The sequence below is a fragment of the Acanthopagrus latus genome, chromosome 9, assembly GCF_904848185.1.
Source record: "Acanthopagrus latus isolate v.2019 chromosome 9, fAcaLat1.1, whole genome shotgun sequence".
In the NCBI taxonomy this organism is placed as follows: Eukaryota; Metazoa; Chordata; class Actinopteri; order Spariformes; family Sparidae; genus Acanthopagrus; species Acanthopagrus latus.
In genome coordinates this window covers 20,518,169-20,646,960 of record NC_051047.1, presented here as the reverse complement: position 1 = coordinate 20,646,960, position 128,792 = coordinate 20,518,169, and the positions used below count along the sequence as shown (strand labels likewise).

The 128,792-nt window shown below is 39.0% G+C and overlaps 24 protein-coding genes and 1 long non-coding RNA gene across 25 annotated transcripts; 11 read left to right on the top strand and 14 right to left on the bottom strand.

Moving 5' to 3' along the window:
- Nucleotides 1-2,334: 2,334 nt before the first annotated feature.
- On the bottom strand, nucleotides 2,335-3,267 carry LOC119026076 (olfactory receptor 5F1-like). Its single transcript, XM_037110175.1, has one exon. It carries the CDS (start codon nucleotides 3,265-3,267, stop codon nucleotides 2,335-2,337), a length of 933 nt encoding a protein of 310 aa, XP_036966070.1.
- Nucleotides 3,268-8,172: 4,905 nt separating this feature from the next.
- LOC119026055 (olfactory receptor 4Q2-like) lies at nucleotides 8,173-9,105 on the bottom strand. The gene has a single exon (XM_037110145.1). The coding sequence runs from the start codon at nucleotides 9,103-9,105 to the stop codon at nucleotides 8,173-8,175; it is 933 nt and encodes a 310-aa protein (XP_036966040.1).
- A 1,869-nt stretch (nucleotides 9,106-10,974) lies between these two features.
- On the bottom strand, nucleotides 10,975-11,916 carry LOC119026053 (olfactory receptor 6N2-like). The gene has a single exon (XM_037110143.1). It carries the CDS (start codon nucleotides 11,914-11,916, stop codon nucleotides 10,975-10,977), a length of 942 nt encoding a protein of 313 aa, XP_036966038.1.
- A 2,505-nt stretch (nucleotides 11,917-14,421) lies between these two features.
- LOC119026016 (olfactory receptor 142-like) lies at nucleotides 14,422-15,357 on the bottom strand. The gene has a single exon (XM_037110082.1). It carries the CDS (start codon nucleotides 15,355-15,357, stop codon nucleotides 14,422-14,424), a length of 936 nt encoding a protein of 311 aa, XP_036965977.1.
- Nucleotides 15,358-17,386: 2,029 nt separating this feature from the next.
- On the bottom strand, nucleotides 17,387-18,310 carry LOC119026017 (olfactory receptor 142-like). The gene has a single exon (XM_037110083.1). It carries the CDS (start codon nucleotides 18,308-18,310, stop codon nucleotides 17,387-17,389), a length of 924 nt encoding a protein of 307 aa, XP_036965978.1.
- Nucleotides 18,311-20,653: 2,343 nt separating this feature from the next.
- On the bottom strand, nucleotides 20,654-21,577 carry LOC119026063 (olfactory receptor 142-like). Its single transcript, XM_037110157.1, has one exon. The coding sequence runs from the start codon at nucleotides 21,575-21,577 to the stop codon at nucleotides 20,654-20,656; it is 924 nt and encodes a 307-aa protein (XP_036966052.1).
- A 2,399-nt stretch (nucleotides 21,578-23,976) lies between these two features.
- On the bottom strand, nucleotides 23,977-24,903 carry LOC119026026 (olfactory receptor 142-like). Its single transcript, XM_037110102.1, has one exon. It carries the CDS (start codon nucleotides 24,901-24,903, stop codon nucleotides 23,977-23,979), a length of 927 nt encoding a protein of 308 aa, XP_036965997.1.
- Nucleotides 24,904-26,972: 2,069 nt separating this feature from the next.
- On the bottom strand, nucleotides 26,973-27,908 carry LOC119026048 (olfactory receptor 142-like). Its single transcript, XM_037110136.1, has one exon. It carries the CDS (start codon nucleotides 27,900-27,902, stop codon nucleotides 26,973-26,975), a length of 930 nt encoding a protein of 309 aa, XP_036966031.1. The 5' UTR covers nucleotides 27,903-27,908.
- A 3,310-nt stretch (nucleotides 27,909-31,218) lies between these two features.
- LOC119026045 (olfactory receptor 6N1-like) lies at nucleotides 31,219-32,163 on the bottom strand. Its single transcript, XM_037110133.1, has one exon. The coding sequence runs from the start codon at nucleotides 32,161-32,163 to the stop codon at nucleotides 31,219-31,221; it is 945 nt and encodes a 314-aa protein (XP_036966028.1).
- A 2,697-nt stretch (nucleotides 32,164-34,860) lies between these two features.
- On the bottom strand, nucleotides 34,861-35,829 carry LOC119026042 (olfactory receptor 5K1-like). Its single transcript, XM_037110126.1, has one exon. The coding sequence runs from the start codon at nucleotides 35,827-35,829 to the stop codon at nucleotides 34,861-34,863; it is 969 nt and encodes a 322-aa protein (XP_036966021.1).
- Nucleotides 35,830-42,440: 6,611 nt separating this feature from the next.
- On the bottom strand, nucleotides 42,441-43,388 carry LOC119026034 (olfactory receptor 6N2-like). The gene has a single exon (XM_037110122.1). It carries the CDS (start codon nucleotides 43,386-43,388, stop codon nucleotides 42,441-42,443), a length of 948 nt encoding a protein of 315 aa, XP_036966017.1.
- Nucleotides 43,389-45,836: 2,448 nt separating this feature from the next.
- LOC119026033 (putative gustatory receptor clone PTE03) lies at nucleotides 45,837-46,787 on the bottom strand. The gene has a single exon (XM_037110121.1). It carries the CDS (start codon nucleotides 46,776-46,778, stop codon nucleotides 45,837-45,839), a length of 942 nt encoding a protein of 313 aa, XP_036966016.1. The 5' UTR covers nucleotides 46,779-46,787.
- A 5,923-nt stretch (nucleotides 46,788-52,710) lies between these two features.
- Nucleotides 52,711-54,229, top strand: LOC119026135 (olfactory receptor 1-like). The gene has a single exon (XM_037110275.1). It carries the CDS (start codon nucleotides 53,300-53,302, stop codon nucleotides 54,227-54,229), a length of 930 nt encoding a protein of 309 aa, XP_036966170.1. The 5' UTR covers nucleotides 52,711-53,299.
- A 2,334-nt stretch (nucleotides 54,230-56,563) lies between these two features.
- Nucleotides 56,564-57,490, top strand: LOC119026388 (olfactory receptor 2K2-like). The gene has a single exon (XM_037110741.1). It carries the CDS (start codon nucleotides 56,564-56,566, stop codon nucleotides 57,488-57,490), a length of 927 nt encoding a protein of 308 aa, XP_036966636.1.
- A 1,874-nt stretch (nucleotides 57,491-59,364) lies between these two features.
- Nucleotides 59,365-60,291, top strand: LOC119026328 (olfactory receptor 4D1-like). Its single transcript, XM_037110620.1, has one exon. It carries the CDS (start codon nucleotides 59,365-59,367, stop codon nucleotides 60,289-60,291), a length of 927 nt encoding a protein of 308 aa, XP_036966515.1.
- Nucleotides 60,292-62,658: 2,367 nt separating this feature from the next.
- Nucleotides 62,659-63,829, top strand: LOC119026021 (olfactory receptor 11A1-like). The gene has a single exon (XM_037110088.1). The coding sequence runs from the start codon at nucleotides 62,674-62,676 to the stop codon at nucleotides 63,604-63,606; it is 933 nt and encodes a 310-aa protein (XP_036965983.1). The 5' UTR covers nucleotides 62,659-62,673; the 3' UTR covers nucleotides 63,607-63,829.
- Nucleotides 63,830-66,571: 2,742 nt separating this feature from the next.
- On the top strand, nucleotides 66,572-70,400 carry LOC119026426 (olfactory receptor 4D1-like). Its single transcript, XM_037110809.1, has one exon. It carries the CDS (start codon nucleotides 68,275-68,277, stop codon nucleotides 69,199-69,201), a length of 927 nt encoding a protein of 308 aa, XP_036966704.1. The 5' UTR covers nucleotides 66,572-68,274; the 3' UTR covers nucleotides 69,202-70,400.
- A 6-nt stretch (nucleotides 70,401-70,406) lies between these two features.
- Nucleotides 70,407-74,104, top strand: LOC119026423 (olfactory receptor 11A1-like). Its single transcript, XM_037110805.1, has one exon. The coding sequence runs from the start codon at nucleotides 70,724-70,726 to the stop codon at nucleotides 71,654-71,656; it is 933 nt and encodes a 310-aa protein (XP_036966700.1). The 5' UTR covers nucleotides 70,407-70,723; the 3' UTR covers nucleotides 71,657-74,104.
- Nucleotides 74,105-74,220: 116 nt separating this feature from the next.
- On the top strand, nucleotides 74,221-75,892 carry LOC119026425 (olfactory receptor 2K2-like). The gene is made up of 2 exons (XM_037110808.1): nucleotides 74,221-74,344; nucleotides 75,187-75,892. Exon 2 carries the CDS (start codon nucleotides 75,187-75,189, stop codon nucleotides 75,865-75,867), a length of 681 nt encoding a protein of 226 aa, XP_036966703.1. The 5' UTR covers nucleotides 74,221-74,344; the 3' UTR covers nucleotides 75,868-75,892.
- A 1,754-nt stretch (nucleotides 75,893-77,646) lies between these two features.
- Nucleotides 77,647-78,596, top strand: LOC119026424 (olfactory receptor 11A1-like). Its single transcript, XM_037110807.1, has one exon. The coding sequence runs from the start codon at nucleotides 77,664-77,666 to the stop codon at nucleotides 78,594-78,596; it is 933 nt and encodes a 310-aa protein (XP_036966702.1). The 5' UTR covers nucleotides 77,647-77,663.
- A 3,063-nt stretch (nucleotides 78,597-81,659) lies between these two features.
- Nucleotides 81,660-82,586, top strand: LOC119026079 (olfactory receptor 11A1-like). The gene has a single exon (XM_037110178.1). The coding sequence runs from the start codon at nucleotides 81,660-81,662 to the stop codon at nucleotides 82,584-82,586; it is 927 nt and encodes a 308-aa protein (XP_036966073.1).
- Nucleotides 82,587-84,880: 2,294 nt separating this feature from the next.
- LOC119026204 (olfactory receptor 11A1-like) lies at nucleotides 84,881-85,807 on the top strand. The gene has a single exon (XM_037110387.1). It carries the CDS (start codon nucleotides 84,881-84,883, stop codon nucleotides 85,805-85,807), a length of 927 nt encoding a protein of 308 aa, XP_036966282.1.
- Nucleotides 85,808-88,459: 2,652 nt separating this feature from the next.
- Nucleotides 88,460-89,386, top strand: LOC119026169 (olfactory receptor 11A1-like). The gene has a single exon (XM_037110330.1). It carries the CDS (start codon nucleotides 88,460-88,462, stop codon nucleotides 89,384-89,386), a length of 927 nt encoding a protein of 308 aa, XP_036966225.1.
- Nucleotides 89,387-117,577: 28,191 nt separating this feature from the next.
- On the bottom strand, nucleotides 117,578-120,285 carry vgll3 (vestigial-like family member 3). Its single transcript, XM_037110969.1, has 4 exons — nucleotides 120,030-120,285; nucleotides 118,876-119,230; nucleotides 118,247-118,789; nucleotides 117,578-118,154 (listed from the first exon to the last, which is right to left on the bottom strand). The coding sequence occupies exons 1-4, from the start codon at nucleotides 120,132-120,134 to the stop codon at nucleotides 118,114-118,116; spliced, it is 1,044 nt and encodes a 347-aa protein (XP_036966864.1). The 5' UTR covers nucleotides 120,135-120,285; the 3' UTR covers nucleotides 117,578-118,113.
- Nucleotides 120,286-121,608: 1,323 nt separating this feature from the next.
- On the bottom strand, nucleotides 121,609-124,446 carry LOC119026517. Its single transcript, XR_005077173.1, has 4 exons — nucleotides 124,348-124,446; nucleotides 123,784-123,923; nucleotides 122,252-123,525; nucleotides 121,609-122,095 (listed from the first exon to the last, which is right to left on the bottom strand). It is a non-coding gene; the product is annotated as an uncharacterized LOC119026517 (long non-coding RNA).
- Nucleotides 124,447-128,792: the final 4,346 nt, after the last annotated feature.

The following is a 128,792-nucleotide window of genomic DNA, read 5'->3' as shown; positions in this document are numbered from 1 at the left end:
AATAAATAAATAAAAGAATAAATAAGTAAATAAATAAATGAAAGTGCTCTGATTAGTACAGCATAAAGTGTGGGATCTTGGTCATTGATGACCATGTCCAATTTTGTCACAGTTTAGTTGGAGGAAGTTAAATTGCATCCAGGATTTTTTTTTCATTGTGGCAGTTGGAGTGAGTGGCAGGGGTGATGGATTTGGTGGAGATGGAGAGTATGACATTACCAAGGGGAAGCATGTAGAGGATGAAGAAGAGTGGACCAGGAAAAAAGCAGGGATGGTGATTCTGATGAAAGTTAGTTTATTAAGTCACATTCCCAGGTTGTCATATATCAACGCCATGGGTCAGTATTTGGTCCAGAAATTTTAATCCAAAGTGTCTGTATTTGACAACGTCAGAGTGACAGTCAACAATTAACTATCTCTAGGTAGTGCAAATGTTACAGCACATATGCGGTGTATGCAGTGAACTTGCACAGATAGAGGCCTGTAGCGTAATCAATTAGAGAAGTATGTCCAAGTATGTATTCTTCTCAGCCTTGCTGCTGAGAAGGCCTTTGATTCGGTTGGATGGGACTTCTTATTTCAAGTTATGAGACCATTTGGTTTTGGTGAATTTTTTAATAAAATTTATTAGAACACTTTACTCCTCCCCATCAGCTAGGATAAAAATGAATGGGAGTCTCTTAAACTTGATAATGCTACAGTGAGGATGTAGACAAGGCTGCCCACTCAGCCCATCACTTTTCAACCTTTTTATTGAACCTCCGGCCCAGGCTACCAGGGAGGAGTCAGCTCCGGGGGGTATTAGAGGGAGGGTGTAGAAAACAAAATTTGCTTTGCGCGGACGACGTGCTTAAAACACTTAAAAATCCTGAATTTGGAGTCTCACTACTGATGAAGATCCTGCCCCTTCTCCAAAGCTGATGGAGGAACATCAGTTTCACTGGCATCAGCAGCACATGAAATATCTGGGAGTCCCTCTTACAAAGGACATGTCACAGTTGTTTGAAGTAAATTATAAACAGGTTAACAGGACAGCATATGATGACTTGGTTAAGTGGGGCTTGCTCCCCCTCGACTTTGGTGGCAGAATAAGGACAATTAAAATGAACATTCTTCCAAGATTATTATACTTATTCACAGCACTTCCAGTGGAGGTGTCTCTTAATCAGTTTAGGGAATAGAACTAACACTCGTCAGGATTCATCTGGAATAATAAAAAACCCAGAGTACAGACAATGGGCTAAGCGAGGTGTTACTGCCTTCTGCCGAACATTAACAAATGGAAGACTTAATAGTTTTGAGGACTTATGCCTGGCATATGAGCAGGGCAAAGAGGACTTCTATCGGTACCTACACATTCGACACTTTTTTTAAAAGGACATAAGCCCCTCTGATCCTGCTGAAGAATAACCCAGATACTTATTGATGCTTATAATTAAAAAAAACATGAGAGGTATCTTAGGCAAATTATACAAGTGTTTCTCCTTAATGGATAAAAATTCAAGTAACTATATAATGGAGTGCTGGGAAAAGAAAACCAATATAGTAATCTCGGAAGATGTATGGCTTCAAATATGGGAGACCCAGTAACTTGTTTTAGTTGGAGAAATCTCACTTGCTTTTTTACTACCCCCAACCAAAAATCCAAATTCAGTGGGTCTCAGTGCTCCTGCTGGAGGGAGTGTGGATCAGTTTCAGCAGATCGTGCTCACATTTTCTGGTCATGCCCTTATGTTGTGCTTTTCTGGAAAGAAGTGGGCCAATTGGTCTCAGAGATCCTGGATCTGAGATTTGACTTTTCTTTTACCTCAACGTACCTTTGACATATCCCTAAGGATCTCAATAAGAGTGACTCATACATTTTGAAGATCTTTCTGGCCACCAGTAAAAAGGCGATTACAAAATGATGGCTCCAGAGGAACCCTCCTCCCATCGCCCTTTTTATAAATATAATCAACTCTGTACACATTATGGAGAAAATGACTTTCACTATTCCATTACAAAAGGAGAAGGGAGACAAATATTAGAAAAAAGGGACTATTACAACCATATAGAAATATAATATAGATGTACATGTGTAATTTTTTATTTTTATCTTTCTAACTAGACCTTTCAGTGACCTGTACTAGTACTATTTCTTTCGGCTTATCTTACTTATTACTTATATCTTACTCTTATTATATATGTAAAAACCGCACAAAAAAGCAAAAAAAGAAAAGTTTTAAAAAAAGAATTAGAGAAGTATCAGGAGACAAATGAGAAAGACATCTTGATCATGAAGTATGAGCCACTGGAGTTAGTATGCTGCTTTTTACCCAATTTTATTTTAAATATCTAGACACTCTCTTTCTGTCCTTGAATAAAACCAAGTATTCTCTTTCGAATTTTGGTCAATTTTAGCCCGTACACTAGAGGATGAATTACTGGAGGAAGTATAAGAAATTCTATTGCCATGAAGTTTTTCAGGCTCTGTGATAACATATTCGAACCATATCGTGTGTACATTACATCAAAAAGCACAGCAAAGCAATAACTGATTAAAGAGACTAAATGTGGCACACATGTGTTCATAAACTTCTTCCTGCCATGTTTGGATGTTAGGCATGTTTTGATCAGATATATGTAAGTCCACAAAAGAAACAACAGATGGATAATATAAATGCCAATGTTGAAATATACAATAGCAGCATTTGTTATAGACTTAGAGCATGCCAGTTTATCAATTAGTGGGTTTGAACAGTAAAGTTTAGGTATATGTGAGCCACATAATTTCAATTTAAGAATCGTCACTGTGTTACTGAACATGCAATGAAGAGGCAAAAGCCAAGAGAAGGCAACTAACAGAGATATTCTTCTCCTGGTCATCACAGAGTGGTACTCTAATGGCCGACATATAGCCACATATCTATCAAAGGCCATGACAGCTAAAATTGATAATTCACTTGCAGATGATGAGTGTATCACAAAACTCTGCAGCAGGCATCCAGCGTAAGACACAACATGAAAGGGAGACAGAAGATCATTGAGGAATTTTGGGTAAAAGCCTGCTGTCCCATAAAGTCCATTAATGCACAGATTACACAGGAAAATATACATCGCCTCATGAAGTTTTTGGTCCACAATGATGGTTAAGATGACAAAAACATTCACTATCCAAATGATTGCGTAACATAGCAAAGTCAAAGCAAACAGAATGATTTTGTGTTGCATTGTGTAATTTAATCCTGAAAGTGTAAAAAATGTAAGTACAGAAACATTACCCATCATCTCAGCCGGCACAATCTCATTCATTAAAATCAGTTTCATATCAAATAATAGTAAACCTGAATATTTGCAGACCATACAGTGTCACATCAGAGAAAAAAACCTGTGAGTTGCAAGTTGCGCAGCGAACAACTCGTTGCTGAGTGACTCTGACGCTCCCAGTGTCCTCTGTTCAAATCATCTCTCTCTGATGACGCAACTCAAGTTGGGGATTCAAGCAGTAGCACCTTAGAGAAGTAACTAAAGCACATTTGTTTAAGTTTATATTTGGTGCATCTGTTTATGGAGTAATTCTGATTGTGATGCTGAACAAACTTTTATACAGCAGCTTAAAGTAAATGTATAAAAATGCCTTTTTATAGTTTCAGCCTAAGACTGTTTATATCACATATGCAGCCATTAAATTCACATTTTTTTGTAAAGAGTTCTAGTTTTAAATTAAATCAACTTGCACCGACAGATCAGCCACCGATCATTGTTGACCAGCATTTGCTTTAAAGCTGTAGTCTGTAACTATTTGTTGTTATATTTGCTAAAATTGTCATTATGATCTGACAGTCAAATAAGATACAGGTCAGCTGTGTAAAAATCCATTGTTGGTGGGTCCACCCAGTGGCCCTTATTTGATTTGCAAGAATCCACCACTCCCAATCAACAAAACCAATCAGAGACAAAGGGAGTGTCTAAGTGTCAATCATTCTGGTGCATATGCTGCTGGCAGCACCCCTCCCTCATGAAGTGCATACTGGGCAGTGCCCCTCCCCCGTGCAGGGCAGTGCCTGCTCTTACCTGCACAGCAACAACAGAGCCAAAAAATGGCCCACCACTGCCCACGTCAAAGAGAAGAAATAAGAAGACTGACAAATAAAAGTAGTGTAAAAAGAAAGAACTGGACTGTGCCAGGGAGAAAACAAGGATAAATATGAGCATCATTTCAGAGGTGGAGGGAGCTGCGAGATTTGTAAGGACTCAAGAGCGATGTAGAGTTGGCCGCTTTTCTACTGGGCAAATAAGAACCCCTGCTTGGCATGTGTTTCATTCTGTGTTTTAACCACAAGTCTATGGTGGCAACGCTTACAGTAATACTCACAATAGCACATATTGCTGTACGATGTTGCAGTCGAGCTACGTAGCTTATTTGTGTGTCTAGCTTGTTAGCTTGTATGCTAACTCTGGTGTTTAGCTTCGTCTCTATGGCTGTGGTTGAATTGGTTTAGAGAAAGAACGTTACAGAGAGGAAGAAGGAGGGACCTGGGAGCTGTGCTCAGTCCACTTCTTTCTCAAAACTCCAGACTGCAGCTTTAATTAGGTTGATCGGTTGTGTATATAAAGGCCAATCAGAAGAGCTGACTAGACAAAAACAGACAGACAGTTTCTCCATATGATGCGCAAATGCCATTGTCCCTCACTCCAGGTAGACAGAAAATGTGCAAACAGACAACATTTATTTAAAAATGTATTTTAGTGCATTTAGTGGCATATTTATTTACTTATTGAGCCATTTATATATATTTATTTATACCAATGTCTCTCCTTTCAAAGGACGCCATTGATGCTTTTTTTTTTAATGTTTTCCCATATATGTGTATGAGGACTCTACTACTGCAAACAAAATCTACCTCCGAGAACTAATAAAGTAACTTGAACTTGAACTTTTGAACTTGGTGTTGCCTTGGTGTCAAGGATTACTGATGACTGTAGGCGCAAAGTGGCAGCAGAGTGTTTGAATCTTGATGATTACAGGATTTATCTTTATACCCCATTTGACCACAATGTGCTCAGTAATGGCAGGGGGTCCGCTGCCTATATTTCAGCTGGCTGAACAAGCCGGAATGCAGATGTATGTAGTGTATGTATGTAATGCTATGGTAATATGACGGCTTTGGCTGACATTTAAGGTCAATAGGTCTTCTGTAAACTAAGTTAGATAAACCAAAGATTGCATAAGCCTAAGCGAAACATACAGTGTGAGGTATGTGTTACCCCCAGCTTGAAGGCAGTTAGGAAAAGTGTAACTTTAACCACTTTAACTACATCAATTCCCAGCTGGTATTATGTGTACCAACTTCTAAATCCCCTCTGATGCGGATCTTCGTTAGACTGTTTGAGGGAACTAAAGGTAACTTCAAACTTGTCGACGCAACCGTCAGTAATGCTAATCTAGCTCCTCTGGGATTTAAAATGTCTTTGTTTTAATTTTGACAATCTAACCCATGAAAACACATTAGTTAAGGTTGGAAGGGATTGGCTGTTAGAAGCTGTTGTTTATTTTGTCCAAACCTGCCAAAGATTATCGGTCTTTAGATGAGGGGGCCAAACTCGCTAATTTGTGATAACGGCAGTTGCCACTTGTAGAGTGCAGAATCGCACTACAACATCAATATTCATTTTTCTAAGCTGCTGACACATTTGCAGAGTTGCTGTAGAAAGGCTCATGCACTTAGTGTTGGATGATGGCCCATTTAGTGTTTTTGAGCTGACTCAAAAATAGGAAGCAGATTTGAAAGGTGAATTTATTCAACACAAAAGGAATGGCTGGTAGGTAGAGGTGGTGAGTTCAGGGTGAGACTCAAAGATGTCTCAGGCGTTCAGGGTCATGTGGGGTGTCAGAGGTGCTGGAGGCTGGGTGGTGAGTGGTAGAGGAGGTGGTCCACAGAAATGGTCAAGTCACACTTGAAGAGGAGAGAAGCTGGATTAAGGCGCTGGTGAGTGAACATAAAAAAAGCTTCAAAACACATTAACTCTAGAGAAACCGTGAGAAACCAAGTACCGCTGGAGCTGGCAACAACAATCTGGCAGTGTGCAGAGGGAAGGTCTGAGTTTAAGAACAGGTCAGGCAGCAGGCCCAGCCAACAGAAAACCACGCCCAGCCTCAACAAGCACCTCTGAAAAACAAAGTTCAAAAACACAACCACAGGCCACCACAAGGTGCAATCATGACAGTGAAAGCCAAGAGAAGGCAACTAACAGAGATATTCTTCCCCTCGTCATCACTGAGTGGTACTCTAATGGCCGATATTAGGCCACATATATGTCAAAGACCATGATAGCTAAAATTGATAATCATTTCCAGATGATGAGTGTATCACAAAACTCTGCAGAAGGCATCCAGCGGAAGACATAACATGAAAGGGAGACAGAGGATCAGTGAGGAATTTTGGGGTAAGAGCCTGCTGTCCCATACAGTTCATAAATACACAGATTACACAGGAAAATATACATTGCCTCATGAAGTCTTTGGTCATTAATGATGGTTACAATGAAAACAACGTTCACTATCCAAACTATGGTGTAACACAGCAAAGTCAAAGCAAACAGAAAGATTCCATGTTGCATTGTGTAATTTAATCCTGAAAGTGTAAAAAATGTAAGTACAAAAACACCCATCATCTCAGCCGGCACAATTGCATTCATTTAAATCAGTTTCCATCAAATATTAGTTACCCAGGTATGTATTGTATATATAATATGTGCAGGTCATACAGTGTCACATCAGAGAAAAAAACCTGTGAGTTGCAAGTTGTGCAGCCAACATCCTGTTGCTGAGTGACTAACACTGTTCAAATCATCTCTCTCTGATGTCTCAAAACAAATTTGGGATTCAAGCAGTAGCACATGAGAGAAGTAACTAAAACAAAGTTTGTTTGAGTTAATATTGGGTGGATAAGCTTATAGAGTAATTCTGGTTCTTATGCAGAACAAATTCTTAAAAGTGAAATGTGAAAAAACTTTAAAGTGAGTTAGACATCAGGTACTATTAAATATATTTTTTGTTCATTTGACAACAGTGAAAAGTAAATATGTAAAAATGCCTTTATATAGTTTAAGCCTCTGACTTTTTATATCATGTATGCAGCTATTAACTAAACATTTCTTTGTACACTAGTTTTAAATCAAACAGCTGGAAATAAGGGTGCACCGATCGATCAGCCACTGATCATTGTCGACCAATCTTTGCATGAAGTAGGTTGATCGGTGGTGTCTATAGTAACGTGACGCTAAAATGCTTTAGTGTGCATTTAGTGGGATATTAATTCACTTAATCGGAAATTTAACCTTATTGGGAGATATAACCTGACATTATTTAAAATACTGTCAGGTCATATAGGTTTTTCTTGCACAATGAATGAAAAAATGCTACACTTTTTGCCACATTGCTGCACCAACAATCGACCATGAACACAGAGATAAGAGCATAAAAGACAACATTTAACCACTTTAAGAGATTCGATGAACAAGTCTCAACAGCTATTTTTACATGTCACTGAATGTAATCTGTGCTTTTAAAGAAACCTCAGTTCTAATGTTTGCTCCCCACATTTGCTGTCTGTACGGTTTATTCCTCTATGTAAAATTACTACAAGCAGCCCTCACGCAGCAGCAGCAACAATATGAGCATCTCCAAATTGAGAGAGAGGCTGTGCAGAATCTTATGCAGGGGACACAACAAATGTAACCATAATTATTATTAATCATAACTCCATCATGGCAAAACACATAACAAGCCAATGCAGGAAATAAAAACAGAAAGTTGCCTCCTAAAATGTACTGGTGGACTTGAAGGCAGGTACAAATTTGGGATCAGCTTCATGTAATCATCTTACCACAGGCTGTTATGCCATATTTTTAAAATTACATTTAAGATTCTATATAATAATTCATGAATCTATTTATAAACATATTGGCTGTACAATTTTCTCAGAATGACACTTAACAGTCAACCTCCTTTTTCAGATGCAAATGTAAAAGCACATATGCTGTGTCTGCAGTGAAATTGCACAGATAGAGGCCTGAGCTTTATGAATTGAAGAATGATCAGGACACGAGAAAGCCATTTTGATCATGAAGTACCAGCACCTGGAGTTAGTATGCTGCTTTTTACCCCACATATAATTGTAAATATATTGGCTAGACATTTTCTTTCCGTCCTTGAAAAAAAACAAGAATTCTGTTTCGAATTTTTGTCATTTTTAGCCCGTACACTAGAGGATTAATTACTGGAGGAAGAATAAGAAATTCTATTGCCAAGAAGTTTTTCAGGCTCTGTGATAACATATTCGAACCATATCGTGTGTACATTACATCAAAAAGCACAGCAAAGCAATAACTGATTAAAGAGACTAAATGTGGCACACATGTGTTCATAAACTTCTTCCTGCCATGTTTGGATGTTAGGCATGTTTTGATTAGATATGTGTAAGTCCACAAAAGAAACAACAAATGGAGAATATAAATGCCAATGTTGAAATATACAATAGCAGTATTTGCTATAGACTTAGAGCATGCCAATTTATCAATTAGTGCATTTGAACAGTAAATTTTAGGTATATGTGAGCCACATAATTTCAGTTGAACAATTGCCAGTGTGTTAATGAACATGCAATAAAGAGGCAAAAGCCAAGAGAAGGCAACTAACAGAGATATTCTTCTCCTGGTCATCACAGAGTGGTACTCTAATGGCCGACATATAGCCACATATCTGTCCAAGGCCATGACAGCTAAAATTGATAACTCAATTATACATGATGAGTATATCACAAAACTCTGCAGCACGCATTCAGCGTAAGACACAAAATGAAAGGGAGACAGAAGATCATTGAGGAATTTTGGGTAAAAGCCTGCTGTCCCATAAAGTCCATTAATGCACAGATTACACAGGAAAATATACATCGCCTCATGAAGTTTTTGGTCCACAATGATGGTTAAGATGACAACAACATTCACTATCCAGATGATTGAGTAAAACAATAAAGTGAGAGCAAACAGAATGATTCTGTGTTGCACTGTGTAATTCAATCCTGAAAGTGTAAAAAATACAAGTACAGAAACATTACCCATCATCTCAGTCGGCACAATTTCATTCATTTAAACCAGTTTCACCACAATTGTATGTAACCCTGAATATGTGCAGATCATACAGTGTCACATCAGAGAAACAGCTTCGAAAAACATACATACATACATAAACAAGTTGTAGGCTGGAGATCCTGTCGCTGAGTGACTCTGACACTCCCAGGCTCCTCTGTTTAAATCATCTCTCTCTGGTGACTCTGGGGATTCAATCAGCAGTGTTGGAGAGAAGTAACTAAAATACAACTCCTGTTTGAGTTAATAATTGATGGATCAATTCATTATTATTCCAGTTCTGATGCAGGACAAATTCTGATTAGTAAGGGATGTGATTGTTCATGCATTTGATAGCAAAGTTTAATGTAAACGTAAAAAAAAAGATGCTCCTTTATTTGTTCTGAGTACTGGTTATAACATTAAAATGTCAGATAACTTAAACTGATGGCAGTCAGGGCCATGTGAGGTGGTAGAGGTACTGGAGGCTTGGTGGCGAGTGGTAGAGGAAGCACTTCTGAAAAACAAAGTTCAAAAACACAACCACAAGCGACCACAAGGTACAATCATGACAGTGAAAGCCAAGAGAAGGCAACTAATAGAGATATTCTTCTCCTGGTCATCACAGAGTGGTTCTCTAATGGCCGACATATAGCCACATATGTCAAAGACCATGATAGCTAAAACTGATAATTCATTTCTAGATGATGAGCGTATCATAAAACTCTGCAGAAGGCATTCAGCGGAAGACACAACATGAAAAGGAGACAGAAGATCAGTGAGGAATTTTGGGGTAAAAGCCTGCTGTCCCATAAAGTCCATTAATGCACAGGAAAATATACATCGAGATTACATGAGATTGGCATCAGGAGGTTTTATCATTAATAACTTTTAAACATTTGATAGCAGCCAAAAGTAGACATAAAAAAGTCTCAGACTTTCTATATAATGTATGCCACCATTAACTGCATATTTCTTTGTACAGGGTTCTAGTTTTAAATTAAATAAGCTGGAAATTAGGGTGTACTGATCAATCAACCACCGATCATTATTGACCATGTTTGTCTTAAGAAGGTTGATCGGTGGTGTCTATAGTAATGAGACAGTATCTCTGTGTGATGCTAAAATGCTATAGTGTAAGGCACGGCTTTATTTTTGGTGCATTTACAGACATTATAATTCATGCAATTTATATATTTATCCAAATATTTCTGATTTTGGCAGGTTTTGTCCTCTGTTTGTTAGCGTGCTCCCAAACCCCTCAGGCAAATCTCATGCCAAATAAAGTCACTCAAAGCCAAACTTTGATTTAAAATACTGTAAGTTCATATAGGATTTTCTCGCGCATTGAATGCAAATTGCCAAACTCTCTACACTGCAGCACCAACATTCGACCATGAACACAGAAAGCTCGAAAGGCAATAATTAACGGCTTTAAGAGATTCAATTAATGACCCTCAACAGCTATTTTCACGTCTCTGAATGTAATCTGTGCTTTTGAAGAAACCTCAGTTCTGATGTTTGCATGTAAATTTATCTGTTTTTGTAAATGTACTGTAAGCAGCCCTCACGCAGCAACAGCAACATTATGAGCATCTCCAAATTGAGAGAGAGGCTGTGCAGAATGTTATACAGGGGACACAACAAACGTAACCTTAATTATTATTAATCATAACGCTATCATGGCAAAACACATAACAAGCCAATGCAGCAAATAAAACCAAAAAGTTGCCTCCTAAAAGGTACTGGTGGACTTGAAGGCAGGTACAAATTTGGGATCAGCTTCATGTAACCATCTTGATCATGAAGTATGAACCACTGGAGTTAGTATGCTGCTTTTTACTCCACATATATTAAATATATTGACTAGACGCTCTCTTTCTGTCCTTGAATAAAACCAAGAATTCTGTCTCGTATTCTGGTCAGTTTTAGCCCGTACACTAGAGGATTAATTACTGGAGGAAGAATAAGAAATTCTATTGCCAAGAAGTTTTTCAGGCTCTGTGATAACATATTCGAACCATATCGCGTGTACATTAGATCAAAAAGCACAGCGAAGCAATAACTGATTAAAGAGACTAAATGTGGCACACATGTGTTCATAAACTTCTTCCTGCCATGTTTGGATGTTAGGCATGTTTTGATTAGATATGTGTAAGTCCACAAAAGAAACAACAAATGGAGAATATAAATGCCAATGTTGAAATATACAATAGCAGTATTTGCTATAGACTTAGAGCATGCCAGTTTATCAATTAGTGCATTTGAACAGTAAAGTTTAGGTATATGTGAGCCACATAATTTCAGTTGAACAATTGCCAGTGTGTTAATGAACATGCAATAAAAAGGCAATAGCCAAGAGAAGGCAACTAACAGAGATATTCTTCGAGTAGTCATCACAGAGTGGTACTCTAATGGCCGACATATAGCCACATATCTATCAAAGGCCATGACAGCTAAAATTGATAATTCACTTCCAGATGATGAGTGTATCACAAAACTCTGCAGAAGGCATCCAGCGTAAGACACAAAATGAAAGGGAGACAGAAGATCATTGAGGAATTTTGGGTAAAAGCCTGCTGTCCCATAAAGTCCATTAATGCACAGATTACACAGGAAAATATACATCGCCTCATGGAGTTTTCGGTCCACAATGATGGTTAAGATGAGAACAACATTCACTATCCAAACAATGGCGTAATACAGTAAAGTGAGAGCAAACAGAATGATTCTATGTTGCATTGTGTAATTTATTCCTGAAAGTGTAAAAAATGTAAGTACAGAAACATTACCCATCATCTCAGCCATTCATTTAAATAAGTTTCATATCAAACATTAGTAACCCTGAATATGTGCAGATCATACAGTGTCACATCAGATAAACAGCTTTGAAAAACATACCTACATAAATAAGTTGTAGGTTGGAGAGTGAACATCCTGTTGCTGAGTGACTCTGACGCTCCCAGTGTCCTCTGTTTAAATCATCTCTCTCTGATGACTCAACACAAGCTGGGGATTCAAGCAGTAGCGTTGGAGAAAAGTAACTAAAATACAATTCCTGTTTGAGTTAATAATTGGTGGATCACTTCATTAAGTAATGCCAGTTCTGATGCAAAACAAATTATAATTAGTGAGAGATGTGATCAGAGGTGGGCTGGGGTTGAATTTCAGCCCGGGAGCTCGGTTTGGAGAGGCCTTCTATCCGTAATTTTAACATAAATACTTAATTTGCAGTATAAAAACAATTTAATAATATTAAGGACAACACACACAGATTAGTCAGTCAGTAGAGTGTATTGAAGTACATATGCTCACACATAGTATGCATACTCATACTCACACACTATGTTTTTTTTCAAAAATCAAAACTACTGTGTGTGTTTAATGATAAGTGTAAAAGAGCTGTTTGATTTAAAGGATGCATGTGGTGGAGGATGAAGGTGACTAGACCATAGAATTCCTAACTGGGGTGCACATTCAAACACGCAGGATCCAAGAAAGCCATTTATCCGTTTATTTGTATGAATTGGAGATTGTTGGTCAAATGTGTGCCCTGAACACATCCAAAAACACAAACTAGAGGCCTGAAAATTACAACCCGACCCGACGCAGCCCGACATACCAGCATTAATTGTCTGCCCGAAGCTGCAGGGTCCCGTGTCATCACTGGCCTGGCTGACTGTAGCCATGCTGACCTTCGCCCCGCCACCATGGAAATAATTTGGCGCACTTGGCTACATCCTGCATTAACCTTTTTTTTCTTTTTTGCCCTTAATCATTCTGCTCCACCCATCTCTTTCTCCGGCTTCTTTCTTTTTAGCATGTTTGCTTATTTGAATTTATTCCGCTCCTCTTTCTTTTAACGGTTAACAGAAAATAACGGTTTAATGACTGACTGGGCGGCTGAGCCAATCACATTTCAATAGAAACAAAGATCAGCTCAGGTTGGGAGGGGCCACTCGTATCACCCTTAATATGCAAAATATTAGATTGACCCAGTCTGACATTTCCATTCTGTGCCACCTGTGGCCGTTTTACAGGGTAAAATGGGTGGATGTGATTGTTCATGCATTGTATAGTTAAATGTAAACATAAAAAATGATGCTCCTTTATTTGTTCTGACCACAAATCCAGATTTGAAATGCTGATTTCTAGTAATAAGAACAACTCAGTAATAACTCAAATTGATGTCATCATTTTGATAATTTTGATGTTAATCTTAGTGGGAAGGTACTTCTTCAAATTAATGTTGCACTGGAAGAGTTTGAACACATTTTATGTTTCATACAAATGTTTTTAAATATGTTTTTTTCAGGTTCGATACCAATAATTAGTAATCAAGGGGGCTGATAACTGATATTTGATATATGATATTTGATATACATTTACAGTAAAAATGTGCTGATGGAACTACAATATACTGCAATACTGTGCTAAAGTATATCTTCATTTTTGATTTTTTTTTCATTTTTCTTACACTCCCACTCATTTACCTTTATTCGATAACTGAGAATTCATTGTTGATGGACCTGTGATGTGTAACCACTCATATACTGTTGTGGTTGGGTCCTTGGCTGAGTGGTGACTACATACAGAGAGAGAAAACTGCATCAGAGCTAAAGTAGCCCATTATTAAATGAATTTATTTTGTCAGCAACTAGAACCAAAAACACGACACAGATAACCAGAAAACCTCTGAATATTGGCCCCTGATAATTGGCCAGGTTGATAATTGGTAAATAACCTAACTTTAATGCAAAGTGATAATGCAAAGTAAATAATCTTATAATGAAATGGAGTAATCCCAAACAGAAATGGCAGAGATGCAAAAGGTTATTGGGGCTTGTAAAAGGTGCTGGCAGGCAGGCAGGTCTAGAATGGGATTCAGACTCAGATTACAGGTTCAGGTTTCAGTTTAGAGGCTTAAGAGCAAAGCTGTGAAACAACATAAACAATATGAGCAGGAGCCGGTGAAGACTGGCTGGTATAGTACCCTAACCCTCTCATATTTCATCTCTGCTTCCTTGTCACCCAACCGAAAAACTCTGAAAAGCCCTCACCTCTCCATTCATCCATGCCTTTCTCTGTATTCGCACACTTTAGATCCAACACTAACAGCAGATGTACACATGTAACGTTTACAGTCAGTGGCTCGAATGATACCAGACTTTCAGTCAGGCAAATCTTCACCTAATACAAAATCAAGACTTAACAACACTATTTTTGAGTATTTGGATATTTTATAACATGACTGTCCATTGACTATTGAGCATTACTTTGAAAATACATGCTATGGGTGATGGCAATACTAATCTAGAGATGTTTGCCACACAAGAACTGCATAATTCTGTTTTTTATTTTTGTCAGTTTGAAACCATAGATGAGCGGGTTGATAATTGGAGGAATGATGAGAAATTCCATTGACATAAAATTGTTGACACCTTGTGGTAACGTTTTTGAGCCAAATCGTATATACAGCAAATCAAAAAGTATAGATACCACAACAGTAATTAAACAAAATAAATGTGGCAGACATGTTTGCATAAACTTGTTTCGGTTCTCACTGGAAAATTGGCATTTTTTGAGTAGATACATATAAGACCAAACAATGAATAAGATATGTAAAACATAAAAAGTATAATTAAAAGCTGGAATAATAACGTGTGCTATGGAAGCAGAGCAAGATAGTTTACCAACTAAATGATTAATACAGTAGATCTTTGGTATGTGTGAGCCACATAACCTCAGTCTTAATGTTGTTATTGAGCTTAAGAAGAGTAAACAAAAAGGTACAAGCCAAGCAACAAACACAAACACACAAACTCTTTGTGTCGTCATCACAGAGTGGTACATCAGAGGTTGACATATAGCCACATATCTGTCATAGGCCATAACTGCAAGAATAGAGAAATCAGCGACGACTGAAGAGTGCAACACAAAACCCTGCAGAAGGCATCCAGCATATGAGATGACATGAATGGTAGACAGAAGATCAGTGAGGAATTTGGGGTAAAAGCCTGCAGTCCCATAAAGTCCATTTATACACAGGTTACAGAGGAAGATGTACATGGGCTCATGAAGGTTTTTATCCACAACAATCGTCACAATAATGGTCAAATTTACCAGCCAAATAACACAGTAACACAGTAAAGTGAGAGCAAAGAGAGTGTGTCTGTAGTTTGTTGTCCCACTTAATCCTGACAGAGTAAACATCGTTGTTTCTGAAACATTATCCATTAATTGAAGCATTTTAGACTTTAACATAGCATTCTACATTTAAACAACTATTGTAAATTTTGCTATTTCTATTTCAAACCTTACTTAAAATGACAACCAGCTCTCTGTCTGTCTACCCCAAACAGCCTAAACTGAAAGTCTGAGACCAGTTTATATCCTTTCATAACAGCAACAGATAATGAGCAGATGTACATGGGAATTCAAACAAACCAAGTTAGACGGCTGGCCAAACTGCTTTGGTCTTGGCAATACACCTGACTGAATGGCAAAAGTAGCTGCAGAGGGCTCTGGCTGGTGATAAGTTGCTGCAGTGGGCAGCAGAAGCTCTGTGGCACTGGTCAGCTGTGGCCGCAACTTCTTCTGGGGACTCTAATGTGTAGGTACACCCTGTCCATGGCAGGGACAGACTCAATCAAAAATGGTTACCGAACCTCAGTGTGGCTCCTCCACTGGTCCTTTAAAGGCTCATGAGGTTCAGGAAATATAGGACCAGGAGAGACAGGTTAGCTGGCTCAGGCAAGGTCAGGAGCTAACTATCCTGAGGTTAGTGGACCATGCTGAAGGTCCAAAAAGTGGGCCAAACAGAAGTGGTAGGGAATCCACAGGTTTGTGGAGACAAACAAAAAACAGTATCTGTGGCAGTTGCAGGCCTCTACCAAGCCCATGTTTGTTTATTTGTTTTATTTGGCCCATGTGAAAGGAATCCACTGGTTGCACAAAAACTGCTGAGAAAGGCAAGTGTAGAGTCCAAAACTCCCCACAGCTAACATACTAGCTTGACAGCAGGGAATACTAAAACTGGTCATGTTTGATCTTTCTATTGATTATGATAATGTTGGGTGTTTTCTTACCTGTGTGAGACATTAGGTAGTTGGATATGGTTGACAAAAATGTGCTGTGCTTATAGTACAAAGCACCTGGGCTTGTCATTTAGCAGCTAACCAGTAGCACAAAGCACACAGCCCCTGAGGAATAAGCAAATACATCAGTTATGTATGTAACCCTGCTTACATTACAAAATTGAAAAACAAATCATAATTGATTCTTGGTTTCAAATGAGACACGAACCCCATTCTTTGGAAGTAAAATTTAGTTGCTACTGGGTCAGTGACAGGACCGCTGACCAAGCTGCTGTATTTGACGATTTGGGAGTGATGATGGCGTGATGATGGGCTGAATTTGGGGCCAACTGTGTAGGACTCCACCAAGGCTTAAATGCAATGAGCCGATTTCTGACTCTTGCTATCATTTTTAAAAGAACATTAAATGTCCTTTCCTTCCGTTTGTTCAGTATATAGGTTAAAAGTGTGTTTGCATTTAATCAAAAAAAGTGAATTAGACATTTTGCAATAGGACAAAAATTGCAAAAAACAAAACATCAATTATGTATTAAAATCTGTTGAATATGTGTATGTAAAAATGGCGATGGGAATTAGGTATTAGTATAGAATATGAACCTCGTATCCCAAAAATTATATAATGTGTGAAAAACACAGCACACACCAGACTCATATTTAACATCATGGCCATTTCAAAGTGCTTTGCACAAAATAAAACCTGTGAAGTCAAATATGCATCAAATGTGTTTATGTCAGTAACATTAATATTCAGGGGTTCATATGAAAGAGAGTTACCTGTGTTCAAGTGCACGAAAGTGTCCTTTTAAAGTTCCCTGTACTCAGATAGTATTTCCTCCAACATTTCACACAGTCATCATAGGGCAAAACAAACTGCATGTCTGGCCCTTAATAGGAGATTTTCATTTTCAAAGCATATTGGAATGACAAACATATTTATTGGTGATAGTCATTCATATTACATGTGAACAAAGCAATCTCATTTCTTACTTAACAAAACTTGATTCTTCAGCAACAGTGCATTCAGGTTTCTGTGTTTCAGATTGCAAAAAGCTACGGTATGAGATAAAATGATTATCTGATATTGAAAAGCATGAATATAATCAATATCTGACATTTATTTTGTAGTGTCATAACTGAAGTTTACCTACACACTAAATAAATACAATGGATGACGTGCTAATCTAGAGACGTTTGCCACACAAGAACTGCATAATTCTGTTTTTTATTTTTGTCAGTTTGAAACCATAGATGAGCGGATTGATGACTGGAGGAATGATGAGAAATTCCATTGACATAAAATTGTTGACATCTTGTGGTAACTTTTTTGTGCCAAATCGCATGTACAACAAATCAAAAAGTAAAGATACCACAACAGTAATTAAACAAAATAAATGTGGCAGACATGTTTGCATAAACTTACCTCTGTTCTCACTGGAAAATTGGCATTTTTTGAGTAGATACATATAAGACCAAACAATTAATACGATATGTAAAACATAAAAAGTATAATTAAAAGCTGGAATAATAACGTGTGCTATGGAGGCAGAACAAGACAGTTTACCAACTAAGTGATTAATACAGTAGATTTTTGGTATGTGTGAGCCACATAACCTCAATCTTAATGTTGTTATTGAGCCTAAGAACACTAAGTAAAAGGGTATAAGCCAAGCAAAAAACACAAACACACAAACTCTTTGTGTAGTCATCACAGAGTGGTACATCAGAGGTCGACATATAGCCACATATCTGTCATAGGCCATTACCACGAGGATAGAGAAATCAGTACAGGCCGAAGAGTGCAACACAAAACCCTGCAGAAGGCATCCAGCATATGAGATGACATGAGTGGTAGACAGAAGATCAGTGAGGAATTTGGGGTAAAAGCCTGCAGTCCCATAAAGTCCATTTATACACAGATTACAGAGGAAGATGTACATGGGCTCATGAAGGTTTTTATCCACAACAATCATCACAATAATGGTCAAATTTACCAGCCAAATAAGACAGTAACACAGTAAAGTGAGCGCAAAGAGAGTGTGTCTGTAGTTTGTTGTCCCACTTAATCCTGACAGAGTAAACATCGTGGTTTCTGAAACATTATCCATTAATTGAAGAATTTTAGACTTTAACATAGCATTCTACATTGAAACAACTATTGTAACTTTTCCTATTTCTATTTCAAACCTTACTTAAAATGACAACCAGCTCTCTGTCTGTCTACCCCAAATGGCCTAAACTGAAAGACTGAGACCAGTTTATATCCTTTCATGACAGCAACAGATAATGAGCAGATGTACGTGGGAATTCAAACAAACCAAGTTAGACGGCTGGCCGAACTGCTTTGGTCTTGGCAATACACCTGACTGAATGGCAGAAGTAGCTGCAGAGGGCTCTGGCTGGTGATAAGTTGCTGCAGTGGGCCGCAGAAGCTCTGTGGCACTGGTCAGCTGTGGCCGCAACTTCTTCTGGGGACTCTAATGTGTAGGTACTCCCTGGACAGACTCAGTCAAAAATGGTTACAGAACCTCAGTGTGGCTCCTGCACTGGTCCTTTAAAGGCTCATGGGGTTCAGGAAATACAGGACCAGGAGAGACATGCTAGCTGGCTCAGGCAAGGTCAGGAGCTAACTATCCTGAGGTTAGTGGACCGTGTTGAAGGTCCTAAAAGTGGGCCAAACAGAAGTGGTAGGGAATCCACAGTGGAGACAAACAAAAAACAGTATCTGTGGCAGTTGCAGGCCTCTACCAAGCCCATCTAATTGTTTTATTTGGCCCATGTGAAAGGAATCAACTGGTTGCACAAAAAGGGCTGAGAAAGTAAAGTGTAGAGTCCAAAACTCCCCACAGCTAACATACTAGCTTGACAGCAGGGAATACTAAAACTGGTCATGTTTGATCTTTCTATTGATTATGATAATGTTGGGTGTTTTCTTACCTGTGTGAGACATTAGGTAGTTGGATATGGTTGACAAAAATGTGCTGCGCTTATAGTACAAAGCACCTGGGCTTGTCGTTAAGCAGCTAACCAGTAGCACAAAGCACACAGCCCCTGAGGAATAAGCAAGTACATCAGTTATGTATGTAACCCTGCTTACATTACAAAATTGAAAAATGAATCATAATTGATTCTTGGTTTCAAATGAGACATGAACCCCATTCTTTGGAAGTAAAATTTAGTTGCTACTGGGTCAGTGACAGGACCGCTGACCAAGCTGCTATATTTGATGTTTTGGGAGTGATGACGGGCTGAATTTGGTGTCAACTGTGTAGGACCCCACCAAGGCTTAAATGCCAACCCTTTGTCATTGTCTCTATCTCCTCTCACTCACACCACTTGGTTTTGGGCTGGTTGAATATTTTGCCGCCAGTAATACTAACATACACATTCCTCACTCACCCATATATTTCATTTTCTGCTGATACACTTGCTCTTCAGCCCACGCTGTTTTTAAATCATTTATTTTCTTTATATCTAATAGAATACACAATTGGTATTTTACTTTAGGTGGTCTTCCTTCCTTGTCACTTGCAATGAGCTGATGTGTGACACTGTCATTTTAGAAGAACTTTAAAAGCCCTTTCCTGCTGTTTGTTCAATATATAGGTTTAAAGTTTGTTTGTATTTTATCAAAAGAAGTGAACACGACACTCTGCATTAAGACAATAAATACAACAGCAAATTATCAATTATGCATTACACTCTGGTAAAGTTGTGTAATTAAAAATGGCAGTTCAAATTAGGTGTTAGTATCCCAAAAATGTTATGATGTGTGAAAAACACAGCACACACCAGGCCCATATTTAACATCATAACCATTTCAAAGTGCTTTGTACAAAATAAGATCTGTGAAGTTAAATATGCACTGGCTGTATTTATTTCAAAAAGTAACAGTAATATTCAGGGGCTCATTTGAAAGAGACTCATTTGTGTTCACATGTGTTAAAGTGTCCTTTTAAAGCTCCCTATACTCAGATAATATTTCCTCCAACATTTCACACAGTCATCACAGGGCAAAAACATATTGTATGTCTGTCCTGGAATGGGAGATTTTCAAGCTGAGGTGTTGCAGCCCGAGCAACAATCAGATGCCTTAATGGAAATTTAGCAATATTTCTAAGAAAAAGCATATTCATTAATAAGTCATCAATATTATATTTGAACAAAGCATTGTTTCTTATTTAACAACACTGGATTTTTAAGCATCCCGGTTTCTTTGTGTCTGATTGCAAAAAGCTACAGTATGGGATAAAATGATTAACTTATACTGAAAAACATGATTGTAATAAATATGTATAACATGTATTTGTAGTATTATAAATAAACATTACTTACACATTAAATAAATATAAAAAAATGCTATTTTTGAAAATTTGGCTGTTTTATAAATTGGTTGTCCATTGTGTTTTGAGCATTACTTTGAAAATACATACCATGTATGATGTACTAATCTAGAGATGTTTGCCACACAAAAACTGTATGATTCTGTTTTTTATTTTTGTCAGTTTAAAACCATATATGAGCGGATTGATGACTGGAGGAATGATGAGAAATTCCATTGACATAAAATTGTTGACACCTTGTGGTAACTTTTTTGAGCCAAAACGCATATACAGCAAATCGAAAAGTAAAGATGCCACAACAGTAATTAAACATAGTAAATGTGGCAGACATGTTTGCATAAACTTGCTTCTGTTCTCAGCAGAAAATTGGCATTTTTTGAGTAGATACATATAAGACCAAACAATGAATAAGACATGTAAAACATAAAAAGTATAATTAAAAGCTGGAATAATAACGTGTGCTATGGAAGCAGAACAAGACAGTTTACCAACTAAGTGATTAATACAGAAGATTTTTGGTATGTGTGAGCCACATAACCTCAATCTTAATGTTGTTATTGAGCTTAAGAAGAGTAAACAAAAAGGTACAAGCCAAGCAATAAACACAAACACACAAACTCTTTGTGTAGTCATCACAGAGCGGTACATCAGAGGTCGACATATAGCCACATATCTGTCATAGGCCATGACAGCAAGAATAGAGAAATCAACAGCGAGTGAAGAGTGCAACACAAAACCCTGCAGAAGGCATCCTGCATATGAGATGACATGAATGGTAGACAGAAGATCAGTGAGGAATTTAGGGTAAAAGCCTGCAGTCCCATAAATTGCATTGATACACAGGTTACAGAGGAAGATATACATGGGCTCATGAAGGTTTTTATCCACAACAATCGTCACAATAATGGTCAAATTTACCAGCCAAATAACACAGTAACACAGTAAAGTGAGAGCAAAGAGAGTGTGTCTGTAGTTTGTTATCCCACTTAATCCTGACAGAGTAAACATCGTTGTTTCTGAAACATTATCCATTAATTGAAGAATTTTAGACTTTAACATAGCATTCTACATTTAAACAACTATTGTAACTTTTCCTATTTCTATTTCAAACCTTACTTAAAATGACAACCAGCTCTCTGTCTGTCTACCCCAAATAAACAGCCTAAACTGAAAGTCTGAGACCAGTTTATATCCTTTCATGACAGCAACAGATAATGAGCAGATGTACATGGGAATTCAAACAAACCAAGTTAGATGGCTGGCCAAACTGCTTTGGTCTTGGCAATACACCTGACTGAATGGCAAAAATAGCTGCAGAGGGCTCTGTCTGGTGATAAGTTGCTGCAGTGGGCAGCAGAAGCTCTGTGGCACTGGTCAGCTGTGGCCGCAACTTCTTCTGGGGACTCTAATGTGTAGGTACACCCTGTCCATGGCAGGGACAGACTCAATCAAAAATGGTTACCGAACCTCAGTGTGGCTCCTCCACTGGTCCTTTAAAGGCTCATGGGGTTCAGGAAATATAGGACCAGGAGAGACAGGCTAGCTAGCTCAGGCAAGGTCAGAAGCTAACTATCCTGAGGTTAGTGGACCATGTTGAAGGTCCAAAAAGTGGGCCAAACAGAAGTGGTAGGGAATCCACAGGTTTGTGGAGACAAACAAAAAACAGTATCTGTGGCAGTTGCAGGCCTCTACCAAGCCCATGTTTGTTTATTTGTTTTATTTGGCCCATGTGAAAGGAATCCACTGGTTGCACAAAAACTGCTGAGAAAGTGAAGTGTAGAGTCCAAAACTCCCCACAGCTAACATACTAGCTTGACAGCAGGGAATACTAAAACTGGTCATGTTTGATCTTTCTGTTGATTATGATAATGTTGGGTGTTTTCTTACCTGTGTGAGACATTAGGTAGTTGGATATGGTTGACAAAAATGTGCTGTGCTTATAGTACAAAGCACCTGGGCTTGTCGTTTAGCAGCTAACCAGTAGCACAAAGCACACAGCCCCTGAGGAATAAGCAAGTACATCAGTTATGCACGTAACCCTGCTTACATCACAAAATTGAAAAACGAATCATAATTGATTCTTGGTTTCAAATGAGACACGAACCCCATTCTTTGGAAGTAAAATTTAGTTGCTACTGGGTCAGTGACAGGACCGCTGACCAGTCTGCTGTATTTGGTGTTTTGAGAGTGATGACGGGCTGAATTTGGTGTCAACTGTGTAGGACCCCACCAAGGCTTAAATGCCAACCCTTTGTCATTGTCTCTATCTCCTCTCACTCACACCACTTGGTTTTGGTCTGGTTGAATATTTTGCCGCCTGTAATACTAACATACACATTCCTCACTCACCCATACATTTCATTTTCTGCTGATATACTTGCTCTTCAGCCCACGCTGCTTTTAAATCATTTACTTTCTTTACATGTAATAGAATACACAATTGGTATTTTACTTTAGGTGGTCTTCCTTTCTTGTCACATGCAATGAGCTGATTTGTGACACTGTCATTTTAGAAGAACTCTAAATGCCCTTTCGTGTTGTTTGTTCAATATATAGGTTTAAAGTTTGTTTGTATTTTATCAAAAGAAGTGAATAAGACACTCTGCATTAAGACAATAAATACAACAGCAAATTATCAATTATGCATTACACTCTGGTAAAGTTGTGTAATTAAAAATGGCAGTTAAAATTAGGTGTTAGTATAGAATATGAACCTCGTATCCCAAAAATGTTATGATGTGTGAAAAACTCAGCACACACCAGGCCCATATTTAACATCATAACCATTTCAAAGTGCTTTGTACAAAATAACATCTGTGAAGTTGAATTTGCACTGGCTGTGTTTATTTCAAAAAGTAACAGTAATATTCAGGGGCTCATTTGAAAGAGACTCATTTGTGTTCACATGTGTTAAAGTGTCCTTTTAAAGCTCCCTATACTCAGATAATATTTCCTCCAACACTTCACACAGTCATCACAGGGCAAAAACATATTGTATGTCTGTCCTGGAATGGGAGATTTTCAAGCTGAGGTGTTGCAGCCCGAGCAACAATCAGATGCCTTAATGGAAATTTAGCAATATTTCTAATATTTCTAAGAAAAAGCATATTCATTAATACGTCATTAATATTACATTTGAACAAAGCATTGTTTCTTATTTAACAACACTGGATTTTTAAGCATCCCGGTTTCTTTGTGTCTGATTGCAAAAAGCTACAGTATGAGATAAAATGATTAACTTATACTGAAAAATATGATTGTAATAAATATGTATAACATGTATTTGTAGTATCATAAATGAACATTACTTACACATTAAATAAATATAAAAAAAAAACACTACCTTTGAAAAGTTGGCTATTTTATAAATTGGTTGTCCATTGTCTTTTGAGCATTACTTTGAAAATACATAACATGTATGACGTACTAATCTAGAGACGTTTGCCACACAAAAACTGTATGATTCTGTTTTTTACTTTTGTCAATTTAAAACCATATATGAGCGGATTGATGACTGGAGGAATGATGAGAAATTCCATTGACATAAAATTGTTGACACCTTGTGGTAACTTTTTTGAGCCAAATCGCATATACAGCAAATCGAAAAGTAAAGATGCCACAACAGTAATTAAACAAAATAAATGTGGCAGACATGTTTGCATAAACTTGCTTCTGTTCTCAGCAGAAAATTGGCATTTTTTGAGTAGATACACATAAGACCAAACAATGAATAAGATATGTAAAACATAAAAAGTATAATTAAAAGCTGGAATAATAGCGTGTGCTATGGAGGCAGAACAAGACAGTTTACCAACTAAGTGATTAATACAGTAGATTTTTGGTATGTGTGAGCCACATAACCTCAATCTTAATGTTGTTATTGAGCCTAAGAACACTAAATAAAAGGGTATAAGCCAAGCAAAAAACACAAACACACAAACTCTTTGTGTAGTCATCACAGAGTGGTACATCAGAGGTCGACATACAGCCACATATCTGTCATAGGCCATTACCACGAGGATAGAGAAGTCAGTACAGGCCGAAGAGTGCAACACAAAACCCTGCAGAAGGCATCCAGCATATGAGATGACATGAGTGGTAGACAGAAGATCAGTGAGGAATTTGGGGTAAAAGCCTGCAGTCCCATAAAGTGCATTGATACACAGATTACAGAGGAAGATGTACATGGGCTCATGAAGGTTTTTATCCACAACAATCGTCACAATAATGGTCAAATTTACCAGCCAAATAAGACAGTAACACAGTAAAGTGAGAGCAAAGAGAGTGTGTCTGTAGTTTGTTATCCCACTTAATCCTGACAGAGTAAACATCGTTGTTTCTGAAACATTATCCATCATACTGAAAATTGTTCCGTTTCCTATATAATTCTAAATCTCATTTCCAGTCAGACATAGAAGAGAACTCTACTTAAAAGGACATCCAGCTCTTGGTCAGTCCTAAGCCCAACCTGCACCACTCATGTTTGTTTATATCCTTTCAGAAACAGATAATGAGCAGATGTAAATGGGAATTCAAACAACAAAGGCAGTTGGCTAAACTGGTTAGGTGACGCCAGAGAATGCTGACCAAATGGCAAAAATCACAGTAGAGAGTTCTGGCTGGTGATCAGTCACAGATTTGGGCAGGTGCTGTGGTGCTGGACAGCTTTGATCATAACCTGGAGATGGAGACAGAAGAATCCACAGATAAATGGGGCAGGTTAAAGGTGCTGGTAGTCAGACAGGTATACATTTGGGTTCAGGTTTCCTAAAGCAGGCCAGACCTATTCACCTGGCAGCCCATTTTTTTAGTAGGCTTATTAGTCCATTTATTGATTATGTCTGCTGCTAAGCACGGTACAATACACTTATCTCATAACAAGTTTTAACCCCCTGTTCAAACAGAGGGAATTTAAGGGAATTAAACTCACAACTTACTTCTAATATTGAAAGGAGCATTATTTCTTTTCTTTTCATTATTGTAAGATAAACTGCATTGTGTTTAACATGTTTAAATTCCGAGCCAATAGGTAAGACATAGGAAATGAAATGTCGGCCCCTCAGCCCTCCTAAAAAAGGAGCTGAGTTGGACTACAGACTGGGCCACCCACTCATATCAAAAATTGCCCAAGTATATTAAATTACCAATTCTTTTTATTTTATTCTCTGTCCAAAAGATGAACAACATCTGAATGTTATGTGTGTAAATCACTTTTGTATTGTTCATTTGTGAGAAGATTGTAACCTGACGTGAAGGATGACACCTTCCTTTTCCTTCTCTGCTGCCCGTATAAACCTGTGGACAGTTTGTTTAAGTCATTTAATGCTGCTAGATCATGAATTTCTTCATGAAGGACTCAGGTCAGATTTCTCCTGACAGACCAAAAGATGTGACATTAGGCACGTTCTCGAGCGCATCGTCTCAGTGCCTCTCCTCTGTTCTAACAGAGAGCAACACTAGGTAACATTATTTTACAAATGGAGACTGGCTTCCAGCACAACACAGAAGTTCCACAGAGCCCCTTCAAAGAGGTCATAGTATGCCTGTTTGTTTTTTTTGCCTTCCTTTACTGTGCATGTTAAAGGTCTGCAAAGTTAAAAAGGCCAGAGTCCATGCCAAAGGGAGTTACTGTCTCCCACAGAAATTACTGCATCTGCACTGCCTGAGTCGCTTGGTTTGAAGTTGAGCCTTTACTTCTGTAACTTATGTGTGTCACTATGTAACAGGTGTAATATGAATATACATTTTTACTCTAACTGAAGTAGTTCCCAGTATCACAATGAACTAGCGGAGGCTTTCTGATGAAATCAGCACACTTTCAAATATTCATTCCTCTAATTTTAATCAAGTTTCATTATAGAGGAACATTTTACAATATGACAGCAAATATATTAAGTCTACAATGCACATTAAAGTAAAAAGGGTTAGGGTCAAAAAAACATGAAAAATAAAGCATCGACATGGACAACCCCCCAACTCCCACTCACTCCTGGGAAAAATTCCTGTCAGTGGTAAAAGCTGGCATTGAAGTACAGTGTTGCTTTGTTACAGCATCACTTTTGTGTCCCCCTTAGGAACTGCCACTGAAAGTTTTTTTTTTTTTTTTTTTTCACAAAACAAACCCTTTACAGTTGACATCAGATTTTCACCAGATACGCGATATATGACACCTACAAATGTACTAGTACATATGATTGTATTAAGCCGACTAAGAAGTTAAGAAGTTGAGTGATACAGTGTTCTTTGAACTTCTGTACCAAACAATTTAAGCAGATTCACAATTTAAAACATCAACTTTCCTTCCTCTAATCACCTAATACAAAATCAAAACTTAAAAACACTATTTTTGAAAATTTTGCTATTTTATAAATTGGTTGTCCATTGTCTTTTGAGCATTACTTTGAAAATACATACCATGTATGACATACTAGTCTAGAGATGTTTGCCACACAAAAAAATGTTTAATTCTGTTTTTAATTTGTGTCAAATTGAAACCATATATGAGCGGATTGATAATTGGAGGAATGATGAGAAATTCCATTGCCATAAAATTGTTGACATCTTGTGGTAACTTTTTTGAGCCAAATCGCATGTACAACAAATCAAAATATACAGATACCAGAAGAGTAATTAAACATAGTAAATGTGGCAGACATGTTTGCATAAACTTGCTTCTGTTCTCAGCAGAAAATTGGCATTTTTTGAGTAGATACATATAAGACCAAACAATGAATAAGATATGTAAAACATAAAAAGTATAATTAAAAGCTGGAATAATAACGTGTGCTATGGAGGCAGAACAAGACAGTTTACCAACTAAGTGATTAATACAGTAGATTTTTGGTATGTGTGAGCCACATAACCTCAATCTTAATGTTGTTATTGAGCTTAAGAAAACTAAATAAAAGGGTATAAGCCAGGCAAAAAACACAAACACACAAACTCTTTGTGTAGTCATCACAGAGTGGTACATCAGAGGTCGACATATAGCCACATATCTGTCATAGGCCATTACCACAAGGATAGATAAATCAGCAGTGACTGAAGAGTGCAACACAAAACCCTGCAGAAGGCATCCAGCATATGAGATGACATGAATGGTAGACAGAAGATCAATGAGGAATTTGGGGTAAAAGCCTGCAGTCCCATAAAGTCCATTTATACACAGATTACAGAGGAAGATGTACATGGGCTCATGAAGGTTTTTATCCACAACAATCGTCACAATAATGGTCAAATTTACCAGCCAAATAGCACAGTAACACAGTAAAGTGAGAGCAAAGAGAGTGTGTCTGTAGTTTGTTGTCCCACTTAATCCTGACAGAGTAAACAAAGTAACCACTGAACTATTATCCATCTTATTTAAAATAAAGGTTACTACCTTAATATCTGAAAGGACGTCTTGAGTGCTGTGCTGACAGGATACTGCATTTATAAAGGACCAGCTCTGTGTGTACCCTAGCCACCTGAGCTGGCATTCCAACATCAGCATTTATATTCTAGTCGAAGCAGCAGATAATAAGCCAGAGACCATGGGGATTTACAAGCCATCCAATCAGTGAGTTGAAAGAAGCTGGAGTTGCAGACAGCAACATATCTATCATATGCCGCCACATTCAGGATGGTCAACTCATAGGAAGCATATGAGTAAATAACACAGAGTTGAGTAAAACAAGCTGGACCTCAGATTAAATGCGTATCAGACAGGAGGTCCATGAGGAAAGTTCGGCCGAAGCCAGTGGAATCATAGATGCCCTCAGCAAAAAGTAGTATACTTTAAGTTCATTGTATTAAGTATGCTTGAGTATAAGTATAGCAGGTATACTATGGACCATGTACTTGTAGCATTCTAGAAAGTATACTAATTTAATACTTCTTCGAACTAAATTGGAACATTTTAAATTCATAAAAGTATACTTTAAGTATACTTTGTAAGATCATTTTAAGTTTACAGAAGTACACTTTCAAGTATGCGATAAGGTCACTCATCTATATACTACTAGTGTACTAAGTACCTACTTCTAGTCCACAATGTAGTTTATTAACATATACATTTATAAGAGGGGTAATACCTCAAAGCAAATATGTGTAGAAACATTTTCATTCTGCTAAATTAAATTTAAGTAAAAGACAATGACTTGACCTTATTCTGTATTTAGACAGTGTATATATATATATATATATATATATATATATATATATATATATATATATATATATATATATATATATATATATATATATATATATATATATATATAAGATCTAGCCAGAAATTCACCATTCATAATCACACACAAATAGCTTAACAGATGGGAAGTCTCTCCCAGAAAACACCCCTTCACTCACAGTGCTAACATTTTTATCATCTTTGTTAACTCGACACAATTTAACCACAGAACAAGGATATGAATTATCCTGCAACTATCTTACACATCATCTTATTCACAACCACATTCACGAACCATATTTACACCAATAAGCTTTAGTATTAAAGTATAAGTGTAAGTCTAAGCATTAATGTACTTAGTCTTAGACTATTCTTTATACTTTTCCGTATAAGCCAAGTATACTTCACTATACTTTTCTTAAGTATATTAAATATAGTATATAAAAAGTACACTTCAAGTATACTGCCTCAGTTTTAGTATAAAATAAGAATACTTGTAGTGCACTTGAATAAACTACTTTTTGCTAAGGGTGAAGCTGACAGACAAAAATGCAATGAAAATACATCCGCCGATTTCTCCCACGATATCACCAGTATTGCAACAACATTAGCAGAGACAATAATTGCAAACAGCAGGAAGCATACTGCAATTGCATGGAACAGAAATAAGACTAAAGGTTCACATACATGGTGAGGTTAAAGTGCAACACTGCAGTGTCGTTTTTCAATTCAATCACATAAAGTTGAAGAGATTCCTTAAAACTCCTTAAACAATTCTTGTAATTATCCCTTTACGCATGTTTCTGTAAATCCGAGTCTCATCTCCTCAGATCAGTACAGTGGTGATCTGAAGATGAGCTGATGTTTTCATTTCTTATGGTCATCTCTCTATACAAGCAAGGAATCTGTGTGTGTGTGTGTGTGTGTGTGTGTGTGTGTGTGTGTGTGTGTGTGTGTGTGTCTGTCTCTATGTATTTCCTACTCTGATTTTATGTTATTTTGTGATTTTAGGTCCATAGTGTTAATACAGTATGTCAAAATGAAAAAAATAACTGTACAGTTACACATGTGAGGTTGTGCTGAAAATAATGAACCAAACAAGGCAATGTAAATAGCTTTTAAGGTGAAATATAATGGTAAAATCAAAAGTAGTCAAAAATGGCCAATTATATCCCTGACATCCCAGCTTCAAACACCTCATTTGGCCATCCATTAAAAAGCTACTTAACCTCCCACTTTTCTATAGGAATACATGCTTCCTACGGGCAATGCACTAGTGTTATAAATAGAAAGAATACATCTGCTGGAGTTTTTCTTTTTTTTTTTATTTTTTATTTTTTAAATTGAGACTGCAATGATCTTTTTCAGCCACATTTTTTCATCAAATATTATACAACTTCAGCATTCATATCATCTTAAGTCAAGTATAGCATTTCATGACATAGTTAGAAATGGTATGATTATTAGTTTACTCATGCCTTTTTCTTTTGGGAGGACTAAATAACAGCCACCATTGTTCGCCGGTGAAGTCCAATAAATTCAAGACACGTACAATAGTTCCCTGCCCCCTCACTTCTGACTGTTCTGGAAGGGGGCTTCTTTGGGGCTATAGGTTATTGTAACCAGCCAGCACCCTTCTGAGGGCCTGGGCCCGGCCCAAAGAAGGTTTTCCCAAAACAAGTGAGTGACTGGCAGCGCCAATCCAGCTGACCTCGACCTATGGATGGTGCAAAGAGGAGGCAGTTTCAGTGTCATTATAACCCATTTATTTATTTTTAATAAGACTTCCCTTTCTCTCCCTGTTACACATACAGACACACACATACACATGCAACAACACCTGGCTTTCATATTGTCATTATTATTATATCCGTTTTTTGCTATTATAAACAATTTTATTTTGTTTGTTCTTTGTTGTATTTTGTCTAATTTTCTCACGTCTCTTCTGATTAAATATACACATTGTGCTGTATCTTGCTTGGAAACCTTTCTCTGTCCCTCGTTCTATTTTATGTCTCTGCCTCTGTTAGTGCTTATGTGCACAAATAAAAAAAATGAATAGAATAAACTAATATATGTATATATCTTCAATATATGAGGGTACAGTGAATTTGGTCCTAACATTGTCACAGACAATTTGGGGGAGCCTGTGAGACCTTTTATGTTATACTGAAAACTAAGATTAAATATGATCTCTACTGTCTTTAAAGGGGTGCTATGTAGTTTTATCTTTTCCATAAATGAACAAACAAACTGTTTGCAGAGGAAAATGCAAACACTGTTTGTTTAAATTCAGCAGACCCTGCCACCTTTATAGTTTCCAAGTAAAAAAGTACATTGTTTTGAACTTTAAGGTCAGTTTGTTTATTCAGTCATGAAAATAAAGAGACTTTGCTTATTGTGTTTGTTTAGCCATATTTAAAAAAACAGTCAATGAAGATCCTTTCCTTCTGATTCCTTTTCTTAGCTTTAGTGTACCATTTAACTTTTTAAAACTAACCTGTTACCACAGTCTGGGTTTAAAATTATTTCGTGATACTATTCTTATAATGTGTCTTCTAATTTCTGGTAACTTCAGCCCATACACAAGAGGATTCAGAAGTGGAGGAATGATAACAAACTCAAGTGACAAAATTATGGCTGCAAACGGATTTTCCTCTTCAATATTATACCGGCTCAGAGCAACATCACAAAATACTGTGATGGAATAAATGACAAATGAAACAACATGTGGCAGACAGCTCTGTAATACTTTCCCTTTAAATTCTGCTGAGCTTTTCCAGCAAACAATTACAATTCGCAAGTAAGTATACAGGACGTAAAAAAGTGGGAAGAAAATGGTAGATATGGTCAAAAACATACCAAAGATATTGTTCACTGCGTTTATGACACAAGACAATTTTACAACATTCCAGTTGGCACAGAAGACTTTTTGTATCTTATTGCCACATAAAGGAAGCCTGGCAGACAAAGAAATGCATACTATAACACCAGCAGTTGGAAAAACCCAAGCCCACAGTGCCAACTTTAAAGCTGCTTTGAAGTTCATCATGCTGTGATAGTGTAAAGGATGACAGACAGCAGCATATCTATCATATGCAATAATGCCAAGAATGGTCATTTCATAGCAGGCATATGAGTAAATAACATAAAGCTGAGTGAAACAAGCAGGACGTGAGAACAAATGAGTATCAGAAAGAAGATCCATGAGGAATCTGGGGAAAAAACCAGTAGAACCATACAGAGAGTTGACACATAACATAGCAATAAACATATACATGGGCTCATGTAGTGGTGTTTCTTGAGTGATCACCAGTATTATGACAAGATTAGCATAGACAATAAAGCTGTAAAGTAGGAAACAAAAAACAAAGGCTGGGTAGCGGTAGTGTCCAATGTTCACAAACATGGTGAGGTTAAAGTAAAACGAAACAGTGCTGTTTTCCATTCCACTCACAATAAATCAGAGACAAAGTAATCAGTATTTTTGTCTTTGTCAAATCAGGTCAGAAATAAGAGTTTGTATGACAACAATGTTTTGAGCATCCATGTTAAGGAAGATTTAAACAGTTTGAACAAAATATCATATCATATTTGTCACACCGACAGTAGTTTCAGTATGCTTAGCAGACTTGTGTGAGTAAAAACTGAAAGTGTGTTCTACCTTTGCCCTAGGTTAGATACACGCTATACACACCATAGATGTGCAGGTTATGGGAGATGTAAATGAGTTTTTTATGCTCTCTGACTCTGGACATGCCCTCAAACAATCATTCTCCACTCTGGAGAATTATGATGGTGACATAATCCTTTTAGGGGTCTGTCATTTTAAACTAAAAAATATACTCCATTCCAAGTGGATGCTTTAGTGTTAGAGGGTTATTGTTTGACTTTTTTATTACACCGCATGACTAATTAAACTGTTCATCAGAGTGATGGCCTTTGGGAAGAAACTCTTCTTGTGTGCTGTTCTGTCCAGAATATAGAACAGGCTGTGTCTTGGGTGTACGGGATCTGCAGCGATATGTTTCCTGCCTGTTCCCTGAGTGGGATATGTTATTCCTGAATGGAGGGCATGTTGATGCCAATGGTTTTCTCTGCAGTCCTGTCTGTCTGTAGTAGTCTGATCTTTTTGGTGGCTGATCCAAACCAGACGTTGATGAATTTGCAGAAAACAAACCATGTCTTTGTAGACTGGGAGGAGGATGTACAAGGGAGACACCAGGAGAAAGAGGAGACTAACAGCAAACTAAACCAAAGCTATGTGGCAGGCAATCCAGATCGCAACCCAGATCCACAATTGCTGCCATATGGCAAACCTCACCTATTCTGGTGGAGTGCTTTAAAAAAAACTGATTCTCCGACGCACTGACGAAAACATCCCAGTCAGTCTTGACCTTCACCAGTTTGCTATGTAATCTCAACTGCCATCTGCTCAGTCTTCACACACCTTGCAAAATGACAACACCTCCGATAACAACACCTCTATCAGAAGTTGAGCTGTTGAGTCCAACTTAGAACTTCTGGCTTGACTACTACACTCTGCAACTAGATATTGAACTTACCACAAAAACAGATCCCGGCCTGTTTGGATTGGCAGTCACAACCCCTCTACTCTAGTGCTCAACACCAGTTGTGTGCCTGCCCCCCTCCTGTTCATGGTCTATACCAACAACATTATTCCACCAAAAGAAGAGAACTCTGTTGTCAAGTGAACTGGCAAGGACTTACTAATGGATCCCTTCTTTTAGTTTATAATACCTACTTTGTCATTAAAGGTGAATGTGCTTTCTCTGTCAGGGCCTCTCAGCCTGGGGAACTCAGGCAGGCAGACACAGTGCCCTCTTTAAAAGTCTCACTTTTAGAAAAATCTGAACTAGTCTGTCTACTAGGGCTGGACGATTAATCAAACGCAACTTCAATTTTGGCTTCCCATGATCATGAAAACACTGTAATTGAAGAAAAACAATTAATGTGCCACTGAACGGCGTGCATGCAAATTACTGGGTTGCATACTAACTGGGTGTTTATTTTTATTTATTGTTTTTTCTTGCTGTTTTTATTATTATTTACATATTATTTAATATATTATTATAATCATTTTACTTTTTTACTTGTTACTAATTTATTTCTGGTTGCTTTTCTAAAGGTTATATTCAAAGTTGAGTTTTAGTGGCTCAATAAATACTTTTTTAAAATCAATGAATAATCGTGTTTATTAATCGTGATTTCAATATCAATCAAAATAATCATGATTATTATTTTTTCCATAATCGTCCAGCCCTACTGTCTACTTTAGATAAACAGAAACAATGGGAAACGATCACTGTGTGGATAACAACGACTGCACCTGTGATCTGGGAGATTTCAAGCAATTATATTTACATTTAGGGCATTTAGCAGATGTTTTTGTCCTAAGTAACTTACAGTAATTCATACATACATTATTACACTGATGGAGGTGGGGTTCATTATCTTGCCCAAGGACACTTTGACATGCAGACAAGGAGAATCGGACCAGCAACCTTCCGTAAACATGACACTGGCTCTACTTCTGAGTCACAGCTGCCCACGAAGCTTTTGCAAAATTTAAATTCATCATGTTTTTATAAGTCTCTGATAACAGCATGTGGACCAGGAATTTTAGTATTTACATGGAATGAAGAGAGATGTCAAAAGAGAGGAAAAACGTATAACAAATAAAATGTGGATAAATTAAATGTCTGACAGAGCTCTTCTTTACTTTAATCTATAGATTTTCCTCGTTTTCTATTATTTTGTATACTTCACTCTGAAAATCTGTTGACATAAAATGCTATGGTAAAGACTTCAATATCAAAACATCTAAATATCTATGTATGCATAAGACAAACCTTTTAATTTAACATAGATGATAAACACTGGTGGCCAAAGAGATTACAATTAATATGAATCTCAACTGGAAACAAACACAAACACTCCAGAACTCCAGAAACTGTGCTTTAAAGTCTATTACAACAATGATAGACAAAGTCAAACAAAATGTAAGGTGACAATTTCAGTGAGCCTTACAGCTCTGACTGTAGAGAAAGGAAGTTGATTAGGATACCAGACACTCAAACAATATTCAAGAGTTTTGTGGATTGTTTTACCCCTGTAGATTTACTCACACAGGCTTTGGTAATGTTCTACAAGATTTTTTCTTCCCCTGGGATTTTATGCTTAGTATTTCGACAATGTGTCTTCTTATTTCTGGTAATTTAAGGCCATACACAAGAGGATTCAAAAGTGGAGGAATGACAACACATTCTAGTGACAAAAAAATAGCCACAAAGGGATTTATCTCATCAAGATTTTGTCGGCTTAAGGCAGTATCACTAAACGATGTGACAACATAAATCACAAATGATATAACATGTGGAAAACAACTCTGTAATACTTTTCCCCTGACCTCTGATGAGCTTTTCCAACAAGCGACCACAATTCTCAGATATGTGTACAAGATGAAACCAAAGGGAACGACAGCTACAGCTACGGCCCCCAGCGTAGCAGCAATACTGTTTATGGCATCTGTAACACATGATAACCTGACGATATTCCAGCTGGCACAGTATACCTTCTGTATATTGTTACCACATAGAGGAAGCCTGACAGTCATATTAAGGGTTATAGTAAGATTACAGGCTGGACAGACCCAAGCAAAAAATGACAATGCAAAGACAGTTTTAGAGTTCATCTTGCTGTGATAGTGTAAAGGGTGACAAACAGCAACATATCTATCATATGCCATAATGCTCAGAATGGTCACTTCATTAGACAGATATGTGTAAATAACAAAGATCTGAGTGAAACAAGCAGGACGTGAGAACAAATGAGTATCAGACAGAAGGTCCATAAGGAATCTGGGGAAGAAACCAGTAGCACCACACAGAGAGTTGATGGATAAATATGCAATGAAAATATACATGGGCTCATGTAGTGTTCTCTCCCTTATTATTATCCACATCACGGCAAGATTTGCAGACACAATAAAGATGTAAAGCAGGAGGCAAAAAATAAAGGCTGGATAACGGAAGTGTCCAATGTTCGTGAACATGGTTAAGTTAAAGTAAAATGAGAGAGTTTTGTTTTCCATTGTCTGAATCAAAGGATCCTGTTGAAAGAAGAATTATAGGGTAAACACACAGTATTCAGTCATTATATTGAGCACATCTGAATAGATGAGATCTTTAAACAGATAAAGAACAACTGTGGATGTAGGGAAGTGTACAGGTCTTTTATGTGGTCCACCAGTTATAGATGTCATCACATTATTTTACCTCTGGAGGATTTGGAAACTTTTCCACAGTGCATGTTAAAGTTTCTGATGAAACATTTGTTCATGGACAAACTTGTTGAACATGTCATCTGGATCAGAATGTTTGGGATAATTACAAACAGAATACATGTTTATTGTCATTGTTTCTAAAACAACTGAAAACAGAACAACATGACATGTCTGCCAATGCAAGTGACAAAGGTAATGTGCTTCCTGTCCAAAGATAAAAATGTCCTCTTTGACTGGGTTATTTCATATTCATTAGGGATGTCCCAGTCAGGTTTTTTCAGCCTCCTAGTCCAAGTTATTTGATTTTGAGTATCTGCTGATACTGAGTCCCGATCTGATAATTCCATAAAAAATTTAAAAAATGAAGAAGAGTGAACAACTAGATCCAGGATGTCCATTATTTTTTATTGTATTCACCTTATTTTATCATTTAACACTTATCATAGGTTTGATTGGTAAAGGACAAAAAAGCTGGAAAACATACGGTTCCACTATGTCTCTCTTTACATTTATTTTGTCCTAGCTGACATTGCTACTTGAAAATATGTTAACCTCTTGAGCATTATAGAACTTTTTTACCATTATTTTCTTTAATATTATAGATTTTTTATGGAAACAGAATCTGTTTCATACGTCAGTGGGCCACATGACATGGAAGATATCGAAAAAACTGCAATTAATTTCTATGAATATATTTATGCTAAGTAATTTAATGATGGTCCCTCAATGAGTTTCCAGTGATTCAGCGCGAGGCTCTGGGAGTTGAGTTAACCGTCCTCCTGCTGCTGACGCCGGGCAAACCTCAGTGAAGTCACGGCTGGACCCGAATGAATATCCGCCGAATAGCCAACCATAGACTAACTTCACCCCAGTTTGATGAGTCTCCTGTTGCTGCCTTTAAATAGGATGACGAGGATTCCAGTCACTTAACTTAAACGGTGACTTGTAGAAAGCATACAAATAGCAGTAATGACAATAATAATCGTTTTCAAGATAACTCACGGTGTAGTGCTTTCACGGTGTGCAACTTAAATTCACCATTCGCCCGTGATATTAAACCTACAAAAATCAATAAGGATGCAGCAAAGTGCATATAGGGGAAACACTGACACATCAGATAACCTTCCGCAACGATTGCGGGCTCTTTGGTGGAGCTCTGCTTTGAATGAATTTCTGTTGTGACAAATGAATGGACTACTTGTGGAGTGACATGAAGACATGAATCAGAGGCACAAAAAACGTTGACAGCGGTGGCCGGTCATGTCACTGGTTGTGTTTACTAATACCCGACCCGAGCCTTGCACACACACATTTTTCCCATTGGTTTTGAAATATAATAGATCTGATAAAAAATAATGAGAATAAATATACATATATTTGATCCCTGATTGGGATGTAACGTCCAATTCTGATCGAGTCTGAAACCACGTGATCGGCCCAAATTTCTGATGACGTGATCAGATCGGGACATCTCTAGTAGGAATACAAAACAGGTTTGATTTGTGTGACTGTGGCAGAACCTGAAGCAGAAGGTGACAAGGTAGAAACTTGGAACAAGCCTTTTAAAAGTGGCCTGATTGCAGGTGCAGTTATCATTCCTCATCATTGGAGGAGAGAGTTCCAAAGCTCTTCATGGGATTTTGGGGAACCAACTGATGAGTGTCAGCCCCTTAACCTCTCTTCAGGTGGTGAATATACACTCCTCACATATTTAGAGGTTGCTCCTTCTGAGGTTGAGTCAAGTGACAAAATGGTTGGACCTTTTGGATGCGGGGGCCGCAGAGTCTCCACTGTGATTAGTTAGTTTGGTTTAGTTTGAGAATGGTGATTTCTCCCACAAGCCCTGGTCAATGCTATTGAGGGCTGTTAAAAGCACTGACAACATTGAAGAAAAGGCTGAAGAAAAAGACACAAAAACAGGGTTAACACTAGCTGGCATGTGCCGTCTTATAGCTCGTATCACAGTGCCATAGACTGGCAGGTGAAAATATCAATGGCCAAAATGTCCAGTGGGAACTATGCAAATTGAACAAATAATTAACAGCATATACAAACTCATATAGTGCTGCTGATAATATGTGGCCAAGACAACTTCAATATAGACTTATATTACACAAAAGCTTAGTTTTTGCTTCCACTGTTAAGGTTGAGAGATTGCCAGCAAGACCACAGAAATGTGTCAAGCTCCTGCTTCTCCAGAGATGGAAGATGCGACAACAGCCAAAAAAATGACTTGACATGATTTTTCAGATCAGCCTTGCAGGACAAGCTGAACAGCAATTTGGCAACAGATGACTTGTTGGCGGACTGCGCCTCTCATCAGTGTCACACTTGGCCTTGGTAATTTGTGCACACAGCCCTGCTCCACAGGAACACAATGCGCACCATTTGGTAGATGCAATAGCCAAAATGTTCTCTACTATTTGTAACAGGGCAAGTACAAATCACAGCGCATCATAGCATTTGTGTGTTTAATTGATGTTTAAATCTACACTATATATGTCTATAATCTATAGTTGTTCTGTATGGCCTTATTGGCCATTGGCTTAGACTCTGCTCAGAAGCCCTACATACAGTTCTGTTGCACATAATTGAGGAGGATTATTGTGGTTGCACTTATAAAGGAGCCAGATTAATGATGACTGATATTAAGAATGAATACTAACAATGAATGGCTATACTAGATTGTATTAGAGTTTAATAGAACTTTGATTTAACATATTGATTTCCGGTTTCAGTGTGTAAGTAAGAATGAAGTCATACTGACTCCATAGCCTGTTTGTGTTCATTATCTCTTGGATTGGCTCTAGAGTGATCTTGTTTCATTAATTGCTCTCAGAGGAGAGTGGAGCAAATGACCTTTTGACCACTCGTTTCATAATTACTACATGTTCTCTATGTAACATATTTATGTATGTTATTTAAGTGAAGCTCATTTAAAGCCTCTAGTGTCATCAGGTAAAGTAAATAAGAGCAACAATACTGTTAGATTGCAAATTATGATCTTACAAATAGGTTAGACTGTCCTCTCTCTACTCATGTTGAGCCTCAAACCACTTGTTAAGCATCATCCCATGAGGCCAACTTACATTGACCATTAGATCATAATTAGGTGGCTGTAGCCAGTCCTATTCCCTCAAGCCAGTTGTTTTCCACTGAGGCCCACCAGGGAGGTTACACTAATGATTCCCATTACAGTCCCATTACAAAAAAAAAGCAAACAAAAAAGCAAGATAGTCTGACTGGTAATTACATCATTTGTATTTCATCATTGTGACTGTTAATTGCTGTCCATTTATCCCTCTGAGGCACAAGTTACACAACCACAAATCTAAACAGTAACACTGTCATTGGTTTAGGATGCATGTGTGACCTTTTAAACTTTTATTTGGTTAATTTAACCAAATAGTTATGTCGAAAGGTCCCCAAAGACAAAAGTTAAATTCAGTTTCTAAAATAATAAAAATGAAATTGTAGATGTAGTTGAATTTTCTGTCTTCCCTTGTAAATCATAGATACGGTATGTAACTGTAAGGATGGATAATCGTAACAAGGAATTGCTGTATATTTACGGTGGATTTACAACAGTATTCTACTGTATTTTGTAATAACTATAAAATACTGTTAAACATTCATGCTTCCATGTAAATTAAAAGTTAATGCTCAGTTAACAATAAGAAACTGTAATTTAACAGCATAAAACAGTATTTTCTGTCAGGCAGTGGAGACATGTGCTAACATCCTTTCTTAAGTCCAGTCATTATCCATCAGCATCTTACTGATGATTGCAGGCTCATGTCTCTATTTTGATGATAGCACTTCTTTACTGATCAAACTCCTCAAACTACTAATTTTCGAGTGACAATATGTAACTTAACTGACTATTCCTGAACTTTACTTTGGAGAGCACAGCTCCGGCCTATTATTCCAGCTAGAGAAGTCCATGTGGAGTTCAACAGAGCAGGTGAAGTAAAGTTATGCTTCTCTCCCAAAGTCCAGTGTTTCATCTGCACGATTATTGAACTGTTGACATTTCAGATGTTTCATTAATTCGGGTTGCTAAATAGGGCTGAGTAAAGCAAACTCTGTAGCTAGCTTGAGCTCAGTGAGCCATAGGTGTTGCTGACCTTCATCAAGTTTTTTTTATTGTAAAATGTATGTGTCAGTATCTTATCATTAATTCAACTTAATTACTTAATTAACTTCATTGCATACTAGTTTTCCAGAGGTAACTCTCCCTAAACTATAACTAACCACCCCTCTCCTTTCTGTCTCTTGCTTTTCTCTTCTTTGCACTTTTCATCCTGTCTTTAACCATTTTCTCTCTCCCTTGAACAGTTTATTGCTCTGGCCTATTTCTCTCCCCTCATTTATTTATTCACAGGCACTCGTCATCGGTGACTGAGGAGACCAGCCAAACATCGCTGTCAAGTACTAACTGTTCGTTCTTTTTTTCTCCACATCAACTGTTATTGTTCCTGTGCAAAAGACTTGTTTTCACTCTAGACTGTTACATTGTTCTAGATGGTAATTGAATGCAGTGTTACAGTGTTCTCGATGCTATTTCAATTCAGTGTCTGATGTTATGCACATGAGTTCAGTAACGCCTGTCAGTAATGACTGTATTGGAGACAGTTTCTTCCAGTAATGGAAATGCAATACCTTTTCATTTTTGTAAAACAAATGTTCTCAATGTTACTAATCTTACAATGTCTGCTGTACAAATGAGCGCTTTGTAATAAACTACAGCAATGTTATGGAATTTATATTCTCTTGTGTTCTCAAACCTATTACTTAAAGGTCTGCATCTGATTTGTATTCAAGGTCAGAGGTTAGGAATGATTGGCAATAACAACAAAATGTAATCAATTCAGTTATGATTATGTCTCTTCATTGAACCGGCATGCATAGATACCCTATGGTAATGATAGAAACTGAGGCAGACACAGCTCAGACAGTTTGGTGGATGTTATTAAGTTAAATAAGTTCTTGAGTGAAATTTGTTATCAGTTGAATAAGTTGAAGTTGAATAATCTCTAAGCACTAAAAGGCAAGACATTAGTGTGTTTATTGTAGGACTTTTGGATGTTAAGTGGCTGTCGGGATGAATGTGGTAGCCTAGGGCTGGGTATTTGAGAAGCCCTGCATACTTTGTTTTTGAATTGGTGAGGATAAATGCAAATGCAAAAATAACAGATTTTATAACACACTGGCATATAATGTAAAATTACCATAAACCACAGTTCTCCAACTGTACTGCACTGTGATCCAAAATACGGCAATATACTGTTATATAAATTACGGTAGATGTGCTGTAAAATTACCATAACCCAGTTATCCTACCATCATGTACATAAATTACAGTAGATAAGCTGTAAAATAACCACAACACCCACAATTATTCTACAGTCACATACTGTAATCCAAAAAACAGTAATAAACTGTAAAAATAAATAACAGTAGTTGCATTACAAAATAACAGTAAAATACTGGCATCCCTGCTGCCAGTATTTTACTGTTTTTTTTACAGGGAAATTCTTTACATTGTACGCAATCCAATGCAAAACTCTGATGCGTAATAATGTGAAATATCTGTTAACCCTGTGCCAGTAAGACACTGAGTGAATTATGTGGTCATTTTTGAGACCACAATAGGTGGTAGTGTTGTATAGGACTGCATTATACTGTGTTCCAGTTATTTTGTCCAAGGAGGCAACAGGACTAAACAGAATATCTTGTTGACTTCCAGTTACAGCTACTGCTGAGAGAGACAATAACAATGTAATATCCACTGATCTACTGATATCATCATAATATTATAACCGTTATAAATTTTATCATACATCATTTTTAACAAACATTTATTTTGTTGTAGGTTACGGGTGGTTGAAGCTTATCACAAACCGACACAGAGAACACAGGTAGCTAGCACTGAGTCAGCGGAAACAACAAACACACAGCTCCTCTGTGCAAACAATCAAAGTCTGAGAATGAAATCCAAGGAGAGTCAATCTGTCAGCCTGCTCTTACATGGTTGCTACACAACAAAGATAGAAACAGCTCCAGCCTCAAAAGCTTAAAAATTAAAAAAAAAAATTAAAATCATGAAAACAAATTGGCCTTAAATGTCTTTAGTTTTTTAAAAACATACATAAACACTTCCATCAGAAGGCTAGAATAAACTGGCTGTCTGGAGGATTCACACAGATTAACACTCCATCCCAAATTCAACATTTTCTTCTTGACCCCATGTAGTAAACTTGTGCTGTTAAATTGTACTTCAAGTTCTCACAGTCATGTATTGCTTCATACAATCAACATCTGAAACCTGTCTGTGGGATAGTAAAATGACTTACTCTGTACACAGGCCATAGATCAGTATAGTGATTTCTGACAGAACAGAACCCCAATTTTATAAATCAAACCCTCAGCCCCAGTGTAAATGTCTGACCTGCCTTCATAAACAAAGTCACCAATTTATATCGAATTTTACTGAGGATCAGTCCATAGATAATAGGGTTTAGAATAGGGGGCATCATGAGAAACTGTATGGCCATGAAGTTCCTTAAATTCTGTGGAACGGCCGCTGATCCATACCTCGAGTACATAGTGTCAAAAAGCAAAGCAGCTGTAACATTCAACAAACACAATAAATGTGGTACACATGTCTGTGTAAACTTTTTCCTGCCTTCTTTTGACTTCATGGCTGAGTTCACGAGCCGTACGTAAGTGCACACAATGAAAAGAACATGCGCACAATAGAAGGCAATAATAATCAATCCAACAACACTGTTTGCTGCCGTTGAACTGCAAGCAAGTTTCACAATCGACCAGTTCTCACAATAGAGTTTCTGTATGTGGGAGCCACACAGTTTCAATTTGGATGTCAGAGTTAGAACTGCGATCTCACAGCCAATTGGAACGAGCCATGCCAAACTGATTAACACAGCAATCCTCCGCACAGACATTATAGAGTGATACACCAGGGGTCGACATATAGCCACATATCTGTCATAAGCCATAAGAGCCAGAATAGAGAAATCAGTAGTTGCATAAGTGTATATAACAAAGACCTGCAGAAAGCATCCTACATATGAAATTACATGAACATCAGACAGAAGATCAAAAGCAAATTTAGGGTAAAAGGCTGCAGTCCCATAAAGTCCATTGATGCACAGGTTACACAAAAAAATGTACATGGGTTCATGTAGATTCTGATCCAGTATTATGGTTAAAACGAGAGACACATTTACGACCACAATTAGACAATAACATAATAAAGTGAGAGAGAAAAGAATGAATCTGTAGTTCACAGTTGCACTGAAGCCTGAAAGTGAAAACACAAGTATAGAGGATGTGTTACTCATTCTGCAATAATATTTTTTTTTAAAAACTCAAACCTGTCAATGTTGCTACCAGTATCTACCAGACATGATTCAGTGCTGTGAAATGGTTCAAGTGTTCATTGTTAGACAGAAACACATCTTCTATATGTCTCTCACTGTAAGGTAGCCAGTGTGTTTGTGTTAATTCAGTTGTGGATTTATGACGGTGAGACACCTCTGCACTGATGCAGGTGTGTCATTGGTTGGCAGCTGAAAAAAAAAAACCCATACATTTACATTGTTGAAATACCAACTTGCATGATAGCCAATGTGGCAATGTGTGCAGCTGCTTGTGGTAAAACCAGTAAAATCCTTACAAAGCTGGAGTTTTTAAGCAGTTTTAACAGTATATCGCGTATGAGGAATGGAAACATGGAACAGTCAACAAATATGCCATTGAATGCAAAAGCAAAACAAAAAACAAAACATAAATGTAGTCATTCATTAATTTATAAAAAGTGATTTAAATTGGCTTTTGCTTTTATGATTATTTACCTTTGTCAATAGTTCTCATCTTTGTTTTTCTATTTCATTGTCTTGAAATGCTCTTTATCTTCCTTCTTGCAACCTCAGATACTCAGATGCATCTTTAATTGTTGTTACTAGTTCTAGTTTAATTCATAAAGGTGATAGAGCCTTTTCAGTGCGCTCCAAGTCTTTGGGATGACCCGCATGCAGAGAGCACGTCTCCCAAATACATTAATAAATACACTTTTTCAAAACAAAGTTAGTAAAAAAAAAAGAAGGGGCAAAGATAAATACAGAAGCTAATTAAACCAGAATCATCAATTTATACCATGTTTTATGAATTAAAGCAACATTATATATATAAATTGGCATTTTGCCAGTTTATGTATTATCTATGTCTTTAAGCTTATCTATTATCGCTTATCTCTTGGTGCAGTCCTTCTGTTTATATCATGTACCTTCTGTCGCTTTCCTGACAGAGAAATGCAATAGACAACGTCTATAACAAGTGTTTAGGTTGGGTCCAATTTTGTGTGCACACCTAAATGCAATTGGTTGAATTAGCCATCTAAACAGCAAAATACTCATTTAACCATGCAGGAGATACATCTTTATTTTTAAGATAACAAACCCCCAGGTGAAAATCCTGTGACTGATACATTGCTCCACTCCGACTTCCTCTCTGGTTCATTATATGTCACCTTCCAGGAGGAAAGGTTGCTATTCATGCTACACTGTTTGGTGGTCCTTCAGTATCCCCCTCTTCCAGAGACCCCCTGCATGGTCACATACAAGGCCACAAGTCATGTAGTCAGTAAAACCCCACCTGCTCCGCACATCTTGTTGCATTTGTTAAACATGGGGAAATCCTTCAAGAATTTAAAGTGAAACTCTCGCCAAAATGCCACTTAGGCTTTTTTTGTGAATGTATGTGAGTCAAACGTTCATGTAAAAGCATAATTAATCAACGCTCAATCGCTATTTTTAAAAGACTAAGAAGGCTTGACACAATATGAAACTTTGCTCATAGTATCACCAGGGTCTCTACACATGAACACTGAGAACATTGTTTGTGTATACAGAGTTTACTAAAAAGAGTTTTTGAACAACTCAGGTTAGCAGTAGCTTTGTGGTTCAGTTGAGCTATGTGTAGAGACCCTGGTGATATTATGAGCAAAGCTTCATGTTGTGTCGAGCCTTCTTAGTCTTTTAAAAATAGTGATTTTGATGCCAGCATAAAAATGCCCCATGCACTCCCATTGAAAATGAATTTGAGCCGAAAACGAAAATATGGTCAATCTTAAAACTGACTGATATTTCACTTTGTTGTGATGTTGTTTTTACTACTGCATATGTATAAGGTTGGATGAAGTATTTTGTGGCTTCAAAAGGAGGGACATGAAGTGTGATCAGCTGCCTCAAGTCACATAACTTAAGGCACTGTCAGTTGAGGCTACTGACTAAATGTTTGAAAATTAATAAAATGTTATATCATGACATGTTAAAATGTTCTGCTGTTCTCACTGACAATGTAAACGTCTATGCAACACAAGACTAGTAGAGGAGCGCCACTATCAGGAATATGAGATGTGTTTTTTGTTTATATAAGCTCCACTATAGAATGAGCACCATTAAAACAGTTGCAGTGAAAAAAAAGCCTTACACGTCCTAGTAAAATTGATAGAAATACTGAAAACTGATACACAGTAATTTCAATACTTGTGTCAGTGTCATTCATCTTCACACCTTTCAATAATAAAAATCAACAGCACCACAGCAAACACCCTCAAGAATGACAAAGTTTAATCAATGGCTCTCTGAAGAGTTCACAACTGATACCGGTTTCTTTACAATCAACCTGACTATTACTTCTTCATGTTTTACTACTGGAAATTGATGATCACTTTTTTTTTTTGTCAATGAGATGAAATAGCCAGCCTCAAAACAAAACTTCACAATGCATCAGCCTAATCCTTTAACCCGGTTTTTGTCTGTAAACAAACTTAAAAAAATCTTGCGAACGTGAGTCAGTTTGAGTCCATAAATAATTGGGTTGAAAATAGGGGGAAACATGAGAAATTGTATGGCCATGAAGTTCTTAACGCTTTGCGATACAGAGCTTGATCCATATCTAGCGTACATGAGGTCGAACAGCAGAGCAGCTGAGACATTGAGCAAACATAATAAATGTGGCACACATGTCTGCATAAATTTCTTCCTCCCCTCTCCTGACTTTAAAATGGATTTTATCAGATACACATATGAACAGAAAATGAAAAGATCATGCCCTAAATAGAAAAATATTACAATAAATCCAACAATATTATTTGTTGTTATTGAATTGCATGAGAGCTTGAGGATTGACCAATTCTCACAGTACAGTTTTTCTATTCGGGAGCCACATAATTCCAGCTGAGAGGTCATTATCATTACAATAGTCTGACAGAGGAAAGGTACAAGTATGGATAAACACACTAAAACAACAACCCTATGTTTAGTCATAACAGCGTAATACTCCAGTGGTCGACATATAGCCACATATCTGTCATAGGCCATCAGGGCTAGAATAGAAAACTCTGTCGCTGCATATGAGTATATAACAAAGACCTGCAACAGGCAACCAGCATATGATATGACGTGAGTGTTAGACAACAGATCAAAAAGAAATTTGGGGTAAAACGCTGTTGTCCCATAAACACTATTAATGCACAAGTTACATAGGAAGACGTACATGGGCTCATGAAGTTTCTCCTCCAATATAATGGTGACAATAAGAGCACCATTAACAAGCACAATCAGAATATAACACAACAAGGTGAAAGAGAAAAGAGTGACTCTCTGCTTTGTTGTTGTGTCATTTAATCCTGATAAAGTAAACACACTTAAATTGGTTGCACTACTCATTGTTTTCTTGATTAAAATGACAGCTGTCTCGTCCTCGACTTGGTTCTTCTCAGCTGTTCACCATAGTTCAGAGGGGAACACAGTGATTACAACAACTCACCACTGGTCTGACGAACAATAAAACTGCTTTTATTCTTTATTGAGCATTGTTACTGTCCAATCAACTGTCAGAATTTACTAAAGCTCCAGAGTTTAATACCCCCCCCATTAAACAATGCAATAATCATATTCTTGTGTAGAATAGAGTGTTTACTTTACAAATGTTATACATTAAAAGGTTCATAATTCAGGGAGGATGGCTACAGAGACTAAATAGATTTTCTATCCAGATTAAAGCAATGTTGCCTGGCAAACATAATGAAAATGAATGCGTTATTCAAAACAGCCAGTATAATGCCTGGAGGCCCATTTGCAACATTTGAAATAACCAAACACTGTCCAAACAGCAAGTCAGTTCTCACTCTCACTCAAAAGTCGCCCCACACTTCTAATTTTGACCCTTGAGGTACCCCTAACTAAACCCTGTGAAATTCCCCTTTAGCATGGAAGTATAAAGAAGATAAATCTGATTCGGGAGATGGTGGAATGGGTCACCTGTAGCACTTTGTTGCACGACTGGGGTTCATGTCTTGAGTGTTAAGAAGTGTCAACATGGAATTAGTAGTATAGCGTGAGTTCACTTACGTAAACGCCATAAAAATCAAGCTGAACATAATTTTAACACAAAGCAAGATGTTTTCCTAAACCTAACAACGCAATTTTATTGCCGAAAACCAAAGTGAATCCTGACCGTTTGACAATCTTAATAACAGTCCAAAGTCATAATTTGAAAGTCTAAGGGTTAGGGTTGTTCAGATGTTGCAATTTTTATTTTTGTGAATTTCTGGGCCTGACTTGACTGTGAAGCCCTTCGAGTGTATTACCAACACTAGAGGGGTAAGTAGGGCACAACTGTTTGATGCTTATGGCCACTAACTAAGCTGCTGTATTTGACGAAGTGGGAGTGTTGCCATAGAAACCTTACAATTCCTTAGACAGGTCAAGGGGCATGATTTATCTATAGAAAGGTTTATGATAGCAGAGGGTTTGTCAATGTGTGGTTATTTGAGTTCAGATCAAGCCACTAGGTGCAGATGCAATTACAATTTAGACAATATTGGCTCTTTGCTAGGGTGAATGTACAAATATAAAACAGCTTAAAAGGTACATCAGGTCAGTGGACTGAGTAGATCAATGACAGCACAGCCTAACACCGACTGCAAGGTACAATGATCACCCAGTACATCATTTAACATGAATACCAGGCGTTCACTGGACCACTGGGACATTTTTCATGTTAACTGACAGGATAGGAACACACAGACAAATAAGTACTGGTAATCAGCTTCTTCCCATGTTGTAATTAGAGTATGGGCAAAGACACAATTTGTTCACAGGTTTTAATGAAATTGTAGTCATGATTTTAGTGTATACAGACAGACAGTTCATAAGACCAGCCTTGTTTATCAAAGTATTGAGTAATTAAAAACATCAATTCCAAAAGACTGTAAGTCAGCAGTTTGGGAGATACTTAGAGGCTGCATAATGTGTATCTGTGGTTGTGCCTGTGTTTTTTTTGTTTGTTTTTGTTTTTGTTCTTGTTTTTTTTGGGGGGGGGGGGCAGTGTCTGTAACCAGCAGGGCTGCAGAAACTGTGGCTTGTGAGCTGTAGTGTCCTCGTTAAACATATCAACCTCTTCCGCTGTCACAGTCCTTCCTGTCTTGCCTGCTGCTGCTCCTCACATAGTCGCTTCACCTCCTGACCTCGACTTCACTGCCAGAATGTCCATGGGCAATGCAGAGTGGAAAGAATAGGTGTCCAATCTGTCAAGCACACAAAATTAACCAAAAAGTGTGAACTAACTGTATGTTGTGCCTGTGCAAATATTGTGCCAATACCACCCATTCAATTCTACAGTGAGCAGGCGCTCATGAAAACACAGGCCTTATACTATTATTTTTTGTGGGCATATTTTTACTATTCAGTTCGGTCTCACAGTGAACTTAAAACCATCTGGCACTGACAGCCTGAGGCCCAAATGCATTTCTGTTCTGCCCTAATAATATAAGACTTGGAGGTCTGCTATATCTTTGGGAAACAGTCAAGTAGTGGTACTTAACACCCAGAAGCAGGATGGATGGGTCAAACATACCCAGACTTTCACCCAAGAGACCACTGCATTCTTTGTGAGAGCAAAAATCAATGATGACTTATTTTAACATACATGACGTATTCACAACATTCATAATGTGGCAGCAAATCTTCGGTACAACATTTTTCGCTGCAGTTGCTCCCAACTTCTCTGGCAAACATTGTTGACATAAAATGCATCTGTACTGTTGTGCCAGTGCAGGAATGTCGCCATAGACATAGGTTTTAGAAGCTCATGTATGCTGCAAAATACATAATAGGCTTAATGCACATTGTGAGGACTCTTTTGACAAGGGCTTGAATATGGTGGATGTTCATTTATATGTGAAAGACCAGTACTCAGTGTTAAAGGTCTTTTGCTGCTGCTCAGCTGAAATTGCTGACCAATTACAGCTATAGCCTGTTTACACTAAAAAATGTTTCATACAAAGAACGGTCTTTCAACTACATTTTTCTGAGCTTTCATCTAATTCAAATTTAAGTCTTTGGAAATGCAAAATGTTCATATCACAATGCAAAATCATGAACGCCACCATTTTTTCAAGCATTTGTGATCCAGCATCAAACATAACAGCCATTAGTGTAGAGGGAGTTTGCACATAGTTACAGTTTGTGTTGGAAGGAGAAGGCAGGTCCCAGAGCACAACATCAACAATAGACTGACGTCCTGGGGATACAGAGCTGTACTGGACTAATGACCCTGAGGCCTAATCATCATGTTTACTCCGCATTTGTGTGTCTCTGTTACATTGTATCACAATTGATGGGAGTTACATCAGCAAATCTTATCAATAACACAGTGATCTCATGTGTACTGACTTCATAAACACATTAGGTCTCATAGGAAATGCATTGGCTGATGTCCTCAGTGTCTTGGGTCACTGTTAAACTTTCATCACAGTGTTTGTGTGTCACATTAGGACTTGAATGAAAATACTTATTTCAGAAAAATTTACCTTATTGGGTCTGATGCCATATAGTGTATTGTATATGCATGACATCTTTGCCACTATCTGTATCATGTAAGCACACTATTCAGGTCTAAGTTTAAGTTTTTCAGATGATGTTTGCACATTTTTGTGCCTTTATGCCCCAAGTACCAAACCTAAAGAGGCACTTTTTTAAAGACTCGTTTATGCTGCCTATACATACAATGATAGATACGTCCGTTTCAAATCATATAACATATTTCCATGTGGTCGTTACTCAGAGGCAACTCTGTTCAGCATGGACCTTCACTTCGCCATCGTCCAACTTACATCCAGTGTCCTCCCAGCTGTTCTGTGGCAACTGTTGTCTCTGTGCCCTGGCATAGTAACATCATTCAGATGTTTAACATTTTTTTATCAACTCACATAACCTTTCCTCAAAAAGTTCATCCATTTAAAAAAAAACAAAACGTTGAAAGTTAAAAACTTAAAGTATAAATGGGCCCTAACTTGTCAGCAGGAGCTCTACTCAGCCTGTGAAAATCATTGTTTAATGTTTTCTGTAGCTCTCCAGAGAGCTTTTCAAATTATGACTTTCATAACCCTGTTAATGTCATCTTAGTATTTAGGCTTTGTCTGGGAGACTACAGAATATCGTCTCTTTCTCACTAATTCAATATTCACTTTTAATATTCAGATTTAAATTCACAGACATCTCTGTTCTTGGCAATTATGAGAAAACAGAATAAACAATGCACAGTGACAGTGTCCCTAATGTAAACATAATGGATCACCAATATTTGTATATTGAGGGTATTTCCCTCAGGAGTTGTTGGTGAGCTAAAATGTAAATTAAATCAAATCTTGATTTTAAGCTTGATATGATGTCCTTCCCTCAACTGGCCAAAAAAATAAATACAAGTAAATAAGATAACTATTGCACCTTAAAAACTATAATTTTGTCTTTTCATGTTTGAACATTGCTGAGTAGGATATAGTCAAAATGTGCAGTTATGTTATTTTGGGCTATGATGATTTGAACACTGTTCTGCTTGAGCATCCTTGAGGCCCAATGGTAGTTTAGGACATACAAGGTGAATTTGAGACTGTGACTGTATGTGTTTTACAAGACTTGTGTAACATCAACATGAACTTTTTTAATGACTGACAACATGAAGAGACGATGATCTTTCGTTCGTTGAACCGAGTGTGGTTAGAAATGCGCAGTTCATCTTTTTTTCCCCGTCCGCTCTCAATGATAACTGTTAAAAACTTGTAGGCAAGACACATATGAGATTTGATTGCATTTCCATGGAGTAATAATTCCCCACAACAGGAAGCTGCGGCAGGAGAGTGGTGAGTTATGTTCACTTTACAATAGAGATCTGGCTAAGCTAGCCGAGGTTTGATGCCTTGAACTATGTGCTGAGACCCTATTTGTACTGGTGCTGTTCTGAGCATTATTTGTGGCTTTTTGATGGCGATTTCATCTTGGAAGCGTATACTGCAATGTATTGTTATCAAGCAGTCTTTTCTGAGGTTGCTAAAACTACGTAAGCTAACAGTCTACAAACTTGATCTCTCGAGGGGGGTCTTACTTGGTGTCATGGTGTGTTAGACAATGGATTAAATTTACACTAGAATTTCCCTTTAAATTTTCCCCAACATAATTATATTTAAAGCAATGGTGCATTTTATTTTGTTACGTGTATCTTTAACTAATAGGGAAAGAGCACATGATATGTCAGAGAGTGAGGAAGGAAGTTGGCAAAAAAAAAAACCCAAAAAAACTACAGTGTATCACTTTATCTGTGACTACCGTATTTTCACGACCATAAGGCGCACCTAAACGTCTCAAATTTTCTCCAAAATGTGCGGCGCGCCCTATAGTGCAGTGCGCCTAATGTGTTGTTTTTTTGTAAGGCGGACTACATGAGAATGTTGAAGGGTGAAGTGTGGGCGTTATTGTTGTTGTTGTAAGACGGACGTAACAGAGGACTAGATGAGAACGTTGTACCGGTATGTGCATCATTGTTTTGGCAACCCCGATAATGGCAAAGAGATACGCTTACGAAGCACAGTTTAAACTGAAAGCTGTCAGTTACGCGGTGGAACAAGGGAATCGAGCAGCCGCGAGGGAATACAATATCAATGAATCCATGGTTCGCAAGTGGAGGAAGATGGAAAACGAGCTGCGACAGGTCAAGAAGACGCAGCTGAGTTTCCGCGGACACAAGGCGAGATGGCCCGAGTTGGAAGACCGACTCGAGCAATGAATTGCCGGTCAAAGGACAGCTGGAAGAAGCGTCTCTACAGTCACCATACAACTAAGGGCAGTAACGCTAGCGGAAGAAATGAAAATTTAACATTTTCAAGGAGGTCCGTCTTGGTGCTTTCGCTTCATGAAACGGTGCCATCTTTCCATCCGGGCCAGGATTTCAATAAAGCACAACCAAACTCAGTTTTGCTCCCGCTGCCTTTTTAAATACACACACTAGCATGCATGTTTTACCGGTGTTTTTTACCATGCCCGCGCCCTATGGTCCAGTGCGCCTTATGTATTTGTTAAATACAGAAAAAGCACCCGTAACTGAAACCGCGCCCTATAACCCGGTGCGCCCTATGGTCGTGAAAATACGGTAATTCTGCCTGAGGCACCTGAGTCACCAAAGTAACTCATATTGTAAACTGTAGGCTACAATCTGGCTTGCTCCTCTAATGCAGCCCAACCTACCTCTGAGTACATACAAGAACTGTATAAAGCTCAGCCGAGGTTTTTGTCTTGTTCAGTTGGTCACCTAGAGACATTCACATCTGTGAGATAATACTGATCTTGGGTCATACTGTGCTGTTTTAATGTTCATATACTGCATGCCTAATGGTTTTTCTTGATTACTGATTACTACATTCTGAAATTCTGAAAGAGACATTCATCAAATGGGATGACAAACTGGAATCTGAGAAGACAAGTTTTCTTTATATTTTTCAAAAACAATTTCAGCATTCATCAACCAACTAAGTGATGCTATATTCCTTGATGATGATCATCATCTAACTCCTGTGATTCTGACCTGTGTTGTGAAACATGCTGTTGCACACTGCTATGCAGACATGAGTGAGTGTTGGTTGAGGGACTGAGGGATTTTGCTCAGTTGTTGGGGAAATGATTTTAAACAAACTCAAGAAAATTGTCAAACTAGAACTAGAAACTGAAACGTTTTCATTCTGATTCTTTGGTCAAAGTGTCTGCCTGACTAACTATAAGAATAATAGAAAACTTAAACTTAGGCATCTTCTTGGGCTGAGACCTCATTCAAAAGGATAAAAGACAACACTACTAAGCTAATTTTGCTGCAACTTATTGTGTTTCACATTTTGACACCCACATTACACAAGACAGAAATGGAGAACTCAACTGAGGTTTTGTCTTTTGTGCTGGCAGCCTATGGTAATACTGGAGAGTTTAAATACCTGTATTTCACCATAATGCTGTTATGGTACCTCTCCATATGTGTGGCCAACACATTTCTTATTATGGTCATATTTCTGGACAAAAGGTTGCATGAGCCGATGTATATTTTACTTTGTAATTTGTTTGTGAATGAAATAGGGGGCAGCACAGCACTGTATCCCCTTCTGATGTCACAGATGTTTTCAGACACCCATGAAGTGACCCTACCGTGGTGTTTTCTGCAGATGTGTTATTTGTACATATGTGGTTCTGTTGAGTTTTGTAGTTTTGCAGCCATGGCCTATGACAGATATGTTGCTATATGTTGTCCTTTACACTACAATGTTATAATGAACACAGGAAGAGTAGCTATAATCATTCTGCTTGTATGGATGTATTCATTTGTTAACTGTATGTTTGCATTTTCATTTGTCATCCGTTTGAAATTGTGTGGAAATCTCATTGACAAAGTGTTTTGTGACCACCACTTGATAATTAAACTTGCATGTTCAGTATCAATACTTAACAGCATATCTGACCTGCTTTTTGCCTTTGTGACTATGGTTATGCCATTTAGTCTCATTTCAGTCTCTTACATGAAAATTTTGGCTGTTTGTCTCAATACCACAAAGGACAACAAGCAAAAAGCGATATCCACCTGCACACCTCAGATTATCTCACTTTCAAACATGTTTGTTGGCTGCATTTTTCACTTTGTTGATCCCAGGACTGATACAGCATATGTACCAGATAAAGTACGCATTATTTTATCTGTGTATCTCCTGATTTGTCAACCAGTGATCACCCCCTTCATGTATGGATTTAACCAAACGAATATAAGACAATCATGTAAAAGATTTCTGTTGTTAAAAAATAAATAGTTTTCTCCATGTCGCAAGAGTCTCTGTAGAGCAAGGACAATATTATGTTTGTGAGTGTGATTTAAAAGGTATAGACAAAAGTACTTTAGACAGTTGCAAACATTTTAAATATAGTGCAAACATTACAAAAATGTGGAAAGTTGTTGTGAAGTGCATTTTTTGCTATGACTGCAACTGAAATTGCAAAAAATAATATGGAGAGTATTTGTGATATACAACATGTAAGCCTTCAGAAAAAAAAAACAAAAAAAACAAAAAAAAACTTTATCATTATATATATATCATTATATATATATATATATATATATATATATATATATATATATATATATATATATATATATATATATATATATATATATATATATGGAAAAAATGTAGAGGATAGAATGAGAAGAACGGAGATTTTGCAGAGGGAGTACAGAAACTATTAATGATTTTAATTATCTTGAATGGGCCCATGAATTGGAGCCAATTTATGAGACTCAGCTTTGAGAACAACATCGTTTCTCCACAACCTCACTCTGATCTGATAGCAGGGAGCTGGAGTAGAAATGGGTTGGTACCACTTTTTAAGTCTGGTACTGATAAGACAACATTGTGTATCTACCAATACCGATATCAATCCGATATCAACCTTTCACCTCTCAACAAAGCCATAGATAATACAGCTGTTTGGAAGCACTTTTCAAAAGCCATTTCAAAACATGCTTAACCAGTAGAACAAATAGTCTACTCCTCTAAAGGAGGAAATATAAAGACAACATCACGAATTAGGTTTGCAGCGGTGCTGCTTCTCTTTATTTTGACTTTCGGCATTTTTCTGTGTAGTACTATCGGAGAATCACAGTTTACCAATTGGCTCCACTAATTCAGTAACAAACACATTTCATTTACTATAACTTCTTCAAAATAAAAGCCCCCCCTTCATACAGACATTTAAATGTTTTTATTATGAAGCAGCATTATGGAAACCGATCTGTTTTTACCAGCAGTAACAAAACATGACTCCCGAAACAGCTGAAAGTGAACTTGACGAAACAGTAAAACACAACATTTGCTTTAAAGTACAAACAGGACAAGAGAACTAAAGAGATTCAATAAGAAGCTGCAAAAGTACTGACAGCTGAACACACTGACTTTCAAAGAGTTGAGTATCAATTTTAGCATTTATGGGAGTGTTTAGGCTAATACATTAGATCGGGTTATACATTTTCCCCTCTCAGATATCTGATCCACTGATTTTGGCCAGTACCGGACCAATGCCGGTACTAACTATCGGATCGGCCCATCCCTAAACTGGAGTACAATGCAGGTCACCTGGACTTGTAGCTGGAGGCTGTACCAAACAAAATGGAACTTGTTCTTCATTGCTATTCAGGCATTAATGGTGATATTTGACTTTACAACTCTTACCATTATCCATCCATCAATTATCTGTAACCGCTTATAACATGACAGGGTCACAGGGAGCAAGGGCTGATCCCAGCTGACACTTGACGCGCTGCAGGTTACACCATGGACAAGTCACAAGTTCACCACATGATGGACATATAAAGACAAACAACCATTTACACTCACACCTTATGGCAATTTAGTGCAACCAATTAAACTTATTTACCAATGGAAAGCTCATATTATCAACAAGTACATGTTCCTGTGATTTTTTTTTTAGTTTGTTTTTAAGATTTTTATCTTGTATTGGCAACTTGGTCTCTTAGTTCAACCCGACCCACCTCGCTGTACAAGAACTATATAAAATGCAGCTGAGGTAACTGTCATGTTCAGGTGGGAGGTGACCAGTAGCTGCCTGGAAGCAACAAGTGTAAAAGGTGACTTTTGATTTTTGTTAATATTCTGCTTAACAAATATTGTTCTTTGATTTCTGATGTCTGTGTCCTGATATTTCTCACAGGTGAGGAGACATTAATCAAATATGCTGCTTAACAGATAGGAGATATCAAAATGATTTTGCATTTTTTTTTAAAGTATTGGAACAGTTGTCTACATCATAATACTTTATCTGACTAAGTGATGTTGTATTTCTTATTGACCATGATCCATTTAACAGAGACACACTGACATCAGTGTGAAGAGATTTTGATCAGAAAATAATTTTTGACAAAAAAATTATTAAACTTGAATCAAAGATTTCTTTGTGATTCTCCATGTCTGGATTCTGGATTCTGAAATAAAACATCTTAATGTCAAATCTAGATATGATTTTGGGCTTGGGTATTATTTATAAGTATAATAGACAACACTGTTACTGAGGTACTTTTTCTGCTAGTCTCTGTGATTCACCGCACAGCACAAACATTTCACAAAATAGAAATGGAGAATTTTACAGAGGTTGTGTCTTTTGTGCTGGCAGCTTATGGGACTATTGGAGAGTTAAAATACCTGTATTTCACAATAATGCTATTATGGTACCTCTCCATATGTGTGGCCAACACAGTCCTTATCATGGTCATATTTTTGGACAAAAGGTTGCACGAGCCGATGTATATATTATTATGTAATTTGTTTGTGAATGAAATAGGGGGCAGCACAGCACTGTATCCTCTTTTGCTAACACAGATGTTTTCAGACACCCATGAAGTGACCCTGCCGTGGTGTTTTCTGCAGATGTGTTGTATCTACACATCTGCCTCTGTTGAGTTTTGTAGTTTAGCAGCCATGGCCTATGACAGATATGTTGCTATCTGTTGTCCTTTACACTACAATGTCATAATGAAAACAGGGAGAGTAGCTATAATCATTCTGCTTGTATGGATGTATTCATTTGTTAATATCACATTTGCATTCTCATTCATCATCCGTTTGAAATTCTGTGGAAATCTCATTGACAAAGTGTTTTGTGACCACCACTTGATAATTAAACTCGCATGTTCAGTTTCAGTACTCAACAAAATATCTGACCTGCTTTTTGCCTTTGTGACTATTGTTATTCCATTTAGTCTGATTTCAGTCTCTTACATGAAGATTTTGGCTGTTTGTCTGAATACCTGGAAAGAAAACAAGCAAAAAACAATCTCCACCTGCACACCTCAGCTTGTCTCAGTTTCAAACTTGCTTGTCGGCTGCATTTTTCACTTTGTTGATTCCAGGTTTGATGTGGCCCATGTACCGGATAAAGTACGCATCATTTTATCTGTGTATATCCTCGTTTGCCAACCAATGGTCACCCCCTTCATGTATGGATTTAACCTACCTAAGATAAGGCAATCGTGTAAAAGATTTCTATTTGAGACAAAATAAATATTCTGCTTCATGTTGCAACATGTTTGTTTCGAGCAAGGATGGGTGTCTCTGCTCTATGGGAAAAAAGATGACATATGTCTCGAGAGTGTTTTTTATTCTATTGACAAAAAATAATAATAATCGAAACAGCTGGATATATTCTATATAGTGTGCAAAAGTTAAAAAAAACAAAACAAAAAAAAACAAACTGTGGAAAGCAGTTGTCATAACAAGCATTCTTTTTCCTGAACCTTACTCATTAGTGACATATTAACACTAATATTTCCTCATTTCCTGGGACGGTCAACTTCTAGTAAAACTGAAGAAGTTCAAGAATCTCAAAAAACAACCTATCACAGCCAGAGAGCAACATGAATGACTATCAACAGTATTAGCTTAACTTTAAAATTCACTGAAGAAAAGGGGGGTAAATAAAGTATGTAACACTATAACTTTTAATGAAACTGCATTTAGAATCAATCAGTGGGCTAATTTTTCATTAATTATATTCTCAAATGAGCACCTGCTCTCTTTGAACAAATCCCAACTCATACAGCTCCAATATGTAGAAACTGAAAATGTTGATTTTGGTGCGTTTGTCAAAAAATGACACTGTCAAAGGAAAACAGTAGACTAAAACTGTTTTAATGCTCATAAGCAGCAGTGGTTGGCTTTAAACAACTACCTGCTACTACTACTTATTGGTTTAGCATGTCTTTTGCAAAGACTAATTGTCCCTTGAAGCAGCTCCCTCCTTTAACCATAGTTTACTTAAAGTATTATTCTCAAAGACTTATTAATAAATAAATATCAATTAAGTCACTGTCTATTTCTGAATGAGGGAACACAATGATGATTGAGCCTTTCCGCTGATGGAAGCCCTCGCATTTGCTATGATACCAAAGATGTACACTGGGTGTCAGTGGCAACACAACGGTTTTGTTTGTCCTGGTCCCTGCTAGCGTTGGGAGTAAACAGTTACTGTTACTGTTAATGGTCATTGCCGAACAAAGAAAAGGCCAATAACAGTGGAAGATGAAACTTTAAAAAATGGTGCAAAACGCTTTAATGTGGTGTTGTTATGAAGGCTGATGTCACACAGGTGACACTGGATCTCTGGGAAGTAGTGAGGTGCAAAAAAACACCTGCAATTCCTGCCTTCTGTAATCTTCGAGATAGCCACTTTGTCTACCATGATTAAGCACCTCATATACCATTAGCTCCACCATGTCCAGTTGCCTTCAAATCTCAATTTCAGTGTATTATGTCAAAAAGTAGGTTTGAATTTCCTACGAACCACTCAGAGGTGATCATCCTCTGCAACCCAATCAGCTTGGACCCAGAGCACATCCCGACCTACCTCTTCGTACAAGTACTGTATAAAATGTAGTGGAGGCTTTGTTTGTGCTCAGCTGAGAGGGTAGGAACAGTCACCTGGAGGCCTTCTGTGGGATACCACTGATCTTGGGTCATATGTTCATTAACTTCATGCTTAATGTTGTGCTCTGTTTACTTGTTTCTGCATTGGACAATGTGTCAGAGGTGATTGAAGAGACATTTATCAAAAACAGTTGTCTGCATCATAATCCCGCAACCAAGTGATGCTACATTTCTTATTGACCTGTGTGGTTTAACATACTTGTGTGGTGAAACACAATGGTATGCAGACATTAGTGTCGAAAGATTTTTAATCAGTTATCTGGAAAATCATTTTAGACAAACACTTTGTTTCTATACACGCCGTATATTCTTTACTAACAACTGAGGAAAGCATCTCATCAGTTTGCCTGCCTTACACCAACATTCATAGAAAACTTAAATGCAGGTATTGAGCGGAGGCATTATTCAGAAGATAATAAAAAAGACTTTTACTGAGTGAATTTTGCAGAGAAATGGAGAACTCAACTGAGGTTGTGTCTTTTGTGCTGGCAGCCTATGGTCATATTGGGGAGTTAAAATACCTGTACTTCAGCCTAATGCTGTTATGGTACCTCTCCGTATTGACTGTCAACACAGTTCTTATTATTGTCATATATGTGGACAAAAAGTTACATGAGCCGATGTATATATTGCTATATAATTTGTTCGCAAATCAAATAGGTGCCAGCACAGCACTGTATCCTCTTGTGATGTCACAGATGTTTTCAGACACCCATGAAGTGACCCTGCCATGGTGTTTTCTGCAGACATATTATCTCTACATATGTGCATCGGTTGAGCTTTGCAGTTTAGTAGCCATGGCTTATGACAGATATGTCGCCATCTGCTGTCCTTTATACTACAATGTCATTATGAACACAAGACAAGTAGGAACGCTGAGTGTTCTTGTATGGATGTATCCATTTATCAACAGTGTGTTCTCATTTTCTTTCGTCGTCCCTTTGAAATTTTGTGGAAATGTCATTGACAAAGTGTTTTGTGACCACTACTTAATAATTAAACTTGCATGTTCAGTTTCAGTACTCAACCAAGTATCTGATCTGCTTTATGCCTTTTCAACTATTGTTATCCCATTTAGTCTCATTTTAATCTCTTACATGAAGATTTTGCCTGTTTGTCTGAACACCTCTGAAGAAAACAGGCAAAAAGCTGTCACCACCTGCACACCTCAGATTGTCTCAGTTTCCAGCTTGTTTATCGGCCTCATTTTTCACTTTTCTGATTCAAGGTTTGATGTGGCCCTTGTGTCGGATAAAGTACGCATTTTTCTCTCGCTGTTTCTCCTCATTTGCCAACCTATGGGCACACCAATCATGTATGGATATAAATTACCGAAAATAAGACAATCATGGAAACGATTTCTGTTTGATATAAAATAAACATTTTTCTTCACGCTGCGAGAGCGTGTTTAGAGAAAGGATGGGTATCTCTGTCCTGTGGGAAATACAACATGGGGCAAACGACAGCCTCAGAAAAGCTAAATAACAACAACATAAGGGTGTGTTCACTGCTGGCTAGCGCTGGGATGATGAGAGAAAAACCCTATATGAACACACCGATTTACATTTGAGACCAGTGTGTAGCATTTAGTGGCATCTAATGGTGTGCTTGCAGATTGAAGCTAACTAAACCCCTTATCTTATCCTGCCTTGCTTATGCCTCTTAAATGTGAAAAATGCAAAAGGCCTTCTCTAGTTCCAGTGTTTAGTTTGTCTGTTCTGGGCTCCTGTGAAAAACATGGCTTTGCAACATGGCGGACTCTGTGGAAGAGAGGATCATTTTAAGGTAACTAAAACACAATTTTTATTTTCAGGGGATTATACACTAATGTAAACATTATTAGGAATATCATAATCAATTTATGCCCCTAAATCCACCCAAATCCTACACACTAAACCTTGAAATACTTAGTGAATACTATTCTATGAAACCAACTTGTTCTGAAGTTTTTTTCAGTTGGTTTTTTGTTTTCTAAACAGACTCGAGACCAAATACGTGGAATTTCAAAGATTATATTCGCTGAACATCATAAGACTAACTTTGATGTTGGTGCTTCCCAATAATTCCAAACTGTAGGTCATAATTAGGATGATGCTCTTTGTTTCCTTATCATCCACATCTACTTCTTGAAGCCTGCTGCTGTGTATGCTCCTGCAAACAAAATAATGAATAGAGACATTTCATGGAGTTTCTAGACTCAATTTCAAATGATATTTTTGACACAGGACATCCACCAATGTTATGTTAATTCAGTCGAGTTTCCAAATCAAAACTGTTGGCAGTCAATGTTTCTGTACCATATTGACATGTCCACAAGTATGTCATATCACATTTACAGCACAATAGGGCCTTAAAGTCTGAGACCACATTGAAAGTCTCTAATACTGCCACATAAACTTGGAAATAATCAGACGCTTTGAGGGTTCAAAAAGTAAATAAAAGTGCCAGAAGTCAAGCTGAGAAAGGCATGCATACTCTGACGTCACAAGAAGTTGTGTGGACCACTGTCACTCATGCTGGGGTTACATGGGTCATCAGGTTTCACTCTAACTTGTGAAGCCCATGCCAGCTGGGAGAAATACCAAACACTAAGATTTTCTGAGTTTCGTATACATAGCAGAGTGCATAGAATATCTTAACTGGTGGTCTTGGAGATGTATCCCTTGGGACAACGTGTCAGAAGTTTATGCCATCAGTCAAAAGAATTCTTTCAAATTTTGGTTGGGACAATTCTGTCATCCCAAAAATATTGGTAGGTTGGGACATGTCCTTATTAGAGGAGGCAAAAGTGCTCACATTTTGTACTTAAGTAGAAGTATAGATACTTGTGAAAAAAATGACAGTATTGAAGTATTAAAGTAAGTATTAAAGTACTAATACAGCTCCTTTACTCAAGTAAAAGTAAGACAGTACAGGCTTTTAAATGTACACAAGTAAAAAATTAAATTGAATGTTTACCATCAATGATACACAATACCTCTTCTGATAACTTGACAAAACGAAAAGTTCTTGGCACACAAAATATGACAACATTTTCTCAACCATAGAACCTCCGTATCCCTACGCAGTTGCGCTAATGCGTAGGGATACGGAAATTCAACAGTCTGTTTGTTAAGTTTCATTTTTATCGAAAGTAAACCTCTCGTCCAGCAGCTGGGCCTCGCACTGTATTTCGCCACTCGCAGATCACCTGTTGCCTAGATGTGCTGATGCGTTTTTCTGTGGACCGTGTTAACTGCAGTACAAAGCTGAGCATCTGGGCTGGAGCAGCTCGCTACTTCTCCAAACTGAGGCTGCGCCAATCGGTCATTACGGTAGGGAACGGTAACTATAGATATGTACTTTATATGACCCCACTTCAAAAAACACAAACTATCCCTTTAACCTTGTCATTAAAGCTCTAGATCTAAATCTCTCTAGATCTTATTAGCAGCTTAGCCCTTGAGGGCACCCTGACACAACTCGTACAAGAGCTGTATAAAGTTCAGTGGAGGAGTTTGTCTTGTTCAGTTGGGAGGGCAGCAGCATCCACCTGGAGACCTTCATATCTTTGAGACACCAGAGATCTTGTAAGGTGTGTAAAAAGGTCATTTTCATTTATTTTCACATACTGTTTGCTTAATGTTGTTCTTTGGCATTATTGTTCTGAGGCATTATTCAAAAGCATGAAAGACAACCACGTAATGTAAATGTAAACAATATAACTGAGTCAGTTTTGTTGCCAATCTCACATTGTTGCACCCACATTACACAAGAAAGACATGGAGAACTCAACTGAGGTTTTGACTTTAGTTTTGGCAGCCTATGGTAATATTGGTGAATTAAAATACCTGTATTTCTGCATAATGCTGTTATGGTACCTCTCCATATGTGTCAATAACACAGCTGTAATGATGGTTATATGTTCAGACAAAAGGTTACATGAGCCGATGTATATATTACTATGTAATTTGCTTGCAAATGAAATTTTTGCCTCCACAATAGTGTATCCTCTTGTGATTTCACAGATGTTATCAGATACCCATGAAGTGACCCTGCCATGGTGTTTTCTGCAGATGTGTTGTCTCTCCACATCTGCTTCTATTGAGTTTTGTAGTTTAGCAGCCATGGCCTATGACAGATATGTCGCTATCTGTTGTCCTTTACATTACACTGTCATAATGAACACAAGACGAGTATGTATAATCAGTGTTCTTGTATGGATGTATCCATTTATTAACACTATGTCTGCATTTTCTCTCATCCTTCATTTGAAATTTTGTGGAAATGTCATTGACAAGTTGTTTTGTGACCACCACTTAATAATAATGATTAAACTTGCATGTTCAGTTTCAGTAGTCAACAAAGTAGCTGACCTGCTTTATGCCTTTGTGACTATTGTTATCCCATTTAGTCTCATTTTAGTCTCTTACATGAAGATTTTGGTCGTTTGTCTGAACACCTCTGAAGAGAGCAGGCAAAAAGCTGTCACCACCTGCACACCTCAGATTGTCTCAGTTTTAGGCTTGTTCATCTGCCTCATTTTTTACTCTGCTAATTTCACTTTGGATGTGGCTCTTATATCAGATAGAGAACGAAGCGTCTTTACACTGTGTCTCCTCATTTACCAACCCATGCTCACCCCCATTATGTATGGATTTAACCTACAAAAGATAAAAGAAGCATTGAAAAGATTTCTGTTTGATAGAAAATAAATATTCTTCTTCATGTTGCAAGAGTCTGTTTAGATTGTTATCTCAGCTCTGTGGGAAAAACCCAACATCATATGTGTGGACAAAGTGAGAGCTGACAGTCATTACAGTTTATACTAGTGATGGGATACTCAATTTCTTTTACTGACTTGAGTTTGTATGAGTCACTCACTAAAGTGAATCAGGTTTTCAAGTCACTTGAGTCACTTGGGTCAGTCACCCAGAGTGTGCTTTACTTACATACATACATACATTTGCAAGACCACCATGATTTTGTATTGAGAATAATTTCTGCGCCGTCACTGCTCAGATGAGGGAGCGGCTCTCTGAGAGCAGGGAAGCAGAGTGAGCTGTGAGCTGCCTGTGAACTGCGAGTGTGCGATGCTGAGTTCTGAATGTGTGGAGCAGCGAGTTTTAAACGGATATTCCAGTGTAAGTTTAATCCATTGTCTAACACACCGTGACACCGAGTAAGAACCCCCCTCGAGAGATCAAGTTTGCAGACCGCTAGCTTACGTAGTTTTAGCAACTTCAGAAATGGCCGCACGATAACAATACATTGCAGTATATGCCTCCAACAAGAAACCTCTATCAAATAGCCACAAATAATGCTCAGAACAGCACCAAACTTCAGCAACAGTACAAACAGGGTTGCAGCACATAGTTTGAGGCATTAAACCTTCGCTGGCTTAGCCAGATTTCTATTGTAAAGTGAACACAACTCACCACTCTCCTGCAACAGCTTCCTGTTGTGAGGAAGTCCCTGCGAGTCGATTACCGAGTGCAGTAGGGTTCTGCAGCTTAAGGATGAAAATGCATGATTATTACTCCATGGAAATGCAATCCAAGTTCATATGTGTCTTGCCTACTAGTTTATAACAGTTATTATTGGACAGGGAAAAGAATGGAATTGAGCATTTCTAACCACACTCAGTAAACGGCTCGCAGGGACTTCCCCACAACAGGAAGCTGCTGCAGGAGAGTGGTAAGTCACGGGGCTAATGCAGCGATTACCTTGATACATTTACGCAATTGCAGTTAGAATAACAGTTGTGTGGCATGTCTTCTCTTTGCAGTTAGCTGGCGATAGCAGCGGTGAGTCAGTGAATGAGTCAATGGAGACAATGACTCGTAACTCCCGAGTCAGTAAACGATTCGCTCATGAATTGCACATCACTTGTTTACATTACAATGTCATAAGAAACAAAATACAAGTAGGTACAATCACTGTTCTTGTATGGATGCATCCATTTATCAACACTATGATCTGATTTTCTCAATTGTTCATTTTAAATTTTGTGGAAACGTCATTGACAATTTGTTTTGTGATGACCACTCAATGATAACAAATTTAGGGGCTCGTCCGGGATCGTTAAAGGAGCCAGGGAAACTTAAGTGAAAGTTTTCCATCTGCAGTAGCGGCTGTGGTGAGTACTGGTCATCCGGTTTGCCATTGTTGGGCCGTTGCTACTGAGTTTCTTCTCCTCAGGTGAGAATAGGTGAGTGTCCAGCTGGCTTGTTAATCAGCCTTTCCATCGGGTACTCTTTTGCTGCTTTGCCCATTTTATTTTCGTGGTAATCCTGGGCTGGGATAACATTCCCTGTCGGAGGCAGGCGTTTCAGGGCCTTGGCTGCTAATGGTAGCTTTACAAGTCACCTCAAGCCCGGCACGCTCAAGAAAATAAACAGGTAAAGTTATCATAGGTAGGATCTGAGGAGTTGGTTCTCGCATGGCTGGCAGGATGATAATTGTGTGTGGCATCGGACGTCAGTACTACCAGTATTGACTTTTGTTTTGTCGTCCAGCAGTAATTTGTTTTGGCCCGAGTAGTGTGATGCTCAGAACTAGCTGTTGGCGAGGTATGTGGTTTCTATATCTACTGTTTGGCTGAGTATGGTGACTTTTGTGTTAAGTGAGTGTATGGCTAATCCCAGGATGAAGCAGCTTGAACAGTGTAGAAAGCGCGATGTATTTGAAATGGCTGCTAATTACAGGGGTACTGCGTGGGTAAAGTGAGAGGTTAAAGCAGCTGTCCTTATCGGCTTAGTTGACCAAGGTGTGTTGGTTGTAACTGGTTCAGATTCTCCTGGCTTTTTGGCCGTTAGACCAGCAGGAGAGGAGGGAGGAATGGGAGTTTCAGCTCCGGAGTGAGTTGGAGCTCAAAAGATTGGAGGTGGAGGCAAAGTCTGCTATTAACATTTGCCAGCTGGAGCTGCAGAAGAAAAAACGATCAGCTCTCCTGGCAGTGTATGGTTGTTTGATAACACCTTCGATATGAGGAGGAATACCTCTTTAGTTTCCCCGTTTTGTGAGAGCGAGGTGGAGTCCTATTTTAGTGCGTTTGAACATCTTGCGGTTGCTTTACACTGGCCGAGGGATGTGTGGGACATTTTACTACAGTGTAAGCTAACCGGCAATGCTCAGGAGGCTTGTTCACCTCTGTCCATGGAGGACAGTCTGAGTAAAGGTAAACTGAAGAGCGCTATTCTCAGTGTGTATGAGCTCGTGCCTGAGGCGGACCAGCAACAGTTTGGCAACCTCAGGAAAACATGCGAGGGAGGAACGGATGCTGTTTGGCCGCTGGTGTTCTGCCTGTAGGGCTGATGACCTAACATCTGTGTGTGAGCTAATGCTGCTAAAGGAATTCAAGAAGTTATTGCCAGACCGTGTTGTCATTTATCTAAATGTACAAAAGGTAGCCACTCTGCAGCAGGCCGCGTATTTGGCCGATGAGTTTGCCCTTACACACAAATCATCAAAAATCTACTTCTCGTAGATTCTGGCTGCTGCAGGATGGCGAAAGTGGTGTGAGTCATCCTGTGTGTTATTTTTTCTTTAAGGTTAAACGCCACGAGCTCAACTGCTCCACGATAGAGAAGGAAACACTAGCCATGCTCCGTGCTCTTTAGCATTTTGAAGTGTATGGGCTCCAGCCCTTCCGCTGCGGTGGTGTACACCTACCATAATCCCCTTGTGTTCCTGGCACAGATGCACAACCACAATCAGTGCCTGATGCGCTGGGCTCTGTTGGTTCAGGTTTATAACATACGTGCAGGTCACAAAAAAAGGGGGCTGACAATGTAGTGGCAGATGCACTGTCTTGTGGGAGCAAGGAGCAAACAGAGAGCTTCATCACTGTCTGAGGTGAGAGCGAGCATTTGTTCACAGGGGCAAAACATTCCGCCGAAGCTGGATGGAAGTAAGGCAATAAATAGCCCATTTGTCAATCCTGATGTCACTTTTTGTAAATCTTTGCATCCCTGTGTTGATGTGATCTTACCTTTTCTCTTGGTTCTCTCTGTGTTGAGAACAATTCTGAAAAAATGGGCCTGCAGGGGAAGGTCGAGCCCCAGCAGGCCAAAAAGAAGTGGGACGAATAAAGAAAAAGTACAATGTAGGTGCAGGTTTGAAAGATGAACTGGAAACTAAATTATATTTGTTTTACCCATGCAAGTTAATAAATAATTTTCTGAAAATTGTGATTGATTTCCACTGCCTTAGGATTGCAAGCCTGAGAAGACACTCCCAGTTTCTTGTGTTTAAAAGAGGATGTTCAATGCTTTGAACCGCGGGTCAATTTGTTTTTTCACAGGTTTTGTCTGTGTCTGATTGTCTTCTTTTTTTGCTGACAAATAAAGTCCCACTGAGCTCAGCCTTGAAGACTCCTGGTGATTTTTTTTGATATTTGAAATCTTTTGGACCAACTGAGAAAAGTTAAGTTGATTTACGACCCCCAACAACTCCATGCAATAGCCTCAGAAAGAGCTAAATAACAGTATAATAATATTTAATAATTGTAAAAATGGTTGCACATGCAAACATAAATTGCAACTTTATGCCACATTTAGCAACAAATCACATTTAAAAACGTGTGAATTTTTTCATGTTCAATTATGTATTTTATTGTATAATGAAAGGTAATGGGAACACTTTCCAGCACGTATTAGCAGCTTGGCCCTCAAGGGCATCCTGACACAAATCGTTGTACAAGAACTGTATAAAGTTCAGTGGAGGTGTTTGTCTTGCTCAGTTGGGAGGGCAGCGGCATTCACCCGGAGACCTTCTTATCTAAGAAACACCAGCAATCTTATATCATGAGTGTAAAAAGGTAATTTTCATTGTCATATACTGTTCACATATGGTTTGTTAAATGTTCTTTGTCTCCTTGAGCCTACATTTTGAAATTATGTTATAGGTGACTGAAGAGACATTTATCAAATGGGATGAAAAGAAGAAATCAGACTCCAACGGAAACTGTTAAGCATTTTAACATAATCCAGTAACTAATTAAATGATGTTATAATTCTTAATGACTATAATTCATTTAAATTTGTTCATTTTGACCAGAAAGGCGGAGTAAAGTGTTGTGGTGTTGCACTCAGTATCGAGACATTTAGTTCCATTGTTGGAAAAAATACTTAGACAAACTCTAACTAAATTATGGAACTACAATTCAAACTGATGAGATTTCTCTGGGATTCTATATTTCTGTACTCTGGACAAACAACCAAGAAAAGCATGTGAATGTGATCCCGAACACCAAGATTAAAAGAAAATAATGTATATGCAGGGTTAATCGTTGGCTGAGGCATTATTCAAAAGGATAAAAGACTATTACTCAGTTTTGTTGCTAATCTCACCGTGTGGCACCCACATTACACAAGACAGAAATGAAGAACTCAACTGAGGTTTTGTCTTTTGTGCTAGCAGCCTATGGTAATATTGGAGAATTAAAATACCTGTATTTCTGCATAATGCTGTTATGGTACCTCTCCATATGTGTCGCCAACACAGCTGTTATCATGGTCATATTTATGGACACAACGTTACATGAACCGATGTATATTTTACTGTGTAATTTGCTTGCAAATGAAATTGGTGTCAGCACAGCACTGTATCCTTTTATAATGTCACAGATGTTTTCAGACACCCATGAAGTGACCCTGCCGTGGTGTTTTCTGCAGATTTGTTGTCTTACCACATCTGCTTCTATTGAGTTTTGTAGTTTAGCAGCCATGGCCTATGACAGATATGTTGCCATCTGTTGTCCTTTACACTACAATGTCATAATGAACGCAAGACGAGTAGGTACCATCACTGTTGTTGTATGGATGTATTCATTTGTTAATAGTTTGTTCTCATTTTCTTTTGTCATTCGTTTGAAATTTTGTGGAAATGTCATTGACAAGTTGTTTTGTGACCAGCACTTAACAATTAAACTTGCCTGTTCAGTTTCAGTACTCAGCAAAGTATCTAACCGGCTTTATCCCTTTGTGACTATTGTTATGCCATTTAGTCTCATTTCAGTCTCTTACGTGAAGATTTTGGTCGTTTGTCGGAACACCTCTGAAGAAAGCAGGCAAAAAGCTGTCACCACCTGCACACCTCAGATTGTTTCAATTTCAATTTTGTTTATTGGCCTTATTTTCCATATTTCTGTTGCCAGGTTTGATGTGGCTCTTGTGTCAGATAAAGCACACATTTTCCTGACACTGTGTTTTCTCATCTACCAACCTATGCTCACCCCCATTATGTATGGATTTAAACTACCAAAGATAAAACATTCATTGAAAAGATTTCTGTTCAACAGAAAATAAATATTCTTCTTCATGTTGCAAGAGTCTGTTTAGATTTGTATCTCTGCTTTGTGGGAAAGTGACATCATATGTGTGGATAGAGTGAGAGCTGACAGTCATTACAGGGCTAGGAGTACATTGGTCATATGCTGAGTTCAGTTTCACACCATTCTTTCTTTGCCTTCATATTTGGTAAAGGGTAGTTTCAACATCATGTTACAAGGAGTTTAGATTGATCAGGGCTATGCTGTGCTGCGGCATATTTCCTCGACTTATCAGGTGGTCTCACTTCCTCAGGCACAAACCTCCACATGTGCTTCTTTGCTGTCCTGTCTTGGGCTGAGTGGACATGCTAGGGACACGTCCTTACCATCCATGTACGAAACTTCACTTTTGCTGCTAATGAAGTGATGCAGTGATCAAAACTGCACACACATTCACTTATCACAACCATCACATAGTCTGGAAAGCAAAGGACTGTGTGCAGATTTTTACCATCAGCAACTTTTTTTTTTTTATTAAGATACATCAATTTATTTCCGTGTTGGTTCATTCACTGAGGAAATCAGCAGAGTTAGGCCTACAAAATTTTGACTCTACATTCAGTTTGATGTCACATGTAAACAGGATCATGCCACACATAGATTCATTATACTTACAAAGTTTAAAGTATTCAAGTTGACATGGAGGGTAATATCTGTTGGTGTGATATGAATGAAAACCTATTCCCCATGTTAATGACAGAAAGATGTATTTTTATTTTATGATGAAAAGAAATAGGAAAAGTTTTTGGCTCGTATTAGCAGCTTGGCCCCGAGGGCACCCTGACACAAATCGTTGTGCAAGAACTGTATAAAGTTCAGTGGAGATGTTTGTCTTGTTCATTTAGGACAGCAGCAGCATCAGCCTAGAGACCTTCATATCTAAGAGACACCAGCAATCTTATAACATGTGTGTAAAATGGTAGTTTTCATTTATATTAACATAAATGCTTGCTTAATCTTATTCTTTGTCTACTTATGCCCTCAATTTGAACTTGTGTTATAGGCAACTGAAAAGACAAAGGCCTATATCAAATATGATATCAAATGGGATGAAAAGAAATCAGATTCCAACAGGAACTTTTAATATATTTTCTAAGCCTTTTGAAAGCTCTAATTATAATTCAACAAACTAAGTGATGTTATAATTCTTAATCACAATAACCCAAAACCCATACTATTGTGGTGTTGCACTCTGCTCTGCAGGATCAGTAATGAGAAATTTAGTTCCACTGTTGGAAACATAATGTTAGAAAAACTCTAACAAAATTCTGAAACTACAATTCAAACTGATGAGATTTCTTTGTGATCTTTTATTTCTGTGCTCTGGACAAACAACCAAGAAAAGCATGTGAATGTGATACCTAACAGCAAGGTTAATGAAAAACTTATATGGAAGGTTGGTCTTTGGCTGAGGCATTATTCAAAAAGATAAAATACAAGAATATTACTGTGTCAGTTTTGTTGCTCACCGTGTGGCACCCACATTACTCAAGATAGAAATGGAGAACTCAACTGAGGTTTTGTCTTTTGTGCTGGCAGCCTATGGTAATATTGGAGAATTAAAATACCTGTATTTCAGCACAATGCTGTTATGGTACCTCTCCATATGTGTCAATAACGCAGCTGTTATCATGGTCATATTTTTGGACAAAAGGTTACATGAGCCGATGTATATTTTACTGTGTAATTTGCTTGCAAATGAAATTTTTGCCACCACCTTAGTGTATCCTCTTATGATGTCACAGATGTTTTCAGACACCCATGAAGTGACCCTGCCGTGGTGTTTTCTGCAGATGTGTTGTCTTTCCACATGTGCTTCTATTGAGTTTTGTAGTTTAGCAGCCATGGCCTATGACAGATATGTCGCTATCTGTTGTCCTTTACACTACAATGTCATAATGAACACAAGACGAGTAGGTACCATCACTGTTCTTGTTTGGATGTATCCCTTTATTAACACTATGTTCTCTTTTTCTCTGATCGTTCATTTGAAATTTTGTGGCAATGTCATTGACAAATTGTTTTGTGACCACCACTTAATAATAACAATTAAACTTGCATGTTCAGTTTCAGCACTTAACAAACTATCTGACCTGCTTTATGCCTTTGTGACTATTGTTATCCCATTTAGTCTCATTTTAGTCTCTTACATGAAGATTTTGGCTGTTTGTCTGAACACCTCTGAAGAAAGTAGGCAAAAAGCTGTCACCACCTGCACACCTCAGATTGTCTCAGTTTCAGGCTTGTTCATTGGACTGATTTTTTACTCTACTGATTTCAGTTCAGATGCAGCCCTTATGTCAGATAGAGAGCGAAATTTCCTTACACTGTGTCTCCTCATTTATCAACCCATGCTCACCCCCATTATGTATGGATTAAAGCTACTAAAGATAAAACAATCTTTGAAAAGGTTTTTGTTTGATAGAAAATAAATATTCTTCTTCATGTTGCAAGAGTCTGTTTGGATTGTTATCTCTGCTATGTTTAAAAAAATCCAACATCATATGTGTGGTAGAGTGTGACAGTCATTACAGTTTATCTCCATTGTATTCATGCATTTCTGCCAATTGTGCTAAAAGATTACCAAGGGTGTAGGATTGATATCAACATTGGTACAACCCACATCTTTACTGCACTACTCTCGGAGGGAAAAAAAGTCTTTGTTTTATTATGGGCGAAAAACAATCGTGTTTCAGTACTGAGCCTTCATCAGCGTAATAATACAGAGCACACATGTCACTAAATAGATGAGGAACCCATAGGTGTGGCATTAACATTGGTAGGGACCAAAGAAGCCACTCCTTACCCCCAACAAATCCATGCAATAGCCTCAGAGAGGTTTAATAATAACATAAGGGTGCTGTTTTCTACAGCAGAAAGGACAGCCAACCTCAACAAGCTCCAACTCTGTGACACTATTCATTTGTCATGAAGTGAAATGAAGCCTATAAAGTCTATCATGTCCTGCAATATTTGTGGGTATTATGGTGCTTGGTGTGGTTTTTGTGTTTCTGTGTTGTGCTTACAGAGGTGCATGGAGAGGCTGGGCGGAGCTTTCAATAACCGACACCGCCGTCATACAGGCACCTGCAGCAGGCTGGCAATCAGCAGCTGCTGATGAGACCATGCTCTATATGCTACCAGCTGCCAGACGATTATACCCTTTCAATGTGGCACATAGCTCAAACTGTCACTCTCCTCAACCTCTAGTTGTTTTGTTACGTTGCTTGAAAAAACTAATATCGTGTTCCTTCTAGTGATCACCTCCTCGCCGGCATCCTGTGTTCTCTGTTCCGGCCATCCAGCCCTCTGCACCTCTATAGCCTGCTGACTCATTCCGTTCTCTCCGGCGCACCATACCACCAGCTACCGTGAGCTACAGCTCCTGCACCCCCGCCTCCACGCAATCTGACAGGGACGCCTGGAGCGCTGAACTCCCTCACGATCCAATTCCTTGTGATATCAATAAATCAGTTCCGAAACTATTTCCAGATTCAGTGTCTGCACATGGGTCCTCACTCTACCACGCTCCGTAACACTGTCTGCTTTATTTTGACCTCATTCCACACTGTATGCTTGACCCTTGCTATTTTGTGTGTGTGTACACATACATAATGCTTGCTCGTTACATCCTTGACTCTGCCTCATAAAGCACCACTGACCAGCTAGCTGGTCACTTTTCGTCAGAGCGAATGATCATCAGTAGGTTTCATATGATCACTTAACCAAGAACAACATGTCCTCAGCAAAGCAGCACAGGGCCGTCCTGGAGCACCATCAGTTCAAATCTGACTGGACTGATCACTTTTGTTTTATTTTTACCAGACTGCACCAATGCTGAACCAACAAGAATGCAGGCCGTATCTGTCAGCAAAGTCTAAACACTAAAGTAGCGCTTCAACACTATGCACACTTCCAGCTACCCTACAAAATCATATCACCGCAAACCCAAAATAACAAATATACCAAAGTCAAACAAGCAAGTCTGTCTATTTTGGACTTTGGCAGACCTGAAGTGACCTCACCATCAGAGGATCAATACATCAAGCTTATTAGAAATATTTAGTAGAAATATTAGCATTTCACAGCCAATGACCAGAACAATTGTTCTATTAACTGATCAATTGAAGTTAGAGATTTCTGGCAGTAACAGAAGGTCAAATGTAAGGAAACGAATAGGAGAGAGAATGATACCACAGAGTTTCAAACCCACTGTGAAAAACTGTGGTGGGAAGATTCAAGTCTGGGAGTCTTTTGCCTGCTCTGGAACTGGACACCTTCAAGTTGTTTTTGCAAAGAACTTGAAGAACAAAGAAGATCAAGGATTCCAGACTGTCAGCTGACATTCCTCCACTGTCAGCTGACCTAGCGATCATTGTGTAGTCACAGGGACACTTGAAAGCTGATGGTGCATTCAGACCAAACGAGGAAAACATATTCACCTCGTGTTATTAATTTTCACTCGCACTTGTATGTGCTTTTCCTCACGCGCTAACCTCCACATGAGCCCTTAGGATGAGTGGACATTCTAGGGACACATCCTTTGATAGATGTACAAACCTTTCTTACCAAAACCTTTCTACTAATGAAGTGATGCACATTCACTTTACACAACCATCACATAGTCTTGAAAGCACAGGGACTGAGTGCAGATTTCTACTGTTGGCAACCTTTGTTTTGTTTAAAATGATGTCGCATCAATTTTTCTCCTTATTGGTTCATTCATTTTGTGGAAATCAGAAGAGCTATGCCTACAAAACTTTTGACTCTACATTCAGTTTGATGTCATGTAAACAGGATCATGATTCAGATGGATTCATTATACAAAGCTTACAGTTTTATTTTATAATGAAAGTAAATAGGAAATGAATGAAAATCTATTTCCCTGTGTTAATTACAGGGAGATGTATTTTTATTTTATGATGAAAGGAAATAGGAACATTTTCTGGCTTGTATTAGCAGCTTAGCCCTCGAGGGCAACCTGACCCAACTCGTTGTACAAGAACTGTATAAAGTTCAGTGGAGGTATTTGTCTTGTTCAGTTGGGAGGGCAGCAGCATCCAGCTGGAGACCTTCATATCTTTGAGACACCAGCATTCTTGTAACATGTGTGTGAAAAGGTAATATACATTTATGTTCACATACTGCTTGCCTAATGCTGTTCTTTGTCTTCTTATGCATACATTTTGTTACAGTTCACTGAAGAGACATTTATCAAATGGGATAATCATTTATTTAATGACGAATCAACCGGGTATTTCTAATATATCTTTTAAGCATATGAAGCATTTATGCTGTCATTTTAGTCCAATAACCAACTAAGTGATGTTATAATTTTTAATGACCACAGTCCATTTTAAGTTTGTTCATTTTTACCAGAGAGGCGGAGTATACTGTTGTGGTGTTGCAGTCTGCTCTGCAGGATCAGTAACGAGACATTTAGTTCCATTGTTGGAAACATAATTTTAGACAAACTAACAAAATTATGGAACTACAATTCAAACTGATGAGATTTTTTTGTGGTTCTTTATTTCTGTGCTCTGGACAAAAAGTCAAGAAAAACATGTGAATCTGATGCCTAACTCAAAGATAAACAGTAAAGTTAAATGGAGGGTTAAACTTTAACTGAGGCATTATTCAAAAGGATAAAATACAAGGATATTACTGAGTCAGTTTTGTTGCTCACTGTGTTGCACCCACATTACACAAGATAGAAATGGAGAACTCAACTGAGGTTTTTTCTTTTGTTCTGGCAGCCTATGGTAGTATTGGAGAATTAAAATACTTGTATTTCTGCATAATGCTGTTATGGTACCTCTCCATATGTGTCAATAACGCAGCTGTTATCACGGTCATATCTTTGGACAATACGTTACATGAGCCGATGTATATTTTACTGTGTAATTTGCTTGCGAATGAAATTTTTGCCACCACAATTGTGTATCCTCTTATAATGTTGCAGATGTTTTCAGACACCCATGAAGTGACCCTGCCCTGGTGTTTTCTGCAGATGTGTTGTCTCTCAACATGTGGTTCTGCTGAATTTTGTAGTTTAGCAGCCATGGCCTATGACAGATATGTCGCTATCTGTCGCCCTTTACACTATAATGTCATAATGAACACAAGACGAGTAGGTACCATCACTGTTATTGTATGGATGTATTCATTTGTTAATAGTATGTTCTCATTTTCTTTCGTCATTAGTTTGAAATTTTGTGGAAATGTCATTGACAAATTGTTTTGTGACCACTACATAATAATTAAACTTGCATGTTCAGTTTCAGTACTCAACAAAATATCTGACCTGCTTCATACCTTTGTGACTATTGTTATCCCATTTAGTCTCATTTTAGTCTCTTACATAAAGATTCTGGCTGTTTGTCTTAACACCTCTGAAGAAAGTAGGCAAAAAGCTGTCGCCACCTGCACACCTCAGATTTTCTCAGTTTCAGGCTTGTTTTTCGGCTTCATTTTTCACTTTATTAATCCCAAGTTTAATACGGCTCTGTTGTCAGATAAAGTAAGCATTTTCTTGTCACTGTGTTTTCTCATCTACCAACCTATGCTCACCCCAATTTTGTATGGATTAAATCTACCAAAGATAAAACGATCATTGAAAAGATTTCTGTTTGATAGAATATAAATCTTCTTCTTCATGTTGCAAGAGTCTGTTTATTATTATTATTATTATCATCTTTGCTCTGTGGGAAAAATTCAACATCATACGTGTGGATAGAGTGAGAGCTGATAGTGATTATATTTTATCACTGTAATAATTGCATTGTACTGATGCATTTCTGCCAATTCTGCTCAAAAACTACCAAGGGCGTTGCATTGGTGTCAACATGGGTACAACCCACGTCCTAACTGCTCCACTCTCAGAGGAAAAAAATCTTAGTTTTTATTATGGGCAGAAAACAAACACGTTTGAGCACTAAGCCTTTATCAGTGTGACACAATAGAGCACACTTGTCACTAAAGAGGTGAGGAGCTAACCTGTAGGTGTGCTGTTAACATTGGTAGAGGCCCAAGAGCCCAACAAATCTATGCAATAGCCTCAGAAAGTGCTATAATAATAACATAACATTGTGTCCATATAGCTGTTTATTATGTGAGCTGATCTTCAAGCTGTGCATGCAAAAATAACCAGCAACTTTTCGCCACATTTACCAACAAACCTTGTTTAAAAAACATGTGAATCTTTATGTTACTTTTGACCAGATTTACAGCAATATTTGTGAACTTATGTAAAAATGTAAGAATACAGTATCAATATCAAATCTAAATAAAAAATTTAGATCTAAATGTTAAATGTAAATGTCACTGTGACTTCGCTGGAAACATTGGTAGGGCCTTTTTGATTTCAGCAATGTGTCTGCAATGACAGTGACTGTTACAGTGACAGCTACAGCATCCACCACAGACTTACCGAGTGCTGTGGCGGTGCTAAATCGCTGGACATGCTGGCAGGCAACATGAGATCACTGTGAGGAGACTTGACTAACAGTGCAGCGCAATCACTCCATCTGACTACCCGAACAGCACCACGGATCGCACGAGATGGCATCAGTTAGCTTTTTTTCATGTATTTACCATCCATGTACAAACCTTCACTCTTGCTACTAATGAAGTGATACAGTGATCAAAACTGCAAAAACATTCACTTGACTTTGTTATTAAATTTGACAAGGAGGGAAATTTCTGTTGGTGTGATATGAATGAAAATCTATTTCCCTGTGTTAATTACAGGGAGATGTATTTTTATTTTATGATGAAAGGAAATAGGAACATTTTCTGGCTTGTATTAGCAGCTTGGCCCTTGAGGGCAACCTGACCCAACTCGTTGTACAAGAACTGTATAAAGTTCAGTGGAGGTGTTTGTCTTGCTCAGTTGGGAGGGCAGCAGCATCCAGCTGGAGACCTTCATATCTATGAGACACCAGTAATCTGGTATCATGTGTGTAAAATGATAATTTTCAATTGTGTTCACATATTGTTTGCTTAATGTTGTGCTTTGTCTACTAATGTGTACATTTTGCTGCAGGTGAATGAATCAGATTCAAACATGCATTTCTAAAATATATTTAAGCATTTTAAGCCTTTTGAAAGCTCTCATAATCATAATAACCAACTAGTGATGTTATATTTTTTAAGGACAGCAATCCATTTTAACTTGTCTAATTTTAAACAAACTAACAAAATTATGAAACTACAATTCAAACTGATGGGATTTCTTTGTGATTCTATATTTCTGTGGACTGTACAAACAACAAAGAAAAGCATGTGAATGTGATGCCTAACTCCAAGATTAATGGAACATTTAAATGCAGGGTTAATCTTTGACTGAGGCATTATTTAAAAAGATAAAAGACAAGAATATTACTGTGTCAGTTTTGTTGCTGATCTCACCGTGTGGCACCCACGTTACACACGACAGAAATGGAGAACTCAACTGAGGTTTTGTCTTTTGTGCTGGCAGCCTATGGTAATATTGGAGAATTAAAATACCTGTATTTCAGCATGATACTGTTATGGTACCTCTCCATATGTGTCAATAACACAGTTGTTATCATGGTCATATTTTTGGACAAAAGGTTACATGAGCCGATGTATATTTTACTGTGTAATTTGCTTGCAAATGAAATTTTTGCCACCACCTTAGTGTATCCTCTTATGATGTCACAGATGTTTTCAGACACCCATGAAGTGACCCTGCCCTGGTGTTTTATGCAGATGTGTTGTCTTTCCACATCTGCCTCCATTGAGTTTTGTAGTTTAGCAGCCATGGCCTATGACAGATATGTCGCTATCTGTTGTCCTTTACACTACAATGTCATAATGAACACAAGACGAGTTTGTTCGATCACTGTTGTTGTATGGATGTATCCATTTATTAACACTATGTTCTCATTTTCTCTGATCGTTCATTTGAAATTTTGTGGAAATGTCATTGACAAATTGTTTTGTGACCACCACTTAATAATAATAATTAAGCTTGCATGTTCAGTTTCAGCACTCAACAAACTATCTGACCTGCTTCATGCCTTTGTGACTATTGTTATCCCATTTAGTCTCATTTTAGTCTCTTACATGAAGATTTTGGCTGTTTGTCTGAACACCTCTGAAGAAAGTAGGCAAAAAGCTGTCACCACCTGCACACCTCAGATTGTCTCACTTTCAGGCTTGTTCATCGGCCTCATTGTTTACTCTACTGATTTCAGTTCGGATGCGGCTCTTATATCAGATAGAGAGAGGAGTTTCTTTACACTGTCTCTTCTCATTTACCAACCCATGCTCACCCCCATTATGTATGGATTTAATTTACCAAAGATAAAGCAATCATTGAAAAGATTTCTGTTTGATAGAAAATAAATATTCTTTTTCATGTTGCGAGAGTATGTTTAGATCGTGATCTTTTCTCTGTGGGAAAAATCCAACATCATATGTGTGGTACAGTGTCAGCTGACAGTCTTTACAGTTTATCTCCATTGTATTCATGCATTTCTGCCAATTCTGCTCAAAAACTAAGTGCGTAGGATTGGTGTCAACATCAGTACAACCCACATCCAGACTGCGCCACAGAGGAAAAAAAAAAAAAAATCGTAGTTTTCACTATGGGCAAAAAACAAATGTGTTTCAGCACTGAGCCTTCATCAGCGTGAAAATATGGAGCTCACATGTCATCAAATAGGCAAGGAGCTAACCCGTAGGTGTGGTGTTAACATCGGTAGGGACCCAAGAACCCACTCCTTATCCCCAACAAATCCATGCAATAGCCTCAGAAAGTCTTAATAATAACATAGGGGTGTGTCCATATAACAGTTTTCTCTGGTAGAAAAGCGCTGGCAAGGTGCTGAAGAGAGGAAGTCAAATGGGAGAGAAAAAGGGGGAGAGAAAAATGCTATATGAATAAATCCATTTACTTTAGAGGGCCATTTTGAAAAGGACCAGCTTGCAGGACAGCCAGCCTCAACTAGCTCCAACTCTGTGACACGTTTCACTTGTCATAAAGTGAAATAAAGCCTGTCTGCATTATTTTGAGCTCATTCCAGACTGTATGCTTGACCCTTGCTATTTTGTTTGCTACATCCTTGACTCTGCCTCATAAAGCACCACTGACCAGCTAGCTGGTCACTTTTCATCAGAGTGAATGATCATCAGTAGGTTTCATATGATCAACCAACCAAGAACAACATGTCCTCAGCAAAGAAGCACAAGGCCGTCCTGGAACAGCATCAGTTCAAATCTAACTGGACTGATCACTTTTGCTTTATTTTACCAGACTGCACCAATGTTGAACCAACAAGAATGCAGGCCGTATCTGTCAGCAAAGTCTAAACACTAAAGTAGCACTTCAACACTATGCACACTTCCAACCACCCTACAAAATCATATCACCACAAACATAAAATAACAAATATACCAACATCAGACAAGCAAGTCTGTCTATTTTGGACTTTGGCAGACCTGAAGTGACCTCACCATCAGAGGATCAATACATCAAGCGGATTAGAAATATTTAGTACATATATTAGTATTTCACATCAAATGACCAGAAAAATTGTCCTATTAACTGATCAAGTGAAGTTAAGAGATTTCTGGCAGTAACAGAAGGTCAAATGTAAGGAAACAAATAGGAGAGAGAATATCACCACAGAGTTTCAAACCCACTGTGAAAAACTGTGGTTGGAAGATTCAAGTCTGGGAGTGATTTGCTTCCTCTGGAATTGGACACCTTTAAATAGTTTTTGCAAAGAACTTGAAGAACAAATAAGACTAAGGATTCCAGACTGTCAGCTGACATTCCTCCACTGTCAGCTGACCTAACGATCATTGTGTAGTCACAGGGACACTTGAAAGCTGATGGTGCGTTCAGACCAAACGAGGAGAACATATTCATCTCCCATTACACATGCAAATTGGGTCGCAAGATTATTAATTTTCATTTGCAATTGTATGTGCACTTCCTCATGCACAAACCTCCACATGAGCTCCTATGTTGTCCAGTCTTGGGACGAGTGGACATTCTAGGGACACGTCCTTACCATCCATGTACAAACCTTCACTTTTGCTACTAATGAAGTGACGCAGTGATCAAAACTGCAAACACATTCACTTTACACAACCATCACATAGTCTGGAAAGCAAAGGGATTGAGTGCAGATTTCTACCATCAGCAACCTTTGTTTTGTTTAAAATGAAGACATCACTTTTTTCTCTGTATTGGTTCATTCATTGTGTGGAAATCAGAAAAGCTATGCCGTCAAAACTTTTGACTCTACATTCACTTTTATGTGACATGTAAACAGGATCCTGCCACAGATGGATTCATTATACAAACCTAAGTTATTAATGTTTCATTTTATGATCAAAGGAAACAGGAAAACTTTTTTGGTTGTATTAGCAGATTGGCCCTCAAGGGCATCCTGACACAACTTGTTATACAAGAACTGAATAAAGGTGAGTGGAGGTGTTTGTGTTGTTAGGTTGGGAAGGCAACAGCAACTTCCTAGAGGCCTTCATATATATGAGACACCAGCAATCTTTTATTATGTGTGTAAAAAGGTAATTTTCATTTTTATTGACATACTGTTTGCTTATTGTTGTCCTTTTTCTATGTATGCCTATATTTTGACATTTTGTTACAGGCTACTGAAAAGACATTTATCAAATGGTGAATCAGAGTCCATCGAGTATTTTCAAAATATCTTTTAAGCCTTTTAAAAGCTCTCATTATAATCCAATAACCATCTATGTGATGTTATACTTTTTAATGACCACAATTCATTTTAAATTTGGTCATTCTGACCAGGGAGGTCGAGCATACTGTTGTGGTGTTTCTCTCTGCTCTGCAGGATCAGTGTCAAGACATTTAGTTCGATTGTTGGGACCATAATTTTAGACAAACTGACACTACAATTCAAGCTGATAAGATTTTGTTGTGATTCTTCATTTCTGTAATCTGGACATTTATCAAATAGCATGAAAAGAAGTAATCAGATTCCAATGGGAACTTTCTAATATATTTTCTAAGGCTTTTGAAAGTTCTCATTACAATCGAATAACCAACAAAGTGATGTTATCATTCTTAATCACCACAACCCATTGAACTTCTTTCATTTTGACCAGAGAGGTAGAGTATGCTGCTGTGGTGTTGCAGTCTGCTCTGCAGGATCAGTAACAAGACATTAAGTTTCATTGTAGAAAACAATTTTAGACAAAGTGTGACGAAATTATTCAGACTGATGACATTTCTTTGTGATTCTTTATTTCTGTGCCCTGGACAAACAACCAAGAAAACAAAAACTTCAGTGGAGGGTTAATCTTTGGCTGAGGCATTATTCAAGTATGTAATGTAAATGTAAACAACAATATAACTTAGTGGCTTTTTTTTGCAAATCTCACTGTGTGGCACCCAAATTAAACAAGAAAGAAATGGAGAACTCAACTGAGGTTTTGTCTTTTGTTCTGGCAGCCTATGGTAATATTGGAGAATTAAAATACCTGTATTTCTGCATAATGCTGTTATGGTACCTCTCCATATGTGTCAATAACGCAGCTGTTATCATGGTCATATTTTTGGACAAAAAGTTACATGAGCCGATGTACATTTTACTGTGTAATTTGCTTGCAAATGAAATTTTTGTAAGCACAGTAGTGTATCCTCTTGTGATGTCACATATGTTTTCAGACACCCATGAAGTGACCTTGCCGTGGTGTTTTCTGCAGATTTATTGTCTTACCACATGTGCTTCCATTGAGTTTTGTAGTTTAGCAGCCATGGCCTATGACAGATATGTCGCTATCTGTTGTCCTTTACACTACAATGTCATAATGAACACAAGACGAGTAGGTACCATCACTGTTGTTATATGGATGTATTCATTTGTTAATAGTATGTTCTCATTTTCTTTCGTAATTCTTTTGAAATTTTGTGGAAATGTCATTGACAAATTGTTTTGTGACCACTACTTGATAATTAAACTTGCATGTTCAGTTTCAGTAGTCAACAAAGTATCTGATCTGCTTCATGCCTTTGTGACTATCGTTATCCCATTTAGTCTCATTTTAGTCTCTTACATGAAGATTTTGATTGTTTGTCTGAACACCTCTGAAGAAAGCTGGCAAAAAGCTGTCACCACCTGCACACCTCAGATTTTCTCCCTTTCTGGCTTGTTTATCGGCTTTATTTTTCATTTTGTTACTTCCAAGTTTAATGCAACTCTGCAGTCAGATAAAGTAAAAAGTTTCTTTACACTGTCTCTCCTTATTTACCAACCTATGCTCACCCCGATTTTGTATGGATTAAATCTACCAAAGATAAAACAATCATTGAAAAGGTTTTTGTTTGATAGAAAATAAATATTCTTCTTCATGCTGCAAGAGTCTGTTTAGATTGTTATCTCTGCTCTGTGGGAAAAATCCAACATCATATGTGTGGATAGAGTGGGAGCTGACAGTCATTACAGCTTACACTACAATGTCATGAGAAACAAAAACGAGTAGGTACTATCACTGTTCTTGAATGGATGTATCCATTTATTAAAGCTATGTTCTTATTTTCTCTCATTGTTCATTTGAATTTTTGTGGAAATGTCATTAACAAATTGTTTTGTACTTAATGGTAATTATTAAACTTGCATGTTCTGTTTCAGTACACAAAAAAAATATCTGACCTGCTTCATGCCTTTGGAACTACTCTTATCCCATTTAGTTTCATTTTAGTCTCTTAGATGAAGATTTTGGTTGTTTGTCTGAACACCTCTGAAGAGAGCAGGCAAAAAGCTGTCACCACCTGCAGACTGTCTCACTTTTAGACTTGTTTGTCTGCCTCATTTTTCGATAAAGTATGAAGTTTCTTTACACTTTGTCTCCTCATTTACCAACCTATGTTCACCCCCATTATGTATGGATTTAACCTACCAAAGATAAAACAAGCATTAACGACAACATACACTATATTGCCAGAAGACAACATACACTATATTGCCAGAAGTGTTCACTCACCCATCCAAATAATTGAAATCAGGTGTTCCAATCACTTCCATGGCCACAGGTGTATAAAAGTAAGGACCTAGGCATGCAGACTGTTTCTACAAACATTTGGGAAAGAATGGGTCGCTCTCAGGAGCTCAGTAAATTCAAGCATGGTATTGTCATAGGATGCCACCTGTGCAACAAGTCCAGTCATGAAATTTCTCCCTAAATATTCCACAGTCAACTGTCAGTTGTATTATAACAAAGTGGAAGCAACTTGGGAATGAAAGCAACTCAGCCATGAAGTCGTAGGCCACGTAAAATGGCCGAGCGCGGTCAGTGGATGCTGAGGCGCATAGTGTGCAGAGGTCGCCAACTTTCTGCAGAGTCAATTGCTACAGACCTCCAAACTTCATGTGGCCTTCAGATTAGCTCAAGAACAGTGCGTAGACCTTCATGGAATGGGTTTCCATGGCAAAGCAGCTGCATCCAAGCCATACATCAGCAAGTGCAATGCAAAGCATCGGATGCAGTAGTGTTAAGCGTAGCTTCTATTATGGGAAAAATAAGAAACGTGTTTCAGCAGTAAGCCTTTATCAGTGTGACAAAGTAGAGCACACATGTCACTAAATAGGTGAGGAGAAAACCTATAGGTGTGCTGTTAACAACAATAGAGGTCCAAGATCCCACTCCTTAGACCCAACAAATCCATGCAATAACCTCAGAAAGCCCTAAATAATAACATAAGGCTGCGTCTATATTCTATGGAGTGCAGATTGTGAAAATGGTTGTACATACTAAAATGAACAGCAACATTTCGCCACATTTAGCATCAAACCATGTTTAAAAAATGTATGTGCATTTTAAACGTTTAATGATGTATTTTAATTCATAATGAAAAGGTAATGGGAAAAGTTTCCAGCTCATATTAGCAGCTTGGCCCTCGAGGGCACCCTGACCCAACTCACTGTACAAGAACTGTATAAAGTTCAGTGGAGGTGTTCATCTTGTTCAGTTCAGAAGGCAGCAGCATCCACCTGGAGGCCTTCAGAGACACCAGCAATCATCTAACATGTGTAGAAAGGTAATTTTCATCTATGTTCACATGCTGTTTAATTAATGTTGTTCGTCTACTTATGCCTACATTTTCATATTTTGTTATAGGCGACTGAAGAGACATTATCAAATGTGATGAAAAGAAGAAATCAGATTCTAACGGAAACTATTTAATATATTTTTAAATCATTTTGAAAGCTCTCATTATAACCCAATAACCAACTAAATTCTGTTATAATTCTTGACTATAGTTCATTGAACGTTGTTCATTTTGACCAGAGAGGTGTTTTAAACAATTGTGGTGTTGCAGTCTGCTCTGTAGGAACAATATCGAGACATTTAATTCCACTGTTGGAAACATAAATTTAGAACAACTCTTACAAAATTATGAAACTATAATTCGAACTGATGAAATTTCTTTGTGATTCTTCATTTCTGTACTCTGGACAAACAACCAAGAAAAGCATGTGAATGTGATGCCTAACACCAAGATTAAGAGAATACTTATATGCAGGGTTAATTGTTGGCTGAGGCATTATTCAAAAGGATAAAGGACAAGACTTTTACTGAGTCCATTTTGTTGCTAATCTCACCGTGTTGCAGATCATTTACACAAAACAGAAATGGAGAACTCAACTGAGGTTTTGTTTTTTGTGCTGGCAGCCTATGGTAATATTGGAGAATTAAAATACCTGTATTTCTGCATAATGCTGTTATGGTACCTCTCCATATGTGTCAATAACGCAGCTGTTATCGTGATCATATTTTTGGACAAAAGGTTACATGAGCCGATGTATATATTACTATGTAATTTGCTTATGAATGAAATTTTTGTCACCACCGTAATTTATCCCCTTGTAATGTCACAGATGTTTTCAGACACCCATGAAGTGACCCTGCTGTGGTGTTTTATGCAGATGGGTTGTCTCTCCACATCTGCTTCTATTGAGTTTTGTAGTTTAGCAGCCATGGCCTATGACAGATATGTCGCTATCTGTTGTCCTTTACACTACAATGTCATAATGAACACAAGACAAGTAGGTACCATCACTGTTGTTGTATGGATGTATTCATTTGTCAATAGTATGTTCTCATTTTCTTACATAATTGATTTGAAATTTTGTGGAAATGTCACTGACAAATTGTTTTGTGACCACTACTTAATAATTAAACTTGCATGTTCAGTTTCAGTACTCAACAAAGTATCTGATCTGCTTCATGCCTTTGTGACTATTGTTATCCCATTTAGTCTCATTTTATTCTCTTACATAAAGATTTTGGTCGTTTGTCAGAACACCTCTGAAGAAAGCTGGCAAAAAGCTGTCACCACCTGCACACCTCAGATTTTCTCCCTTTCTGGCTTGTTTATAGGCCTTATTTTTCATTTTATTATTTCCATGTTTGATGCAACTCTGGTGTCAGATAAAGTACGTAGTTTTTTTACACTGTGTCTCCTCATTTACCAACCTATGCTCACCCCCATTATGTATGGATTTAACTTACCAAAGATAAAACAATCATTGAAAAGATTTCTGCTTGATAGAAAATAAATATTCTATTCATGTTGCAAGAGTCTGTGTAGATTGTTTTTTCTGGTCTGTGGGAAAAATTCAACATCATATGTGTGGATAGAGTGGGAGCTGACAATCATTACGGTTTACACTACAATGTCATAAGAAACAAAAGACGAGTAGGTACTATCACTGTTCTTGTATGGATCTATCCATTTATTAAAGCTATGTTCTTATTTTCTCTCATTGTTCATTTGAATTTTTGTGGAAATGTCATTGAGAAATAATGATTAAACTTGCATGTTCAGTTTCTGTACATGACAAAATACGTGACCTGCTTCATGCCTTTGTGTCTCATTGTAGTCTCTTACATGAAGATTTTGGTTGTTTGTCTGAACACCTCTGAAGAAAGCAGGCAGAAAGCTGTCACCACGTGCAAGCCTCTCAGTTTCAGGCTTGTTTACTTGCCTCATTTTTACACTACTGATTCCAGGTTTGATACAGCTTGTGTCAGATAAAGTAGAACGTTTCTGTTTGACATGAAATAAATATTCTTCTTCATGTTGCAAGAGTCTGTTTAGATTGTTATCTCTGCTCTATGGGAAAAATCCAACATCATATGTGTGGATAGAGTGAGAGCTGATAGTCACTACAGTTGATCTCCATTGTATTCATGCATTCTGCCAATTCTGCTCAAAAACTACCAAGTGCGTAGGATTGGTGTTCACATGGGTACAACCCGGGATCCTAATTGCGCCACTCTCAGAGGAAAAAAATTGCAGTCTTTATTATGGGCATAGTTTTTATTGTGGGAAAAAACAAATATGTTTGAGCACTAAGCCTTTATCAGCCTGACAAAACAGAGCACACTTGTCACTAAAGAGGTGAGCAGCTAACCTATAGGTGTGGTGATCTCATTGGTAGAGGCCCAAGAGCCTACTCCTTGCCCGCAAGAAGTCCATGCAATAGCCTCAGAAAGGGCTAAATAGTAACACAAGGTTGTGTCCACATAGCCGTTTTTTCCTATGTGCGCCGATTTTTAAGTTGCACGTGCTAAAATAAACAACTTGTCGGCATATTTATCACAAACCTTGTTTAAAAAAACGTGAATATTTTAATGTTACTTTTGACGAGATTTACAGCTATATTTGCAGACTTTGTGATGTTTACTTCTATGTAAGAATTTAATGACAATATCAAATCTAAATGAAAAATTGTAGATCTAAATGTTAAATCTAAATGTCACTGTGACTTCGCTGGAAACATTGGTAGGGCCCTTTTGATTTAAGCAATGTGTCTGCAATGACAGCAACTGTTGTGACAGCTACAGCATCCACCACAGACTTACCGAGTGCTGTGGCGGTGCTAAATCACTGGACATGCTGGCAGGCAACATGAGAGCACTGTGAGGAGACTTGACTAACAGTGCAGCGCAATCACTCCGTCTGACTACCAGAAGAGGGCCGCAGATCATGTGAGATCGTGACATTGAGCTTTTGTTGTGGTACTTCCGATGACAGGCAGTGTGAATTTCCATATTAGCTAAACATATTCGATTTAGATGTGGTTTGTTGCTAAATGTGGAGAAATGTTGCTGTTTATTTTATCATGCACAACTTCAGCGCCCCATACACATGAGCTCCTTTGTTGTGCTGTCTTAGGATGAGTGTACATGCCAAGGACATTTATTTACCATCCATGTGCAAACCTTCACTCTTGCTACTAATGAAGTGATGCAGTTATCAAAACTGTAGAAACATTCACTTAAACTTGTTATTAAAGTTGACAAGGAGGGAAATTTCTGTTGGTGTGATATGAATCAAAATGTATTTCCCTGTGAATCGCACAGAGATGCATTTTTATTCTATGATGAAAGGAAATAGGAAAACGTTCAAGGTTGTATTAGCAGCTTGGCCCTCGAGGGCACCCTGATTCAACTCGTCGAACAAGAACTGTATAAAGTTCAGTGGAGGCGTTTGTCTTGTTCAGTTGGGAGGGCAGCAGCATCCACCTGGAGACCTTCATATCTATAAGACACCAGCAGTCTCGTATCACGTGTGTAAAATGGTCATTTTCATTTATGTTCACATACTGTGTGCTTAATGTTGTTCTTTGTCTACTTATGCCTAAGTTTACAATGCAGGTGACTAAAGAGACATTTATCAAATTACAAATCAGATTCAAACAGGTATTTCTAAGATATCTTTTAACCATTTTAAGCGTTTAAGCTCTCATCATAATCCAATGACCAACTGAGTGATGTTGTAATTTTTAATGACCACAATCCATTTTAACTTCGCTTATTTTTACCAGAGAGGTGGAATAGACAGTGGTGGTGTTGCACTCTGCTCTGCAGGATCAGTAACAAGACATTTAGTTCCATTGTTGGAAACATAATTTTAGAGAAAGTGCGACAATATTATGAAACTACAATTCAAACTGATGAGATTTCTTTGTGATTCTTTATTTCTGTACACTGGACAAACAACCAAGAAAAGCATGTGAATGTGATGCCTAACATCAAGATTAATGAGAGAACTTAAATGCAGGGTTAATCTTTGACTGAGGCATTATTCAAAAGGGTTAGGGTTACAATATACAAGAGACTACAATGTAATGTAAACAACACTATTAGTGAGTTAATTTTGTTGCTAATCTCACTGTATGGCACCCACATTATACAAGGAAGATATGGAGAACTCAACTGAGGTTTTATCTTTTGTGTTGGCAGCCTATGGTAATATTGGAGAATTAAAATACCTGTATTTCTGCATAATGCTGTTATGGTACCTCTCCATATGTGTCAATAATATAGCTCTTATCGTGGTCATATTTTTGGACAAAAAGTTACATGAGCCGATGTATATTTTACTGTGTAATTTGCTTGCGAATGAAAGTTTTGCCACCACCTTAGTGTATCCTCTTGTGATGTCACAGATGTTTTCAGAAACCCATGAAGTGACCCTGCCATGGTGTTTTCTGCAAATGTGTTGTCTTTCCACATCTGCCTCTATTGAGTTTTGTAGTTTAGCAGCCATGGCCTATGACAGATATGTCGCTATCTGTTGTCCTTTACACTACAATGTCATAATGAACACAAGGAGAGTATGTAAGATCACTGTTGTTGTATGGATGTATTCATTTGTTAATAATATGTTCTCATTTTCTTTTGCCATTCGTTTGAAATTTTGTGGAAATATCTTTGACAAATTGTTTTGTGACCACCACTTGATAGTTAAACTTGCATGTTCAGTTTCAGTATTCCACAAGCTATCTGACCTACTTTTTTCCTTTTCAACTATTGTTATGCCATTTAGTCTCATTTTAGTCTCATACATGAAGATTTTGGTCGTTTGTCTGAACACCTCTGAAGAGAGCAGACAAAAAGCTGTCACCACCTGCACACCTCAGATTGTCTCAGTTTCGGGCTTGTTTATCGGCTTCATCTTTTACTCTACTGATTTAACTTCGGATGTGGCTCTTATGTCAGATAGAGAACGAAGTTTCTTTACACTGTGTCTCCTCATTTACCAACCCATGCTCACCCCCATCATGTATGGATTAAATCTACCAAAGATAAAACAATCTTTGAAAAGATTTCTGTTTGATATAAAATAAATATTCTTCCTCATGTTGAAAGAGTCTGTTTGGATTGTGGCTTTTGCTCTGAGGCAAAAAAAGACATTCTACAGTTGCAGTCAAATGTTTATATAAACTTATAAATAAAACGTATATCAATGCAGTCTTCAGTTCCAATGATTTCTAGAGCTCTCATTTTTTCAGTGATGTAATTAGAGGAACGCAAACTACAGTGTCACAAAAAGCCTTTATATTCAATGTGACCAAATCTCAATAGATCAAAAATATACATAGGGTACTTCTAATATTTGGTTAAATGGCCCTTGGCTGATCTCTGTTGGCTTCCTTGCATGGACTTGTGTCGTCAGCACAGTCCCACTATGCTGGATATGGCAAGTGATAATTAGCCAGATAGATAATACATTTACTTTTGATACTTTAGTACATTCATCACCATAACATTACTTACTTACTGGAGTAAGTTTAATATTAGATACCTTAAGCCATTTACTTAAGTACTATTCAGACGGGTGACTTTCACATTAGAAAGTCATATTTTAACATGATATTTTTAGCGATTGAAAAAATCTGCAGACAATAGAGGGAACCTAATGACAAAAGTGCTGATTTTACATTAAAGGGATAGTTCGTGTTTTTTGAAGTGGGGTCATATAAAGTACATATCTATGAAGAGCAACGTGTCTGACACGTGTCTGACACACAGACACCTCTGGGTCGCAGAAGAAGGCCAGATCAACTTGTGACCGCAGCGTCTGTTCACCGTGTCTGTACGGTGATGATTTATGACACAAATAAGATTCTACAAAATAATTCTTGGTAAAAACCTTCTATAATGAAGTAAAATGAAATAAAATGCTTGAATGATGGAAAATAACTGAGTCTATATTTTGAGCAGATAAAGAGGAGGACAATTTTCATAAAAATTTTGCATTGTCCAGTTGTTGCATCTTTTGGGCAGCAAGTGTTATTCCTACACAGTTAAAGTGGCCTATAACATAATCTTACAGATAAGAACATACATTGATCATGTTTTTGGTGCATAGACACTGTGGTCACAAGCTGTCCTGCCACCTTCTGTGTCCAAAAGGTGTCTGTGCTTATGCTAAAAGGATATGCTGTAAGTAAAACTGTAGTTAGTCTGGTGTAGTGGGTTAGTTGTAATGTTTTTTTTCCCTCACTGAGTCTAAGTTCAAGTCCCATGTTTTATTTATTTATTTTTTTGTTTCGTTTAAAAGGGTTCCATTGTTCTTCTGTGTGAGGAATATTTACTTAAATAGACAGTAAAGACGAGTAAGTGCATTTCATAAAGGTTATGCCTATTTGTGTTATAAATCATCACCGTACAGACACGGTGAACAGACACTGCGGTCACAAGTGATCTGGCCTTCTTCTGCGACCCAGAGGTGTCTGTGTGTCCGCTGTGAAGAGAGAAATAGGTCATACCGACAATCACCTGAGCGATTTGATTGGCAGAGTGGTTCGGCTACTGCGCTTGTGTTTTTGCCCCTCAGTGAATGTGAGTTCAAGTCCCGTAATTATTTTTTTTTTCCTTCTTTTTTTTTTTTTTTAACTTTTATTTTATTTACAAGGTTTATAGTTCCCTTGTGTGATGCATGTTTACAGGGAGAAGTCACGAGTACGTGTTTTTAATAAAGGTTTATTAGAGATAGACACATTTACAGGAAGAGCAACGCTCCATTTTCCTGTTTACAACGTCCTCCGTAACAACCAGCAACTTTGATACAGCGACTGAGGGTCAGACACGTTTAATCAAACAGCAGACCGAACACGTATCAGGTATGTTTTGACCAGAGAAAACCTGAACAAAGAGGCAGATTTGAGGACAGCTACGTCTTCTCTTTCCGTTTTCAACATCTGTTGTAGCTACGGTGACCACAGACGCATTCGGCTGACGGTCGCCAGTTAACATAGCCCCGCGTTAATCCGAAACACCTGCATGGTCTCTGCAGCCCACCCACTGGTAACACGGTGCTCCTACAGGCTGTTCAGAATCTGCTCCTTCTGTTACATAAGGAAAGGAGTCTTTATCATAGGCCGACCTCCTCTGCCTGGTGATAGGAAATATCAGACAGGAGGGCGCTCATCCCCGAGGTGAAGTTCGGGATGTCCTGCAGTGGGACAGCAGAGTTTCACAATGTCGTCGCTCAAAGCTAGACACGCAAACAGCTCTGTTGTTGGTTGTAAAAATCAACATAAGTGCCTATATTCTGTCACAGCTACAGAACAACAGAAGATACAGTGGTTGCGTTTCATATTTTAAGACAACGTGTCGGCTGCGGTTCGTCTTAGCTTGTATGTGTCTGCTAACCACTTCACATCAGACTGCCTCAGTAATGAGGGTCAGTAAAAAGCTGGCTTTGCCTCGACACTGACGCTCCTAAAAGGATCAGTCCCAACCATGCTGGACCCAGCAACTACATCCAAGCCACCGAAAAGTGTCGCCGCTGTTTGACAGTATTTATAGTTGCCTACCAGTATGGTGAAGTCAGCTGGAAACTGGCTTACTAGTTAGCTCCGCTTCGGTCCGCTATGCAATGGCGTTTGAAGCGAGTGTTAATAATGTGTTAATGTTAATAATATTACGAGGGAGTTTGGTTGTCACAGTAAAAAGTTTGGAAACATGTGCAGACTGGAGACAGAGACGATGCTAACAGTGTCCAAGAGTTTGGAGACAAACACAGCTTTCGCTAGCTGTTAGCCATTAGCTACATGGCAGCAACTGTAACAACACATACAAACAAACTAAAATTATTCAGGCACACTGACCATTCTGAAACGTCCTGCTGCAGCCTCAGAGTCTGTACTTCTTCAGGAGCCTCTCCTTCTGGGCCAAACTGGTTTGGTTGAACGAAAGCATCTCCGCGAGCCATAGCTATACATTTAAATATACATCCACTGTAAATATTAGCGCATGCTAACTGCTAACGCAAGTGGCATCCTCTCCCTGAGAGTGACGTAGCAAGAAGGGCTCTCCAAGTAGGCGTTGACAGACGGAGCTCATTAGCATTTAAAGGTGCAGGCACACAAACAGACTGCTCTGAATAGCGCTCTGTAGAGCGACTTTTAGACAGCTGAAGCTCAGGACCACGGATGGGTTTGGGGCAATACGTATCGAATACATTGTTGTTGACAGCGGTGTGAAATATAATATGGGACCTATAATGTATAACATGATTATCATAATTATATTTACTATAATAATAATAATAATAATAATAATAATAATAATATTATTATTATTATTATTATTATTATTATTATTGTTATTATTATTATTATTATATCCAAAAACATGTTAAAAAGTCATCATGATGATTATTCATTGTGATTATTATTAATGTTATAATCAGTCAGTAAGGTTCTGATAAATAAAGCTATAACCTACAACACAGTCATTTAAAACACAACACAAGGAGTCTGGTATATTTTTATGTGCTCAGATACAAACATCTCGAAGTCAATGAGTGAGGGCTTTCAGATTTACAGTTGTTAGGCTTTGGTGCCCTCTAGAGGTTGCAAGGAGACACTGTAGATGTTGTGACAATCTGAAGTGACAAGAAATGCATATCAGATTAATCAATCATCATAACACAATTAAACAGATTTAAAATAGAATTTAAAAACAAACTAACAAACAAAAAATGCTGACTGTACTTACTGTGTATTTTGAAAACGTGAACTCAATTACCCTCAAGCAGCGTTGATTTTTGAAAAAGGACCATGGTTTGATTTCATTTGGTCCAAAACCGGCATTCGGTTAAGTTTAATGAATTAACGAAATTCATTTGAGTTCTGCTTTGCTCTGAGGCTGGTGAAAGTAGTGTCTTCCACATCAAGTCAATGTGTTGTTACCCCAGTCAGCCACAGAGTGTCAGTGCTCCACCACAGACAAGTGGACCAGGCTCTCACACTAATGTCTGCTTTGCTGGCCTGGTTTTTGTGAAGCTGCGACCCCAGTCTTCAGCTTATTGTTGAAATTTGCAATAATTGGAGTCAGTCCAGATACTGTTTTACCTTCACCTACAAGACTGATCCACATCTGTGTTTTCTATGCATGCAAGCCCCTCTCGATTCACTGGAGATTTAGTCATCTGCATGAAAACGGTTATGTTTGTGGTATTACTGTACACAGTAATAAAGGTATATTGCAGACAGTTGTATGTTTAATGCGTGAAGTAATCAACTATTATACTGCCTTTGAGCTGCTGATGTCCATTCAATAATATAAATAACATCAGCAATCATGTTGAATGATTAAAAACAGCAGTTCCTTGGTAATGTTATTTTAGATTCTAACTATAAAAATATGTTTATTTTTAAAATACAGTACCACAACCTTGCTGTCAGTAACACAAACACATTCTGGGGAGCTGCAGTGATAAAATAAAGAGTGTGAAAGAAGTGAGTCTTTATCCACAGATTAACCTCTCTGCACCCCAAGTTCCTCTTAAGTCCACAGCATTTAGCCATTATGTTTGGTAAGCGGTGCCAAGTTTGCTTTGGACTCAGAGAGTCTACATCTAGGCTTCAAGATTGATGCCCTCTCTCACTGTTTGGCTAATTAGCAGCTAATGCAATTGATACACTTTCTCCTGATTCAATCATTTTGTCCCTGCAGGCTTTTGCTGACGTTGAGAGAAATTAACCGGCGAGCATACTAACACTGATCTTCATTAGAGAGCTATTTGCTTTGTCCACTTAATATGGAAATTACTGTTCTGGTATGTTAATTGGTCAGCTACAGTAAGTCCCTCCTTCAGAGAGTTGCCGTACATTTGTGCCAAAAGGAGACAGTGTTGGACCATCAGCAGCACATTTGGTGTGTGTGTGTGTGTGTGTGTGCCCATGTGTGTATGAGCTCTGGTAATTATGATCAGGTCAGAAGTTAGGGTAATGCTTAAATTCACAGTCAAGTTTAAAGTTAAAGGCCATGTAGTCAAAATGAAGTTCTTACCAGTGTAGATATTCAGCCCTGTTTTTGTGTATGAAATAATATAGACCTGAAGTCTACTGATCTGACGCATAGATATTCAGCTGTTGCAGAAGCAGAAGGATGTCAATAACTGAGGATAAATAAAGGAACAACAAAAATAAATAATAATAGCACGTATGTAGAATTAAAATAAGAGTGGAGTTCAAATTAGAAATTCTACAACACAAAAGCATTTGAGGCCAAAAATGACAAGATAAAACGACAGTTTAATTTTTTTATTAATACTAGGAGTGTCAACATGTCTATGATAACAGTAATGGCACATTTTTTTGTACGTGTATTACAGTAGGGAAGTAATATAAATATAATATAGAATATGATGCAAACGTCTGCATGACATATTTGCATAATATCACATAGTATCAGATGATATATTTTGAGATAGCACGGGATATTAGATACGGTGAAAGGTAAGTCATATAATATAGCATAATATAGAGCATTATAGAACAGATGATATGTGTAGTATGATATATAGCAGAATATATCTACATAGAGAGATATATGATCAGTTCAGCAGGGGAAGTGATGGAGATGGAGAGTATTGTGAGTGTCTCGGGTGTAGTTGACACTTGAGTCTGTATGTTGTACAAAGGAGAGCTGGAGTGCTCTGTGTTGCACCTGGGTGGGATGATCTGAGAAAAGCTGTCCACCTGCCACGGCTCGTCACTGAGAACGTAAATGTGCTTATCTGGAGTGGTTTGATCTTGTCCGTCATCCTCCTCTCTGCCATTGTCTCCAGACTCCCTCACTTCCAGCCCAATCCCACAGCTGGCCTTCCTCACCAGCTTGATGGGCCCGCTTGGCCTGTCCAGCTGTCACGCCAAGACCCCAGCACAATGAATGACACAGAAAAAGGAGAAGGCACTGGCTACCACGAACTGGGGGAAATGTCTCCAGGAGCTGGCTGCACACATTGAAGGATCTCGGTTAGCATGGTCTGCTCGTTCCCTTTCTGGAGCGGGCATCGGCGTTTTGAGGCCTCTCCAGTCTTTTGTTGATATGGATAGAAAGGGTGTCTGTAGTGGTCCATGTGCTCCACTTCCACCTTCGAATGACTGAAGGACGGGGGGCCTCATATTCCTCCGGGCGTTCTCCAGCAGTCTTTTGGCTTTGCTGAAACTAAGCCTCAGGTTGCACCGTGTGACAAAGCTCTCCTTCAATCCTCTGTACTACTTCTTGTCATCCAACAGCGGAGGTGTCGTCTGAAGGAGACAAAGTGAAAGCCTTAGTCTGAGGTGTGGAGGGAGAGTGAAGAGAATTGACACCAGTGGTGTTCCTTGAGGTGCACCAGTGTTGGTAATCGCAACCTCAGTGAGAGGGCCGTCCTGTGGCTGGCCTGGTCAAGTTGCCATCCCTGTAGCTTATCCCTTGAAGGCCAGACTGGATTGTATTTAGAGCTCATGAGGAGTAGAAGAACATGACTCTTTCAGCGCTTCATTGCTTCTCCAGGTGTGTGATCGTTTGGGGGTCAGGAAAAAGATGGCACCCCTCAGCCTCAACCCTTCAACCTCTCAAAGGTCTTGAGGACGATGATGTGACAGGTTTGTATTTTCATGAGGGGAACATCTGTAGCGCTGCTTGCTCCTATCCTGTTGCTATACTGTAACTAAAACAGCACTCAGGGACTGTAGAGATGTAAAGAGCAAACAGGGCATCTTAGAGTCTAATATGTAGCCACGACTCTGTTTTCCCTGTTTGTAAGTTTGACAAAAGCAATCCACAGATAATGATAACATAATTGAAGTGGGTTGTCCCTGAACAGTGGGACATTTATATCAAGGGCAAATCTCCTCTTTATTGAGCAGAGTTTATAGACCCCGCATGCAGCTAAAATTATTTTTGTTGTGAGCGTGTGTGTTTGTGTGTGTGTGCAGAGACTGGTACAGCTACAGCACAGCAAGTCTAAAGGGACGTGGGCCGACAGTTATCGTCTGCACATTGTGTTTTCTGACAAACATCATGAACACATGAACCAGCCCAGGGGAAACAACTAGACAAAAGCAATCAAGTCCCATCATTGAATTAACAACATATTGCTGTGTTGTATGGCAAAAGCAATTATCCACTGTCTCGTGACACAGAGCCATGCACGCACGCACACACACACACACACACACACACACACACACACACACACACACACACACACACACACACAGGCGAGCTCTCTCACACTCAATTAAAGTGGTGATGGCAGTGCTCTGCTGTGAAAATGATTGCATTTCAATTGGCATGACTCTTTGAGTCCACAGAGCAGTATTATGTATGCTAATGCAAGCTGTAAAGACGGATCTGGGGTTCAGAGGGGGCCCCCGGAGCAATTAAGCTGCCTCAGAGCCCGGACAGGACGCTGTGTCCCAGGGCAGGCGGGGAACTTTTACGGGCTTTTTCCATATTAGAAATATATTTTTCAAACATCGAAGAGAAAAGCCCGTAAAAATGTAAACGCCTAATAGACACCTGAGGGTTAGATCGATGCCTAAGTATAACAGGGGCAATTTTGGCCTTTGATGAAAAATTATATGAATTTAAAATAAGGTTTTTATCTCATCTCTGAGACAGTTATCTCACATTTCCCCAGATGTGAAGGGTCATTCAGAGCAGTTACCTTAGAGGCAGGACTGCAGTGTATGCAGAGCATCCATCCATCTATCTATCTATCTATCTATCTATCTATCTATCTATCTATCTATCTATCTATCTATCTATCTATCTATCTATCTATCTATCTATCTATCTATCTATCTATCTATCTATCGAAGGCATTGCAAGACTAGCTATAGAATATCACAAGCACAATTTGTCCTGTGTTATGTGTGTGTTAATATGTGTTTTGTAATCGATTCATATTCTAGTTTTCCCCCCAAAATGCTGTATTTCATCTTAAGTAAACACAAGTGGTCAAATAGTTCCATACTTCTACTACTACAACGCCTAAAACATCTGGGCTGACATTTTGATTTGACGGTGCCATCATTAGCACTTCAGAGTCATCTCTGGTGATGCTCCTGATAAATTAAGGTGTCACAAGGTCCATTAAAAGGGCACTCACAGGTAATTGTGCTAATCAAAACATGACCCGCTTTACACAGTGAGTGAGCCCTGATACTCGCCGGCACATCTCTGTACTCTAGTAAGTGACACACTCAGACTGAAGCAGCACGTTTGCTCAATACCTTAATTGTGTTTTTTAGGCTAGGGCTAAATTGCACCACAAGGCACTTGATCTAAATAGTTAGAGGAACTAGTTCTCCAGTCCAGCAATTCAGATTTATATCAGTCAGAACAAACTTGTGAAATCAGCATTGCCACCAAAGCCCTGCAGGATTTATCCTCATAATAACTTCTCATGTTTAAGAGCCCATAATAGCTTTGTCAGGTTATATTTATTAGATTAATTTCTACAGATTTAATTGATACATGAATATTTTAATGTTTACCCCTTACATACTGTACAAGGCCTTTGGGGCCCACTGGAATCATGGAGCAGAGTAAATCCTGTTCCTGGGAAGCCCCCTCTAAACCCTCCGAATCGACTGAAAGCACTTTAATTATTCAGCGGATTCATAGTTTAATCAGACTTTTAGATTAGCCTAATTGTTCTGGTGCTGAAATATTAAATGGGAATTTCCTGATTGTAGCAAAGTAGGTGAGATAAAGTGTGGCAGGGCTTTGAGAAAAGGTTTGTGTTGCAGAGCAACCGCCTTGTGCTATTCTCCTGGTAGTACACAGTTAGAATGTGCATACTGTTGTATGAACATGCATCAGATTTATTATTCGGTGACTTTATAGAAAAGACAGGTGCTTTAATTTCTCTTTCTTTCTCGGTCTAATCCTTTCGGTGACTTTATAGAAAAGACAGGTGCTTTAATTTCTCTTTCTTTCTCGGTCTAATCCTTTTTCTGTCTCTTTTTGCTGTGTTGTGATGTTTGATTCGTCCTGTCTCTTAAGTTGTTAAGTTTGCCCGGTTGTTGCTTAAAAAAGTTAAATGAAATAAAACGTCTCCAGCACAACGGGAAACCGCTCATACGGACTCTTGAGTCTTTGCTGTCGCTTTCAATCACCTAAATTTCCAAATCCCAATTTTTTTCCCGTCTCCAGGCATGAAGTATGTTTCACATCTAATTTAGAAAATGTTTAAAATCTTGAGATTGGCCCAAATTATAGGCACACTAGACATTTATGCAAGATGTACAGTTCAAGTGTGAAATTTTATGGGCAGTTCTTCTCTTTTTCATTTAGTACATTGACGGGCTCAATCTAAATTAAGGCCGTTACACTATATTAATTTTACCTTGTTAAAGCCAGACTTCATATTACGTTGCCACACTGCAACGTAATATGAAGAAGTAGATTTTTGATAATTTTTGATAATAATCACAGGTGGCAAAAGTACATGGATTCTTTACTCAAGTCAAAGTACAGACTTTTGTATCCCTCTGCTGTGCAAAGCTATACTGAACCTCATGCTTTATTGATATAGTTCAAAGTCTTTTAAACTCAGTGGTGGGATTTGTGCGACCTGTTCATGAATGCACCAGGATTGCTGAGTCTAATTCCCAGGACGTCACATACCAACACTTTGGGTGGAAAAAGCATCCCAATAAATCAATAATTTTCTTTAAATACATTAAAACTAAAGCAACAAGCCTGGTTCAAAAATGTGAGGATTATAACGTACAGATGTTTGTGTTGAAATGTAGGCAGTGAAAGTAAAACTTTGTCAGAAGAAGAGATCATCAAGTAAAGCACAGATACTGGTAGATAAATCTACATCTAAGTACAGTCCCACCTCTCATAATAATATTATGTACTTGTGTTAACTGAATGTTTGACCCCGTTTCAATCTAATACAGTGCATGATTTAATAAGTACAGAGTTCTCTGAAGCCTGTGAAAAACCCTTCCAAAGAAGAGAAGCCCGCTAACATGAACCCTGATGATGTCACGAGGGTTGTTTGATGATGTTTATCAGGTTTATCTCGGCATGTTTACAAAAAGGCCTGCATCTCGAAGGTTCATGAGCTATAATACACATAAACTCTTACCACATGAGGCGTCTAACAAAATGAGACAATTGAGTTATATTGCGGGAAGTGCAGGATCTAGAATTTGGAGCAGCTTGAACCATACTTGGGATTAGAATATCTCAGCCTCAGTTTCATATATTCTGACCGTTCTTTTCAAAATCTGATCTCATGCAAACTGAGGAATCATTCATATAACATCATAATTTCAGATGTTTTATAGACAAAAATAGCAAACAAATCTCACTCTGTTTTTTGTCAAAGCTCATTCGATTAGCGTCAAAGTATTAACCACCTGGGTGTATCATGTCGGAATAACCACAACGGGCTAGAATACATAAAAAACTGTTTCCTGCTTCCGTTGTATCCAGATATCTTCTCGTCATGGTACTTCTAATGAACCCAGTGACACACCGGATATGACTGGAAGTTGATCAGACCCCTCTGAAACTTTGACACGGTCACGTCAGTTGCGTCAAAGCCTCCCATTCGCTGGCAGGATGAATTGACCCACTGTTAAACAGACAGCCGCCTGACTTCGCTATAGGAGATGAATACATTAACACGGTCCCTGATCGTGACGTTTGACCTCGACGCCCACTCACAATACACACAAAGTTCGTCCTACTAAGTGTGTGTGTAATAGGGGTTTTAAAGGCCGATACAAGTACAATATTTCTTGCATGATGATGTTAAATATCTTTGAATTGGACCAATTTAATGCTAGGAAAATGTTCAAAAATGAGTGAATACCTAAACTGTTGAGGTGCCCTTGACCAAGGCTGTCGCAGAATAATCAAAAACAAGAAATATTTCAGTTAAAGATGATCTAATCTGTGAGAGAGCATGATGACAGAGATGCAGAAGGACAAAAATAGAGGGAGAAGGGTAATAGTGAGACTGTATCTACGAGAGGACCTCCATCAGCGACCCTGGCGATGCTGTCATTCCTGCAGCGTTGAGTCATGCGGGATGTTTCTTGCTAGTCTCTGGGCCCAGCAGCCCTTTTTTGGGAATGTCATGTTTTAACAACTCAGATGCCTTTTAATTCCCGCTTCTGAAAGTCTGTCTGGAAGTATTGGAATGTGTGTGAGGCAGCAGGCCAGACGCTTGTGTTTGGAAATAAACTGTCTGTCCAATCTGATCGGCCTCATTCTCAGGGACGTGGGAGCAAGCGAGTCTGCCAATGGACAACACGCTCGCACGTGCGCGCGCAAAACACGGACAGGCGCGCTTCGAAATGCACCTCACAAAACTGGCTCTCTGTTTTGCACCGCCTTTTGCGCCATAAATCATGCACAGGCAGGTCACTTGCGCGCACATAAATATGGATGAATCCTCTGGAATTTTGCTAAAGAAAACATGTACAGTACAGATGCAAGCAAATAATCTACATGTCACACACTGTTCATAGAAGCTAGAGAAAGAGGCCAATGGAATGGCTCTTTTTTTTTTTTGCTAACATTATTCCCACAACAGTGCTGATGAATCTGATAGAATGGCTGCGATTCAACTGCAGGAGGCTCCTGGGAGATAGAGTTAATGGACCATGTGTGTTCATATTATCATCTATTTGTGTGCAAGTGTGTGTGTGTGTGTGTGTGTGTGTGTGTGTGTGTGTGTGTGTGTGTGTGTGCATGCTTGTGTGTGTGTATGTGTGTGTGTGTATTTCAGTCTCAAAGGAGGACCAGTGGAGGAGTGTGATGAAATAAGCTACAAACAACATAAAAGCAACCTAATTGTTCCCTAAAGGCACAGTGTTAGGAAAGTGACAAGAATAACTCAAACCTCCCACAAAGTGGCGAAAGACATCCGACTACTTATAATGTTTTGATAAGAACAAGTGGAGACGCAGAAAAATGGCTTGAGGAAAAGGACATTTGAGAGAGAGAGAGAGAGAGAGAGAGAGAGAGAGAGATTTTTTTCTCTTTTAACTGCAGTTGTCTGTAAGCTTGAGAGTCGTGGTTTGTGCATCGTGATGTTTGAGATTAACACTGTACGACCACGAACCTTGACTTGCAATTTGGGAATGAGATAAGAAATGGAAGAAATTCTGCACATATTTTATAACAACAACATTAAATATCTGCAATTACATCCTGAGTTCTTGAAAATGTAGTACTTCTTGACTGCTTTTCAAACTTCACACTTACAGCTATCTGCCCAAAAAACCACCGGAGACCTCTCACAAGCTTTGATATCCTCATGCAGAGACCTATTCAACTGGAGGACTGTGAGCTGCGTGCGGCCCTTTAACAGCCTCATTCTGGCCCTTTGATCATTTCCTTAATAGCCCATTCATTAGTTATATCTGTTGCTGAGCACAAAAATACTCTTATTTTATTGAAAAGATTTAATCCAGGCTGTAAAAGCAGAGGGTGTTTACAAGAATCAGCCTGTTTCTAAGATTTAAAAGATGCTTTTATTTTGCCCTTGACTTTTAAAGAAAATATATAATGGGTTTTATTTTCAATCATGGAAACTGATAAATGATAAAAAAGGATCAGTCCCACTTGAGCATTGCTGTTTGTACATGTCAGTGATAACTAAATTGTCACACTGGCTGTCAACCTAATAAGTGGATATTTTAATTGAGACCCCTTGTGTTGACACAGTGGGCTTCCTAATTATAAAGATTTCTGGCAGAAAGTTGAGCGTGGGCCAGATTCTGATTAGATATATGCAAGTGCTCATACCCTTTATATTTGCAACACAATTCTGTTATTCACTTTACCAAAGTTGAGCAAGTAAAAGTCAGCAGCCTCTTCATAGTTTTTCACAGCTACATTCAACATGTCCTGTTATTTCAGACATTGCCATCTATCATTATCATCTCTCAAAACTTTTCATGCAATGACTTTTGGAGTTGTAAAATCCAGAGTCATAAAATGTGTAATGTCAATAAATGCAATACAAGGTGCTGGATTACATCTGGGAACATGGAGATGGACAATCTTCCATCATCTTCTTTGCCTCATCTTCTTCATTTGACTTCATGAGTTCCTCAAAGAGCCCCGTTCATTTTCTCACAACATCCCTACACCAGGCCAGTGGATCTTTTCCAGGATCTAGTTTCTTTAAGACCCGCCAACTGGATTTTGAAAACCTTTCCAAATCCCTGATTTAATTTCCTCTCATTACCTCTTTGGCTTGTCAGTACCTCCATGATGAACTGTGGAGTTGTCAGAGTTGCAACAACTTAGAGGGCTAATTTCCTCTTCCCTACGTCTGAGTCCATGTCCCCAACCTTTGTCCATAAATGAGAAAAGTAATTCAGATGCAGGTGTTTCCAGCAAACCCCCAACATAAATGTTTGGTGTACACCTAACCTGTTTGACAGCCTCCCCTTCAACCTGATCCATATCAACACCAGATGCTGATAAGATGAAATGCAAGCCCGTACTCCCTCCGGGAGGTCATTTCACACCCTTCCAGATATCCCAATTATTGCGAATGTCAGCAAGATGTCTCCCACTGGGACACCCTCCTTCACCATGAGGTTCTCCATGTTTACTGTTCATCTAAATTTCAAACAGTGTAGAATTATATGTGAATGAAAACACTGATTATGCCTATAAGGGACAGTATTGAACAAACAAGTGTACTGGTCTAATTTGAACGGGTTGTTGCTGCCAAGCCTCCGCAAGGCCCATCAAAGCTCATATAAACACACCAAACACACAACACCCTGGCATTCACCATACAGAGAAACAGCTGTGTGTGAGTGTGTGTGCCAATGAGTTTATGTGTATTGAATTCCTAATTTTCTCACATGTGGGCACCATACCTACTTTGATTTGGGTATCAGGCCTCTTGGAAAATACTGTGTTAGCGTGAAAGCTGGAAGGACCTGTATGATTACAGAGACCAGAGGGAGGAACAAGTTTTTTTTAGTTTTTTTTTTTATCAACGTGTTAGTTCACAGTGTAACTATGAGAAAAACAGAATGATGAGAGAGGAGGATTAGAGAATGGAAAAAAAGTATAAACCCTGGAACAACCAGCCTGAGGAGATCAGGCCTGCACAATCACTACCTTTTCTTCAATCACGATGATGTTTCATAAACTTGCTTTCATGTGTTTGACTCAATTATTGGTTTGGTCAAAAGACAGCAGCAGCCACAGCTGCTCACCAGCCCAAGAGGTCGATGCGTCCTGGATGTTAAACAAGTCTGTTGATGGCAGGCATGATGACCGAAAGGTTACCATGGTTCTCTGAGTGAAGTGACCAGCTCAAGGTCCCTCTGACACCACATTCTAAGTTTAATGAGAGATAATCATGTCCAAACCCAGTATTGAATTAATGTTCTGGTCTTTGAGGATGACAGTAACTTTGTTTTGGTCTTACAGACATCACACTGGGCATAGACATTCTTGTGCTGCACATTTTTCAATTTGAAATAATGACAATATTGCCAGGAATGGAAAGACTGCTGCTGCTTTAACCTTCCATCTTGACTCAGCGCCAGGTCCAGCACAAAGTGGAGCACTTGTCCGAGAAGTGAAAATGCCAGACGCCCTTCAAATGAGCTAGTAGATCATTAGTTATCTAGAAAAAGGTTCAATATTTTAAAACTACCATAAATTTCAAAAGATATACATATTTTTTATAAAGTGATAACTGACAACAAACTAATAAGGACCCGTTTTATCAAATGCAAATTGTCCCAGGTATAGTTACTTAATCTGATTACACAATCCCAGTTAGCTTCATGATTCACAAATACTTTCTGGAGCTGCCACTGAACTGAAGATGATGGCTCCATACCGCTTGTTCCCAATAAATCAAGTCTGCGGAGAACCAGAGGTCCCACATTCATTCATAAAGGAATCACCCCAGCTGAAGCGGGTGGGTTGGCTCGCCTGGTTCCCAATGGTTTGAATAAAGTTTTTTCAGATCAATTAGGGATCTCCTTTAAACTTGAATTACACTGGACAGGCGCCATGGAGACATTTTAACTACGTCTGTCATTTCACAGAATTCTGTAACACTGTTTTGGTGCAAAGCCCCAGAAATGTTTAGTGGGCTACATATCTTAAATTGACCTTCCATTGACCTTTCCTCAACCTACAGTTTACTTTCACAGACACTGTTAGGATTTAAAAGAAGATCAATATGGAGGTTTTAAGGTAAAAAGAAAGGTTGACCAGGTGATGTGTTAGACAGTAATTGATTACATTCGGAAAATATGTGAAAAGCAGAACATTTAATGATTCTGGAAAGCAGTGACAAAACAAACATATAGAGTAGTGTGAATATCTTTCCATGGCCTTGTGTTTACTGTGATTTGCATCTCTTACGTACTCATAAAGCCTGAGTTAGGAAGTCATTAAGTGTGTTTTAGCATGTTTTACACTGTGACATGATAAGCTGTTTCGTCCAGAATCGCAATCAAATCCATGTTAGCCAGCTACTTGAGATGTTTCAAAACTGTGGCAGCCAAAGTGGTCCACTTCTGGAGAAATATGTCACCGAACAGAGGCTCTATTCTCCTCCCGCAGCTCATTTGCATTTTCCTTGGTGTTAGCAACTGTGCTTCACAAACTCTTTTCCTCACTTACACATACAGAGACACACACTATAGTGAGGGGTGTGCGTGGGCAGATAGAAAGGAGAGGAATCCCTGATAAGCCAGTAGCCTGGCGGAGGGCATAGAGAGAGGAATGGCAGCTATGTCGGGCATTCACAACACTGTGTGGTGTCACCAAACAAAGCCTTCCCTTCTCCCGCCTGTCAAAGACACCATTGTGGCGTGAGGAGAGAGCCTTTATATCACACACACATTCCACGCATGCTCCCCCCCACCACACACACACACACACACACACACACTCATAAACACACACACAAAATAAAAAAAAACCCTACCATGGTAATCTACTTACATACCGATAAAGAGGAAAATGCAAAAATATTATATGCACCCTGTATTTATACTTACAACATTAACATTATACAGTACATGTGTGCATAAATTGACATGCATACATGCACATATAGTGATTTACTGTATTTATAAACAAACATATCGACAAATTATCTCTCTAACTGTTGTTTTTCTGGCCTCTGGCTGCCTGTGTTTACAGGATGGAGACTTCCAGCTGAGAGGATGGCATTCCCGGCATGAGGCACCCAGTGAGAGTCACCTGTGAGGGGGGGCGGGTGTGAGGGGATGCTCCCCCTGCTCACTGGAAGTCTGGGAAGTTAATGACAGCTGACACACAACACCAGGGGGTCGACAGCGAGAGTGTATGAGAGTTGTTCCTGTAAGGGAGAGGGAAGCTGTCTGTGGGTGCGAGGGAGTTCCTGTCGCTCTGACAAGCTCCTGACTGCTCCTGCCACCTCCACCTCAGCCACAAAAGACTCATGGGAAGGTGGACATGACAGGAGGGCGGGACTCCCATATGTCTCATGTCTGACTTTGCGGAGTGGCTCTGCAAACACCTGTCAATCACTGTCGGGGCAGGACGAGAGCTACAGTACAGCTGGAGTGTGTGTGTGTGTGTGTCTGTGTGTGCCTGAGATTCAGGAGTAGCGAAACGAACAAGAATGACTACTGAAGATTTGGGGTTTGAGTGCATTAAAGTGTGTTTTAGTATAAAAAGGGAGATGAACATCTGGTTGCTGGGATTAAACAGATGGTGCTTGTTGATTTTCAATATCATCATGAGGTTTGTGGAAACATTTGGTAGTCTTGCTCTTGAAAATTACCCCTAATCTCTCCACTGGAAGCCACACTGACATTATTACAGTTAGGCAGAATTCCCTTTTAGAGGTTGATTTTTGAGTCTCATTCTCAACTCGATGAATACTGATGCCTTAGGAATGTTTGGGTCTATTGCCCCCCTAAAGCGGCAGAATTTGTTGAGTTGGGACTGAGACTCGAAAATCTACTTTTATTACAAGTAGGACCATTGGTTGACAACACCAACTCCGTCTCATTTAAAGATACTTAGAAACCAATCTGGGGTGGGTGGGCATCAGATGCTGACAGGTTGAGTTTATTTGGGGCCGGCTCTCCTGTCGGCCCCGTAGAGAGCTTCCCAGCATGGGGGTCACATCACAGAGGAAGCTCCCAACTTCACATCCCCAGGTTACAGTGACAGGGCCTACCAGGACTCTGAGCCTGGACAAGAAGTCCTGCTGAGCAGCTCACTGTCTGCAGGGTTCCTGGTTAGATTGGTGGATAAAGACTCAGACAGTAGGGGCTGAGTACGAGTACAATAGAGGGACAGTAGAGGGACAGTAGGGGAGAGGGGAATTACCTGCCAATTAGGCAAAGTTAATGTGAAGAATGATGGGTGTCAACCTGTCAGAACCCGGGGAGGTGGGGGGATCAGCCGGATAAGCAGCGCGTTATCCCTCAGATTACACTCTCGACTGACATGATCACACACACACAGACACACAAACTCACCAACACACACAGACAGGAACAGCAATGCTAATGCTAATCAAATGAACCTCAGTCCTATCCCTCATTGGACCTTATGTCAGAAAAAAAATAGTGCCAGGGACTACACATATGATGTTTGTGAATTACAAAGATAATTATTTGAATAAATAAAGTCGCTTGTTCGCGTAAATAATGTAAAACCTCTGAACTACAGCGTCTCACTCATCATATGTCACCAACACCAACATGGCCGCTGCCTCAGCAGAGGAATAGTATGAACACAATTGAAAATCACAATAAATCTGGTCATATTGACAACCACAGGTTTTGGTTAGCGTTCAAGGAGAGGACGTCATTACATCAGGAATGTCGGCTGTGTAGTTTTTATAATTATGTATTTTCTTTATCTCAGACATTTTATCACAAACTGCAACTTTCTCAAGCTGAAAAATGATCTTAAATTGACAAACATCATAGGTGTACTGAAAGACACAATTCAAGCAGGATCAAAAAAAATATTTCTCTTTGTTTGTTCACCACCTTACTAAATTTTTTCCAAAATAACGTACCATGGTGGAAAAATATCACTGTGAAATCTGACAAAGTGATCCTACTTCATAATGACCAAGTAAAGTAGAGAAATAATTTAAATTTGATAAACTCTACACCTTTAACAACTTCAATCTTATACTCCTATATAGTCAATATTTTACTTTAAGTCAACTTTCAAAATGTACAGTGTAAAGTAATAAACTATTTGATTAGCCATCATTAGACTGATGTTACTGAACTGCTTGAGACCACACTTCAAAAGTTGAATCTGTGAGGAATAAAACTAGTATTGATAACCTGGTGCACCGAAATCAAAATATTCAGCCCTTGTTTACCCACAAACATCCTTCTCTCAATTATATGTAAAGCTCATAACTGTGTTTTGTAATGCTGCCCAACTTGTGACTCCACTTTCACCCTCAGGAAACCATCCGTGTCGTTTTAATCCTCGGTAGAAATCTAGTCTCAGTGAAAGCTTGAAGTAAAACTACGATCTGGGTCAGTGGCTCGAGGAATGCCCCTCCATGGCTCTGGTATGTGTGGTATGGTCATTATGGGCAGGATGGGACAGTAGCAGCAGGTAGGGTCACGTAACGCAGGCCGGGATGATTGACAAGCAGGTGGTAGAGTGAGGGATTCCCCACGGCTGAGTACTGTGTGTTTTCAGTTCCTTTTAAACCGATTTAGGCAACATTCTTGGCATTTTGCAGATTCTAATTCAAATTGTCGTCGGACAAGTGGCTCTTCCTTTAGATTTAATCCCAGTGCATTAGATATCTCACAGATGGCTGACCTCTACATCTGCGCTGATTAAGTGTTTCTTTTTAACACAGTTAACATATTCATTTATTCATGTGGTTGTAATCGCAGCAAAATAGCGCTGAACAATCAGCCTAGTGCTAATCCTCTTGAGAAGACGACTGAATCTGAATTTTCTTTATAAAAATACAGTTTATTTTTTACTTCTGTTTCTGCTAATTAACAACACTTTCAGCACTCTGTTCACTTGAGGAGATGGCAATTATATTTTCTTTTTCCAAAAGTCCAATTTGTAAGTAAGTTGATTTTGGAGCTGATGCCTTGGGATGGCAAATTACCCAAACAACAACTACCAGTAAGTATTTGATGAATTGGGAATTCTTACACACTGAACCGTCAATACCAACATATTTAAAGGCAGACTGTAGAGGATTTGTGACTTCTGTTGGTAAAAATATAATTCAAAGTTTGAAGATCAGTGACACGGAGAGCGAGAGATCAGCAGTGGTCGAGTGAGCAAGAGAGTGAATGAAGAGAGAGGGCAAAGAACAAGTGAGGACGAAGCAGTGAATCAGAGAAATTAACGCTATTCTCTGATTGTTTCATGCCCACATCTTTGCACAGCTCTTTAATGTGAATGTGGCCAAAGTGCATGCCTCATTCAGTCTGCTGTTTTGCTCCCTGCTCTCCCTGTGTTTGTGTGTAATTCAGCCCCACCCTTGGTCAAACAGATGCACAGACCAATAGCTCGATATAAACCCATGACAGACGCTGCACACCACTGCCCACTGGGTGATGCCCAGAAATGTCCCAAAAACAGGAAAAGTAAAAATAAGAAAACACAGACATAGGGAGATACAGACACTACCACACACTTCGAGTGAGTCATAAATCATAAGAGGGATTACTTTTGTGTGTCTGTAAATATTTGTTATTCTCCTCAAACCTGAATACCTTGAGCCCCATGCAAAGACATTAAAAAATGTCACTTCATGGAGCCCCTAATTCCACCTCCAAGAATGCCATCCAGCTTCCAGTGGAAACTTCCTATAAAGGTTAAAATGTTTCCAACTTTTTTGTCGTCACAGCTTGGAATGAGCAACTAACTACTACTGCAACTGGTGGAAATAAAAATAGTGTATTAGCTGCATTCCAGAAATAGCAGCACTGGCATATATAAAGCTGTAAGAGTTGCTTCCCGGCTCCTCCAGATGCAGACGGAGCTGTAGTAGAGCAGCACACCGTGGAGACTGAGCAGGGGAAACAGGTGTTGGTTGCTAAATGTGCTTTCAGTGAGCAGAGGAATGACAGCTATGTACTGGCCTCTGTGGTTACTGGCACATTACCCAGAGCGGAGCAGGGAGAAACAACCTACTGCTGCTGTAGCTACTCCGGCCTTTATGAATGGAGTGCCTTTCCCTCTGGTGGGAGAGGGCTTTTGGTTCCTGGCAATGAACGAGAGCAAGGAGAAAGCATGAAGTTATTGAACACAGTGTGTATTCGTCTTTATTTATGCCAGTGACTCAACACACAACATAATGATCTCACTCTGTGGTGACTTTTAAAAGACTCACTAATTAAGTGAATATTTAAAAATCCATCTTCTGAGATCCCGGGAACAAAGACACGATGATGATCGTGCATCCTGGCGGCTCTGTGTGTGGGCAGGCGGAGGAATGTGGCTGGCCTGTGTTACGGCTGGATGTTCTTGCTGTACATTGTAAACAGGCGTGAATGTTGATCTTTTCCTGTGGTGTTAGTGTGTGTTGAATTTTGATTTAACAGCCTACCCTCGACTGTGGGAACTCCAACAGTCCTCGTGCTTGCCACGTTCAGGATCATGGACCATATGGGACGACACATATAAACACCAGCACTGTTGAAACTGTTACAAATGGCCCTCCCATTCTAATTAAACATCCTGAAGTGATAAAGATGAAGCAATGCTTTAGGAATTGTTCAGCGCATTCCTCTCAGCGTTGCTGCTGGTGTCTGATGAACCATGCTGGTCTGATCTAAGCCAGCAGGCTACTGTCTTGCGCTTTTCAAATTCAGTTACCTTTGCTGCTAAATAATATACAAATAATAAAGGCAACCAATCTCCAGAATACATGTCCACACTGTATGTTTCTGTAAACCACAAATTTGTTGATTCTATATATTTCAATTGTATGTTGTAACATCACTGTGGTTATGATCTGGTTGGGTTTAGGCACAAAAAGCATTAGTTAAGGTCAGGAAAATATCATGTTTTGGGTTAAAATACGCAGTCTTGTTACCAGAAAGATGTGTCTTAAGGCCGCTGTCTGCAAGAGAGTTTCTGCAAACCATTCATGTGTTCACATTTGTACGGGTCATGGGCTAAATACCAAATTGACAGTTCAGAAAAACGTGTCAAATCATGTTCATGTTCATGACCTGACTTTCATATGGGAGGTGGAGGGGACCTCGGTAATCTCCAGCTGTGTGTACAATGACAAAATCAGAACCATCTGACTCTGCAGCTGACGTCAGCTTTACAGAGCAATTCGTCACATTTCAGGAAAAACGTTTTGAGTTTCTGTCCTGCAAATGTACTGTTGTGATTTGGTTTTGCAGCTCAGATCAACCCTGTTTCCAGTATTGGCAGCAGGCAGCTGCCAATTAATTCTCGGGGAGAAACTCTACAATACCTGGGGAAAACAAAAACTTAGAACAGTTAAAGGGATATTCCTGCGTAAGTTTAATCCATGGTGACACTGAGTAAGACCCCTCATCGAGAGATCATGTTTTCCAACCGCTATCTTATGTAGTTTTAGCAACCTCAGAAAAGACCACATGATAACAATACACTGCAGTCTATGCCTCCACCAAAAAACGGCCATCAAAAAGCCACTCATAGCCACAAATAATGCTCAGAACAGCACCAAACTTCAGCAACAGTACAAATAGGGTCCCAGCACCTAGCTTGAGGCATCAAACATCTGCTAGCTTAGCTGGATTTCTACTGTAAAGACAATGCAGCTCACCACTCTCCTGCAGCAGCTTGCTTCCAAATATTTTAGTTTTATAGTAAGGCTTCTTTCCTCATCTGGTTGTACTGGCTGACTGGTTCAAATGTAGAATTTAGACAAATCCAATGTATTATGTAATTTAACATTGACAATACTGGAGTACTGGCACATTGTGGCGTTCAACATCTGGTACATTACTCTGGTGCTCCGACAATTTGTGGCGCAAATTGTGCCAGCAACTTGGTGGAGAACACAGCGGAGCAATTGGCAGCACTTCACATTAAGGATATCTGGTCATTCTGACCCAACGTGGTCAAAAACAACTAATTTAGTGGCTTACCTTATTGAGCAATGTGATGTTGAAGCAACAAAAAAAGCTGAAACTCCATCTGACATTTCTGATGATGTGAAAAGCAAATAAATGTTGCATATATACACGTTCTCCGCAATGTGCAAATGTTTCTGCTGTTGTTCTTGTCTCCTGTCGTCTCATCTTCTCTTGTTCAGTGGCCCATTTTTCTTCGTGGCATCATTATTACTTCCTTCAATCTAAATTTAATTAAGCTGTAATGATCAGAATTTGATTAGATGGGCTTAATAGAGTCAGTTATGAGAGTCTCCGTTAGGATCATGTTCATTGAACTTGGTAATTGAGATAGTGAGATAGAAAAGAGAGCAAATGTTATGATGCAAAAACATTACTGTGACTGTTCCAATGCTAATGCAAACTAATGCTAACCTGAACCTGTGAGGAAAACCTGCTGTCATGCTGGCGTCTCCTCTCCTTTGGAGTTCCTCGTTTTGTCTGTAACGAGCAGTCAGGTATCATTTAAAGCAAAGAACACTCTGCGAATCAGGCGTAATCAGCGGGACGAGCGTACTGTGACGCTCCCAGCATGCTTCATTAGGCTGCCCTGTTGACACAAACAGAGCGGTGAAAGCTGAGCCCTTTCAGTAATACCCCTAATACCCCTAATTCTCGCACGAGGAGGGCAAATTAGCTCTAATTACCCCAGTTGATTTGTTGACGTGGAGCTGACTCGTGGAAGTGACAAAGAGATGTTTGAAGGGAGAGGCGAGGAAGAGGGAGGGAGATGAGCACCGTATGCCTGTTACACTCACCTTTATTGTTTGTTTTGTATCTCTCCTCTCCTCTCCTCTCCTCTCCTCTCCTCTCCTCTCCTCTCCTCCCTGATCTCTGTATTTATATAGTTTTGTGTTCAGACAGCTGGTGTTGTGTTGCTGATTGTGAGACTAATCATCCGCTCAATTACTCAGGAATGTGTAGCTGGGCCATGTTATGACTGATCAGCTTTCCACCATCTCTCTCTCTCGCTCTCTCCTCACTCTTTCCTTTTCATCTCTCTTTGTGAACTCTGATTCTCTCCAGTTTGCTTCTTTCTGTCAGAATCTGTTTTTCCGTCTTTCTTTACTCTCACTGTTTCTCCGGCACTCAGTTCAATTTGTTAGCAACGGCTGTTTGCGGACACGCTGGATGTTACCGTGGGACTTAACCAGACCAAAATTTTAAAAAATGAATTGCATTTTAAACCTGTTCTTATTCCTGGAAATGTATTCAAAATCATCCTATGGCACCTATCCCAGCATAGCCCAAATGTAATTCAAAGTGGTTGGTGAGCCATTTGGAGTACAGACATGGTTTTGAGCTTTTTTGAAAGGTTATAAGCTGATTTTTTTTCTCCCCAAGCTGTCAGAAGCTCTGTCAGTGCTTCTGGCATTGATTCATTTTGAACACACTGAATTATTTAGATTTTTTTTTTTTTTTTTTTTTGCCTACATGTATTAATGCAAAAAATAAGCCTGGAGATGGCCTGTAACTGCCTTTATTAGCTGGAAAACACAATGCGCCCACACCATGTAGGTTTACATGATCCGAGTTAAAATTCCCTAAACAATCACTCGAAATTGATAGTTAACACATGTTGATCAAATTTCATTTTCAGACACAAAAATATCCCTGCCTGAGAGTTAAAGAAGCAAAAATGGTTCTGGTTCCCTTTTAGTTCCCTTTTACACAAACTTTGTTTGTATAGGATAAATAAAACTACTTAAACCTGCATAATTTCCAAGTTTACGGTTTTAAAAACCTTAACAAACTATCTGTTGTTGGATTTGTAATCCCACTGGCTACATGATACAACAAAAATCCAGCTGGTGTGTAAGTGGCTCAGGAGAGAGAAGGAAGAAGAGAGAGTGGCTCATTTGTCTACATTATCACACATTGGCTGTTGTAGGGTCTAGGGTGGGCATAGATGCCCCTATCGGTATGATAGATAATTGTTAATGTTTGTAAATTCATGTATTAGTGCCTACATCATACCACATATAAGACATAAAACTACACATCACATTGTCTCAAATCATACACAAACTTGAGATGCAGGTAAAGAATGGCAGCCTATCAGAAACCAGCATTTTTCATGGCAGTGGTATAAATGCCATGTAATTGATCCAGTGTTACAATATTTGTAGATGCATGTATGTGCAGTGCAAATGTGTTATATTTGTTTATTGGTATCAGACACATTGAGGCTGAACAACGAATGTGTTGACCTTTCTTATGTATTCAACTTTGCCTCCGTGTTAATAAAATGTAGATCTTTTTCTGCACTATTTCTGCATAAAGTCACATCTTGGAATATTAGAAAAATAGATAGATAAGAAGCAGGCTGAGCATTTTGAGGGCAGCAATAACAGGAAGTTCCCTCTTAACCGGGATCATGAAAGGCTCAGAGTGGGCTCACCGAGTCAGAGGAAAATGTGAATTCAAAAAAAAGAATAGAACAATTTCCTCTCATTTCTTAAACTTAATGCAATTCCCTGTTGCAGAGAGGAAATAGATGTTGGTTACAAAAGAGGCAATCATGATGATGAGGAGATGAAGATCCAAAGCCACAGATTGGCTCTGAGTTCATCCTCATTCTCATTTGGTGTTTTTTTTTTGCATGGAAACATGATGCGTGTGTGTGTGTGTGTGTGTGTGTGTGTGAGTGTGTGTGTGCTTGTGACTGGATTTGCCTGACATATAAAATAATTAATGTATGGAATTTGGAGAGATGTACCACTTTGTGTTTAAAACAATGCATACAATGAAATAAAGACTGCTGTGCATGTGTTCTGTTAGATTACAATGTCATCAGTTTTTCATTGAATTTGAAGATCTTAAATATCAGCACAAAGCGTTGGTTATTTAAACTTTAATTAAATGCTACACATGCAACACTTCCTAATTCTGGCCCCATTTTTAATAAGTGGCATATTAATGCACTTTTCTTTAGCTTCCAGCTCCGTATTAATGCATCTTATTGTTCTTCCTGCAGTGGAAGTGCCTGTGGTGATTCTCCAAGACTGCCAGCGGGATGCCTGTTAGCATATAAGTACACTACATGCTGATGCAGAGGCTACATGCTAATGCTAATTAGGAGGTCGAGAGGACAGGAGAGGAGAAACTTTGCTGGAAAATCTTCTTAAATTTCTCAATTTTCTCGTGTTTTTTCATGATTTTCATATCAAGTCTTGTTTTGCTCGCTTTCTGTTCTTATGTGAGCTCTGGGAATCTCAGAGTCCATGAATTGTTGCTGTTTATCTTACAGAAAAAGTGAATCCAGTTAGTGCACAGGGGTTTTCTACTGTAGATGTAATATTGACATTGTTCGAGCGCAGTGGTGCTGAAGTTGTCAATGTAGTGGATACTGATGACTGTTACTTCGGTCGGTCAATGTTAGCAGTGTTTTCGACTCCGAGTAGCCTAATTTTTGCCCCTTTTGATACACCCTTATTTCCTGCTTTAATTATATACTCTGCCTTCATACAGATCTCAACATTGCATTTTCCAATCGCATATGTTGAAGACGGTTGTAACAGTTTCTTTATGTCCCTGCCACTTCTGACAGCTTGTTAGTGTGCATATAAATGTAGTCCTAACTTCTAACATTTTCAATATCATTACAAACATGAACAACTCAGTCTTTGCTGCAGCGTCATTTGTTCCCAAGGATGTTCATCTTTTGAGTCATCTTTTTATGATTATATTCTCTTATATTATCTGCTTTTATAGGACATCATGTTTGGATTGATTGCTTTTAGAAATTTGGTTGTTATCTGCATTTTTACGTCTTCTGTCTACTTCGCTCTCTGTAATATTGCCTTCTGAACGTCTTGCTTTTCATATATTAACTACAAAACTGCCATGTTGTGATGCACCCCTGTGTTTAATGATAAATACATGACTTTGCATGCCTTGATTACAATGTAAGCACTGTGTAAACTTGTTTTTACAGGCGATCTACATTAGAATAATCTCATCATTGTTAATATTATCCTTCTTTGTCAGATGTTATTGTTCCAGCTATTCACACGAAGCAATAGACATTAACCTACATGTGGGTCAGTACACACATGGTATCTCACTGTCGGCCTTTAAGTTTTAATGGGAGTTATATTAGTTGACTTCTGAGGGTTTTGTAGTGAACAAAGACTTAACTATTAGTAATTATTAGTAACTATTGCATTTCATTAAAATCTTATGATCAAGTCAACCCCATCAGTCCGACTCACTTAGTGGATGACTAATATTCGATTTATAATGCTCAAATGTTCTCGTTAAATTGGCCCTTTCCACTCAGGTTTTTCATTTCGTTGCGTCATGATTTGTTGATTCTTTGGATGGAAATGCAGCTGCTGACTCGTAAGTCCCTGCTGTTTGGTGGAGATGGAGAATGAGAGACGTGGGAGAGGAGGCTGGAATGTTAGTGGGCTGCTACTGCTGATCATACCACCTGGTCAGACCACTCACTACACACACACACACACACACACACACACACACACACACACACTCTCTCTCTCTCTCTCACCCAGCTGTTGATTATGTCAGGACGGGTACAAATAATGCTGCTCCTGGCACTGCACTGAGCCTGAAATATGTATTTAAAGCAGCTTGAATTCCTGAGTATGCAGATCAATTCAGACCTTCATTCACACACCGACGTCCGGGCTCTCACAGTGAATACGGTTTCTAAAAGTCAGCTTTATTTATTAGATCTTAATTTTTTTTTTTAACAACAAACATTAACTGTGGCACATGAATCGTTTTTATTTGCGTGTGTCCTTGCATGTCTGAGTCGTCTGCCGCTCTCTGTCAAACTTCCTGTCCAGACAGGAAACCCATTCCTTGGTGTGTGTTTGTCAGTCTGGGAGTGTGCGTGTGTTCTTTCGTGTGTGTTTACGTGGAGACAAACAACAGACATGTCATGGTATCTTACAATAACCGTCTGTGGAATGCAACCCACTTCCCCTGGTACTGCCACTCAGCTCCAGTCTGCTCCATTATGTACAATAACTGGTTCAGCAGCATTTGCACCGGAAACATTAAAGTTATTGAGTTCTGCAACAGCCATTAGTGTCTGTGTTATTACTTTTTAAGCAACGGTACAAGTCAGATGGGTTAGTTTTCATGAAGATAGGGTGATGAAAATGAAGGCTTACACAAGCACATCAAGAAATATTCAACCATATTGATTTTAGAGTGACAAAGATCCTCAGAGCTGAGGTTACAGGATTCAGTGACCAACTTTTCTGCAGTGTTATGGGAAAGTTATGCGTGATTTATCTTTCTTGGGATCAGAAATTCCTCTGAATAAGCTCGTTGGAAACAAACCGATTTCACTTAAATTGAACTTAAAGGGATGTGCTCAGGTTCGTCTTGATTAGAATATAGCAGATTAGAATGAGGGACGGGTGATGTGGAACATGAAAAGATTTTCGTTCAAAACATTCATTAACCTGCAAAAATCCTAAACACAATGTAAAGAAATTACAGTAAAGACGTCATGTCGGAGACGTCTGTATGTCGCTAACGTGCTAACCAGCCGGCGAGAGGTGATAATCTGGTGGTGAACAACATCAGCTCTCCTCCAGTTTGAACAGAGTCGGCTAATGTGACTGCTGGCTGCACCACCGTCTAACCTCAGCTGCGGTTAGCAGCAGTGACTGGCTGTTTTTAGAGCAGAGCTGAATTTGACAGGTGGCCAGTTCTTACATCTTACACCTTTGAAATAACATCACTGTATTGTGTAGTTATATCCCAAAATGTTAAATGTTATATCCCAGATATTTTGAAATCTCCTCTAAAGCACTTACGTTTGTATGTTTGACCAAATACCTCGATATTGATGTAGCATGACTATTTTTGCTTTGAAAGAATATGGATAATATGATTAAGTGGGTAAAGGGAGTATTAAAACAAGTCAGAACTGTACATTAATTGACTGTAATCCAACCTTTAAAAGCTTTTAAAAGTCTTAAAAGACAACAGGTATGCCATATCAAGATATAACGTTAATTTGCCCAGCCCTGTTTGGAACCACATATTTTGCACAGATTCTGTGTATTTGGTCAGGAAACTGATACATTTATGTCTGAAAAAGGAGCCTTCATTCACAAATAAAGTTCAGCAATTTATTATTTAAACATACCAATATTTACACTACACAAACCCCAAAAGGCAAAAATAGCAAAGTAGCATTCAGGCAACCATCTTTTAGTGGAGCTCATCCAGCACACAACAACTTAGCATGGCAAAACTGTACACAGGAAAAAAAACATTTACAGTTGTAAAAACAAACATTTACTGTACAAAACAGAATGTGGATCAAAATCGAGCTCTTGAAACAGAACCACTTGGTCTCACATTGCGTGGAGGAAAAAAAAAAGGATTGCTGTTTTTGTGCCAATAGAGAAGAAGAGGCCTCCCGTTCTTAAAGCAAGTAGTCTCTTTGTGTCGTTCTTCAAAGGGCCAAAGCGTCAGATCGCCAAAGTCCAAAGCCTGAGTTCATCCGTAATAAGTCGTGTGGACAGTGCAGGACTCATAAGCCTTTAGTCTACATTGTACATTACAGTGCTGGTGTTGCAGCCATACGTCGATAGAGCCACATAGTAGGTCCTTTTTTGGTGTGAACTGATAGTCCTTCAGTGCATCGGCTAGAACCAAACTGACGTCTTTGCTTTGGTCTGATCAAGAGCTGCAGGAGAGAAACAAGGACGGTAAAGTTACTGTTGTGCAAGAAGTTGAATACATGTGAAGACTGTGGTGAACTTGTCTTGTGGTATCTACCTGAGTCGTACACCTCCAACGATCCGTGGAGGGCCGAGGGTGTCCAGGTGACAGAGGTAGCCATGACGGGGCTGTTGCTGTTGGGCTCCATCTCTGTCTTCACCCCCTCGCTGTGCGGGGAGCTCCCCGCACTGGCAGTCGGCTGGCTCTGGTTCCTCACACCGGGCAGCAGCAGGGGATTAAACCTGGGATCCAACGCCGCGCTGTGGGTGGGGTATGAATGGAGCATTGGGTGGTGGTGCCGGGAGTGGATGTGCGGGTGGGGGTGAGGGTGATAGACGTTGTGGACGTTGGGGTAGCCGCTCGGGCTCTGGGGGTTCAGGCTGTAGGTCCAACTGTCGGGGAGGGTGGCCGGAGGAGGGAGGCTGGCCTGGGAGAGCACATGGTCGGCCCAGAGAGATCCGTCCGGGTGGTTGAAGGAGACGGGGCTTGAGGAGAAGTCCGGGTGGACCGAGACGGAGACGGATGGGAGGCAAGAGCCGGCCTGGGGTGGGTAGGTTGTGTTCCACACTGAGCTGCTCTGACCCTCAGAGACAGACCCATCTGAAACAAAATCACAAAGACATTAACACATAATCTCAGTGTTTAATGGATCATTTTATTGAACCTTTTCTTTCTCTATGGCTCACCTTTCCATAAACCAGTGGTGCCTGAACCTGGCGCCTGAGTCGTTCTGATCGGCTTGCTCTCGCTGTTGAAGGTGCTGGACTGACTGAGCGCCCTGGAGAAGTGCTCATCCACCACGTCGCCAATTTCTCCTTGGAAGTAGGTGAACAAAACACACCGGGAGCTCAAGTACTCTGCCTCTGCTGGTTGAGTGCCATCCTTCAGCTCTGGTTCGGATGTGGATCTCCGGCTTGAATCGACTCCCGGCGGGGGAGGACCCTGCCTCAGGCCCTGGTCTCTGGAAAGCATCCCTCTTCCTCCTTGCTGCTGCTGCTGCTCCACACACTCCTGCATCTTACTGTAAACACTCAGTCTTCTCTGGAAACAGAAAAAGAGATATTTACTGACAGATCCGACGAGGGATAAATCAATTTCTATGTGTTGGGTGGTGCTCAAAATACTGTTGTTTTCCAATAACAAGTAATACAGTTCTCTCCTCTGGGAGCAGAATGGGAGTTGTGTGTATGTGTGTGTGTGTGTGTGTGTGTGTGTGTGTGTGTGTGTGTGTGTGTGTGAAAATGAGTTTCCTTTTTCCCATACTGCATTCCAGCTATTTGTAAAGCTCAATGTGCCTCATCCACATTCCTGAGTGGCTGACATGGCTGTCATTACATCACCGTTTGACCGCACGATTAATAGTTCCGTGTCATTACGCGTGACCTGAGGCGAATAACGAGCCTCAGACTGGAATTTGATCATTCAAAACTGACACCGAAGTTAAACGAAGTGTGTTTGCGAGGCGTAAAGAAAGCTGGAGAGGGTCGTCCTGAACAGAAGTCAGGCGATGTGGAAAGAGCTTTCAAAAAGTCCAGAAAAAGCTCCCGTGCTGACTCAGATTTAGTTACATCGTTACTCCGACTTCATGATAAACTTAGCGACTTGTTTTTCTTGTCATTCTGTGTTTTTTGTATTTTCTTTCAACACTGTAAAAAAAAAAAAACCCAAATACATAAATAACTTCTCGCCCCATAGTTAGTTTTGTTGTTTTAAGTTTTACGCACAGATTTGTGTGTGTGTGTGTGTGAGAGAGAGAGAGAGAGAGAGAGAGAGAGAGAGAGAGAGAGAGAGAAAAAAGCGCTCAAATTCTCCAACAACAAAAGTCTGCTGCGTGTCTCACCTGTTGTTGCTGGTGATGGTGGTTGTAGTATGTCGCCTTGTACGCCGCTGCAGGGAGGTAGTGCGCTCCATAGCTTTGGTGGTACATCACATCCAGGCAACTCATAGCGCAAAAATAAGGTGGAGAAGAGGTCGGAGGAGAGAAACGCGCAACAAACACCGCCAACAACAACTGCCGAGGGCGACTCCTGAGTCCACTGCTGATGAGACTTCAGACGGGCTGTATCCTCAGAGCCGTCGGTGCCTCCATATATGCCCAAACGCATACAATAGCCATGTCGTCCAGTTTGCATACAGACAATGCGCCACCCGCTGCGCGCTCCACCAGCACCACCCGGGGCCACAAAATGGATCAAAAACGCTATGAGACAAACACACTGTATCCTAAAGGAGAGGAGAGAAAGAAAGAAAAAAAAAACTCTTCTCTGGCAAGTTTTCTGAGCGCTTGTGATTGGGTGAGTGTTTATCTCCCTCCTTCTCTCTCTTTCTGTTTTGGAGGGGAGTTATATTTAGAGAGGGCTGGGGCCGGTTACTCACGCCCACCGGGGAAGGGCCTGCACGGACCAGGGGAGTTGAGCAAGGCAGTGAAGCCACGAGTCCGAGGTTCTATTCCCACTGGTGGCTCTCATTCATTCATTCCTTCATTCATGTCTAATGTAGGAGCTAGTCCACTGGGGCTCTCAGTTTATAGAGCTCACAGTCCAGAGACCCCTGACCTCAGGACTGTGTGTCAGAGCGCGTGGTGGACCAGGACTTTAGAGATATTTGAGTCAAGAGTCTAAACATTTTGACCACACTCATAAATAATGTGTCTTAATACTTATTTGACATTAAAGATGTTGTACTCATTCAGTTATTTTACCACAACTGAATAAAACAAACTCTTCTTTGAGGAAAATATGCTGGTTTGAAGCTGGCAGGGTCCGCCACACATAACCAAAGTAAAACTGTCTGAAATCGTGTTTTTCTTTAGGCCAATTTGTTTGTTCAGTCATGAAAACGAAGATAGTCGATTTAGTTTGTTTAGGAATTAAAACAAAATCAGTCAACGAAGATCTTTCTCCTCTGATTGAAATGCCTTCCCCTAAACTACAGAGTGCACCTTTAAAATGTAAATGTTATTACTTCGTCTGGAGTCTAAGCACTTTTCCAGGAAGTTAACACTACTTTGTGGCATGAGGTGACCGGGAAGTATGTTGTGATGCAGTGTGTTCTGGACACACTCAACATTTCAGTAGTGCTTTCTTAGATCAACTTGACATGTTAGGATGATTAAAGGGCCGCTACGTAGCTTCAGAGAAGACATTCAGACTTTTAATATTTACAATATTAATGCAGTAATAATACAAACAAAGAGAGTTTGTTTAATTAATTTGTTTAGGAATTTCTCTTCTGATTACATTGTCTGCCCCAAAACTACATAGTGCTCCTTTAACTGTAATACTGTCTGTAAATTTAATATCCCATCACGTAGGCTTTGTTTCAAAGCTTTCTCCACACTTCCACAATCAAAACAAGCCCTTTATCAATTAATGCATTCCTTTGTTAGCTTAAAAACGATCAAAATTTGAAATACAGAGTCTTAAGAAATGCTGAAATCAGTGTTTAATTGTACAATGCAGACTTTAAGTGTACAATTGCCTCTTGCATCATGTTGTTAAGATGTAAAATTGTAGGCCTCCCAGGATCCCAGGTTTCCTTCACTGACTGCCTTCCTTTTATGAAAGCATGAACAAATTATTAATAATTATAATTGATTCCACATATTTGAAGATCCTTTGCCATGACAAAACATTTTTTAAAATGTTTAAAAAATGTTTCGCTCAAAACATCTGGTGGGACAAATTTAAACTTTGGGCAGCCCGGCTCTAAACGGTCATTCTCAAACTTGACGCGACACAATCAATAATGCACATACAAGCAGCAGTTTAGTATTTAGTAGCTTGCATATTATCCAACCAAGCAGTTACATCTCCCCGTCACTGATGAGATGCGATACATTCCAATGTTGTTTCGAAGTCTGTGGTTCAGTCTGATGATGTCGCCGTCCTGTTAGAACTGTGCTTCCTGTGATGTCACCCAGCAGGAGTTAAGGTCAGCACACATCAGAGTGGGAAACAGACTCAAACCCACCAGATAGAAACATTTATATCATGTTATTAAACTCCCCTCGTGTTTCAGTTCTGGTTATTTAATGTAAACTGTAAATCATAAATATCTTACAGTAATTCCAAAGTTGACGACAACGTGGAAGGAGAAAGGGGACGTGACAAGAAACAGAGTTGAAATCCTTCAACCATTCAGCCCTCAATGCTGCCATGACAAACTCTGACTGCTGGTTGTCAGTGTTCCTTCTTTGAGTGAAGCTCCCTGATGGACTGAGTTGAGCTGTTTGCTGCCACCTGTTGGCGAGACAGGTGACATGACGCAGTGTCGGTTTGATCCCTCAGGAGACCTGCTGCAGGATACACGACCAGAACATCTGCAACAGAGGCACAGGAGCCAAAACTGGAGATCTTTAGTAAAGTGAACAGAAAGTATATAAGGACCATTTGCTGATGATGATTTGAAAAAAAAATAAATAAATAAAAATCATTATTTTTCAATTATTATTATTATTTTTTTTTTACTTTAAACAAACTCCAGATTAGTTGCCATTAATGTGTCTGTGGATATCCATGAAGACATTGAGTTTTGTTATATTAAATATATTAAATATTTATTGTTATTAAATATTCCTCATGAAAATTAGATTTTTATTTTCAATAGTTTCCAGGTCATGTGACCCATTGACCGACAAATCAATCTCAAAATGTATTTCACTTCTGGTTAAATGAGACGTACGTCTTTTTTTATTGGACTTTAGCGCTTTTTCATTTTATTGTCAATATCTTTAATAAAAATCATTTATATTGTTCAATAGCTTCCAGGTCAGTTTCCATTGTCCTTGATAACTGACCACAACAGTGTGATTCAACAATAATATTTTTCTTTCATCATCTGACCGATTTCTTTCTGTTGTTGTGTTGAAGTCTGTTTCTTGTTGATACTGTGCCATCTACTGACTTTAACCTGCACTGCTGGGTGGCATTACAGGGAACACAATTATAACAGGGGGGCAACATTATCAGACTGTACAACAGACATGACACCGGTTCATATCTTATACCACACCAGTGACAGGGAGTTTTAGCCCCAGTGTCATCCTTGAGCTCTTTGTGCACATGGGAATGAGGCTGGGCCCAGATGCTTCACTTCACCCTGCGTGGCCGTCAGCCCTGCCAGCAGCCCTGCATCAGTTTTTGATCGGCAGCAAGGTGTGGTGCGATGAGCAATGTGCAGGTTCTTGTTGTCATGGCTGGCCTTTCCTGCAAGCACCAGAACTTCACTGGAGAGGTGAACTCGAGCACAGGTGACCCTTGTTTCACAGATTTACCCTTCCTGAGGTTACAGCTTTCTAAGAAAGTGTTCCAACTGCCCATTCTGCCATCAGTTTCCTATCGGATTGAGTCAAGATGAAAGAAAAAAGTGTGAGAAAAAACTAATCCAATACGCAGGGTAATTCCAGATGACTACAAATCAAGCCCAAGTGATTTAAAGAGCTGATGTGTTTGGCATAAAAAAAAAAAAACATGCAGAAGCTGGATTTTAAATATTCAACTGTGTGCGCTGCCTGCATCTTATAACACACAACTCCACAAATAACATCTCTCATCCCTGTCAAGCTACCGTACCATGATTTTATTTACGCTCACCATTATTTTTCAATGTCCCTCACTTCAAATTCAAACAGGATTTTGCTGTGGAAGCACAGAGTAATAAGATGAATGACTCCTCGCAGTTTCATGTCTGAAATGTGCAGGAACCAATCCTCTGCCTCACATCTAGTCCAGTCCTGTTGCCAAAATAAAATGTTGGCAGTTAGCATTTTTGCGGAACCTGACACAGAATGTTCACATTTGTACTTTTACTTGACTTTCGTATGTGGCGGTGGAGGGAACAGTGGGGGAGGTAGGCCAGTGACCGCTGTTCGAGACTGCGTTACAACATTTGTAAAGGAAAAAATCGGGACAATTCCAGTCGTGTTGTGGCAACTAAAACAGGTATTTTATGCAAAAAAACATGATCCTGTTTTAACCCTAATCAAGTGGGTTTTGTGCCTAAACCCTAACCAGATCACAAGTACAGCATTGTGACAACATTAAATTGAAAAGCAAACCTAAAAAAAAAAAAAAAAAAAAAAAAAGGTACCTAAATAAATGTTTCAAGATCTATTCTAGTGTTTGGGTTGAGGATAAAATGTGGTTTTGTTAACTTACCAAATGAGTGTTATTAGTCACTACACATACTGTATACTGAAAATATCCACATATCCCTCCCATATACATCCCCACACACCGTACATCAGTCCATCATGCAGTCACACTGATTGGCCTTTTGACTTGTCCCAGTAGGATAAGCGCAGGTGTTGCTAATGACACCAACGATGGGTTTAAGCTCAGTAAACCTGTAAACTGGAGCAGCTAAATCAAATCCAGTCATTAGTTCTATCATTTACACCTGTGTTTTGAAAGAGCAGCCCAGTTTTACCCCTGTTAACATGTCCCCCACTTTAAAACAAAGTGTAGAGGCGTTTCTGTCTGAATCCTCCGAAGTGTCTAAAGTTATTAATAAGCATGGCTGCTCTGATGTCACCGTTTTTTCCCCTTCTCATTCTCACCTTACATTACCCCTACTGTGGAGTCGGGTGAAAGGTAAATGTTTAGCAAAGACAACAGGAAGATTTATTATTTATTTCCTGGAACAGACCCGGCGTGCTGGTTGCCAGGTCTCGATGGGCCCCCGGAGACGGTGGCGAGTGAATAACAGTCTCATCATTTTCACTCATGTTTCATTCGCTTTGATTTCACGGAGGGAGCGTGAATTATTCAGTCGCAAACCGATGGTGCTATTAGACACCGTAGAAGTGGGGCAGCATTCGGAGAGAAGAGGAGTTATTCAAGAAATCCAAAAAAAACAGCAAAAAAACACAATTTGAACGTATTCTTTCGGAGGAGCTCAGATCGAGGCTCAGATGAGAAAATTAGTTTTGCTAGACAATAAGAGCGGAGAGAGTGCGTCTTTGTGCTCCTTTTTAAATTTCTGTCAAACAACGTCAAATCTCTCCCCCCTTAAAAAGTTGAAAAACAGTCAGGGGAGTAGATTTTAGACTGCATCAGCTCCATTAATCATTCAAATCCTGCTGCTACCTGCATGTCTTGACCTGACAGATCGCTCAGTGTGACAACACTGGCAGACAAAAGAGACTGATTATTAAATTTTGCAGAGATGGCAGAGTTGGTCTCCATCTAGTGTCTTCACAGAGGTAATCTGGTCCCTCGCTGCCTTCCCCTTGTGTTTGGAAGTGGGGCAGTGGAGCAGTCAGTGTGATGCCTAAAGACAGAGCAGGAAGTATCAAAACCACACTGTCGCGTACGCACATTCATGCAGTTATAGTGCACATTACAGGAGGCGGATACACACAAGCTCTCTGACACAGACGCTGGACCTCGGGGGGGTTTTCCACCAAACATCTGGAGCAGCCTGCGCCTCCACTCCTCCGCTCCTTAATGAGGCACCGAGATGATTATTAGTGGATGTTTTTGAGAAGGGAGGGGGGCGGAGGGAGGAGAAGGGAAGGGACAGAAAATAAAAGTGGAGTTGGAGATGTGTTTGCTTTTCCTCCTCAAAGAACGAGGGGCACCTCCAGTGTTTTAGATCTGAGGATTCTTCAGACGTCTAATAAACTTCCACTGCTTCAGATCACAGAGACGTTTCAGAGGAACATTGTTCTCTGGGAGGGAGGGAGGAGGAGGATTTGGGGATATGTCCCAGGAAAGCATAAAAAACAGGTCACAAGTGTTGTGTCCCAGATCTGAGTCTCAGAGGAAGAAGAAGAAAAAAAATAAAGATCTCAAGAAGTTCAACCATTACAAAACAATCTCACGAACTATAAGGACAAAGCACTTTTTGCCCAAACTCCTTGAGTTTTTCTTGCCAAATGAACAGATCTATCATTTTCCGCCCTCCTGACGAGGCAGGTGTGGATTAACGCTGAGTGCTGAGGATGATGGTATCTCACATTAAGCAGACTGCCGCATCATGAGTTTTGTGGTGCGCTCGATGTCGTTCCACTCGCCCAGGAGAGAGTCGGCAAACACACACCTGCCTGAGCCGACTCCATGGACGACCTGAAGAAGATGATGATGATGATGACAATGATGATGAGGAGGATGCATCAGGCTTACAAATGAACACACCAAGAATTTGGTTAATCTCGTTCTTGTTAAATCCCACAGAACATCTTATACAGTATTCTAATAAATGCACAAATTTAAGTCGAAGTAAATATATCTAAAGGGCCAAAATCTGACCAAAAATGTGCCCATTATTTCACACACACGCGCTTCCTTTCTGTGTACATTCAGAGGATGATTTAATGCAGTTGCTGCTTCAGTATATGAGAAGTGGGGGAGGAGTGCAAACATTAAAGCCTAATTAAGGAACCATTAGTGCATCTTCAAGTGCATGTAGTGATGCAACATGAGCAGATTTTTACTCACTGTTACATTCAGAAAAAAACTATATTTACTGCACATACAGCAGGACTTGCCTCTAAAACAGGAACATGGGTCTTGATGTATTATTCAGTTTAAGTGAGATGCAAAACAACATGGTATGATCATTTGCATTGTAGCGCCAGTCTGTTTTCTAATGAGCAGAAAGACAGTCATTTGTAAGTTAATGGAAATGGAATTTCGATGTTAAATCAAAGAGAAAAAAAACAGTTACAAGAGCTTTTTTTTTTTGTCAAACAAAAGCGACACACTTGCGCCTTTTCATTATCTCAGCAATCTAGACATATTCAGTTTTAATTGTCTGGGCCATTATTGCACATTTTACAAATGGAAATGAGAGTTTTAATTGCAAGGACCAGACAAAGCAAAGCGCTTCCTTCACAGTGTGTGTGCCTGAGTGTCTGACACTGTCTGCTAACACAGTAACCAGTGGATATTGGGTTTCCTCAGAGTCGCTGTGCTGACCTTGCCTAAAAAGCAGATAATTACTTGGTCCATCCTCCAGTTTTAGCTCATATTCTGTGCGTATACAGATAAAGGAAGCTGCCCAGGCTGACCAGCATGAGTTAATGAGATGATGGCGGCTCAAAGACAGGGTCATGTTGATGTGTGTCCTCCACTGAGGGTCAAATTGGGAGGAATTTTTCCTTTTAAACAAAAGCTGGACGTGGATTTAAATGTTCAATCAGACAATCCACAGCAAATTGGGGAAGAATGTATTACTAATGCAGGAGATTTGGATTCATATTTTAGATATGTGTGAAATTAAACATACTGGGTCCTCTCGCCATTACTTATCGAAGCCAAACTTTGATGTCAGGTTTAAACAATGACGCACAGAAGACAGTAGATTACGTTCATATTATCTGTGACAGGAAAATGCTCTTCAGCAGAGGTGAGACTGAATGAAAAACAGAAAAAATAGAGACACAGAAGTTTCTTTTGCTGAGCATTTTTTGGACCCTATGTCAGCTTTTTCTACACAAAACTAGTGATATCACTCCAATATAATGCTTAATGCATCATGATTACAAACAAATTGTCTTTTTACGTCTGTGAGATACAAGATACTAAATTGAGACATTACCAAATTAAAAGAACTCAGATCCACAGCATATCTACTTCTGTTTCCGTCTTTCTAGCTCCTACCTGCTCCCCCTTGAAATTGAATTTTAAGTTTTTGCAGTTTCTTGTCGTATTTTCATTTTAATAAGGTCAATGAATACGTTTAAACAGTACAGTTTGAATTCTGTGTCATCCAAGTCTCAACATAAATTAAAATGACAGGTCAAATATTGATTGAAAAATAACATGTGTCCCGGGAACATGTCCAGTGTGCTTCTGACAAGAATATGCAGACCCTTCTTATATCAACTCATCATCATTTATTGGACAACACCAAACTTAAATGCACAATATCCAGTTTTTACCATTAGGGGTATCTCTGTCAAAAACGAAACAAAACACATTTGGCGAATGTTGTGTGGGGAGGCCCAGGAGGAGAGCGCCGGAGGAATAAACACCTGCAGTAACATCAGATCCACAGAGTCGACCTCCATTGTCAGGTTCTGTAATGTTGACTGCTGACTGGAGGGGAAATGAGCCTTACTTCATCAATGTAATGTCACGGAGAGCAGAATTCTTACAACCCAGATATTTAAAAACTGAAACCGCTGTTGTAAACCTGCAAGCTCAGGGCGATTCTCTGCTCCTCCAGCTAGATTCAAACTTTCTCAAATTGACACTTAAAATTAAACAAATTAATTCATGACAATGCATGGAAAAAAATGTGTTACCATTAAAAATACATCCATGTTCTACATACTGGATACATGTTAGTCAACTGCCTCATTAACGAAGCTTCTCACTTCGTCTGTTTCTTCCCTCACACAACTTCCCAAAGCCTCCTCCCTCCTTTTGCAGAGCGAAGGACTCGTCCTCCGTTGCCCTTCCAGTTGTAATGACTCTAATTCCCTCATGCTAATGGTGTGTCTGAGCCTCGGCCCCTGCTGGGACCACCAGCCCACTTCTCGCGGCCGCAGCCTGGCTCCGGGGCGAGGAGGACCACGGACTGGTGAGCCAGAGGAGAGGGGAAAAAAGAGGAGAGAAAGGGCGACGGCGGGTTGTGGTTTGATGCATGTAGGATC

Excerpts from the sequence above, each read along its gene's own strand:
- LOC119026053 (XM_037110143.1), bottom strand. The coding sequence starts at position 11,916 with ATGGCTGAGATGATGGGTAATGTTTCTGTACTTACATTTTTTACACTT.
- LOC119026426 (XM_037110809.1), top strand. The coding sequence starts at position 68,275 with ATGAAGAACTCAACTGAGGTTTTGTCTTTTGTGCTAGCAGCCTATGGT.
- LOC119026135 (XM_037110275.1), top strand. The coding sequence starts at position 53,300 with ATGGAGAACTCAACTGAGGTTTTGTCTTTTGTGCTGGCAGCCTATGGT.
- LOC119026079 (XM_037110178.1), top strand. The coding sequence starts at position 81,660 with ATGGAGAACTCAACTGAGGTTTTGTCTTTTGTTCTGGCAGCCTATGGT.
- LOC119026016 (XM_037110082.1), bottom strand. The coding sequence starts at position 15,357 with ATGCTTCAATTAATGGATAATGTTTCAGAAACAACGATGTTTACTCTG.
- LOC119026055 (XM_037110145.1), bottom strand. The coding sequence starts at position 9,105 with ATGATGGGTAATGTTTCTGTACTTGTATTTTTTACACTTTCAGGATTG.
- LOC119026033 (XM_037110121.1), bottom strand. The coding sequence starts at position 46,778 with ATGAGTAGTGCAACCAATTTAAGTGTGTTTACTTTATCAGGATTAAAT.
- LOC119026034 (XM_037110122.1), bottom strand. The coding sequence starts at position 43,388 with ATGAGTAACACATCCTCTATACTTGTGTTTTCACTTTCAGGCTTCAGT.
- LOC119026021 (XM_037110088.1), top strand. The coding sequence starts at position 62,674 with ATGGAGAACTCAACTGAGGTTTTGACTTTAGTTTTGGCAGCCTATGGT.
- LOC119026328 (XM_037110620.1), top strand. The coding sequence starts at position 59,365 with ATGGAGAACTCAACTGAGGTTGTGTCTTTTGTGCTGGCAGCCTATGGT.
- LOC119026388 (XM_037110741.1), top strand. The coding sequence starts at position 56,564 with ATGGAGAATTTTACAGAGGTTGTGTCTTTTGTGCTGGCAGCTTATGGG.
- LOC119026424 (XM_037110807.1), top strand. The coding sequence starts at position 77,664 with ATGGAGAACTCAACTGAGGTTTTGTCTTTTGTGCTGGCAGCCTATGGT.
- vgll3 (XM_037110969.1), bottom strand. The coding sequence starts at position 120,134 with ATGAGTTGCCTGGATGTGATGTACCACCAAAGCTATGGAGCGCACTAC. Across the intron at positions 119,231-120,029 it reads ACCATCACCAGCAACAACAG|AGAAGACTGAGTGTTTACAG; the intron begins GTGAGACACGCA and ends TTCTGTTTCCAG. Across the intron at positions 118,155-118,246 it reads GTTGGAGGTGTACGACTCAG|CTCTTGATCAGACCAAAGCA; the intron begins GTAGATACCACA and ends TCTCTCCTGCAG.
- LOC119026026 (XM_037110102.1), bottom strand. The coding sequence starts at position 24,903 with ATGATGGATAATGTTTCAGAAACAACGATGTTTACTCTGTCAGGATTA.
- LOC119026425 (XM_037110808.1), top strand. The coding sequence starts at position 75,187 with ATGTTTTCAGACACCCATGAAGTGACCCTGCCCTGGTGTTTTCTGCAG.
- LOC119026204 (XM_037110387.1), top strand. The coding sequence starts at position 84,881 with ATGGAGAACTCAACTGAGGTTTTGTTTTTTGTGCTGGCAGCCTATGGT.
- LOC119026423 (XM_037110805.1), top strand. The coding sequence starts at position 70,724 with ATGGAGAACTCAACTGAGGTTTTGTCTTTTGTGCTGGCAGCCTATGGT.
- LOC119026076 (XM_037110175.1), bottom strand. The coding sequence starts at position 3,267 with ATGATGGGTAATGTTTCTGTACTTACATTTTTTACACTTTCAGGATTA.
- LOC119026063 (XM_037110157.1), bottom strand. The coding sequence starts at position 21,577 with ATGGATAATGTTTCAGAAACAACGATGTTTACTCTGTCAGGATTAAGT.
- LOC119026042 (XM_037110126.1), bottom strand. The coding sequence starts at position 35,829 with ATGGAAAACAAAACTCTCTCATTTTACTTTAACTTAACCATGTTCACG.
- LOC119026017 (XM_037110083.1), bottom strand. The coding sequence starts at position 18,310 with ATGGATAATGTTTCAGAAACCACGATGTTTACTCTGTCAGGATTAAGT.
- LOC119026045 (XM_037110133.1), bottom strand. The coding sequence starts at position 32,163 with ATGGAAAACAGCACTGTTTCGTTTTACTTTAACCTCACCATGTTTGTG.
- LOC119026048 (XM_037110136.1), bottom strand. The coding sequence starts at position 27,902 with ATGGATAATAGTTCAGTGGTTACTTTGTTTACTCTGTCAGGATTAAGT.
- LOC119026169 (XM_037110330.1), top strand. The coding sequence starts at position 88,460 with ATGGAGAACTCAACTGAGGTTTTATCTTTTGTGTTGGCAGCCTATGGT.